Source organism: Copadichromis virginalis, linkage group LG5 (assembly GCF_057382275.1).
Source record: "Copadichromis virginalis isolate Kocher_CV1m ecotype Utaka linkage group LG5, C_Virginalis_male_GT1.1, whole genome shotgun sequence".
NCBI lineage: Eukaryota > Metazoa > Chordata > Actinopteri > Cichliformes > Cichlidae > Copadichromis > Copadichromis virginalis.
The window spans coordinates 27,211,737-27,351,453 of NC_140622.1; the positions used below are offsets into that span (position 1 = coordinate 27,211,737).

The window sequence follows — 139,717 nt, forward strand, 5'->3', positions numbered from 1 at the left end:
CTTGGCGACAGCTGTTTTGCTGTCAAACCAGTAACAGTGAAAAGTCCTGCCAGTGTGTTAGGCGTCCATTTAAATGTATAAACACGGTTCAGGTGGTGCTGTGTGTGATTCTAGTATTATGGTATTCTAGTGATGCGCATCATATTCTATTAACTCTTGTTTTGCAAGTCAAATTTTGGGAACTATACGTTCCTATAAATTATTATTATTATTATTATTATTATTATTATTATTATAAATCATTATTAAAAGTAGAAGTACTCATTGTGAGGGAACATAATGGCAGTCCCTGCCAAAGTGCTGAATGATAAATCAATGTAATAAACCAAGAACTGATGGTGAATATGCCTAATCCTGTCTCATCCTATAAATCATTATTAATCATTAACCTCCCGATACAATAGTTTTCATATTTTGTAGTGAATCAGTCAGTATTTTACTCTGATGTGGATGCTCACTAGAGAACCAGTATGTTAAACCTGTCTAAGCCATTACTGTAGTCTAATAATTGCTACTGTATCCTAGTAAATTACAAAATGAAAATTACTTACTGTAAAGTACAGTTCTTCTTAAAGTCTTCAAAGTTTAATTAAAGTAAAAACCTAAAAAAAAATACTATTGTCTAAGTGTTACTATATGTAATGAGGCACTATAAACACATTATAATTTGGCAGTTGCTTTTTAACCTGGAAATCCACATGAAAAATAAAATAATAAATATTCAAAATTGTAAATTGTAATTTAGTTACTGAAGTCGTTTTGATTCATTATGCATTCCATATTAACAGGATTAGAAAAAAGTGTCACATCTAACACATATCTAAAGTGCTCACTGTGAAGCAAAATGTTACATAACAACTTAAAGTAGCAACCTGCTTCAGGTGAGCATGAAATGCATTGCATTTTATGAAGGATGCTTTGCAAGTCAAATTTTGTCCGGGTCAAGAAAGACCGCAGTTATCAGGGAGAGACAGTTTTCACCTGAAATATACAAGAAGTCAAAATAGTAGTGAAGTACTAAACACACACCAAAAGAGATGAACGTGAGAGACACAACACAGAGTATTTTAATATAATATTTTTAAAATATCATCAGAATGATATATATAAAAACCCAGCAGGAGTTGATTTATGTTGTAATCAAACTTTTCACAGTGGTCATGTTCTTCTCCAAAGGGCATGTGTTTGAGTATATTTTGACCATGACTCCTAAACAGCCTGTAAGGAGGCTGAAAGCTCTCGTCATGTGGAAACCCCAGATGCACACTCTGCATGCTGATGAAATCTTGTGTTCAAACAGCCTTTATCTCATTTCTAGGCTTTTTATATTGCTTTTTATATTATACATGATTAAAGCAAGTGTTTGCTTATTATCACATTCATGGTTAATATGTTTTCTCTTTCACATCTCTAGGATGAACTTATTTTTTACTGACACATTTACTTTGGGGATAAGAGAACCTAAAATCCATGGTAATAAAAGTTTTTTATGGCCTTGTTTTGTGCTTTTGCGGTTGAGGGTGTTGGCATTGACATGCTTTATGGCTGCTTCTTGTGTCTATGTTTATCACATTTATTGTATTAAAAATTATAAAATATGCCTCGAATTAATGTTATGAGTGAATCATTAACGAGAACTTAACCAAAATTTGTTCATGTCAGACAGCGAGAGGAAAACTTTCCTTTATAGAACCGAGATGCTCAAAGAGCCTCGTCTCTCTAGATGATGAATCCCACCATTATAGGTGGTAAGGATACTGTCTGACCACACTGCTGGCAGACAGCAAGCTGCTATTGAGAGGGAACATGATGATCCTGTTAATTATATAGGTGACATAACACAAGTGAACCTGACTCTGCAAACGCAACAGGGATATTGTCAGCTGGGGTGAGTAATCTTCTGAGCATCTGGTTATCGGAAGAAAGTAGCTTTCACACACATGTGTTTTAGAACATGTTATTCACATTTAAAGAAAAAAAACAGCACAGAAACAGAAAGATGTAAAAACACAACCTCACTATGTGTCACTGCCCACATGAAACCCTTAAAATAATAGTACTGATTATCTAAAATAAAACACCATGTCAGGACGGTCAACTCCTGCACGGGCAAAGGTTGGTTTGTTTGTTTTACCAAAATTCGTGAACTGTGGCGTCCTGGTTGCTTTGTCTGTCTTCTTTTCCCCTACACTGCAATGCTTAACTGGAGGTCAAAATGAACTAAACAGGCTTGGGCTGAACTGAGATGCATGAATAGATATGTATAGTGACACATGGCTTGAGATGTTGTTTTCCTTCCTGAAACATCAAGAACATCTTGTTTCTGTTCTGGTGAAAGCACCCAGGCAGGCGAGAAAAAAAAAGAAGAAGAAGACAAATGAAAATTAGATGGTCAAAGGTTACATCAATGGTCTGTGGCTGTTTTATACATGCAGTTGTAACTTATTTTTAGAACTTTGTGGCCTTCTTACTGCTACTTACCTATCACTTTGCATCGGAAAGTCGTTTAATCTTTGCTAAAACAAAACAGTAAACAGCAAATCTGATAGGTGTCTAACAGATCTTGCTAAATACTGTGTAAAGTACAAAAATCTGACTGGCAGTTGCAAGAATCCATCTGTCTGAATGAGTATCTTGGTGTAACCAGAAGCACGCGGGTGAGTTCATTCAGGGATACGGGCTGCACAGTCATCAGGAAGTGAAACAGAACAGAATGTGCTGTACTAATCTGATTGAAAAACACTGTGCTGAGTGGATGCTTGAAAAAAGAGATGATTCATTTAAATAGCTACAAGGAGAACCCTATGGTAGCAGGGGAATACATACACGGAAAAACAAAGGCAGCTTAATGCTTCATTTGGCAAAGCAAAAGGCAAATGGGAGGGTGAGGTTAAAGAAGCACTTGCTCTCACACAAACATGCGCTCTGCAGCTACAGGCTGAGCAACATAATGCTCTTTGTTTGTGTTCTAGGCATCCGTGATACGTACAGGGGAGTAATCTCCCGAGTGATCCCTTTTATCCCTGAACTTTTGCCCCCCCCCCCAAAAGCAAGAGTTCTTTACTGTTGTGTCTGCCAAGGGCCCTGAATAAACGACTGAGAGATGGGGCAGTGAATAACAGCAGTCCTATTTTCATCATGTCATTTTATTGTCAGCATAGTTCAGTTTTGGTGTGTTTTGTGTTATGTCTGACATTTATCACTTTGTATAACTGATGAGGAAAGATTTTAACTCCTTTTTGTTTTTGAGTTAAAAGAAAAACAGGAGCTTAATGGTTTGTTTTGAGTCTCGGAGAGAATGAAACTTTTTTGAAATCATTTCAAATCAGCTGAAGACTTTTTTTAAATCAGGGCTTTCACACAGTATTTGGATGTGTTCTAAGTAAACTGCCACAGGAAATATCTGATTTAAATCCCAAAAACAGAATGCAACTGTAAAGGAGATTTTATTTTATTTTATTTCATTTTTTTATATATTAAAAATCCCAAATAGGTTTCTGCATTTCATTGAGTTTATATCAATGAACAAAGTGGTAGAAACACCTGTCAGTGTAATAAAACCAGCTGCGACATTCAAATGAATCATAACACAGAGTCAAAACTTCCCTTATTTGCTTTATGAAAGGATGTTTCATCGTAGGACTGTGAGGACAGAGTGTACTTTTAAGCTATGTGTACCTAATAAAATGGCTGCTGAGTATATCTGTTTATGCACAGGGCATCCAATAATCCAATGACAATGCTCTGTGGTCTTTTCTGCATTTTCTCACGTTCATTGAACATTTATGATCAGATTGTTGTCACTGACACAATGTCATCATAATTTGGAGTCCCACAAACCCCTCTGCTGTACATGAAGTTATTGTAAACCATTTGCCATCCACTAAATAGTTTCCCTCCTGACCTCCTTAGAGCCCAGTTCAGTAAAAAAAAAGTTTAAAGTAGTGATACCCCCGCTCAACAATCCTGTGGTAATAAGGGTTATTATTCTTAATTATTACATAGGGTGTCGATTACTAAGAAGTTTAGTACACAGCAATTTAACCTGTCACGTCAGGCAATCATTAACCAAAAGCATGAGGTTGAAATGACTAATTGCTCAAAAACTAATTTGAATCCGATTGGCTTTAACCAGACATGTTAGACGGTTAAATCACAACACCGTTATCACAAACTGTGTCAGAATGGGATACAAATCAGGGTGTTTCGCAACAAGTTTAAATGAAACATTAATGTCTCCAATATGTGTCTAATTAAAGATTACACATATGGTTACACATAACGTTGGAGAACAAGCAAAACAGAGTTCCCTATTCATCCATCCATCGTGCAATAAATAAAGACTGAGCTGCTAATTTTTCTCTGACTGTGCCCCTTTGTGACCTGAGGTAAGCCTCATGGTCAGAGATGCATGAAGACTTCTGTTACACAATTCTTCCCCCTTTTCCACACTTCGTCTTGAATGCGCCTCTATACGGGAAGTGTACATACATTGTCTACCCACCCACCTGCGCGCTTCTAAGAGGTCACATGTGTTGAGCAATAGCCCTGTCTGTTGATTTACTTGTGTTCCTATGTAACTACTAAATGGCAGGCAGCTGTTTTTGCACTGCTTTATCTTCTTAAGGTCAAACTGAGCAAACTGTGCGATTCTTGTCACAGAACATAGAAAACATCGTATCTGTACTATGACTACATTTTATGCACCACAGCAAAAACATTTGCAGTGAATTTTTATCTAGACAGTGGGCTTCATGCTTGAGTCTGTGCATTTTCTTATCATAATAGTGATTACTGCAGCCAAACGTTAAGACGTTAATCAAATTTCTCTTTAAAAATCTGAGGATAGTCAAAAGGTCAGGGTCATAGTTAAGGCCAAGGGTTTGTTAGATACTTGAAAAGGGGGGTAAATAAAGGAAGAAACAAGAATTGCTACACATATTTGAATTACTTCAAACAAGTGTTACATCACTAAAGCATCAAGAGTTTGAAGGAAACAGTGTAAAATCCTTTTTTGTTGTAGAGCTACAACACAACTCACAAACACTAAATTAGAGTGGTGTAGAAGTGTAATGCAGCATAAAATGGAAACACTTAAGTAAAATACAAGCATTATAATATTTTTTTTCTTGAGTAAATGCACTAATATGTGTTTAATGTATATGTACTCTATGTATGTATAAAAATGGCCTGTGTTCATTTATAGATATCACTGCAATTCCTCTGATAGCATTTGTGCTTTTATTTAAACATTTTTGACTAATTATTTTCAGTTTCAGTTATTTCCATTGAACACCTCTAACGTTTTTTTTCCTTTTTTCCATGAGGTGATGGGGTTTAAAATGTCACAATAATAAGAACATCTTGACATTTTATTTTTTCAAAGGTTAGCTTGACATGGCGGAAGAAAGGACGATATTTTTTCAGGCAGAAGAGCCTTACGTGTTTACACAGGGGAAATCTAGTATTGCAGTAAATATCTGAAAAAGATTACCGGCTACAGGACACAGGAACAAGAACAGATGTTAAAAAAATCTTCAGCCTTGTAGCACAGATAAGGTCTGAAAAGAAAAGCACCAGTAAGAAGACAGAAGCAAGAGTATGACATCTGGCCAGTCTCCACAGTTATAACACTTTTTTTCTTAGATCATTTAAAAAAAATAAGTGTTATTGCGGTATATAGAGTACATGGTGTACATAGTTTAAATGTAAAGTTAGGCTATAGTTTTACTAGTTCAACTTGTATCCCCTTTTTTTACATGGTTGTACATTTTACTTGACCTCTATGAATAAATGAAACAATGCCCTTTACAAATAAGCTTGCTTTGAGTTTGTTTTTAACAGTGTAGATATAAATTAAAGTGGCTCGGGGCAGGGATAGGTTTACCTATAGCCAAAGTAGACTAAAAGGGATTATGAAGTTTAACTCAATGTAATAGCAGCTTTTAGAACTGAAGAAGGTTCTTGGATGAGAAGTGAAACGTCTTCACAAAACTTAAAGTCCAGTCGCTCCTTAGACTAATAGCAGCTTGGTTCACTTTATTATACCTTGATTATCCTATGAAGTAACACATATAACAGTAATATTTAAATATAATGATGTGATGATGGAAGTAAAGGCGCTTTTTAAAAAATTCAGTCATGTAAAATGTTCTAAACTTTCTCTGGTTACATTTTTCTGTTATAAAAGTTGGGTGAAGATCTCACATGTTTGCTAGTTTAATGTGTTGTGGCAGACATTCCACTTTGGTACAGTAGGTGGCAGTATAGACATTTATCGGTGTTTTAATGGCGTTTTACACACGCAGAAGAAGAGTGGGCTTTTTCTTTTTTCCCCCTCGCTCTTCCGCTTTACTCGAGGCGCTAATAAGCTAACAGGCTAGGCCTGCTGCTCAAACGAGCGGCGTGAAATCTTCTGCAAGCGGTTTTTTGTTGAGTTTTAGCTGTAAAAAGGTGAGTTATATTCCATACAGGAAGGTAGGTTCGGTCTTCCACACGTTTCTCGTGTGAATTCAGCTAGGATGCCGATTCGCATCGCGACGAATTCTTTTGTAAATCGTTTCGCGGTAATAAATGCTAAATTTGCTAGCGTAACGTTAATCCTCGCATGGTTGGTTTTGGAGGGTGGTGGAAAACTTTGCTGCATTATCGTTCGGATGAAAAGTTGGACTCAAAAGTAATTTGTAATATTCTTAAGAAATGTCTTTTTAGAGTAACTAAAATCCAATTTTAATGTTACCCGTCAACAATCAAGCTAAAGCGAACTATTTTTGGTGCTGTTAGCCTGGAAATGTATAGCCAGTGTTAAGGCTCAGGAGTCTGCTAATAGAAGCCACCCCATTTTCTAGCTTATTGTTGTATTATATATTATATACCTCTGACCAATTAACCAACATAGTTTTATTCACCATTCATCCGAAAAGCACCAAAGAAGCACTAAAGAGACCGCCCCACCCCCAAAAAGAAACGCGTTGGCTTTGGATTTTTTTTTTTTTTTTAAGTGTGCGGTTGTTAAATATTTAAAAATCCTGTGTAGGTACTGCAGTTATAAGCAACCCAGTCATGTATAAACCTGAATGAGACTCTTTGTTAGAAAAGGCTTTGCAGTGCTGCAAAGTGAATGCAAATATAACAATTCACTGATACCAGCTTTAAATGGGGCCATAGATTAACTGTTCTCAGAGCTGTTTGACTGTAACTGTTTCTTGTAATTTTGTTTTGTTTTTTTCTTTTCAGGGATAACAGAGTCTTGGACTTAAACAAGAATAAATTTGAAATGGGAGGTATGACAACTCAGACAGTTAGTCGTGTAGCTTTTCTTGCTTTGTTTTGCAGTAGGGAGGTGCCCTGGTGTCCCATGAAACAACACAGAACATGCTAAGTGACTTTAAAAGAATTACAGTATTTGTGAACTTAAGGGGTGTGTCCAAAGACCAAAGTATTTTTTTCCTGAGGCCAGCGTAGTTCCTAAGAGCAATGTTCTTGGAATTGCTTGGAATAGGAGTGGCATGTATTGATGGTATTGTTAAAACGCCAGCAGCAATGGGGCACTGAGCATCTCTCCCAAGCTTTGTGATTGGGTTGTTTTACTGGTTGCCAGGCCTTAAGATCTTGAACTTTTGATAGAAAGCTGTGCTTGTCACTTTTTACCCCATCAAGCAGAACTGGGACAAATGCCATGCAGACAGGCTTTCCCATTGCACACATGCTGACAACCATCTGAGCAACAATGGATGAGAAGTGAATGTTGCTTCTCTGAGTATCCATGTCTACCACAATATTGATGTTAAATATAAAGGTCTAGAGGAACAGTTCGTTCACCAGGTCAGTAGCAGTCAGGTAAAGTAGATGTTATGTATCATAGCAACCAAATTGTCTGTGCTGAAAATGTGCGGTGACTTCTAAGTGCTCTCAAGTATTCTCAGCTGGACATTTTCAGAGGATGGCCTAGCATTATCGTCAGGCAAAAAGTACTTTGCTGGACACAGCCCCTAATTCAAACACTGCAAAGCTAACAGATGGTGACTCCAATGAATGAGTTTGTCAATAAAAAATTATATTCTCTAAATATGTGCACATTACACAAGAAGTTAAAGAAGACAAAACCATTTACTGAATTACCACAACCACTGTTTGTTCTGTGTCATGGTGGACTCATGCTGTCTCGTCAAAATTTTTTTCACACTCTAGTTACATGTGGCTCCATCACTATCATGATAGTAGTACTCAAAGCACTTTAAGCTCTTTCTGTGGACAGTCTAAGATGCAGGGCGGTAGACTGAGCTTTCACCCCAGCTTTTATTATTTATTTATTTATTTTTTTGCTTGATTGTTTTTTCAAGAAAAAGAAGTTGAAAATTGGTGAAATAAAATTAAACAAGGAATGGCATTAGTTGACTTTATTTTACATGGTTGGCTGCAGAAATAAGTCTTTTAAAGTAAGGCTATGTACAGTAGATCAGAAAACTTTGAGGCTGGAAGGGCTTTGGATTAGTCAACATAGAAAAATAAAATATTTTAATGCAGGTTAACATAATTTACATTTAATTTGCACATTTTGATGAATGATACGTAATTTGTTCTACTTCATCGTTTGATGGGTGTTTGTGTTTCTGTCACTTTTAAGACCCTGCTTTTCATCGAGACTGTCCCCTCGACTGCAAGGTTTATGTCGGGAATCTGGGAAACAATGGAAATAAGACGGAGTTAGAAAGAGCGTTTGGTTACTATGGTCCTCTAAGAAGTGTTTGGGTTGCCAGGAATCCCCCAGGTTTTGCTTTTGTAGAGTTTGAAGATCCCAGAGATGCCTCAGATGCTGTGAGAGAATTGGATGGCAGGTAACTCCTTCAACATGCTACACTTATTAGTAGTTGTGTTTGATTTTTGCATTGCTTTCTGCTCATTTGTTGACTTCTGTTCAGAACCATGTGTGGCTGTCGAGTACGCGTTGAGTTATCCACTGGAGAAAAACGCTCCAGGAGCCGTGGCCCTCCTCCATCCTGGAGCCGATACCCTCGAGATGATTTTAGGCGACGCAGTCCTCCTGTTAGACGCAGGTATGCATTTCCTACTTGACAGTTATTTTACTGTTTTATTTATCTGTAGACATTTTTTTCAAACAAAATTCTCACTTGCAGTGTTCAATAAGAGTACAAATGACAAAGCACACGTTCATTAAATACACACTTATTTTTCAGCTTCTGATTTTGGCAAAACAGTTTTAGATCGACTAAATGGCCAAATATATTAGCAAAAATCTAGTTTCTTACCATCTATTTTTAGTTTTGTCATAGTCTAAACTGAAACTAAGCAAGGAATCAAGTTTCTGACAGCTTGAAACAAATTGTTTGCACACTTGCATTCAAGCGTTCTTGCCTTTTTTATTTCTTTAAAAATTAAAAAAAAAATCTGTGGCTGTATTCACAAAGTGTCATACTTTCTTTTTAAAGCAAACTAAAAGTGCCAGACTAAAGCAAAGAGGGGGGAAAAAAACATTTACATAGTAGGCACTCGTTTCATTACAGTTTTCGCTCATAAACTGGAGATCTCAACTATTCTTTGGACATGTGATTGTGCTGTTGTGAGTACAGTCGGGTAATGCCTGGTGAATTCGCATTCAACAAGTCCTGTCCCGCCAGCTTTCTCACCAAAATTAAGTACATTATTTTCAGGCTCTATAAGACAGAGCTCTGGAGTTTCTAACCCGTCTCCCCCAACTCAGCAAGTGATGAGTGTTTTGTTTAGTTTTTTCATTTTTCGTTTTCATGTTTCTACTAATTGGCCACTTGAGAGCTACATTCAAGCTTTTCGATATTTTGTGAATACGGCCCCTGATCCCACGAAGATTGAAGTAATAATTTTGATACAATTTTTTTTTTTTCATTGTTTTATCATTTCAAGGGTATATTAGTGGCAGGTTATGTAAACGGTTAAATCTTTTATTAAAATATAACTGTTGAAACAACAAGCTCTGCCAGAGTGATATTATTTTACAAAGACATCTTCAGAAGCATAGTTAGCCCTTCATCTCCCATCAAATATTTTTACACTTACATTCTGCAGGTGTAAATTTTATTTATATTTTTTTTCTGAGTTCAGTTGCCATCTATTAATAAAACTGAACCCCGTTTCAGAGTCACCACCACGCTTCTCACCATCTGAGTCAATCAACTAGTCTTCTTTCAGCATCATGTGACTGCTGACCAGTGAGCCCAAATCAGCTTGGCTGGTGTTGTCACATGACCCAGGCGCACCGCCAGTCGTCAGGTTCCACCAAGCTTTTGGTTCCTGAGCATGCAGTTCCCAGCATCCTCCTCCTTCCTCCAACCTTTACCCAATCGACAGCGGTCCACTTCACATTATCAGCCAATCAGCGTCTTTACTCTTTCTATTCTCCAAACATCTACTGTATCAGCGGGGACAGCCCTTGGCTTACATCCCTTCCCATCCCCCACCCCCCCCAAAAAAGGCAGGGAAAATCTACAACTACCCCCCTCGAACCAGCCACCAGGCAACTTCATATCTCCAACATTTGCATCTTGTGGCAAATCTTCTCTGCAATTCGACCTCCCTCACCATCAGTCTGGCTTCCTTGCGTCATTTCTATCTTGTCCAATTCCCCCAAAAATAGTAAGTTTCTTTTATCCTGCTCTTTGTAGTTTTAATGCTTAATCTAGCTTTCATAGCTGCTTGACAGTTTTCTTCAGCAGTTATGTAATTTGGAGAAAGTGCAGTGCTGCAAAAACCGGTCAAGGAATTTTGACCACCATTCTTTAATTTCCATTTCAAAAATGAACTACATTTATCTGGTGTTCATTGTAATTGTTCTACTGAGTGCATTTTCAGGGCTCGACATTAAGCTATCTTGAGTGATAACCACAGGAAGTAAACTTTTTTTCTTTGCAGTTTTAATTTGTTTTTTTTTTTGTTTTGTTTCTTTGGGGGTTTTTTTTCTTTGTTTGTTTGGGGGGGGTTTTCGGTTTAAAGACCCTTTTACTTGTAGGTTACCCTATTTTTCGTTGCTTTAGGATGTGTCCCACATCAAAGTTTCTTTTAACAAAAAACAAAAATAATCAGTCTTTCCTGTGTTGCTGCTAAAGGAGGTATTTTACTTTTTGGGGAACATTGTGCACAAGGAGGATCACAGTAGATCGGTGATTGAAGAATGTTTTTATGCTTGGTTTAAAAAAAAAAAGAAAGGAAAAAAGCTGTCACATAATTTGTTTGGTCTTTCTCTCAGACAAGCCTTAATGCCGAGCCTTGATTTTGTTTTACATTCTGATATCTTGCTCCATGATTTGTGTTCATTGGACAAAGTTTCCTTATAAACATTTGACCAGTTCATGGATACAGATGATCATTCTGTTAACAGTCCAGGAAGTACGTGTAACCACGTTTCCACATGTAACCCATGTTTCTGTAGGGATCAAGAAAAACTAATTTCAAAGGTTGTATTAGAGATGGGAAATGTTAAATATGCTCTCTTAATATTTCTAAAAAAATGTTTTCTTCTTAATTTTCTTTTTAACTCCTCCCCCCTCCCCTACATTGTAGATCGCCAAGGAGACGGAGCCTCAGCCGCAGCCGCAGCAGGTAGCCATGTCACCTTTTGTTTTTTGTTTGTTTTTGGTTTTTTTGGGTTTTTTTTTTTTTTTTTTTTTTGCGCCACACATTTGTCTATGGCAAATGATAAAAATCATTAAAAACATTTTTTCAGGTCTGTTTCAAGAGATAGACGCAGATATCGGTCTGCTTCCAGAGAGAAGAACCGTAAGCGCTCAAGATCCTTCTCGCGATCGAGGAGGTAAATCAAAAGAACTTTTATATTTATTGTTCTTGAACTTCAAACTTAATATTAAGCTAACAATTTTTTTCCCCATCAATTTTGCATTTATTCACTGGTTGGTTTGTTTTACAGTCGTTCCCGGTCTAATGAGAGGAAATGAAGATCTTGGAAAGCTCATCTACCGGCTTATGCTATGGTTACAAAAAAGTACATTTTTATAGTCTTTTCTTTTTAGATTTTGTTGGGTAGCTCATGGCAATTTAAGGTTGGCCATGTTTGGGTCTTAATGGTCTGTTGAATGATCAAGAAAGGTGTAAACTGTTTGTTTTTTGTTTTTTTGGGTTTTTTTTGTTAAATTCTGTCTTGCCCTGCATGCTTTGAAAATGAGTACTTGGTTTTACTTTTCTTTTTAAAACTGTTTAAAGTCATCATTTCATTTTCTTTCCTTTTTTTGGTTTGGTTATTTATTTTACTATTCTTGCTCGGTTACTGTGACATGGTATAGAGGGAGTGGTGTGGGGTTTTTTTTTTTTTTTTTGGTTTTTTTTTTTTCTCTCTCATACCAGTAACAGAAAAGAAGACTCTTAACAAATGCTGTAAATATGGTGCTGTTATTGTAGTCTATCCCTAAAACATGATCATCTGTAATTAATTTTTTTTAAATGCCTTCCTTTGCGAAAGAAAGCATTGACTAGATTCTTTTTTTTTTTCCTCTTTTTTTTTTTTTTTTTTTTTTTTTTTTTTTGAATGTCTGAGCTCCAACAACATGTACTGATACAGTTTAACATCTTGTTCAATAAATGTTTTTCCAAGGTGAGTTTTCTGTAACATTTGCTTTGTTTTCATAGTTGCATACACTAGAACTAAAAAGGCAAATGCTGAAAATGAACCCGTTTTAAATTCAGGAAGTACTATAGTTTGCTGCAAATGTAGCCCATACAGGAAGCTTGACACAGTTGCCATTGAAACACACCCCCATGTGTGAAATGTAACTCCTATTGAACAGAGGCATGACTTGACATAACACAGCAGCTCATGCTGTGACACGAGGAGTTGCCAGATTTCGGTGGTAAGTACACGTGGTGTTATAAGTTTTGTTTTTTGTTTTGTTTTTTTGTAGAAGACATTTAGCTAAATTTACGCAACTCATCAATCTTATGTTTAGGTAAATGAAATAGTTGCAGTTTAGTTAACGGCAGCGTTTTCACTTGCTTGCCTAACATTTGGTGTTAACACATTTGGTGCACATGTTAATGTATATTGGTGTCTCGCATTGTTTTGAATATTTTTTAATTTTTTTTATATTCAGTCAACTACTTTTAGTGTTCTGTTCTAAATTTGTATGCTGTAGATTGCAACTGGATTTGCAAATACATTACATGACCGAATGTTTCATGTTTAGGAGAAAGGATTTCAAGTCATGTCTTCGCAAAATGCAAAGAAAAAGCGACTTGGGTCACGACGAGTGGCACAAAGCCAAAATGAAGTACCTAAGGCTGATGAGTACCACTTAACAGAAGCTTCCTCTGTGGCACAAGGCTACGCAGCAGACGAAAGTACTGAATCTTTAAATGTTTTATCCAGCCGAGAGGATTCTAAACCAGAAACTCGACATCCACCTTCAGCAGAGGTCAAGTTTAACCGGAGAAAAATTGGGTCTAATCGGCGCAGTAAAGGAAAGCAGTTGGTAAATGATTTAGAAACTGAACCTTACCGCAACCCTGGAAAGGAACTTGAGGAAAAAAGCAGGGGTAATGAAACCTTTGAAACAATACAAACGCCACGGGCAGTGGAACTTAAGCAGCAGGAAGAATTCGGTCAAGGAAGTGATCATGTGTCTGCACTAGCTAAGGACTGTTCAGAAAGTACACATGATAAAAATTCTGAGGGTGAAATGGAAATGTTAACTCCTGAAATCAATAATCTGCAAGAGTGCAACCCTTGTAGAAATGAAATCAAGCTTGAAGAGATTGACAAATCTGACATGCAAAGTGAAGAAATCAAAGAAAACATGCATCCTGTGGCTCAACAGTCATCCAGTGACGTGCCAGATGAGGAGCCTTCAACTGCGTATTCTGTAGCAGAAATACAAAGTACAGAAAGCGATGACAAGAAGATGCTCAGGCAGGATGGAAGGTTACAGGGTAACAACTTGGTAAATGAGTCACATGTAGAATTTGAAGCTTTAGAGGCAGTCACACCAAACATAACCACAGATAAAAACAGCCCGGAACAAAATATTGAAGTCGTGTGCAGTGCTGAGCAGGAAACATTTTCATCATCAAAAGAGAAGTTGACTGCAAATGAGGATCCTTGTAGCTTATCTGAAGTTAGAGAAGCATGGCAATCAGAAAGTGCTATGAATAAAATACATGAAGTGAACATTAAGCCCATAGAAATACAGGACATGTACCAAAATCAGTACTCCTTTAAAATTCAGGGTATTGATATCACGGAAAATGCTGTTACTTACTCTGAAAAACCAGAAGACCAAACTGAGATGGATACTCACTCATCTGACATGAAAGTAAAAAACAATGTATTTCACACAGAGCAGGAACATCTTAATGAAAAACAATATGCATATCCTACAAATAACAGACATCCGGAGAGCTTACAGGACGAAAATGAGGATATTCAGATGTATGATTCCAAGCAACAAGTGATCACTGACATAGCAGTTAGTCAGTTGGTAGCCACTGAAATCAGCAATGCTATCAAGTCTGTTGATGATTCTGTGTCAAATAATTACAAACAAAGTGAGCATCAAAGAAAAGAAGGACATTTAGAAACTCTAAATGAGGAGAATGAGGACAGTGATGTTGATATGAGAAATGGTTCAGTACAAACTATACCATCTGAAGTAAATACTCTTTTGGAATCCCAACTTGAAAGCAATAATGTGACTTCAAGTGAGCAAACCCATACTGTCTATGACTCCATTGGGAAAAGAAGAAAAATGGGATCCACTCGAAGGAGTAAAGGAAGACAGTTGACAATTGGTGATGAAACCCCTGAAACAACAGAAATGTCAGCAACAGAGGCTACAAGACCTGAAGAATTACTGCAAAGAAACGAGCATGTTTCTGTGTCTGTGCCACATGACAGCTCCATTTTTACAGTGTCTACACCTGCTTATTTTCCTGAGGTCCAGAAACCAACAGCAACAAGCCATCTTGAGATTAGCTTGAACAGTTTAATTCCTCAAGGTGAAAACCTTCACGAAAATCAAGATGAGCAAGATTTTAAAGTGGTTTCAGATAAACCATTGGAATCTGGGATGGAAGAAGTGGATGAATCTGAAACTGCTCTGCGTGAAGAGGTCAAAGATGCCAATCACTCAGATGAAACTGTCAGGAAAATGCATGAAGATGAGGTTGAAAGAACAGAAATTCAAGAAGTGCTGCAGAATGATTTCTCATCTGAAAATGTGATTGATGATGCCACAGAAAACTCTTCCTTTACTTCTGGAGACTTAGGCCAAACTGAAAATAGCAACACTTATCAGTTTCAAGTGATGGTGCAGAGTCCTGATGAATCTGTAACCAAAGTGGAAGTTTCAACTCCTGATGACAAACAACCTGAACAGCACTTTGTGACTCAAGAAAACGAGGAAGGTGACATTTCAGACGGAAAAGGTGGTGGAGTCTCTCCACAATCTCCAACCTCATTAACAACTCCCCCTTTTGAGTCCCAACTTCAGGACAATACTGTAAGCACAGATAAGCAATCGCATGCGGTCACCGAATCCAGGGGAAATAGAAGAAAAATGGGATCCACTCGTAGAAATAAAGGAAGACAGCGTGATAAGGAATTTAAAGATGAAGATGCAATTGGTGATGAAACCCCTGAAACAACAGAAATGTCAGCAACAGAGGCTACAAGACCTGAAGAATTACTGCATTTAATTTCTGAAAGTGAAAACCTTAAGGAAGATAAAAATCAGACAACCTTTAATGTGATTTCAGATAAACCATTGGAATCTGTGATGGAAGAAGTGGTTAAATCTGAAACTGCTCTGCGTGAAGAAGTCAAAGATCCTCATCACCCTGATGGCAACCAAGCTAAACAGCACTTTGTGACTCAGGAAATCAAGGGAGGTGATGTTCCAGATACTAAAGACAGTGGAGTCCCTCTACAAGCTGAACTCTCATTAGCAACTCCACCTTTTGAGTCCCAACTTCAAGAGAATACTGTGAGCACAGATAAGCAATCCCATGCGGTCACCGAATCCAGGGGGAATAGAAGAAAAATGGGATCCACTCGTAGAAATAAAGGAAGACAGCGTGATAAGGAATTTAAAGATGAAGATGCAATTGGTGATGAAACCCCTGAAACAACAGAAATGTCAGAAACAGAGGCTACAAGACCTGAAGAATTACTGCAAAGAAACGAGCATGATGTTTCTCTGTCTGTGCCACATGACAGCTCCATTTTTACAGTGTCTACACCTGCTTATTTTCCTGAGGTCCAGAACCCAACAGCAACAGGCCATCTTAAGATTAGCTTGAACAGTTTAATTCCTCAAAGTGAAAACCTTCACGAAAATCAAGATGAGCAAGATTTTAAAGTGGTTTCAGATAAACCATTGGAATCTGGGATGGAAGAAGTGGATGAATCTGAAACTGCTCTGCGTGAAGAGGTCAAAGATGCCAATCACTCAGATGAAACTGTCAGGAAAATGCATGAAGATGAGGTTGAAAGAACAGAAATTCAAGAAGTGCTGCAGAATGATTTCTCATCTGAAAATGTGATTGATGATGCCACAGAAAACTCTTCCTTTACTTCTGGAGACTTAGGCCAAACTGAAAATAGCAACACTTACCAGTTTCAAGTGATGGTGCAGAGTCCTGATGAATCTGTAACCAAAGTGGAAGTTTCAACTCCTGATGACAAACAACCTGAGCAGCACTTTGTGACTCAAGAAAACGAGGAAGGTGACATTTCAGACAGCAAAAGTGGTGGAGTCTCCCCACAATCTCCAACCTCATTAGCAACTCCACCTTTTGAGTCCCAACTTCAGGATAATACTGTCAGCACAGATAAGCAATCTCATGCGGTCACAGAATCCAGGGGAAACAGAAGAAAAATGGGATCCACTCGTAGAATAAAAGGAAGACAGCGTGATAAGGAATTTAAAGATGAAGATGCAATTGGTGATGAAACCCCTGAAACAACAGAAATGTCAGAAACAGAGGCTACAAGACCTGAAGAATTACTGCATTTAATTCCTCAAAGTGAAAACCTTCACGAAAATCAAGATGAGGAAGATTTTAAAGTGGTTTCAGATAAACCATTGGAATCTGGGATGGAAGAAGTGGATGAATCTGAAACTGCTCTGCGTGAAGAGGTCAAAGATGCCAATCACTCAGATGAAACTGTCAGGAAAATGCATGAAGATGAGGTTGAAAGAACAGAAATTCAAGAAGTGCTGCAGAATGATTTCTCATCTGAAAATGTGATTGATGATGCCACAGAAAACTCTTCCTTTACTTCTGGAGACTTAGGCCAAACTGAAAATAGCAACACTTACCAGTTTCAAGTGATGGTGCAGAGTCCTGATGAATCTGTAACCAAAGTGGAAGTTTCAACTCCTGATGACAAACAACCTGAGCAGCACTTTGTGACTCAAGAAAACGAGGAAGGTGACATTTCAGACAGCAAAAGTGGTGGAGTCTCTCCACAATCTCCAACCTCATTAGCAACTCCACCTTTTGAGTCCCAACTTCAGGACAATACTGTCAGCACAGATAAGCAATCTCATGCGGTCACAGATTCCAGGGGAAACAGAAGAAAAATGGGATCCACTCGTAGAAATAAAGGAAGACAGCGTGATAAGGAATTTAAAGATGAAGATGCAATTGGTGATAAAACCCCTGAAACAACAGAAATGTCAGAAACAGAGGCTACAAGACCTGAAGAATTACTGCATTTAATTCCTCAAAGTGAAAACCTTCACGAAAATCAAGATGAGCAAGATTTTAAAGTGGTTTCAGATAAACCATTGGAATCTGGGATGGAAGAAGTGGATGAATCTGAAACTGCTCTGCGTGAAGAGGTCAAAGATGCCAATCACTCAGATGAAACTGTCAGGAAAATGCATGAAGATGAGGTTGAAAGAACAGAAATTCAAGAAGTGCTGCAGAATGATTTCTCATCTGAAAATGTGATTGATGATGCCACAGAAAACTCTTCCTTTACTTCTGGAGACTTAGGCCAAACTGAAAATAGCAACACTTACCAGTTTCAAGTGATGGTGCAGAGTCCTGATGAATCTGTAACCAAAGTGGAAGTTTCAACTCCTGATGACAAACAACCTGAGCAGCACTTTGTGACTCAAGAAAACGAGGAAGGTGACATTTCAGACAGCAAAAGTGGTGGAGTCTCCCCACAATCTCCAACCTCATTAGCAACTCCACCTTTTGAGTCCCAACTTCAGGATAATACTGTCAGCACAGATAAGCAATCTCATGCGGTCACAGAATCCAGGGGAAACAGAAGAAAAATGGGATCCACTCGTAGAATAAAAGGAAGACAGCGTGATAAGGAATTTAAAGATGAAGATGCAATTGGTGATGAAACCCCTGAAACAACAGAAATGTCAGAAACAGAGGCTACAAGACCTGAAGAATTACTGCATTTAATTCCTCAAAGTGAAAACCTTCACGAAAATCAAGATGAGGAAGATTTTAAAGTGGTTTCAGATAAACCATTGGAATCTGGGATGGAAGAAGTGGATGAATCTGAAACTGCTCTGCGTGAAGAGGTCAAAGATGCCAATCACTCAGATGAAACTGTCAGGAAAATGCATGAAGATGAGGTTGAAAGAACAGAAATTCAAGAAGTGCTGCAGAATGATTTCTCATCTGAAAATGTGATTGATGATGCCACAGAAAACTCTTCCTTTACTTCTGGAGACTTAGGCCAAACTGAAAATAGCAACACTTACCAGTTTCAAGTGATGGTGCAGAGTCCTGATGAATCTGTAACCAAAGTGGAAGTTTCAACTCCTGATGACAAACAACCTGAGCAGCACTTTGTGACTCAAGAAAACGAGGAAGGTGACATTTCAGACAGCAAAAGTGGTGGAGTCTCTCCACAATCTCCAACCTCATTAGCAACTCCACCTTTTGAGTCCCAACTTCAGGACAATACTGTCAGCACAGATAAGCAATCTCATGCGGTCACAGATTCCAGGGGAAACAGAAGAAAAATGGGATCCACTCGTAGAAATAAAGGAAGACAGCGTGATAAGGAATTTAAAGATGAAGATGCAATTGGTGATAAAACCCCTGAAACAACAGAAATGTCAGAAACAGAGGCTACAAGACCTGAAGAATTACTGCATTTAATTCCTCAAAGTGAAAACCTTCACGAAAATCAAGATGAGCAAGATTTTAAAGTGGTTTCAGATAAACCATTGGAATCTGGGATGGAAGAAGTGGATGAATCTGAAACTGCTCTGCGTGAAGAGGTCAAAGATGCCAATCACTCAGATGAAACTGTCAGGAAAATGCATGAAGATGAGGTTGAAAGAACAGAAATTCAAGAAGTGCTGCAGAATGATTTCTCATCTGAAAATGTGATTGATGATGCCACAGAAAACTCTTCCTTTACTTCTGGAGACTTAGGCCAAACTGAAAATAGCAACACTTACCAGTTTCAAGTGATGGTGCAGAGTCCTGATGAATCTGTAACCAAAGTGGAAGTTTCAACTCCTGATGACAAACAACCTGAACAGCACTTTGTGACTCAAGAAAACGAGGAAGGTGACATTTCAGACGGAAAAGGTGGTGGAGTCTCTCCACAATCTCCAACCTCATTAACAACTCCACCTTTTGAGTCCCAACTTCAGGACAATACTGTAAGCACAGATAAGCAATCGCATGAGGTCACCGAATCCAGGGGAAATAGAAGAAAAATGGGATCCACTCGTAGAAATAAAGGAAGACAGCGTGATAAGGAATTTAAAGATGAAGATGCAATTGGTGATGAAACCCCTGAAACAACAGAAATGTCAGCAACAGAGGCTACAAGACCTGAAGAATTACTGCATTTAATTTCTGAAAGTGAAAACCTTAAGGAAGATAAAAATCAGACAACCTTTAATGTGATTTCAGATAAACCATTGGAATCTGTGATGGAAGAAGTGGTTAAATCTGAAACTGCTCTGTGTGAAGAAGTCAAAGATCCTCATCACCCTGATGGCAACCAAGCTAAACAGCACTTTGTGACTCAGGAAATCAAGGGAGGTGATGTTCCAGATACTAAAGACAGTGGAGTCCCTCTAAAAGCTGAACTCTCATTAGCAACTCCACCTTTTGAGTCCCAACTTCAAGAGAATACTGTGAGCACAGATAAGCAATCCCATGCGGTCACCGAATCCAGGGGGAATAGAAGAAAAATGGGATCCACTCGTAGAAATAAAGGAAGACAGCGTGATAAGGAATTTAAAGATGAAGATGCAATTGGTGATGAAACCCCTGAAACAACAGAAATGTCAGAAACAGAGGCTACAAGACCTGAAGAATTACTGCAAAGAAACAAGCGTGACGTTTGTCTGTCGGTGCCACATGACACCTCCATGTTTAAAGTGTCTACACCTGCTTATTCTCCTGACATACAGAGCCCAACTGCAAAGAGTTATTCTGAGATTAGCCTGGACAGTTTAATTTCTGAAAGTGAAAACCTTAAGGAAGATAAAAATCAGACAACCTTTAATGTGATTTCAGATAAACCATTGGAATCTGTGATGGAAGAAGTGGTTAAATCTGAAACTGCTCTGACTGAAGAAGTCAAAGATCCTCATCACCCTGATGGCAACCAAGCTAAACAGCACTTTGTGACTCAGGAAATCAAGGGAGGTGATGTTCCAAATACTAAAGACAGTGGATTCCCTCTACAAACTCGACTCTCATTAACAACTCCACCTTTTGAGTCCCAACTTCAGGACAATACTGTGAGCACAGATAAGCAAACCCATACTGTCACCGAATCCAGGGGAAATAGAAGAAAAATGGGATCCACTCGCAGAATAAAAGGAAGACAGCGTGATAAGGAATTTAAAGAAGAAGATGCAATTGATGATGAATCCCCTGAAACAACAGAAATGTCAGCAACAGAGGCTACAAGACCTGAAGAATTACTGCAAGAAAACAAGCATGATGTTTCTCTGTCTGTGCCACATCATGAAAAGTCCTTTAAAAATCAAAATGACGGAGATACTAAAGTGATTAATGATAAACCAGTGCAGGCTGGGATGGAAGAAGTCAAAAAAGATCAGCACATAAAACTTTTAGGGCAGGATGGAAATTTACCCAGCAATATTTTGTTAAGTGGAACAACAGATTGTACCATTGCAGTTGAGATAACAACTGACCAAACCAGCCCAAGAGAACGCACTGAAGTTGAATGCAGTGTTGCACAAGAAACATTTTTAGCATCTCAAAATGTGTTGACTACAAATAGGGAACAACATGAGCATTGCAACCCAATTGAGGTCACCAAAGCTAAGCAGTCAGAGGGTGCATTAATGCATCAGACTGACTGCAGCGCAAGTACAGAGAGTCACCAAACATCCTTATCTGAAACAAATATCTCTTTGGACTTCCACCATCAGGATAATTCTCAGGACATTACAGAAATTCACACACGCCTCAGCCATACAGGGAATAGAAAGAAAATGGGTTCAAGCCGAAGAAATAAAGGAAGACAGGGTGTCAAGGACCCTGATGCATACCAGGAACCTAAAGATGACATTTTAGAAAAACCCACAAGTAATGACAAACTCAGAACAATTGACATGTCACCAGCAACAGATATAACAAAGGAGGAAGAAGAAAAAGACCTCATATCCATTGACAAAGAAGTGCAGATTAGCTCAACAGCAAAAGAAGGCAAAAATAAAGAAAAGTTGTCGGAGGAAGATGCATTTTTCTCACAGAATAATATGGATAGCAATACAGATGGACTTCTCAAATCTAACAAAGATTTCAATGAGGAAAATAAAGTTGTTCAAGATGCTATGAATTTAGATCAGCTTACAGGATGTGACACAATTACAAAGCACCTGATGCAATCACCACAAGCCTCAGTTTGTGAAATTCCCTCAGACATGCAGCATACCTCATATCATGCTGGCATCGAAGGCTCTAGCTCTCTGAAGGTGCTTGATAAAGAAGAAGCGTTGGAGGCAATGGATGCAAGCAACGGCCAGCAAGAACAAACTCAATCAGGTAACAGAAATACTTTCCAAATAAATCCACAACAGAAGAAGAGAAAGATAGGTTCTTCTCGCAGGAGTCAACTCAACAGAAAAAAAGAGGAAGAAACAGACAACACAGATGAAACCAAGGAAAGTGACTTTCACACCGAAGCTGACGTGAGGAATACTGACAAGTTGGACGTGGTAGAGTTACCGTTAACTACAGATATACCACAAAATGAAACTGCACAACCGTTATTCTCTGCTGTTCATAAACAACAGGAAGCTGCTGAAACCTTTTCTGTACCAAGCAGTACAGAGATCAATGTGATACCAGTAGTAGAAGATTTTAAGGCCCCTCTTCCTGAACAGTTTTCCTCTCTCCGTAAAGAAACTATCAGTCTGGTTACACGCGTTATCACAGGTGGTGTAAGAGAAGTTATTGTGGAGCCGCCACAGCTAGACAATTTTACAAACACTGAGACACAAATAACCACTGTGGTCACGGGTAGAAGCAGACGCTCCATAAATCAGCTGCTGCCCCCAAATACCGAGGCTGCCACAGACACTGGCATAGCAGAAGAGAGCTTAGTGTCTTTTGGTGAGGCCAGGCAAAATACACATAGCGATGAGGAAAGGCCAGAGAGCATAAAAGAAGTACAAGATCAAGATGCTAGTGAGAAAAATCCAAGCAACTTGAATGAAGGAGCTCATAATAAAACTCAAGAGATGAGGAGTGAAAGTCCAAATTTACATTTGAGCAACCGGAGAAGAAAGATGGGCTCCACCCGCAGGAATCTTGGATCCAGAAACAAAGAAGAGCTCCATCAAAAACAGGAGGTGGATAACGAAGCGAAGGAGACTGGAACAGACATCGGGGAAACTGAAAGTGTCTCCAGAATCAAAGAAGAAGCACTTCAGCTTCACACAGATCACAAAAACAATGATGGCGAACAAGGAAAACAGAAAGTATTTGAAACAGTGGAAATCAGCCCTCCGGGTCAGTCTAAATTCAAACCTCTGCCTGAGCAAACAGTTGAAGCGAGGCCTGTTTCCCAAGACCAGCTAGCAGAAACAGAACATCACACTGCAAATGACCTCCTGTCTACATCCTTAAAAGATGATTTTGTGTCAGAATCAGCATCTGGAGGGAGGAGAAGAAAATTGGGATCTAACCGAAAGTCCCGTGGACATCAGCGTATAGAAGACAAAACAGGAGAGGGCACAATAATAGATGATCAAAGTGGGACAGATGCCAGAATTTCAGAGGTAAGCAGCAATGTTTAGGGGTTTTTGTTTAGTTTAGTTTTTTAGTATTTAGTAGAAATCTTAATTGTTTTCAATTTTTCCAAAACCTCATGCACAGACTACATTTAAATTTGACTATTAAATGCAATACCTTATTAAACTTTGTTGTATTTATAATTCTATGCATAGTTGTGAATAGTGAATAGTTATTATTGGACAAGTGTTCTTTCACATAGGCAAGCCTACATTGTTATTTACACCCCATTTGCAGTAGACACTTTGCAAACTGGATTGTTTGTGGCAAGGTCATTGTGACACAGGGAACTAAAAAGAGGAACGTGAGGTTTACATAGCATGTTTCACATACAGCAAACGAGAACATGTGTTCACCTTCTTCAGAAACCTGGCAGATAAGGGCTTTGAATGAGATCAGCAAATAATGGCTTTAAAGATGTCACAATAAATTATTATTATCGACAAAGAATGGGAAACCAGTATGTCAGATATTCCAGCTTCAGATATTATTAGGAGACGACTGATTACTAGATGATAACTAATCCAAGTAGAATAATTTGCACTTTCACATCATGAAATGAGTTTGTCATGCACATTTAGAAGCATAAAAAGCCCTACTTTTCTTTCTGCAGGTTGGAAAATGTGATAAGAAACCATCATCAGGCCTCTCAAAGAGTGAAGAGCACTCAGAGACTGTGAGGTAGGTCTAACACACAGATATTTTTAAAAAGGCTAGGGTTGTCCAGCTACCTAATTAGCTTTCAAGTGTTGGCTTTCCTACTTGACTTACTCACTGTAACTCATAGATAAGTCCAAATTTGTTACAGTGTAGTCTGTTATGTGTTATACTGAATATTCGAATATTCATGTTCATATTGCATATATAGCAACGGACAACTGTAATATCAGTCACCTCAAAGTTCACTTTGTAACATCCAAAAGAAAATGTCCATGAGATTGTTGAAAACATTTTACAATTTGTTAATCTATTTGAGTCACATACAAAAGGAAAGTATACCTGTTTTTTTTTTTATTCTGAGCTTTTACACATAAAACATATTAACACTGTGTCATTATGTAGTTAACAAAAACTAAGCCAAAATTCAGAAGGAGTGTGTGTAAAACTAAGTAGACTTTTACTGCTTCAGTGTGACCACCTTTATAAAGCCAGAAGTGTCCCTTTCCCAACGATCCCTAAACATTCAAGACACCTGCTAATCTTCCCAAAAGTGAACGTCCCAACAAATTCACCCCTAGGTCAGACCATGCAATGCCATGCTGCCAAGAGAAATCCTCTTCTCTCTAAAAAGAACATGGCAGCATGGCTGAAGTTTGCAATATTGCATTTGAAAAAGCCACAAACTTCTCGAACAATGTCCTTTGCACAGATGTGACCAAAGTAGAGATGTTTGGCCATAATGCACATAAAATCCAGGCCTCAACGTAAATTAAATGTGGTAGCAAGAGCTGTGCATTAACAAATGCCTGCAAACCTCAGTAAAAAGGAACAATGTCTGAAAGAAGAGCGGGCCAAAATTCCTTCACAGCAATGTGAGAGACTGATAAAGTCACAGAGAAAACAATTACTTCAACTTAATTCTGTGAAAATGCAGAATCATAGGGTGTGTTTAGTTTTTTGCACACTGCTTCTGCATTTTGACTTGACTGTTCCTCTGACGCTGTAGTTAAAATAATTTAAGAACATGGTAATGACCGGATGATTTCTTGTTATGCCTTGATAAGGTAAAAACTTGTGTACCGCATGGTACTTTCTTTCTTTTTGCAAGCTTTAAAAATACAGTTATGCAATTACTACTGTACACTAGCTTAGTAGTAGTGTATGCACTGTTTTCAGCTGACCTGCTTAGAGATGAGGTGTGAATGTCACCAGAGTGGTGTGGTTTAACAGCACACAGCTTCCTCATCTCTATTGTTTTAAATAAATAATCACAAATCAAGTGAATGACAAAATTCCTTGTCAAATGTTCAGTGCACGGCAACTCAAATATGAGCTTGAGACATTCTGAAAACTGACCATTTCAGCCTTGCAAATCCTTACACTGTATATGTCATGAAGTTTGTTTGATTGTCTTTTCCACAGTGAGAAGACTTCAGCCCAACCTTGTAATTCTGGAATTTTTCCTGTTAAAGAGAATCAAACATTTTCTCTGGGTAAGAAGATGATCAGTGCAGCTTACCAATAATTATAGGGAAATTTTACATTAAAAGATGATGTATGACCAGACATTTTAATTTCAGTTGGTAATCCGGGAGTGGTAGACTCCAAATCAAAGCGCTACAATGTGGTAATGATTGGAGACAGCAGTGTGGGAAAGACCTCCTTCATGAAAAGAGCTCAAAGTGGGAAGTTTTCTTTAGATATACCTTCCTCAATTGGTAAGATCCTGGTGTTAATCTCACAATTAATCCTACTAATGTGTATGCACAGCGATGTACACTCTAAATATACACGTAAATATTGTTTATAGGCCTGGATTCGCTGATGTGGCCTGTTGTAATAGATGGAAAGCCTATGATACTACAGCTATGGGACACAGCAGGTCAAGAAAGGTAAGTCTCAATTTTCCTCTTATATGGTAAATGGTAAATGGTCTGTATTTATATAGCGCTTTACTAGTCCCTAAGGACCCCAAAACGCTTTACATATCCAGTCATCCACCCATTCACACACTGGTGATGGCAAGCTACATTGTAGCCACAGCCACCCTGGGGCGCACTGACAGAGGCGAGGCTGCCGGACACTGGCGCCACCGGGCCCTCTGACCACCACCAGTAGGCAATGGGTGAAGTGTCTTGCCCAAGGACACAACGACCGAGACTGTCCAAGCCAGGGCTCGAACCGGCAACCTTCCGATTGCAAAGCAAACTCCCAACTCTTGAGCCACGATCGCCCCTCTTAGAATGAATCAGTGAGACAAATTTTTGATGTTTCACAGAGCATTTAAATTATATATCACTATGCAAATGTCTTGAGCCACTTTAAGTTTCTTTATATTTTGATAGCAGTAATCTGCTGTAGATTGGTTTGTAAGCCTGCCAGTTATTATTTGGTCCTCCATTTGTCCAGTTTCCTAAATTTGTAAGGACACACAGCACACCATGCCAAGAAGTGACAAAAAAATTGGAAACTGGCAACTCTTTAGGAATCATGTTGTTGGTTAAAATAAAAGCATAACAGTTTTATTGACTGTCAAACTGTGCTATTTTTTGGCATTTTTCATAGATTCAAGTAAAGAAATGGGAACAAATTATGTTTTTCTGACAGGCTGCTAATAACAAAGTGCCCAAAGATACAATTTAAAATGGGTTCTTTGCTAAGTGTTTCCTTGCTGTAGACAAAACAATGTATCTCCCCTTGAGTCAGGTGCCATGTTATGCCATCTACGCTTGAATTATTCAAAGGTCAATTTTATGGTACAAGGACTGGACTAAGAATGAGTGAAAAAGTAGCCAATATCCAAAGGAAAACTTTGAAACACCTTCAGAAAGCTGGAGAACTATTGCTTAAGACCACTTTAAGAATTACAAGAAAGTCCTTCCAGGCAAAATATAAAGAAATGAGGGGTTTATCAAGACTTTTGCACAGTTTTGTCGCTGAAAGAAGCCACATTGGAGAGAATACATTTAACAGGTTTTTTGAGTTTTATTAATGTTTTTTCTAGTCTGTTTTGAACAGTACATATATTATAATGTACGTAGGTCACAGTAGGCTGCCTGTAGGAGAATAACAAATATCACAGTCGTCAGTGTGTTACGTATGACAGTATCAAAGTCCAACTTGTCTGACTTTTCACAGCCCTGGAATTCAGGTTATCTTTTACATTTCACGTTAGTTAAATTCTGTAAATGAGCAACTTGTCTGAGTATAAAAACACTGGGAGCAATACGTCTGCATTTCTGTGACGTCATAAAGACAAAAAGCACAGTTTGTCCATTAAAGTGCGTTAATTATCTAGTTGAAATTCTGAATTCTGCCAAGCCTTGTGATTTTCTCCTTCATAGCATGGGTTTGTCAGGAGTAGAATTGAGCCAGGTGGAAAAAGCAAAGATGACTTCATAATGAGTGCAAAAAGTCTATCCTTCTAATAAAGCAAGAAAAATGGCAAAACCTGTGCATGACAGTTCATTTCTGCTTACTCATTTCTATCATACTGCTCATAAAACTAAAAGTTAACTACAGACTTGTACGCACGAGTCCCAAACTACAATACAGCGACATATCCTGAAGGAAACATACATATCCAGAGAGAGAGGAAAAAAAGAAGCAAATTTCTATATCAAGGTTTTCTAAACAACTACTGCTTTTTGGAGTTTGTTTGAGCCAGACGTGAACAGTTTTATATCTGTTTTGTAAATAAAGCCAATCATCAGAGAAGACGCCATCTCTTTTTTAAAGGTACAGGCTATTATTTTGTGGTTTAGGATGTCCTGAATGTTGTGCCACATGCAGTCTTGCTGTTCTAGGGAGTGGCTGTGTTTTTTCAGTGTATAGATAAACTTCCCCGATGGCCAAGGACACACTGTCCCGCTGTTCCGAAGCCTGACAAGGAAGGCTTCCAAGTAGGCGACACCCAGTGTTCAAAGCAGTGTGTACACCTTGGAATTCAACCGAGATCTGCAGTTACTACTTGTAACAGTGTTTACTTAAGTAACACTTGCTTTTGTAGATAGATACGGTATAGCAGCCAATTTCAACATGTAACAGACAATATGCTCAGATCAGAGTTACACTTGAGCAGTATTTAAAGACTGCTCAAGTGTAACTGGTTTCAGAACTGGTTTGGCACTCCTCAATAATGTTTTGTATTCCAGGATACAATGCAGATTTTGTTCCAGTGACAGAGGTGGATTCAACACGGATGCAATTTAAAGATGCTCACTTTTAACTGCAGATTTTAGGCAGACTCGTGTTGGATAAGTTCAACTAAAAAACATAGCAAGAGTGAGAAAGCGTTTGAGACATGCAGTTCCCCAAGAGTTTACAAAAAGCCTCCTTAATGTCAACAATAAAGTGAAGCTTTATTCCAACTCTTCACCTAATGGGCAGGCTTCTAAGATCTATTTATTTTATTTTTACTACAAAAACATCTGACATTTACTTGTTCAAGGAGGGAAGTCTGAGGCATGGGTGTGTCTTGAAAAATATGTTCAGGGTAGCCTCTGCAAACTGCATTAAATGACAAATTTGTGACATTAACTTTTGAGTGAATGTGAGGAAAGTAATTAGAATGTGCTACAGTATGCAGAGCTAGTGTCTTCCTGGTTTCAAAAAGGAAGTATTAATAGATCACCTTTAATGTCGTGCTTTTCTGTCTTTAAAGGTTTCACAGTATCACCAAACAGGTCTTCCACAAAGCCCAGGCCTTTCTCTTGATGTATGACATCACCTCCACCAATAGCTTTTCCGCAGTCAGTTACTGGGCAAACTGTATTCAGGTATGTCTTCCCTTTCAAACTTCAACACCTATTTTTTAAACAGATGTTGAAATTACTAGTTAAACATGCTATGTTGTCAAAACAGTGATTTACTTTTATATTCATTTAGTGTATTTGGTTCTAATAGGCGGGGCTACACTGGCCACTTCATTAGCACACCTGTTCAACTGCTTCAAAAAAAGGAATGAACTAAGCACATGCAAGTGCATTGTAGACATAGTGAAGACTACCCGCTGATGTTCAAACACAGCATCAGAACAAGGAAGAATGATGATTTAAGTTAACTTTGAACATGGTTGTTGGATCTATTTCAGACACTCATCTACAATAAACTTTTCTCTCACAACCTGCCTTGTTGCGAGAGATCAGAGAATGGTCAGGCTGCTTCAATCTGATAAGCAGGCAACAGTAGTTTTAAAAAAAATTACAAATAACCACCATAAGGTATGCAGAAGAGCATCTCTGAATGCACAATACTTATCAGCTTTGAAGGAGAAGGGCTACAGCAGCAGAATAACCCACCGGGTGCCACTCCTGGCAGTTAACAACAGGAAATTGAGGCTACATTCACACAAGCTCATCACAGTTGGTTAACGGTAGTCTGGAAAAACGTTGCCTGGTCTGATGAGTTTCGATTTCTGCTGCAGCATTCGTATGCTGAGGTCAGAATTTGGTGTAAACGACATGAAAGCATGGATCAGTCCTGCCTTATTCAGGCTGGTGGTGGTGTTTAATGTTTGGGGTTTTTTTGGCACACTTGTCAATATGGACCAAACTCTCTGGGAAATGTTTTCAGTGCCTTGTTGTATCAATGCCAGGAAGAATTAATGTTGTTCTGAAGGCAAAAAGGAGTCCAACAGGGGTACTAACAGGTATACCTAATAAAGTGGCTTATAAGTGTGATACTGAATTGTGTATTTAAAACAGCAGCACATATTTTGATTATTAGTAGAAAAAAGTATTAATAAATTTAAAACATCAACTATTTATAGTGGACGGGACGTGAGTGTCTGAAACAGTTGAACCAGCCTGCAAAGTTAGACTAGTTTGTAATAACATAAGATAAGATAAGATAAGATAACCTTTATTAGTCCCACACGTGGGAAATTTGTTTTGTCACAGCAGGAAGTGGACAGTGCAAAAGTTATGAGGCAAAAATTAGAATACAATAAGATTATCAAAATGATTCCTGTTCTGCAGGAGTCTGCTGCTGAAAATGTGACTGTTTTGCTTCTTGGAAACAAGAGCGACTGCTCAGAACGACGGGTTAAAACTCATCAGGGGGAAATTCTTGCTAAGGTGCGAATATGTTGCATTACACCCACTCATGAAACAATCACATTCAGTTCAGTAGTTTTAATGATCAAAACACCCACAGTGAGTGCAGATATTCATTCAACTCCACAGGAATATGACTTTGAGTTTATGGAGTGCAGTGCTGCCACAGGTGAAAACGTGATCCAGTCTTTGGAAGTTGTAGCCAGGTATGTATATAATGTTAATGTTTTTCTCTAAAACCCACATCTTTTAACATCGATATGCCCTGTAAAGTCGACTGCTGTGTCATCAGCTGATTGCACTGTTGCTGTGTTGTTGCCAGGAAGCTGAGTCAAAGAATTGACTCAAGAGAAGAAGCCACAGTGTTGCACAAAGAGCCAGAACAGAAAAAAAGCTCAAGATGTTGCTGAACAAATGTGTTTGTCTTCAAAAAAAAAGAAAGAAAAAAAAAACAAGTGGTGAAATCCTGAAAACAAGAACACGCTGTACTCATCTGGCTTTCTTGTAACTCAGTGCATTATATTTTATTATTTGTACTACTGCATATTTTCAGTGTTGTTATATTTAGATATAAAATTATTTCTTCAAAGGCCTTATATTAGAATATTAGTTTATAGTTAGTAGTGACCAAAGTTATATAGTTCAGAAAGTGAAGGCTTTTTCAGTGTTTGCTTAATAGCTATCCAATAATTTAATACATATACAAGCTTACTGTATTTAATTATATTTGCACCGTGTGTGTTTTATCTTGCAATATAACAATTTTTGTGCAATATTGTGCAACTTCAAATAATTTCAAATCACACGATTGACATTTTTCCAGATGAAGCTGTAACAACTAAAATCACAAGTTTAAGATTTTATGTGCAATTTCACAAAGTTCATCTCTGTTGTTGTACATCGACTAAATGTTTAGTCTACACCCTCTTCACTTTATGGATTTACTATACTGAAATTTAATGTAAATGTGTATATAGTATGATTAATTTAAACAGGAGAATACTCCATTCAGATATTACCAGAGATCAAGATGTGACCGAGAGCAAATCTAGTACAGTGGTAAATAATTATTATAGTAAATATATATTAAACATAATTATACTTGCTTTTTTGTGATTTTGTTTAGCCTTTCTTCTAAGTTGGCATTCATCTTAATTCAGTCATCACAACTGTCAGATCTGACACATAATTATGAATAAACATTACTCCCCTATAATTATAGTGCCAGGGACATGATCAGCAGTTATATATGCAAATGTATTTTTATGTTCCCGTGCATTTCCTTTGTGACCAAGTACCTTTAAACCAATTGTTTTAATGGCGTGTCGCATGATTAATAAATCTCCAGATAAACAACGTCTGCTTGTGTACTTAATTTGTGCCCTCATGGAAGTTATGGGTTTCCAGACTGACAAAGACAACTGTGTTAGCAGTGGAAAAACAAGTCCGACAATGGTATGAAGAGCATGTCAACAATGGCGCCACTGCAATAATCTCATATAGTCCCAAAGGAGGTGTTGTGGGAAAGAGAACTACTGATCCCATGGGAATCATGTACCCACCTATGAGAAGTTCAGTTGAGTAATGTGGTTATTTCTGTTTCAGGCTTAAACATGTTAAAACAACAATAACATCAAACTACCTGGCAATGGTAGATTTTTCTGCTGTTGCAGATGAGCTTAACATGGTTATACTTTTTTGTCTTTCAGCAAGCAAAAATAGAAGAACAGGGGCAGGTGGTGAGCCAGAAAAACAAGCCAATGACAAAAGTTAAAGAACAACAGCTCAGGCCCTGCAGGGCTCCAGTTTTGCCTATTTGGAGCTGGACCCCTGCTGTGCATGAGCTGTTGAAGATTCAGCTCATTTCCCCATAAATAATTTCACATTACTAAATTCTTTAATCTTAGACATCACCATAATGCTGTGAAAAAAAAACCCAAACATTTTAAATTGAAGCAAAGTGGTTTAATTTCAAGTTACCATTTTTATCCTGTGGCACAGACCCTCTATCATTTCTCTTAAATGGAAAGCTGGCTGCTTTTCTTTGGTTTGCTTATTTCCCACATACACTGAAACTTAACAAGGATCAGACCTGAGTATGACTCCAGTTAGTCTAATCACTACTAGTTTGACATTACTGGTTTAAATTTAATCAATGTCTGGAGCCACCAAAACAAGTGTAATGTTGACCTTTGGCCAGCTGGGGGAGTATTTGTGCCAGTAAAGCATGTATTTGAACTCATCTACAGACCTAAAAAACAACAACAACAAAAAAACCCAAACCCACAGCAATTAAACTGATATCATAATCAAACGCGTGCATTCTTTTTGGTCTTTATTATTGTAAATTCATTCAGAATATAAGAAATAATATTAACATTAAGGAATTAAGCAATACTACAGCATTGCAAAATACAGTTCTTGTTTTCCACCACAGTGAATTTTATATCGATTGATATGTGCAGACTTCTGGGTTTAATTCAATGGGTTTTACAAAAGTATTGCTTTAAATGTTTACAACCATTTGTATACACATCCTGTATACAAATCCTGGTCAAATGTTCACCGGGATTTCTAGTCTGCAAACCTCTTTCCTGACTGAGCTAAACTGTGGGAAGTTATGCAGCATCATAAAATATTTTTTTGATCGGGTCATAGGTCAATGATAGGCCTTAAATGACTAGTTATTTTACACGATCTACCTAGCAACTCCGTCATTAATTTCACTTTGTTGAGTTTCTGTGATATTGTCTTCAGACGTTTGTAATGCAGATGTCTTGTTCGCTGCCTTAGAAGGTTTTTTATTTTTCTTAGTGGAATGATACAACTGGATGGCTTGCATGACATCAGCAGCAGTCCAGTGGTGATGGATCAGAGCGTCCTGTAGGGTAAAAAGTCCATCTCTGGTGCGTCGTACTCCATTACACACTGCTGTGCTACGCAGTTCCAGTCCTATCTCATGCACAATTTTACGCAGATACTTCTGAGTCTCATTTAGGCACTGCACCTCTGTAAAAACAGGAGACATGTTTGAAACTTGACCCGCATTTTTTTTTTTTAAATCATCAAATATGTTTTATGTGTTCAAGTGAAGATTACCTAATGTGAAGTTGGGAGGCTGGAAGCGAATGCAACGTAAGCCGGTCAAGATGGGTGTCGATTTCCCCTCTGGACCCAGTAAACCTTGCACAGCCATCTCATAGGCTTCCTGTGAGCGCATGTCTATGCTGGAATACCTGTACAGCAAAAAAGAAACTAATCAAATATTGTTTAGTACTGTTGCAAATATTTACAGAGGGTCTTATGCAAAAGCAGAGGGTAAAAGATGCCATTATTAGGTTTACAGAAATGTAACGTCTTACGTCAACAATGTTTTTTGGTTGACTCCCTCCAGCATTGACAGCACTCTCTCCAGCTTATCCTGTGTGATGTGATCTAGGAGACAGCTTTTTTTAAGTATATTTAAAGGGACATCAGTTCACATAACAAGTGTTTTGCTTATATTCTTGCACTTCAGGTATATAAATTAGAACTGCTCTTATAAAACCTTTAAAACCACATACACAATTCAGTCACAGGCAGGGCTGAACTTCCATAAGGCAAGAGGTGGAGTACACCCTGTACAGGTCGGTATTCTGTTGCAGGGCTAACAAAGAGATGCAGACAACTCACATTCACATCTACGGCCAATTTAGAGTCACCATAAGAGTCACCATATTTTTGAGTTAAATTGACACGCATGTCTATGGACTGCAGAGAAACCAGCCCAAGGACTGGGAGAACATAGTCCTCACAAAGACTCCAGCAGGTCAGTGGATTCGTAGCCAAGACCCTTTCCCTGCTGTGAGGTGACAATTCTAAACACAACACCTTTGTGCCGCCATGATACTTTATCGAAAAGGACTTTGCTATTTTAAGTGAAAGATTGAGGAAGCTCAAACTAAAAGAGAAATTATTCATACCATAGGTGGATCTTTCCACAACTCGACCTGTGTTAGTGAAATTATCTGTTGCAGTTCCAAATTCAGCCTCCAGGGTATAATCCTGCAAGAAATATTGTAGAATTGGATCTGTCAGCGTTGGATCTGAACTGCATCAGTTTATGTCTGAGAGAAAATTACAAATTACCCTCGTCACTCTTGTGGTGTAGAAATCATTCAGCGCCTTGTTTCCATTCCCAACGGCAAGAACTAGAATAGAATAGAATTCAACTTTATTGTCATTGCACATGCACAGGGCAACGAAATGCAGTTTGTATCCATCCAGAAGTGCTTTAGCCATGATATAGATATATTACAATATATATTAGCAGTAATATAGATATGTAAGTATATTACAGAAATGGGTCTATTATGGTATGTTATAATGTACACGGTATGAAGTATGTTATGAATATTCTATAACTATAAGTATGTACAGGCTGTAGTGAGTACAAGCTATGAACAGGCTATGAACAGGATATAAATATGAAATAAAAAACTATACAGAAATCTGAGATATACAGTTATACAGAAATGCGAACTATGCAAGTTATAAACACTTGTAGGATTAAAAATTATCGTTTGTACAGAATGATTATTTACACAGAACTATACAGTGATGCAGTTAAGATAAGTGAGATATGTGGATAATTTCTACAGAGGCTATATAAAGTGCTAGTGGTTGTGAGTGATGGTTCAGTCCATGTTATTATTGTGTGTTTGACGTTTTACATTTTAGAAATATGTGGATATTCTCAGATCATTCACAAAACGAATGCCAACACTGTAATTAACAAATGATTTTTTTCAAATGAGCAATTCTAAAATTATACCTAGAACACCCGAGGAGAAAGTATCGAGGCGATGTCCGACTCCAACTCGGATATGCTGGAATTCAGGTCCTGTGACTAAAATCAAAATGAAACATTATATTCACTCACTACAGTGTTATTCACCACACCTGAGGTTTAATTTACTCCAGTCACATCTAAATTGAAACCAGATTTCATGGATGACCTGTTACAGGGTAAAACGGTGGAGACACAGAAATCTGTTATTTCTGTGTCTCCACAGAAAAAGTTATAAACACTGTTCAATATCAAAGTGGAAAAAAAGTTGTGAAAAAGAAAGTACAACCTCTTTTAAATCAAAGGGTTTATGTGTCAAATATCATCTGCTACCAAAAATGACGCAAATACAACCTAAGATGAACAACAACATGACACACTGTGTCTCATTTATTTATCTCGGCTTCTGAAATGCTGAGGCAGAGTGTAAAAATGGCCAATGACCATTATGGCCAAAACTTTCCACTTTGGTCTCATCTCTCTACATTATAATAATCATTATAATGATCACTCCAACTGTAGAATGGTGGACTTCAGATTGTTTGGCATGACCTTATAACTGCCTCATCCTGTTGCCTCTTTCTGCTTTTATAAAGGTGGTCACACTGGCTGATGATCACTCAATCAAAGTCTATACACAATTGTGTATTTAATTTTTTTCCACACACTGCCTCTGAAATTTGGCTTAATTTTTGTTAAATAAACAATGACACAAAATTATGTTATCCACTGTTGTTCATCCGAGGTCATATTTACCAAATGTGAAGACTTGCTGGAGATCAGAGGATTTTTTTTTTTAATGCTGCGACATGTAAAACTGTAGAAAAGAAAGAGAGTGTACTTTTTTCACTTGTTCTGTAAAAGTAACAGATTTTAAGTTTTGTCTTTTTTTGTAAAAGAAGGGCTGTGAACTTTGCCACCTGATGATTTACTGCAAACTAAAGCATCTGACTGTGTTGTGAAGGTGTTTATACTTTAAAGGTGGAGTGATAGGGACGAGAGGTTGGTGCAGCTGGTTTCACTTGCACTTGGTTTTTCACAATGATGCTAACAAAACAGCTGCATGGACCATGAGGTCAGATAAATGTATCTTAATGTATCTGTTAATGTATCTTCAGAGCGGAGACAACACTTGTTAACATTTTCAGTAAGGTGGATGTACATACCCAGAGGGTGCTTGGATAGTACAGGAACCGATACTGCTGATACCGTGAGTCCTTTGGACGCTTCACTCTCGTGTCTGGGTTGTGCTAAGAGTCGAACCTCGTGGGGAAGTGGCTGGGAAGGCGCAGCATTCAAACCTGAGGTGTAATACACGCAAGGACATTCAAGTGTTAAGTTAAAGGCATGCTGAGTATTAGCTGCATCGTGCCTCAGTTTAACAGCACGCATGGGTGATTGACAACAGGACCACAAGACACCAGTGAAAAATAAACTACACTCACCTTTAAGAAGATTTGTCTCGATGCTGTCCCGTACCAGTTTCCAGTGAACACCAGCAGGTTTGTAGACACAGAACAGGCCCTCTAACTTCCGAAACGTCCGAATAGCTGGAGTTGCCATTATTCAGCAGCATCAGATTATACTTATGTCTTGGAAAAATAATAAAACTAATTAAAAAAGACTACATGTCATGGAAATTTTGACGAGTGACAGTTGTTTTGTTTCTACTGCCACTTTCTTCCATGTGAGCCTACGCGCATGCGTACATGATGACGCTTTTCATTCCTTATTTTTGGCCATACCGCCATCTACTGGAATGGATGTATGTGTACGCTATTTTAGTCCTTATATAAGTAGAGAAACGCCACCAGAGCTTCCACCAGAATTATTAAACAGCCGCTTATTGTGTGTAGTAACAAGCTGGGAGACGTGGAAGAATAATTGGTATTTTATTGAGTTTTTTTTTGTTTGTTTGTTTTGTGTGTGAATTTTTACGGTTTGTTTCAGAAGATGGCAGTAGCAGCCGCCACTCAGAGAACAGAGTGGAAAAGAGGACGAAGAAGAAAGCAGGCAGCTAACTTTAGTCGCTGTTTATTTTCGTTGACAGCTGAGAAGACTTCAGTATCATTTCGGCATTTTTCTAATTTGAGGTTTTTGCTGTAAGCTGAAGCTTTGGCCTCTGCTGTTAAACTGCTGTGTGCGGGCAGGTACGTTAGTTTGTTTTCACGGGACACTGGTCAGAGAAACGCTACGTAGTTATTGTCAAACTCCACTCTTACATATCCAATTATGGTGACCTCGGGGGCAAGAAACACGTTGCTAAAACCAAATATGAGTTGAACTGAAACCTGGAGCTACACAACGAAACAGGATTTGGACTTATCCAGCAGGGTATACCCCCATGGTAAATGTGCTGCCAAGCTAAACTTTATTATGTTCCAGATTAGAGATCAACATGAGGTCATTGCACACTGACCACTCAGTCCTCCTTGAAAATAATATCGCCATTCCTGGAAGATCAGACACCTCTGTACGTGGATAGTAGAAGGATCTGAAGTATTTTAATAGCATTAGACGACCTGCGCAGCACAGTGGTATGATGGTTAGTACCGTTGTCTCACCGCAAGAAGGTCCTGCGGTGAGACCTGAGTTCCTCCACAACCTTTCTGCGTGAGTTTTGTCTTCCTCCCAGAGTCCAAAGACATGTGGTTCGTTATCGTTAGTTATTTGGTTATTCTAAGTTGGCAATAGGTGTGAACGCGAGTTTGGATGGTTGTCTGTCTCTCTGTCTGTTAGCTGTGCGTCATATTCGTGACATGTCCAGGTTATACCCTGCCTTTCGCCCTATGGTAGCTGGGATAGGCTTGCTTCCTATGAAAAGTAATTTCTTCTTTCCAACAGTCATCAAGTGCTTTCTGGAGGATTACCCAGTTGTTGGGGTTTCTCTCTTGTATTGTAAGATCTAATAATGGGCAAAGTGAGGCTTTGTGATACAGTGAAATATTTGAAGCAGTAATGCCAGGATTATGTTGCAGTTTCAATGTAAAACATGAATCTCACACGAATCTCCACAGTGTCACCCACTGGCCACTTTCACTATCATCACACCTTGGTAGGTACGACAGAGACAAGCAATTGTACAATAGATCATTAATGACTGTGGCTAATAAACGCTATGGTTCAGCAAATACTGTCAGACTATAATTAAAACATATTCAATAATAAAAGTGTAATAAAATACAGGAAATGTTGTTGACCAGTGGTCAAATTGGTCACGCTTAGTATTACAGCAGCAGTTTTGAATGTCTTAAAATCGTCACCCTGAAAAACAGTTCCCGTAACAAGAAAATAAATAATGTTAATAATATTCAAACATGTTTCTCTGTGTGAAACAGCCTGATTAGATAACTCATATTTTGCTCAGCTGTTGTCTTCTCTTTGGTGTCCATCAGGTGTGATGCGAGCTCCTCTGCGCTGGGTGCTATGGGATGTGAAGGACACCCTGCTGAAGGTGCGCTCATCTGTGGGAGAGCAGTACTGCAAGGAGGCAGAGCGTATGGGCTTGAGCCTCAGTCCTGTGGAGGTCGACGCTGCTTTCCGGCAGGTTTATCGACAGTATTCCAGTAGATACCCAAACTACGGCATCAGTCAGGGCCTGAATGGACAGTCATGGTGGAGGGGGGTGGTGCGGGACACTCTCTCTCAGTGTGGTGTACAGGAGCCAGACTTGCTAAACACAGTAGCCAACAATCTTTACCATAACTTCTGCAGCGCAGATAACTGGGAGGTAAATGATCACTGACACGTTCATACACCTAAAACACCTTGTTTAAAGATTTTAAACAGTTCCTCGAATAATGCTTTTTTAAATTTTATGCAACAATATATAAATAAAGGCTACAGGATGTGTATTTTCTTTTAACTATAATCATCATAATAAGCATTTCATACTGAACCAGAAGAACAGAGCACATTAAATATCTGACTTGTAAAGCAACTTTGCCCCCGATGTTTGGAGAATGTCATATTAAACTGTATAATATTCCTTTGTTTCAGGTATTTGCAGACTCAAAGAAGGCTCTGGAGAGTTGTTCTTCTCTTGGACTGAAGCTGGGTGTGGTGTCCAACTTTGACAACCGCCTGGAAGCAATCTTACACGTTTGTGGGCTGTTGTCATACTTTAGCTTTTTAATAACATCAGAAGAGGCTGGTGTAGCAAAGCCCAGTCCGGCCATCTTTAGTCAGGCACTGCAAAAATGTGGTGTGCCAGCTGATAGAGTAGCTCATATTGGGGACCATTATGTTAATGATTACCTCACTTCTCGGTCTATGGGTATTCACGGCTTCCTTTTAGACAGACATAAGGATGGCCAACTCGATGTTCCTAGGGAGCATCGGCTGATTTCACTGGATGAGCTGCCGTCACGGCTCCAGCAGCATATGAACTAACATGAGTCATAAGATAAGATAACCTTTAGTCCCACACGTGGGAAATTTGTTTGGTTACAGTAGAAACAAACGGTGTCAAGTGAAATCTACTCAGAACAAACTGGCTTAATTAGCGAAATAATGTATGGACTGTTGACTTAAGTATATCAAACTACTTCATCCTCATAAGACAAATGAAATGCTGATAGAAAAATGTAAAGAAATCTTAACATATTGTATAGTTATGTTTCATGTCTTTGTATTATAAAATATGTTGGGAAAAATAAGCCTCTAACTATACTGTGTCTCTGAAAATAGAGAATATGAAGTGAGGCAGCAAACGGTCAGACCTTCGACAAGGTTCTGAAAACATTCCTGAGAGATTGTGGTCCATGTTGATATGATGGCATGCAATTGCCATATGCTGTTTGGCACGTGCGCATCCATGATGCAAATCTCCTGTTCCCCACATCCCAAAGGTGCTCTGTTGGATCAAGGTGTGGAGACTAGAGCCCATTTTAGTGCATTGCCATGTCCAAGAGAACTATTTCAGATGATCTGAGCTTTGTGACATTAGAAGATGGGAACACTGTGGTCATAAAAGAGTGGACATGTTGCGCAATAATAATCGGCTCATTTGGTACAGTGTCCCAAAGGATAGATTCATGGTTTTCTGGTGTTTTAAGCCAAATTCTGACCCTACCAACTGACTGTCACAGCAGAAATCGAGACTCATCAAACGAGGCAACTTTCTTTTCCTAATCTACTGTCCAAATGTGTTAATTTTCCTGTTTGACTGAAGTCCCTGTGTGGTCGTCAAGGTTCAAGGTGTTATGCGTTCAGCAATGCTGTTCTGCATACCTTGGATGTAACGTGTTTTGATGCTGTTGCCTTCCTATCAGCTCAAAGGAGTCTGGTTATTCTCTGACCTGTAGTAGCCACAGTGCATTTTCTGCAAGAGAACTGCTGCTCACCAGGTATTTTCTCTTTAATCAACTATTCTCTGTAAACCCTAAAGATGCTTGTTTGGGAAAGATCCCAGTTGATCAGTGGTTTCTGAAATAATAAGACCAGCACAAATAACCAGTGAGGTCGTATTGAGCACATCTATATGGCTGTGTGCATTGACTTGATTTATATTTTATTGATGTCAGTGACTTTAAGGTGGTTGACTGCAAAAAAAATCAGCACTGAAGTCTATAGTTTGTGTCTTTGCTTCTCTGTAATGTCATATCTGCACCATCAGGCTAAAATGTCTGCTGGCACCAAGGTAGTGCCAGTGGAAAGCATAACTGAGGACTACAACTTTTTTTTTTTTTTTTTTTTAAATTAAGAAGTTTATATTAACCACTGGAGGAATTGTTTTAGAAGACAAGCCCAGAAATGTTTTTGCAGCACTCAGGACATGTCAATTCTTTTACCATCTTTTTTAATAATCGGTTATTTGGAACTTGTCCCCACATTTAGGGAAATTATACAAAACAACCGAGTAACCATCTGCTTTGAGCAGAGCTGCTATGAATTGTAGGCAGCAAATGTATTTGCAATTGATTGTGTCAAGTCACATAAAACATCCACAGATCAGCTGAAATATCATGGCAGGAGTCTTGCTGTAAAATAAAGTGTCCTGAAAGTTGCCTGCATTCTCTCAATTTGTGCTCAGCATCAGCTATGCAGGTACATTTCTTTAAAAGGTTATTCATTAGCAGGCCGCTTTACAGGAGCTAAAAAGCTCTGATCATCCCTAATGATATTTCTCAGTGCTTAGCAGTGAGGGGAACAAGGCAGGGTTGCTTAACCCTAATACCTTTGTAAGTACCCACTTTAAACCATCTGGTCAGAGGCAGATACTGGGAATGTTGGACTGAGGATCAAAAGAGCTGCAGAGAGACCAAAGTGGAATTGCTATTTACAGCAAGCTCCAGCCTCTTATAGAATACGGATTAAATCTTTTTTGGAAGAATGTCAATGTTTTTAATTTTTAAAAGAAAGAAAAAAAAAGACGACACCCCTCCCACAGTGTTCAAAAAAAAAAATTTTTTTCCCCCCAAGTCGTATTTTCACCTTGAGTCGTGTCCAGTAAAATTTTTCCCCGTACGAATGCTTGTACGTTGAAGGGTATTGTATATCTTTAGGGAGTCATCCGTAAGAGCTGCTTAATTCAAAGCTGGTTTAGTAGCTCAGCCAGACGGCTCTAAAGGGCTCCACAGAAATCCAATTGCAGGCATAATGGGATTGCAAAAAAACCAAAACCAAGCTTCTCATGCAGAGAGCCAAAGGGAAGAGCAGAGGAGGTGCAGCATGTCATGAGGGAAGATGTCAATCCAGTGACTTACAATCAAAACAAAAGCCCAGCATGTCAGCACGTGAAGCGGACTCATATTGGAGGATGAATGTTTGAATGTGAATGGGTATAGATTCTGTGAAATAAAGAAATTAATAAATAAACAGGCTGAATGGCTATATAGCAGAAGCTGGACAAAACGTTTCCCTCAGCCATAAAAGCACTCAAGACTGCAGCTCTTTGTTCAAATGTGCCTGGGGTTCAGAGTTCCGTGTTGGCATTACTGCATCTTGAAATATTCAATGGCACAGAAAAATAGAGTAGAAGATCAGAAAATTAGGGTATTTTGAGAGAGCGAGCGCTTCACAAGTGAAAAGAAGGTCACGCAAGGAATAGAAAAAGAGACTTGAGAGATGGAACAGCAATTAAGAGACATATGAAAGAGACAGACACACACTTGCATATTTAATTCTTCATTGGAAAACAAATAATGGAGGCTTTCCAGTTGTGCCAGCATAAGTCTGGCACCATAAAGGGATAATTCATGAGAAGCTCAACAGCAGGATGTGTTCACCCAGCAAATCCCCCAAATATATCTGTTTCAATCCTGCAATACACATGCAAATTCTGCAATGCAAAAATCACGTACTGTAAACAAAGACAAGTTTATCATCCACTCAGAGGCTTTTGGCATAGAAACGCCATCACATTCACAGTGAACACACAAAGCATGTGCACATGCTTCACAATAGTGTCAATTTGTCCTTTAATTCCCTTACCAGTAACATAAAATTATTTAGAAATTTCAAAATAACCACTTTAAACTTCAGAGGCTTTTTTTCCCTTTTCCTTTTTTTTTTTTTGAGCATTGCTATAAACACGGCACTCGTATGCTTTGCATTTAAAATAAAAGCTGTGATTTAAGTGCATGCATGCTTAGGGGTATATGTGCAAACCGCGTGCTTAGTCCCATCAGTGCTCGTTCAGGCAGTTAGAAATGGCATCTCTCGTATGTGGATGCGTTTAAGTGTCTACATCGTGCAGTGAGTGCTGTTTTGTTTAGCTTTTTTATAAGCAGTGAAGAAGCTTGCAGATGAGCGCAATTTTCCAAAGGTACTGTAGGATAAAGTGGCCACTCGTGTTGGTAGAGTTCTTGCTTGCAAATTTAAAAAAAAAAAAAAAAAAAAAAAAAAAAAAAAGGGAAAAAGAACAAAGAACCTCTGATGCATGCACATGTACAGGTACAGCTTAGGAATTAAAAAACGGAAACTGACAACCATTTTCGCTTCAGGAGCAATAAAGAAAGTTTCATCAAAAACGCTACAGGAATAACTTAAAGCTGCAGTCTCTGCATATACATTTTGATTTAAGATCAGGAAATCAATGTGCATGAGTCTAACAATTTCTACTTCTGTCGAGTGAAGTGAGTTCCTTCCCTAAAAACAGACACTAAAACATGTTAAAGCACCGGTTTCCCCACACCAGAAATTATTAAAATGTCCTTCGTGCTCATAGTGTTCTGATGAAAATGTGCAAAGATATTAAAAGACAAAAATAGGAATTGGGGATGTATGACTCAAGTGAATTATTCTTGTCCTGCAGCTTGAAATAACGCCTTTTCTATTCAGCATCCACACAGGGTGATTAATGGCCTTATAGATAAATTCCCATGTCCTTTAGGCCAGCCATAAACTCTAATCAGGACACACAGGGCTCTTCTCATGCATGATTTGGCGGCAGCATCAGTCTCAGAGGGTCAAACAGTCTGCTGCAATTCTGAGTATTTTCGTAGAATCAAAGAGCAAAGCAAACACATTCCTAGATTGTTGAAGTCCAAAAGGTCCCAGTCATCAGATAGGAGAAATGGAGCATTTAACCTCCCACATGAAGGAGGCCTACCTCAGTCACACTTAAGATACTGTATTATCACTTCCCTTCTGGCCTGCTGTACCACTTTGGATGCAAGCCGTGGGGTTTGAGGACCAGGCAGATGAGGAAGACTGAACACGGCATGAAACGAAGAGCTCATGTTCAAGTGAGATGTTTTCTCAGACCACTGAAAGACAAAGCCCAAACATTTATGTTTATGTTAAGGAATTGTCTAAATAGTTAATATTCAAAAGATTATCAACAAATTCCACAAAAGACGAACATTAAATTGGTGACGCTGTTGTGGTACATGAGGTATGATGATTATTTTTTTTATTTTTTTTTTCCATAGAAACTCTACTTTTTGCACCCCTTTCCTACTTCCAGAGGGCCTTCTATTTTTAGCTCCCTCGTGGAAATGATCTAAAAATAACAATCACTATCAACTAACCGAACCTTTACAGGGGATCGTCACTGCTGATGAGAGCTGGGTCTCCATCTATAACCTGAAGAGACCACAGTTTGCAATCCCAATGATGGAGAGGTCAGGAGCAGGAGCGGGACTTTTAACTGAATTCAAAGTTCTAGTAATCAACGGTTCAAGACTTTTAAAGTAGTATATTTTGCCAGCATGCACCAGCACACAGTTTACTGGCCAGACCTACACAATCAAGTTGCTTTATATAGCTAGGTCAAGATCCTACAAAACTATAACACATAACCCAACACAAGCATTTGGCAACAGTGGGAAGAACAAACTTCCTTGCAATAGGAAGAGTGCTACAGCAGAACTGCAGTCAGGGAGGGGCCACCAGCTGCCTCAACTGCCTGGGTGGGGTGAAGCGCACATCATAAATTCAGTTCAAGGGGATAACGGAGGGCAAAATATAAGAATTTAAAAACTACTACTAATAAAAGTACTCCAAGCAGTCCAAAGTTGACCTTGAAAGAAAAAACGTTATGTGATATACATTTATCTGCCAAGTTTTTTTAATGTCCGTTTCCCAGCATTTTGAATCTTTGTGATTGCACCTTCTATCTGCATTGTTGTCCAGTTACACCAGTCACAAACATGTTCACAGATTGGTGTTCACTAGTCTAAAAAGGGTCCCTGACAATATCTTACTAGAAATCTCTGTGGCCTGTTTGTGCTTAATGCAGAAGCTCTTCAAACAACTCTGAGCCACACACAGCTGTCAGGAAGTATTGAGAAAAAGAAATGATTTCATTAAAAATAATGTCCATAACAGAAAATTTTAACCGTAATCACAGACAGATAAATGGATGCACTCTCTGTGCAAACACGACAAATGTTGACAGCCCATATTAGTTGCCCACAGTCTTCACTGCTCTCAGCTTCCACCCTCTCATATTCATCTAATGGATACTGCATCCCCTGCAGTGTGTAAGTGGAACTATGAAGTTAAAAATGCACTTTGTAATAAGAAAGTAAAGTCAAGTACCACTCTCAGATGGACAGCAGGACATGCCGTGCTTTTCTGTAACATGGTGATGTGCGTGGCTGCGCCTGCGACAGTCCTGTCTCCACCAGCAGCTGGAAGAAAAATAGACCAAGCAAACTCACTGTGGCATCAATTTCATCTAATTTTCAATTAATCTGTTGCTTACAGCACAAGATATTTATGTAACTTACTGTAAGACTGTACATAACACCATGATGAGAACACACCCAATCACACACAACACCAGCATCGTGGCAATGGTCTGTTGCCTGTGATTGGTTGCAACTACAGCGAGGAGGTCTGCATGCTCACACCTCATCCCGATAAAGCCTGGATGACATCTGCAACACAGAAAATCTGGATGAAAAAGAGCCGCTGATGGACTTTCATGACACCACTGCTGGCTAAAATGGAAAGTTACAACAGTTGTAGTTAAAGATTGTGATTTCATCCAATGAATCATATTGATACCACAGACACCAGAATGCAAAATGTAAATCTGTTTTTAAATCATTTTGCAAAGGGTAGCAGAACAGCACTATCACAGAACAGGGCCATCTTGATGTGAACTAAATGATTTAAAGGCTCGAATTATCTCTGGTCACCAAAAATTATATAGAAAGGCTCAATATAATACCAAAAACAAACCCTACACACCCGGTGGAACATCTCACAAATAATTAGGTTTATGTAACACCTGTAAAGCAGGCGTTTTTGGTTTTTTGTTATTTTTAGGTGTAAAGACGGGGGGGGGGGGGGGGGGGGGGTCAAACTTCAACAATTATGCAAATATGGAGATTTAAATATCTGTATTGGTATATGACATAATAAAAGATTCACAAAATCCAAGAAACTCTCTGTAAGAACTAACTGGCCACAATTTTCAGGCCTGAAAACTGGGGCCACGGGATATTTTTAATGTTTAAAAACATTAAAAATATCCTGTACTGGACATCATTGCGTTAGCTCAGGAATAAAATAATAATAATAAAAACCCACACAACATCAGTGACAAAAGTTTGTATTTTTATCCACAAAAGCAGCTTTAGATTCTGCCATAAAGACTAAACCATATGTATTTGTGTATTTGAGATAATAAAACACTGCAAACTCCATTGACATGAATAAGATTATGATGCACTCACTGATGGTCTAATGGCTCAAGCAGGCCTTAATTGTTTCCACAAGACGATCCCAAACCAAATGAAGAATATATTAAAAAAAAAAAAAAAAAGACTGCTTAGTTAGTCTTCAGTCCTGACTTGTTTAAGTGTTTGGAGCTTTATGAACCAAAAAGCAAAACAAACAAAAAGAAAAAACCCAGGAGATCTCAAAGTTTTGAGCAGCTGATATTCTACAGAAATTAATAATCACAAGCATTTAGATTTCAAAACATCTGCAATGGGTCTCCTCATTCCCAAAGTGCAGACTGTCACCAAAGGCAGAGGTGATGAGGGGATCTTGCTCACATAACACTGCCTTGGTATCATTTTCTGTTCAGTGGGACGTTGACGTGTTTTTCAAATAATTCTTTGGATTTACATTTTGCTCAGTGTTGCAACACTTTTGAACAGCAGGTTGTACATCAGCAGGATTGCAGTGCCTTAAATTTCAGTTTCAAACAGTTTCAGCTTTAAACTGTAAAAGTGTTGTTTTTCATGTGAGACCACAGACAGGATGCAAAGGTGGTGTTTTATAACCATAAATCCGCTAACTTACACACATGCGGGTGTCTCTTCCAGTATAAGGAAGCGGCACGTGCCGTGGAAGCAGAAGTGTCGGTGGGAGTCTGGACAGTCGTCGAAATGAGACCGAACCGCTGCTGCTACAAACTCTGTTGAGATGAGACATAATGTTGGTGTTACTCTTCATGTTGTTGATCTTAATGATGTTACCATGTTTAAAGTTGATAGAGTGTTTTTGCAGTAGTGTAAAAACCAATAACCAAAATGAAAGTCTTTTGGTAGAGTAGCTAGCTAGTAGAAATCCATTTTATAGGTAAAGCTGTTCAATCCAGTAACACAAATATGTAATCAGTCAATCACATGGCAGCACCTCAGTGCATTTAGGCATGTAGACATGGTCAGGTTCGACCTGAAGCATCAGAATGGAGCAGAAAGGTGATTTAAGTGACTTTGAATGTGGTTTGGTTGGTGGTGGCATTTCAGAAACTGCTGACCTGCTCTCATCTTTAGGTCTGACGGCAAATGGACTGAAAAAGCAGCAGCAGCTCTCTGGGTAAAAATGCCTCGTTGATGCCAGAGGTGATGGGAAGAGAATGGCCAGGCTGCTTAAAGCCAAAAGCAAGGCAACAGTAACTCCACCGCTTGTTACAACCAGGGTTTGCAGAAAAGCATCTTTGAATGCAGAACTTGACAAACCTTGAAGCAGATAGGCTACAGCAGCAGAAGACCACACTGGGTGTTACTCCTGAAGAACAAGAAACTGAGGCTAAGATTTGCCTGGCGCCACCAAAATTGCTCAGAAGAAGACTGGAAAAACATGCTTGGATAGATGAGTGCATGCTGCAACATTCAGATGGTAGGTTCAGGATAGTGATGTAAAGGCATGCGGGATATTTACTTGGCACACTTTGGTTCCCTTAGTAACACCTAGGGAAGGGTATCGTTTAGGTTTTATCCCATACCGGTGCCAAACTGGTACTTTTGAAACGGTGCCGGTGCTTAAATGGTGCTCAAACCGGTGCTTAAAGAATGGAGAACACAAAATTGGTCCAAAAACCTCTCATGTTCAGCTGTTTATTTGTAAAAAGATAACAATGTTAGCCTTTTCTGCAGCTATAGGGGATTTATGGCATCACTCTTGGCTGGAAGCAGTGCTTAAACAATGGAAAAAACAAACTTTGTCCAAAAACCTCTCATGTTTAGCTGTTTTCCACTTTTTCTTTGGTCATTTTAGCCTTTTTGGCCAGGGTGAAGGGAGTATCTGCCATCAAACAAGAAGACAGCCGCATGTAACTATGATGATGTTTGCTAGTTCACTTTACATGCATTAATGTAATAACGTGGTTAGCCTACTCAACGTAAATTACACACGAACAACATGAAGCTACTCACGCAGAGAAGAAGGCTGCTGCTGCATCATCATCAGTTATCATTTCTGCTACACTGGCAGGGCTAGGGGCCAGGACTCTACTCTTCGGGGTTTTGGGGGGATGTTGCTTACTCCAGTAACAGGCAACCCACGCGCAGTAGATGTGCACGGTGTGAGGTCTCAGCAAGCTATCAAATACAGCCGCATTTTTCGGCTTTAAAAAAAAAAAAAAAAAAAAGCTATGCGTCGCCAGGTGTTTCATCGGATTTGAGGTGTTACCTCCTTTGACAGTATCACAGTATCAGCTTAAAGCACTTGTTGCAGGCTGCTGAGTTTGCATATTTTGCTGTGAAGTACAGCCAGACTTTTGACCACTTCGCCTTGGGCATTTTTAATCCAGTGTTGCCTACTCCTCAGTAAGGAAAATCGCTATTGGTTGTCCTAAAAGTCGCTAGAAGTCGCTAAATGACGTCATCGCCTAATTTGCATAATTGGAGAGAAATAATAATAATAATAATAATAATAATAATAATAGATTATAACATCGTGGAAGAGACAAAGTGAGTAAAAAACGTCCTAAATGCATTTAGAGTTTATTTAGAACTACAAATTAAATTTCTTTTAGCAATTATTGTTTTTTTTTTTAATGTCACAATTCCAACCCTGCTCCTTTACCCGGGCTTGGACCGGCAAAAGTGACCCGAAATAGGCACTCTGGTGAGTTACTTTGTGTGTGTGTTTAAGTAGTTTTAAACTTTGTGATCCACAAAACAGCATAAGAGTAAAAGAGTAAAAGAAGAACTAACTGCGTTACAGCACCCGCTGCTTGTTGAGAGTAAAAGCAATACGCGCTTTCACGTCTTTTTTTAGCGACTCTTTTTAGAAAAAAAGCCGCTAAGGGGTCTGAAAACTCGCTAAATATAGCGCTAAGTTGGCAACACTGTTTTAATCTGTAGCTCTGCTCTAAAAGAACGTATGTACCTGGACCCGCCTACTATCCTCGGAAACGTAAAATGATTGGCTAGAATCTAAAGTGTATGACATCTCAGGAAATAAAGCACCGAAATGTGCTCTGCTTTTCAGTCTGGTTACTACCGTTTATGTCAGAACGATGGCACCGGATACCGGTACCCATCCCTAGTAACACCTGAGCACTTTTTGGGATGGGGTAGAATGAGAAAGTCACATCATGTGCAGTGGACCAATCTGCAGCACTTGTGGGATGCTGTCGTGTCACTATGGACCAAACTTTCTGAGGAATGTTTCCAGCACCTTGATGAGTGTTTGCCATGAAGAATTAAGACAGGTCTGAAAGCAAAAGGAGGCTCAAACAGATTGCTTAATATGACTGTACCCATGGTAAATGAGCAGCCTACAGGAGCTCAGTATTTTAACTCCGTCTCTTCATATCTGTAAATTTTACCCAAAATTTGTAAATCATATGCAATCCCAGTGCCTGTATTTACAATAGTCAGGATGACAAAGGTGGATGTGATAACTCTAAAAATAGTATAAATCTACCAAGACCTGAAACAACACCACCTACGAAATCCTACAGTTGACACACCCACGCCACAAACGGTAGACTTTAGTTCCCAGCTGCGGACGGCTTTGTGGTGGCTTACGTCTTTCATTGTACCTGAGAGGAACAATTACAGTAAAGAACGTCAATGAAAACCCCCAGTGGGAGGATGCAAACAAAATCTTTTCCCATCAGTCTTACTGGGACTCAGGAGAGTGCCCATCCCTGCAGGTTGCATTGTTCTTAACAAAAAAAATAAAGCCTACAATGCAGCTTTTTTATCAAGCAGCAATCTCAGCTTTCCCTGTGAAACAAAACAACAGGACAAAAATAACCGATTAAACGAACACAAGGACAAAACATGACATTTCTTTTACGTAGGCAGTACAGCCAACCAAATTCCTACACTACTGACTCAAACAAATGTGAATGCAGCACAACCATCCAAAAACAGATGCCACTTTGTGAGAGCGATGAACATCCAGACAGATAGTTGTATTACACGCTGCCTTCGTCACACACTTCATTCCAACGGTAAATGGGCTGTTGGACTGCAGTCTACATGTATTGTCTCCTCCTTTCAGACTCTGTGAAAGCGCTCCGTTGTGCCTGAGGCATCTGCCTGACAACCCCTCTCACTTTCCATGTGATTTTGATGGCAATTTGAAGTAGGACTGAGAATGAATACATCCTTTAGGGCAAGAAAGGGTGTTTTTCAGATAATAATTCAACACTGTAGGTGCAGCTTTTGTAAAACGGCTAATTGTATACTGCTCATATACACTGGCCCTAATCTTTCATTTAACATAATTGTTCCCTGACTCACACTAAGAGGATCAATTATCAGCGCGCGCCACACTGTCTGCGTAATGTTAATGCACTGTTGGGAAACATCGCAGTGATTGTATACGTGTGCTGCCATGAACAGAAATATGACTTGAAAAGCAGGAAACATTCCTATAGATGGTTTGACAGCGACCCTAGACTTCCTCTGCATCTTCACGTACTTGTGATACTCATATACTGAAACTTACTTTTAACAGGGTGGATGTTGATAGTAGTGGTTCCAGTGAGGCTTTTGGTTGCGCTGCTGCTGGTGTTTGTTGAAGAGCTGCTTGCTGAGGTGTTAGCAGCAGAGGAGGTGGCATTAATAGAAATGGTGGCATCAGTAACTGTTGCATTTGTCTGCCTTGGTCCGACTATAAAGAGAGAACCTGTTAACATATGATTACAGATACAGAGAGAGTGGATAAAAGGACAGCGGCATGTGGAAAACATCTCAATCATGACCTTAGATTTTCATGGATCATGACTTGCTTACTTTTAACTGTAGGGATGTTGGTTGTGGCTGGAATTGTTGTGCTTGTGCTGCTAGTTGCCGCAGAGCTGCTACTGGAGGCATCTGGAGGAGCAGTGGAGTTTATACTGATGGAAATATTGGCTTCAATAGTTACTGAACTGCTGTGCCCTGCTCCGAAGGTAAAGAGAGAGCCTGCAGAGAGAAACATAAACAGCTGTTAATGTAGGGCAGGTATAGTGTGAATATCACACACATGGGATTAACACCCCAAACCATGCAGGACAAAAATACCACAAATTTCACTGTTAACTCACTATCGAGTACCATAGATATTGTAGAAGTACCTATAGAAACATTTTTTAATACATATTAATATAATCTGATTGCTGCCCATCGATAGAAGCTTGTTTCTGACCAAAAATATATATATTTTTCTTCCTTTTATAAGCCAAAATTTCCACTTTCCAACTCAAACCTCTGAGAAAATTACTCAAAATTGAGACAGTAACAGAATAACCTGAAATTCTGACTTATGGATGGCAAAAAATATTAACAATAACAATGTTTTTGTTTAGTGGCAGAAAGCAGCTTCCATACCCCTCCAAATGAAAACCAGGTGTCTCATATTCTCCTTATTACGATCAACCTGAAGGTTATATCTAACAGTCTACTCATGGACCATTATGACTTACTCTTCAATTTGATATTAATGCTTCATTGAGTAACAGGCACCCAACAATAGTAACAGGGTCAAGCACCCACTAAAAGGATGAGATGAAAGCACTATAAATACAGCTGGTCCCGTGAAGACACGCAATTACAACCAAAAAACTGAAAATAGATCCTAGAAATAGGCGCGGTGGTTTATTGTTTAAGGTGATGACTGACACCAAACGATTATGAGAAATGTGACTGCACACACTCTTCACCTTCCAGTCACAAATATAGTCGATAGAATAATTAGTCCAAGTAGATCACCCACATAAGTTAAAACACACCCACTAAAGCCATTTAAAATAAATAAATAATAAAGTTATTCAATTTAATGATTATATAACGTTAAATAATAGAGCCCAAAAAAAGCACAGGGGGAGGAATGCTCACATTCAAGCTTATTAACTTTGTTTAATTTCTATTTAATTGTTTTTCAACATTTAACACAGCGTTTGACGTCACTTTCACGAGTGAGATTACAATCGGACGCTTTTCTGCAGGGTTGGCTACTCACCGCTAATGAGTAAAATTGTTCCCCAGAAAATCCGAGTCATCATGATGAGCAGCTCTCCAAACCGCAGGAATATGACGAGCAGTTTCACTGAAACGCGGGTGTGTTAAGAAGCCATATCAGTCATTAGTGTTGCAGACCCCGGGACAAGCAGCAGCCGCAGCGGCGACCATCAGCAGAGACCACATTTAATCCGGCGAGCATACACCTGACCTGTTCTCTAGTGTCAAACATTAACATCTGATCTATCCACAGCTTCTTTTGGGGCGCAGAAAACTAACCGCGGTCGACTTTACCTTCTTTGCCTTCCTGGATGTCCGAGGGTTTAACTTCACAGTGTTCAGTTGAGGAAATTGGTGTGTAATCCCGTCAGAGCTGACCAATTAGAGGCAGGGAGGGAGGAGGAGGAGGAGGGGTACCATCCCATTATGACCTCAGTATGACATCTATGTTTGTTTTTTAATTCTTAGCCCAAATGTAAGAGTTCAGTTTTTATGTATTAATATTTAATCTGATTTAAAGTGTGAGAGAGATGTCCTTCTCCACGTCTTCTCCACTCCTGCTACATCAAGTTTAAAAAGAAATATCCAATAATAAATATTAAATGATTTTAAAGATAAAACATTCTTATTCTTATCCACTCTAACCGATTAAATGCCAATTAGAGTACAGAATTTCCCTTTAAGGCAACTTTTCATTAGAGATTGCCTAAATAAGAATTATTTTTTTCGCCTCAGTGTTGCCTCATTAATATCATTAGGTTTCAAAATTAGTCAGAGTTTTCTTCTTTGGCTTCTTTGGGGTTTCCTGCAGCTTTGCTGCTCCGTCTGTTCATTCATCTGTCCAACAGTTTGGTGCAGACCAGAATATCTTTTCTCTGACTGGCTGCGATCCCATAACATGTGTGGTGGGTATTTAGAAACTCAGAGGACAGTTTGTTATGTGTGTAGTGATTCCCCGACCTTTAGCTAACAGTGCCAGCAAGCTGTTATCAGGTTCGAGAAAGCTGAAAACACAAGTGCTCAGATACACTAAATAAAAGTGACCTGGAAATTCAAAGCATGTTTCCTAATATGTTAAAAGAAAAATCTTGTATTCTTTTATCTGCTTCCTTGTCAGCTGCACAGTTACATTAGAGAGGATATCACCAGGCATTAATCCAGCTAAAACAGGGAACCTGCTGATTTACACCGCTCCTGTAGTGCTATAGCGGAGGCCTAAAAGTGCTAAATTATATCAATAAATACATTAATAATTAAATAAATGTGTCATTATACAAACAACGAATTAATCATGTCGTTAATTAAATAAAATACAAGTAAAATTTGTGTAAAAACACATAATGTGCCGCAATATCTGATTAGTTACCCTGCACAGCAAGTCATAGGCAAAGCTCGCTCCTGTCCACTTAAGCAGGAGCGTTTTTCATTGAAAATACAAACAGTGAATGCTGAGTCTCTATAAATAGCGAAGTAATTTTAACAGAGGATCAAAAGTTCTGATGAAAGATTGATAGAGTACCATAACACCAGTGACTGAGCAACATAGAAATGCCTTACTTTATGAAAGAATCCACTTCTTGACGCAATAAACACTTCAAATGACAGATTTACTAAGACTCAACCGCAAAAATGCGCCGATGAGAGTGGAAGGTTCTGCGTGTGATCGCAAATGAACAAGTAAGGTAACCTACTAACAAAAATAATAAAGTGTAGGAGCAGTTTTTATAATCTGGAGCCAACTCCAGAAAAATCGATACGTTTTATATACTGGGACAAGAGTTATGTCTGGAACTGATGGAGACTCTGTAGAATTTGGAGGGTGAGACAACCGTTTGCTGGATGCGTTTGACGACTGACCCGAATGATGAACAAAATAACACAAAATTACCGACTGCGCCAATTGCGCAATTGCATCCAACGCTCGGTTTGCGCCTGAGAAAAGACACGTTTCCTTGTTTCTTTATGGGCCGACGAATATTATTATGAAGAACTGGAAACATATAGAGATTAGCTTTATGTATTCATAGTGTGTAGTCTGAAGCTCTACAGGACACAACCAAAACAACTGGGAGAGCAACCCACCCGAAATTAACGCTCCTATCAGAGCTAAAAAAAAAAAAAAAAAACAGGCGCAAATAAAACTTGTTTTATATATTAAATGATTTTCAGCGCCAAAGGACGCTTTTTTGCTGGCTGAATTTAGCTCTGACAGCTTTGACCACTCACTTTATCTTTAATGCCTTGAATATTTAACCACACTTGCTAAACGTGAATATATTTCCTCACTTGAAAAAAAAAAAGCATCACCTTGCTCCAGCACAGTTTGGTAGCGTCACACCAATATCAGTATGACTGTAATCATGATGTATTTTCCTTGAAATGTAAATATACACATTAGAGACTAGATATATATAGACACCTATAAAACTGCTAAACTACTCCCCTGCATCCGCTGCGGTTTCCTTTGCAATGCCATGAAAGAACAGCAGCAGCATATCAAACCAGCTCCATCTGCTGGACATAAACAGCAAGTTTATGGAGAAGGACACTTAATAATAATACTTTTATTAAAAATATTTTTAAAATATATAATATAACATATAATATATAAACGATATCAACAATTCAGCGTGTAGAGACAAAATATCGACTTAACCAGGAAAAGCAACATCTTAAGATTCATGTAAGTAATGCGAGCGCCTGCAGGAAGCTATGAAATGTTATCTAATTAATTGATAATAATAATTGATAATGGTTATTTGCTTATCTAAATCGCCAGATTCCATTAAAAGTTTTGCATTGTATTTACGTAACAAACATATTTTTTTGAGTGTACTGAGATCAGTTCTAGATCGCACGTTCTGTTTGTAGATGTTTTATTCAAATTTGAGATATTGATGTGTATCCTTTCGTGCAAATAGGTACTTTTTATATACTGGAATTTATCAGGAGTACCTCCTTGTACTCCTCTATGGTTGGGCAGCTTCACTGATTTCATTTTTGCTGTTCTTAATTACTGACTGACAGCACCAAGTGACATTAATTGTTATCACACTCGCACACTGGCAAGATGGTAAATCATTACAGTGGCATTTGAAAAGATCTGGTAATACATCAGCTCAGTGATCTATTTGGTCGTGTGTGTGCGTCAACCTGCTGATTGCAAAACTGCAGCCAATCAGGCTTGACCTTGTGCGTAGAGGATTATTTGATGGGGGACTGACGCCTGGTTTGTTTTCAGACTTGATCGTGCCACTTCTTTTTAGCATTTTACCACCTCCTTTGACCAACAATGTCGCATGCTGGTGCACAAAAGGTAATTGAGCAAATTTGTCTTTTTTAGTAAATCGTCTGTTTTGGAGTTTAAAATACCTTTACTGTGTTTGTAGAAGCTTTATGCAGATGTGCAGCATGGCTATATTACTTGGTAGCTGTTTAGGTGATACACCTTGCAGGGTAATGTGACAGGCTTTAGTTTTTAAATGTGATTTTACTACATTTCTAACACACATAATTTTTTTCTAAGACAATGTAACAACAAAACAAAACAACTGTGATCTAGCTATCTGTCTGTCTGTATGTCTGTCTGTTTATTTTAACAGGGCAGTCCTCTGACACTGGTGCTGATGATTGCTTCTGCATCCATTGGAGGGACTCTTCAGTATGGATATAACCTGGCAATAATGAATGCTCCCACAACTGTAAGTTTTTGTATTTTAAATGATTTCCTGCCATTACTTTATAGCTATACACATACGTGTGAGTACATATGGTTTCTAAAAGAGTTGACAAGAGTCATGCACTGATAGTACATGTACTTAGCTACTTATGAAAACTCTTGCCTGTTATTTCACATTTGGGTCACGGTGTAATTTGGCAAAAACAAGAATTGGGTTACTTGTGCCTGTGATTAGTCATTCTTATTGTATTGGTTTCAGGGTTTTTTGGGAACTGATTCTGGATGCAGTGTTATGTTTTGCCCAGCAGCTGCACTGATTAAAGAGCACAAACTTTACCCAGAAGCAAACAATTCTGTAACCTTTTGATAATTCACAATAACACTGACACCTGCTTCCTGATGTGGATTCATAAAATATAATATTTAAGGTTTCTTTGCTGAGAAGATCAATAATAAAAACTGGCTAAAGGAGCTACAGTGTGGCTCAGATGTAATGAAAGTGGTAATAAGTGCTGGCCTGACTCTTCTTCTCTCACAGTTTATCCAAAGTTTTATCAACGAAACATTCTTGGAGCGATGGGACGTCCAGCTGGAGGAATACCAGGTGACGTTAGTCTGGACAATCATTGTCTCCATCTTCTCGTTGGGGGGGTTTGCTGGAGCTCTTATTGCAGGACCTATGACCATACGCTTTGGGAGGTAATGCACGTGTAAAGGTGTAAAAGCACATGTGCACTAGGTTACAAATTGAGACTTCAACATGCAAAGAACAAATGATCAACCTGCTGTCCGAATGATAGATCGTTCATTTACTTTCCTCCATCACGTGTAAATACTGCTCTGCAGAAGTCTTGCACCACTACTCATTTCTTTATACTGTGCTAGGAAAATAGAAAGTAGGAGCAGTGTGCAAACATATGTGAAAATACAGCATATACAAAATTGAACAATTCCAACGAGTTTGCAAGTCAGTATTTGGTATGACCCCCTTTACTCTTGAACACACTCTGAACTGTGTTAAGCAGCTTTTTTTTTCTTGTAATTTCTTTAAGTAGTCTTCAGGAATCGTTCTCCAGGCTGCTTTAAGGTATTCAGAACTCTTGTTGGATGTTAGCTGCCTTTTGTTCTTTTCTCTGTCAAGATGAAGAGACTTTCTGTTTTTCTCTTGTCTTCAGTTTCCTCAAATTTTTTAAGGACACACTGCACACCATGCCAAAAATAGCACACTTTTCAGCTATTAGCACCTTGGTGGTGCAAAAATACTATTTTATGCTTTCAAACTGTGCTATCTTTTACATTTTCATAAATTCAGTGAAAGAAATGTAGACAAATTATGTGCTTTACAACAGGTTGCTTATAACAAAAAGCTGAAAGATACTAAAACTGGTTCATTTGTTTCAAAAAGTTACAAGAAGTCTAGATCCTTGGAAACTAAATATAAAGAAAGGAGACTTGTCCCAAGACTTTTGCACAACACTACATATTTATATAATGACTTGAGTTTTTTCTTTTATACTCATGTTGATTATGATTGATTCCTGCACTTTTACTGTAGTGCTTTTAAATGATGAAGCTTTGGGTTTTTTTTCTTGTGTCCACAAAACTAAAAGTCTAACAATGTTCAAGTCTTCCTGTGACACTCAACCAAAGCTCTAGAATAAATTTTTCTGCGTAGTGGTCTTGTAATATGACGTAACATCTCATCCATCAGTCTGTATTAAAAAAATAATAATAATTAAAAATAACTGTCCTCTTTTTTCTCCTGAAGGAAGAAGTGCCTGCTGCTGAACAACATTTTTCTCATGACTGCTGCACTTTTAGCACTGACGAGTAGAACCGCCAGATCTTTTGAGATGATCATGATCTCACGTGTCCTGGTTGGAATAAATGCCGGTATGTTAGTACAACATATAAGTAATATGCATGCAAACCGGTAAACTCAGGTATAACAGAGCAATGCAAGCAAAATATATTTTATAATATAATAAAAATAACTATTCAACAAACACTCCTAAAAGGACATGATCATTCTACAGGTATCAGCATGAATGTGCAGCCCATGTATTTTGGAGAAAGTGCACCAAAGCACTTAAGAGGAGCTATCTCTTTGTCATCAGCTGTGTTTACAGCATTCGGTGTCGTGTTAGGACAGGTGGTCGGACTCAGGTTTGTTCATTGTGCAGCTTATAATTGTCCATATACTCTATAATCTGTTGACAAAGAAATGTGTTAAGTAGATTTCACAAATATCCACAGTAACACTCTGGATTATTTCTTTAAAGAGAGATTTTGGGCAGTGAGCCGTGTTGGCAGTACCTTCTTGCCAGTAATGCCATTCCTGGACTCATTCAGCTCCTGACCCTGCCATGGTTCCCAGAGAGTCCCAGATATCTGCTCATTGATAGAGGAGACAAGGAGGCTTGTATTAATGGTGCGTACTGTATTATGTCAACCAGCAGCGAACAGTACATCACCCCCTACTCTCAGCTCAGGATATTTTTCATATAAAAACATATTTTAGACAGAAATCATTATCAGGTGTTAATTTTATTTTTTGATTTTTATGTTCAGCTCTGAGACGCCTGCGAGGCTGTGAGGTCCAGAGTAGCGAGCTGGATGAGATCCTGCAAGAACAGGCCGAAACCAAAGGAATGAGGGCGAGCCACCCCTGGGAGCTTTTTACAGATCGCTCTGTACGCTGGCAGCTCATCTCTGTCATGATCATTAGCAGTGCCATGCAGCTCTGTGGCAATGACTCGGTAAGAAGAAATTTCATCCGTGCTGTGATCTGAGAGATGTTTTGTGTGTGTTCTGGCTGTGAGGGTGTGTCAGGATCGCTGTAACTTATCCTGAAATGCATCAGATGTTTGTTTGGCCACAGGTTAATTTGAAAGTTGATCAGAAATTTTAGATGATGGATGGGTTTCTTAGTGTTTCTGCATGTCACATTAATTATGTATGCTGGTGATTAAGTATCAGGCCTCACTGTACTGCTGAATGAATAATATGTGATGCCTGTTGTTTTGCTTGAAGAGCCTGATAGGAACCTTCATGCCACACATACAGACTAAATTTGAGAGCTACAAGTTTGTCATGAGGAAAAGCGCTGACTACATGATCATGTGTTTCAAGGCTTTTAACCACATGCTTGAGGTTTTAGAGAGGGCAGTGGGTATTAACACTATTACCTTTGTACAAATACTACCGTAATCAGCTTATTAAAATCTTGTGAAAATCGAATGATGGTTTTAAGTGACCTCACATCTTCTGTTTTTCTTGCAGATTTACTTTTATGCATCATATGTGTTTAAAGAGGCTGGAATATCAGATGACAAAATCCAGTATGCTACAATCGGCACCGGGACATGTGAATTCACAGCCTGTATAATGTGTGTAAGTACCCATAATTAAAGCTCACATTATGTAACCAGCTACATCCAAAGAGAGACTGTTTGCATTGTTTTTAAAGCTGTATTGAAGGCTGCAGAATAAGGACTGAAAATAACCCCTACTAGTGTATATGCAGCCAGTAAGTGGGAACACCTACATGACCTTGCGTAAATGTGATACAGCAATCATTTTAGCAGGTTGCACAACGTTACGCATAGCTACGAAGTCTGTAAAAAATTGATTGAATTGCTAAAGAGTCATTATAACCCTTTTGTTTTTCTGGGTATTTCTGAATCTTTCTGTGGATACAAAGACACCAAGTTAAACTAACAGTTCTGTAACAATGGGGAGTGCCTCTCCGGTGGGGGACAGAGCCATTGCATGCAGGGAAAATAAAGACACAAGCAGTAGCTGATGCTCCCTTTACTTTAATCCTTAATAATTGACAAAAAATAAAAACAAAATAAACTTAATGATATGTTTCCTGCTTCCCTAGGAATTAAGAGAGTAGGTAGCAGTCAGGCACTGCTATTTAAATACACTTGATTAATGGATCATCAGCATGTGTTGTGTCCTATAAAAGCAGAAGTTTGGGAAGTTTTCTGGTTTGGCCCATACATACCCCGTACAGGGGAACATCTACAACAGAATGACTTGAAAAGAGAATAAACAAGGTGTTGTTCATACATCAACCTGACTGAAAAAGTGTGGCAGTACCTTAAGAAAGGTGTGCACAAACAAATGCCTGCACATTTCAATGAACTGAAGCAACACTGTAAAGAACTGTAGGCTAAAATTCCTGCACAACAATGTGAAAGACTGATATACAGAAAAGGAATATTTTGAGTGATTTCTGCTAAAGTGGTCCTACGAGCTACAGAATTATGGGGTTTATCTTGTTTGTTTGTCTGTTTAAATGTAAAAAGTTTTTCATACAAGTTTATTGACCTTCACAGCAGTAACGAGATTTTAATAGGTTAATGAAAAGAGCAAAGAAGCAAACACAAGTTTGAAGGTCTGTAAACCTTCAAACTTGTGTTTTCATGTAGTGTTATTGTGACACCATTATTGTAGTTTGTGTAATGAACTTCAGGGGTCAGAGTAGACAGATTCTGATTCCTTTAGAAAAATCTGGATAGTTGTTTGTATCTAACGTTAACTGACTGACTTCTATTAAACTATTTATCTAATTCATTGCAAAGACGCAGATAAAGTTATTTACTTGCAGCATTAGCCTTCCCAACTTAAAAAGAGGCTGCCCATTTTGACTACAAATACATTAACTGTTTATAAATGACACAAGAGAGAGATGGGCTTACCTCTAAACAAAGTATTTAACAGCCATATTCTGAGTATGTTTACTCCACTTTGCTTTCTTCAAAAACTAATACTAATAAAATAAAAATACTTTGCTTTCGCTCAGTCATTCTTTCTGCTATATGTTGGTTACCTAACTCTCGTGTTCTCATTTGACACAATAAGAACAGAGTCTGATGCACATTACGATTCTCTTAGAACCTGCTGGTAGAGCACAAAGGTCGGAGGTTCATGCTGGCAGGAGGCTTCACCCTCATGACCTTCTGGGCTGTCGTCTTCACGATCGCTCTGTCATTTGAGGTAATCAGCTTACTTTAAATGTGAACATCAGCTCATTTATGTGATATATATATGCACACACAATATTGAATTTAGGTGTTATCGTATGTAGCTGTTGCTGTTCTGAGAGTCTATTGTGCAAGTGGTGTGATATGCCCATGTAGAAAGGACGGCACTGCAACGCTGGACTTGCCCTTACTCTGGGCTCCCTCTTTATTCTGGCGACTGGTACAAAGAAAACAGCACACAGTCTTCATTAACAATCTGCAAAGCAACTGCAACATTCAGTTCACCAGCTTGGGAGTTTTTTTCCTTTTTCCTTTTCCAAACATAACACTTAACAAATGACTAAGATATATTTATACAACACAACATCAACAAAATCTTTATTTTAAAAGTTCTAGCTGAAACCAAACTTGTGATCGTATAGTAGCAATATTATTTATTTATTTTTCTCCTTTTTCCTAACCAACAACAACAATAACATATAAAAACAGCTTTTCTATTATAAAACAATCATCATTGTTCATCATTTTTTTTCCTATACAACAGCATCAATTAAAACTTATACTTAACAGCGCCTACCTGGTACAAAGAAAACAGCACACAGTCTTCATTAACAATCTGCAAAGCAACTGCAACATTCAGTTCTGTTAAAAAGAATTAGAACAATCACAATCTCATAGAGAAGCATTAGAGCTGAGTGCAAGTCAAAAAGCACCCGACTAGCTAACGAGTATTAGCTTAGCATGCTAACTAAAAATGCTACTCGTGAATAAAGTTACTACCCATGCATCAAAATGCCTGTAACTTTCGGGATACATGCTAGTACTGCTTACAATCAAAATACATGTTGACAATTACCACTATGAGGGTGTTTTCATTAATACAATTACAAAATTGACAACAGTATCGCTCACTAGCACCTACCACCAGCTTGGGAGTTTTTTTCCTTTGCTGAGGCATGCGCTGTGCAGCAATTTGGAACCTTAACAGTTGCAGTTGCTGTGTTTGTCCACCAGGTGGCTCCAACTATTCACAAAGCACATCAATTTTGAGGAAATTCATTAAGCTATTTTCTAACTCTGTTACATCCACCCCCGCAGAATTTCACTCAAAATTAAAGATGCACAACCCACAGCATCCACCAAAATCAACAAAACAAAAGAGAAACCCAAAAGAAAACAGACCCGACATGGTTATATAGACACACCAACTCAAGAAGTATCCCCAAAAGGATGAAGCAGAGTGAGCGGCGCCAACTCACTACCAGCTCCTGGATGCAGGATGCCGTTTACACCCCACACAAACCATGCCCCACAGAAAAAGAAATGTCCCCGCATCGGGACCGAAGTTCAAACATGGTGGTGCAATGGAAAACCAGAATGGAACAAAGAATACACCAAACTGGAAACCACAATGTAGAAAATAAAAAAAACTTACTGAAAAGCCTGACGTAATGACTTAGAGACTTTGCCAATCATCTGACTTGCATCATTAACAACCTCTTGAGTGGACATTACATGGAGCAACCGATTGACTGGTTTGACAATGCGTCCAAAACGAGATCTGACTGGTTGTACATCGCCAGGACCAGAGTGGGTGGAAGGCGTGAGTTGTCTGTTCCCTCCCTGAGTGATAGTCGAGGGGGCCGATAAGCAGTCTCGTTCAGAGGTCACTGAACCGGCTTGATGGTGCAAATCACTCACACTCTCAGGCTCATCAGCCATGCTCAAAACATGACCAGAGGGCTCAGCGCCCTCACAGCTGTCCGAACGTGCAGCCGACAATTTGTCAACCCATTGCCGAGTTCTGTTCACAGAATCCCCACTCTCTGAGAAAGACAGCAATCCCGTCGCATCCATGGCATCGCCAGATCCAGCTTCAGAAGAAGACTGAAAGGTGCGATCTGCGTGACTGTCCACGTCCACAGGCAAGAAGTTAACAAGCATCAACAGGTTACGGTGCACAACCCTCTCCTGTCCAGTGATAGGATTCTTGATCACATATGTGTGAGTAGCAGGTTTCACACCAACGACAGTGTATATGGCGGACTCCCACCTGTCTGCTGTTTTTCGCTTCCCTCTCTCACGTCTGTTGGAAACCAGGACTCTATCACCCGTAGCGATCAAGTTCCCCTTCACACGGCGGTTATAGAGCTCAGCCTGACGTCTCTGTTCTTTGTCAACATGTCCTTGAGCAATAGCCATTGCCTCTTGAAGATCCTTTGTCAGGGACACCACGTAGCTATCATAACAACCGATTTCAGGATCTTTCAGTATGTTTTTGAACAGCACATCAACTGGAAGACGGGGGACCCTACCAAACATGAGATAGAAAGGAGCGTAACCTGTTGTCTCATGCACAGTACAGTTATACATGAATGTCAGGGTCTGGAGGCGCCGGGGCCAGTCGTGTTTCGCATCAGGAGGGAGGGCACGAATCATGTTGCCCAGTGTCCTGTTAAAACGTTCCACACTACCGTTGCCCATTGGATGGTACGGCGTCGTCCGAGACTTCTTCACACCAGCAACCCTGAGCAATTCGGCAACCAGCTGACTTTCGAATGATGCGCCCTGGTCAGAATGGACCCTCTCTGGGAATCCATAAATGCAGAAATACTTGTCCCAGAGTTGCTTCGCAACCTGTTTAGCAGACTGATCTCGGCAAGGGAAGGCCTGGGCCATCCTAGTAAAATGGTCTGTCACTACCAGCACATCAACAGGTTTCTTGTTAGAATCCTCCGCAGTCCAAAAATCAATGCACACAATTTCCAAAGGTGCAGATGTCTTGATACTCTCCAGGGGTGCCCTCCCCTCAGGATCAGCTGCCTTACCAATGACACACCGCTGGCATTGTCGCACATAATCCTTCACATCTCTGTCAATGTGCGGCCAAAAGAACCTCTGGCGGGCCAGACACAAGCTCCTAAACTGCCCCTGGTGGCCAGCATTGTCATGTGTGCCCTGGAGGACCTCGGGTTTAAGGGCATCAGGAACAACAAATTGGTATCTCTTCTTCTTGGAGACCTGATCCCTAGATACTCTGTAAAGGACACCATTACACATCGTCAGTTTGTCCCAGTGTTTAAGGTACCTAATGACCATGGCACACTCACTGGATCTTTCCCTCCGGGAAGGTCGACGGCCACGTTCCACAAAGTACAGCACTCTGGAGAGGACAGGATCCCTCAACTGCCCCTCACGAAGCTCACCCTCAGAGAACACAGGTTGAGCATCCGTTGCAGGGAGAAGTAGCTGTGGAAGCTGTTGGAGGATGTCAACAGCACGCGTTCTGGCACCCGACTCCCAAAGGGTATGTGTCTCAAAGATGGCAGAGACCTCTTCTTTAGTCAAGGACTGGTTCTTAGCATGCACCGACACATTAGGCTCCTCCTCGACCTGGCCATCGAAGAGATGTCGACTGGAGTTCGACTGTCGAAATGCCTCCTGTACTGAGCCAACAGAGATGGGAAGAGCTTCTCCAACTAGGTTGCTATAGGGACAGCAGAGCAACCTCTCTCCGACAGCCAACTTCACAAACGGTCGACGGCTTAGTGCATCTGCGACAATGTTCTTAGAACCAGGGACATATTTGATATCAAACTCGTAAGATGCCAGCTTCGCCACCCACCGCTGCTCACAGGCGTCCAGATGAGGTTTAGTCATAATGTGTGTAAGTGGATTATTATCAGTCCACACCGTGAAGGCATGTCCCTTGAGCCAGTGGCTGAACTTGTCACACACAGACCATTTCAACGCAAGGAATTCAAGGCGATGAGCAGGGTACTTACGCTGGGCACGGGAAAGGGATTTACTGGCAAATGCAACTGGTCTAGCCACAAAATCACCTTCCTGAACTTGTGAAAGAACTGCTCCCAGCCCATCCAAGGAGGCATCGGTGGACAAGACAAAAGGGCGAGCAAAGTCAGGATGGGCCAAAACTACTGAGGACACCAAAGCAGCCTTCAGATCCTCAAATGACTGTTGATGATCATGTGTCCAGTCAGTAGGTGTCAGCTTCCGAGATTGCGTAGCACGGCTCACACGTGCCCGCCCCTTGCGCTTCTGCTTCTGGCCAGACAGAAGGTCAAAGAGGGGCCTTGCCAAGGCAGAGCAATTGGGCACAAAATGCTGGTAATAGTTCACCATCCCCAGAAATGATCTGACACGGGACTGTGACGGGGTGATCCCATCAGGCTCCATTAGGTCCGCAATGGTCATATTGCTGACAGCCTCGACCTTAGCAGGATCTGTGGACACACCAGACTCATTAATGATGTGCCCGAGGAATTTCACCGTCCTCCTGAGAAGCCAGCACTTCTTTGGGGCCAATTTCAGGTTGTGTTGGCGAAGTCGGCTGAAAACCATTTCCAATCTCTCCAAAGCCAACTGCTCAGATGGTGCAAAGACCAACAGGTCATCAAGGTAGCACAGCAGGCTGAGGAAATTTTGATCGCCAAAAATGCAGGTCATCATTCTCATGAAGCTGGCTGGGCTGTTGCACAAACCCTGAGGGAGGCGGTTATACTCGTACAAACCCATGGGTGTTGTGAATGCAGAGTATTTGCGATCCTCCTCATGTAGCGGCATGTTATAGAAGCCAGAAGTCAAGTCCATCGTGCTAAAAAACGCATTGCCACCAAGGGCTGCCAAGCAATCAGCTTGATGTGGCAGGGGATGAGCGTCCTTTAGCGTCCGCCTGTTGAGCCATCGAAAATCGGTGCACACTCGCAAGTCGCCATTTCTCTTCCACACAAGGACAAGAGGTGAGGCAAACTCGCTAGTAGACTTCCTGATTATGTCTCTCTCCTCCATCTCGTTAAGAACCTGGCGGAGCTTGTGGTATTCGGCAGGAGGCACACGCCTGTAGGGGAGACGAAATGGCCTGTCATCTGTCAGTCGAATCCTGTGTACAAAGCCCTTAGCCTCACCACAGTCCAGATGATGGCGGGAAAAGACATCTTGATAATTGACCACAAGGTCAGCCAACTTTTCTTGCCAGTCCGATGACACATCACAGGATTTCAGGTCCAGGTCACCCAGGCCAACACGGTCCAGCCTCCCCTGTACAGTACCAACATCCACTGTGGGTACAGATGTCCCAGTGGGCTCTGTACGAGTAGACTGTTGACTGAGCTCTGGAACCTCCATATCCTCCAATGCAAGGCAGGTGTAGACATCAGCAAGCTTGGCATTCCTCCGCAGAATAACAGGGTTGTCTGTGACATTAAGGAGCTTGAGTGGGACCCACCTGTCTCCCCAGAGAGGAGTCACCACTCTAGCGACCATGATGCCCCTGGGTGCAGAGCGAGAGGTGGTTGGCTCAGTAACTACAGTAGAGCCGGGAGATATCTTAACATCTTTCGGAAGTTTCCCCCATACAAGAAACTCACTGTTACCTGGCAGGGTGACAGCCCTGTTGCACCTGACTGTGCCCACTTTGTCTGGTATCTCAGTACCAGACCAGCGTTCCAGGCCAGCAAGCAGAGAGAGGAACTGTTCAAGTTCCTGATGCCCTGAACGCGACATCGAAACTGCCTCCCAGTAGCTTGCATCTTTCTTGAACTGACGGATTAAATGTCTGATGACATTCGAGCCAACTATTAAGTCATCTTGTTGATTCTCAACAACAAAGGTTGGAACCAAGATACGACACCCATACACTTCCATGTCAAGCTCCACCACTGATTTAGGCTTCACTCGTACACCACCACAGCCAACAAAAACAACAGTGGGTGCCCCCTGATTTCTCAAATCAATAGCACCAGCAGCAGCAAGCCTCTGCAGCGCTACTTCACTCAAAGAACAGGCCATTGAACCACTATCCAACATAGCACCAAGGGATGACTTGCCTCCGATTGTAACAGGAGTGTAGAACAGGCTGTCACTGCTGCTGATTCTCTGTGTGTCCTGAAAAATAACTCTCTCAGACTTGTCTAAGTCCTTTACATTGTCATACAGTTCTGCTGCATCATGTGTGTGGGAGTGTTCTTCATGACCTGTACAGCCTCCCTCAAAGCACAGGTCGTCTAGTTTCCCTGGGCATTGTCACCCGTAGAGGCCCCATTGGCACACGAGCGACGTGTGTGACCGGGCTGAAAGCATGTGAAACAGAGTCGGGCAAAGCGGCAATGGGACTGTGTAGTGTGGTCCTCCTTATTACAGACCTGACAGCTCCTGCCATTGAACAAAGGGGCCCGATTCTGTACTCGTCTGCCACCCTGCCGTGAGGGGGAATGTCCATCCCCAGCCTTCGCTTTATTCAACAGCTCCCTGAGCATCGACATCATCTCACCAAGCACAGCATTGTCGCTGGGCTGCTGACTGTGGGGGAACTGCTGCTCAGGAGCAGGGAGGGCAGACTGCTTCTGGTAATGCAGGGGAATAGTCTGGCATCTATTCTGAGTTGAGGTCGTCGGATTCCGTTCCCCATCCTGTGACAATAGAGGAGGAACAGTGGGACAGCTTGGAGCAAGAAACATCTGCTGCGTCTGGGACAAGAGAGGAGAGGGTGAGACGGAGGGTCCTACCCCAGGTGACGGGGGTGACGTAGGAAGCGCGTCAACACCAGAAGACTTCCTGTCATCGTTATTCAAGAGCTCAACACGCGTGTCATCACGAATTAGCGCTGCTGCATGGGCCTCAACCACGCGCACTCTCACAGAAGACACCCTCTCGCGCCGATACTCATCTATCCTCTCCTGAATCTCCTTGCACGTCCACTCATGTATCTGTTTGTACTTAAACACAGATGCGAGCTCAGGATCTGGGCAGTGTTTCACAAACATTTTAGCGATCTCACCACCAATGTCCTCCATTCGCCTGCCTTGACGCTTCAAACCTTCCTCAGCCATATCAGCAGCCTTGTTGAGGCGTATCCAGTAATCAACAGGATTCTCCCTGTGAGAAGGCAGAGTTGAGTAGAAGTCCTGCAGGGGTAGGCAAGAGGAAGTGCTGCTGAAGTACCTTATCAGCATGTTGAATATGACATCAGGGGCGCAGGAAGTAATAAGCGCAGGATCACTTCTCAAGCCTATCTTAACTACATCCCTGGCCTTCCCCATTAGCCTCCCCATCACCTCCTCTGTCTGCAACGACACATCAAGACTCTGCTTCCTGATGTATGATTTCATCAACTCAACCCATTCAGTCACTGTGTACTTGTCTGTACCATCACCCCTGAAAATGACAGGTTCCCTGTCGGATTTTACAATAACACTGAATTGAGTGTTTTCACTAGGTGTATTCGTATCGCCACCCGAATGTGAAGTCTGGTTATGTGAGTGAGCATTATTTCGGTCGACATCACCAACAGCTCCACTAGACATAAGTCTGGCCGCAATAGATTCACCTATCTGTGAACCAAGTTGAAAGATCATGTCACTAAACTGGTTTAATGTGTCATTCCCATCACCGGGAGTGGAGTGACGTGCTTCGCCCCGCAAAAATTGCCCCACGGGAGACTCATCCGGATCTAAATCCGACCCAAAGGCTCCAACCCTCCCAGGCAACACAGGTGAAGCTCCCTCATCCCTCCCAACTGACCCATGTGACAGTAAATGAGCACGTGCTGCACCTCTACCCCGCCCAACAGAGGAGAGAACATTTTCACATATATCACTCAGCTGGAATTTGCTTGCCATATTAGCATATAAACAGAAAAAAAAAGGAAAAGCAAGAAAAACAAACCAAAACAAAACGTAGACAATAACAAATATTCAGAGTTGCAGGTGTCAGCACAAGCAGTCCGGAGAGAGTCCCATCAAATCAAAGAACAAACAGTCCAGTACCTCAACGTAATTCACAGTCCAAGACGAGCAAAGGATGAATCTTTAAGCACAATACACTGCAACCTGGGTTGGAGATCTGCATCAAGTTGATCTCAAATCACAGAGTCACGGCACCAATGTAGCTGTTGCTGTTCTGAGAGTCTATTGTGCAAGTGGTGTGATATGCCCATGTAGAAAGGACGGCACTGCAACGCTGGACTTGCCCTTACTCTGGGCTCCCTCTTTATTCTGGCGACTGGTACAAAGAAAACAGCACACAGTCTTCATTAACAATCTGCAAAGCAACTGCAACATTCAGTTCACCAGCTTGGGAGTTTTTTTCCTTTTTCCTTTTCCAAACATAACACTTAACAAATGACTAAGATATATTTATACAACACAACATCAACAAAATCTTTATTTTAAAAGTTCTAGCTGAAACCAAACTTGTGATCGTATAGTAGCAATATTATTTATTTATTTTTCTCCTTTTTCCTAACCAACAACAACAATAACATATAAAAACAGCTTTTCTATTATAAAACAATCATCATTGTTCATCATTTTTTTTCCTATACAACAGCATCAATTAAAACTTATACTTAACAGCGCCTACCTGGTACAAAGAAAACAGCACACAGTCTTCATTAACAATCTGCAAAGCAACTGCAACATTCAGTTCTGTTAAAAAGAATTAGAACAATCACAATCTCATAGAGAAGCATTAGAGCTGAGTGCAAGTCAAAAAGCACCCGACTAGCTAACGAGTATTAGCTTAGCATGCTAACTAAAAATGCTACTCGTGAATAAAGTTACTACCCATGCATCAAAATGCCTGTAACTTTCGGGATACATGCTAGTACTGCTTACAATCAAAATACATGTTGACAATTACCACTATGAGGGTGTTTTCATTAATACAATTACAAAATTGACAACAGTATCGCTCACTAGCACCTACCACCAGCTTGGGAGTTTTTTTCCTTTGCTGAGGCATGCGCTGTGCAGCAATTTGGAACCTTAACAGTTGCAGTTGCTGTGTTTGTCCACCAGGTGGCTCCAACTATTCACAAAGCACATCAATTTTGAGGAAATTCATTAAGCTATTTTCTAACTCTGTTACATAGTCATCTGCACTGTCATTAAACCAGGTTTCCCCAGATTGACTAAAGTGACTAAAGCCATCTAGTTCTTGATAGTTACTGTACTTTATTAAGGATTATGATTATTTTGTATGAGCTTTAACCAGTGGTAAGGAACTAAGACACATCAGTGTCAAAATCGAACCACTGGGAGGCATTGTGAGCTAGCATTCAGGCACATGTTGATATTTATCTAGAGAGAAGAGAAATGCATAATGGACAAACAATAGAGGTTCAAGGTTCAAGGTTCTTTATTTGTCACATGCATAGTTATACAAGTATAACACACAGTGAAATGTAGCCTGACACGCTCCTCGACATGTGCAAAAATTGTGTGTGTGTGTGTGTGGGGGGGGGGTAGAGGAAGAACATTATATATATATATATTAGGGGTGCAACGATACACAAAATTCACGGTTCGGTTTGATACGATACTTTGGTGTCACGGTTCCATATTTTTTCGATACAAAAGAATTGTTCATGCCTTTTTTAATTTGTCATTTATTAAAATTATAAATATATATTTTAACTCAAAAGTACAGTTTTTAAATTTAATGTTGCTGAAACAAAAGTAATTAAAAAAATAAATATATCTCAGGGCTCTCAAAATTTCAAAATCCCTGGTAGCCCTTCGGGCAGGGACTCTTCAGTTTTTGGTAGCCCAAAATAAATGTAAGTAGCCCGAATAAAAAAGGGAGCAATTTTTTGATTAATGTTTTGTTTCCTTTACAATATTATACATTAAAGTATAATATTGTAAAGGAAACAAAACATTAATCAAAAAATTGTTGAAAAACAAATTACAACATTGTATAAAAATTACAATCATCAACTCAAATACTTGGTTCTAATTGAACAGAAATTTCTATGAACTTGTAAGAACTGTGTATGACATGAATCAGTCTGTGTCAGATCCTGAATTTGAAATTTCCGCTGAAGTCACAGGTAAGAGGCAAGTGGAACCAAGATCTAGGCCATTTGCTTTTTGAAGTTTGCAAAGACTGCTAAATTTTGCCAGTGGTAGTTCACTCTTTGCAACATAATACGCTGTTCTAAACAGATTTTTCAGGTTTATTTTTCGTATGTTATTTGCAATTGGTGTTTGTTCTGGGAAAGATATTGCAGACTGAGCAATAATGCATTTCTTGCATTTCTCATGGGTTCTAATGGGGGCCTTTCTTAAAATGACTGGTCCCAGTAACAAAGGCGCTTGTCGACTCAGAAATCGAGAGAAAACCAACAACACACCCGGCAGAACATTATGTTATTTACACGGGTGCACATAAGTGGTCCGCACGTGCGCATTCGCTGTCAAAATAAAAGACGCGCACCAGATAAGAAGTTGCAACGCGCGTTTGCGTCCATATAAAAAGCACTGTTTTTGTCCGCTAAAGTGGGATTTTCACGGCACATTCCTCACCACATCTCTGTGCGTTCATCATTTGTTTGAAGCCAGCTCACCTCCTGCAACCACTTTTCCGAGAATACGTGCTTCTTGTGTGGTTCGGACTCCTTCTGACATTTCTTTGGAGGTAGAGGAACACCAAAGTAATTGCTTAAAGGAGCTTCTTCGACATCTTTAAGAGTTTTAAACAAATGTCTGTCCTCCTCCAGAAAATCTTATGTATGCAAACACGCGTTGCAACTTCATATCTTGTGCGCGTTTTTTTTTTTGACAGCGAATGCGCACCTTCTTTCCTACAATAGCCCGACGGGCAGGGCAGAGAGAGTTTGGTAGCCCGACTGGGGTTGCAAAATCGCTAGCCCGACGTAACGGGCTAGCGATTGTGCAAGCCCTGTATCTGATTGAGGAATCACTCATCTTTGGAAAAGAGAGTTTATTACAGAGAAATGGCTCTTTCCAAAATAAAAGCTATACTATACGCTTCTTCTGGGCTATATTCTCAGCAGCATATTGTAGCGAGTCAGGGCTGTTCGGGGTTCTGTTTGTACAGTTATGTTTTGTTTATGTTGCCATAGTGACGGGTGACGCCCTCTCGCTGCGACGGTGTGTCCTTCCGGGGTCAGAGGGCGCCCTGTGTGTTGTTGTTGTTGTTGTTGCTGTGGTGTTGCCGCGCTGAGCAGTTAGCTAGCGGCAGTGTTCTTCTGCAGATGTCAATAAACGGCTGTGCTCCCTGGCTAGCTTACGGGAAGCAAGACCAAACGTCTGAGCTCGCCACATTGGTGTCAGAAGTGGGATGATGGTGGCACCCCATGTTCTGACCCGAGTGACAAAAGAAGGCACCTGGACATTTGCAGGGCTTTGTGTGGGGAAATGGGGTCGTCGGGGACGACTGACCCCTTAGGTGGGGGCTATGTAGCGGGTCAGGGCTGTTGGGGGTTCTGTTTGTACAGTTATGTTTTGTTTATGTTGCCATAGTGACGGGTGACGCCTTCTCGCTGCGACGGTGTGTCCTTCCGGGGTCAGAGGGCGCTCTGTGTGTTGTTGTTGCTGCTGTGCGGTTGCCGCGCTGAGCAGTTAGCTAGCGGCAGTGTTCTTCTGCAGATGTCAATAAACGGCTGTGCTCCCTGGCTAGCTCACGGGAAGCAAGACCAAACGACACCTCCGTCTCCTCCTTGTCTGAGCTCGCCACAATATTAAACATATCAGGTCCCCATAAGGAGAATCATGTGCTAACGGCTGTCTAAATGACTCGGGTAAAGTTTGTAGCATGCATGCTTGTTGTTTTTGTCTGCTTCCACTTGTCTTTGCACTAGGATGATGTCGGTGTAAATGTGCAGTCATATTCGTTGTGTTCCCACTAGTGCTGTCAGCGTTAATCTCGTTGAAATGACGTCAACGCCACAACATGGCAAATCTCCGTCAACTAGCTACCCCTGCGTGGGGCTAGACGGCCAACACGTTAACGAGCTAACCGCGCTAACACACTAGTTCCCACCCATGTAATTGAGCATTGCGTGGCACATCCAACATACTGTTTTACTTTAGTCCATGACGCGCTTACCTTCAGGGTCATATGTCACATGAAAACCAAAATAATTCCAAACGCCAGATCTGAATGAGGGTGGGGGAGGTTCAATTTGCCATGTTGCAAGGAGACCTTAACTTCTGTCTTGCTAGCTTGCCCTGCGCTCTTCCTTCTGATGATGCTGTCTGTGTTGAAGGCTCAGTGGATCTGCGCTGGACAGTGCAGCCTAGGCGGAGTAACGCAGATTCACTGAGCGCTCAACACAGACAGCATCGTCAGAAGGAAAGTTGATAAAAATAAATTACAAATTTTGTATTGTTCGATACATATGCCTACCGAACCGAAAGCACTGTATCGAACGGTTCAATATCGATACCGTTGCACCCCTAAATAAATAAATATATATAAATAAATATATATATATATATATATATATATATATATATATATATATATATATATATATACATACATTGGGTAAAGTAGGAAGTGATGTGACATATTTGGGATTTGGGGTTTTTACAGACTTCTCTTGTCACAACTCTATGGTCTCTGTCAGATATAATAATGTTCTTGACTAGGAGTTGCTCACTGCTTTCCTCCCCACATGCACACAGCACCATACAACCTGGATGTCGTACCTGACCATGACCTGTGTCTACACCTATATTCTCAGCTTTGGCATGGGACCAGGTAAGTCTTTTACCGGGATTTTACATGCGACAGGTTCAAAATGTTTCAGTACTCAAACATACATTTGAAACAACATGTCATCGTGTTTTACTATCTACACATTTTACTTATTTAGATCAACATATTTACTACATTTTATCAGTTTTCAGCATCTTACTTGGTTGGCTACTCCTTTGTTCATCTCCACAACTAAAGTAAAATGACTACACACTGTATCACTTTAAACTCTGATACACTACAGAGTACTGCAGGAGTGTGTAAAAGTGTGATACAGTGGTTATATTGATATGTTATATTGATATATCTAACCAGTACGGTTTTGTTTGGTTTTTTTTGTTTTTTCTCAGCTGGAGTGACTGGCATTCTTCCCACAGAGATCTTCAATCAGGCGGCTCGGCCGGCAGCCTACATGATTGCTGGCTCCATGATGTGGCTCAACCTGTTCGTCGTTGGAATGATCTTCCCATTTTTAGTAGTCAGTCTGTTGCTACATCCACACTTTAGTCAGCGTCTGTCCATCTGTCCATGCATCCATCCAATTAGCAAACCTGCAGCGAGGAGAAATAAGCACAAGAATGGTGTTCATATGCCAATAATATTATTACTAAGACAAGACTGGGGCACTGTATAAAGCGCTTTTCATGTTACCATGTTATTTATTAGTGGAGATGGCTAGATGGTACAAAGATAGGTTAGTTTTCAGTGTGGTGTTTGACATTTACTTGTCTCTCTGAATAGGGTCCCAGCTCTACCACTACAGAAAACAGAAAAGAAAAGAAAAGCCAGTGGGTCACATGGGTTTAGTCCATGTCGGAAAACCAAGATGCCAAATGAGACAGTAGCACTCCTCCAACATTACAATTATATACCATTTGTGTTAAAATGCTGACTATTAGATAGCTTACCATCTTAATATTGGAGCTGGTAAGAACACAAATTTAGGAGCAGCATTTTTGGAGTTCAACCCACAATAGGGACTAACAGTCATGATGCATCAGTATATCAATATACAGGCCCTATAAGTGATGTACAAAAGAATCCTCTTTTAATATTTCTTTTAGTATATGGCTTAAAAAAAAATGTATAACTGCAAAATATCAAAATACAGCTTTCTAAGTGGATGGGTGTGAATCCTACTCCCACTACTCACTACTCCAGGGGTCTCAAAGTCCAGGCCTCGAGGGCCGGTGTCCTGCAGTTTGTAGATCTCACCCTGGGTCAACACACCTGAATCAAGTGATTAGTTCATTACCAGGGCTCTGGAGAACTTCAAGACATGTTGAGGAGGTAATTTATTCATTTACATCAGCTGTGTTGGATCAAGGACACATCTAAAACCTGGGGTGGCTGTAGCTCAGGTGGCAGAGCAGGTCAGCCAGAAGGTCGGTGGTTCGATCCCAGGCTGCCTCCTGGCTGCCTCCTGGCTGCATGACAAATATCCTTGGGCAAGATACTAACCCCGTGTTTGCCTACTGGTCGTGGTCAGAGGGCCTGGTGGCACCAGTGCCCGGCAGCCTCGCCTCTGTCAGTGCACCCCAGGGCAGCTGTGGCTACAATGTAGCTTTCCGTCACCAGTTTGTGAAGGACTGAATGTAGTGTAAAGCGCTTTGGGGTCCTTAAGGACTGAGTAAAGCGCTATACAAATGCAGGCCATTTACCATTTTACCATTTAAAACCTGCAGGACTCCGGCCCTTGAGGCCTGGAGTTAAACACTCCTGACATAAGTGATTTGATGCCCTTCCTGATGTTGCCCCCTCTATTTTTTTTAAATGGTGAATGTACTTAGCTAAATACAGCTTGTTTCTCCCAATGATAACTTGAATACACAGAATTTTTAATGTAGTGTTTGATAAACGTATGACTGATAACATTTTGTTTTCCCTTCACAGAGCGGGCTGCGTGAGTACTGCTTTGTGCCTTTTGCAGCGATCTGCCTGTTGTCTGCACTGTATGTTGGCCTTTTTCTGCCTGAGACCAAGGGGAAGTCTCTGTCAGTCATCATGCGTGAATTTCACAGGCTCAATTACAAAGGCCAGGAAAACCATTTTGAAGCTCAAACCAAACCTCAGTATCAGCTGGGCGAAGTGTGTCTTTCCACAGCCTTGTAGACAGACTTTTTCTCCAGAAACATGCAGTCACACCCAGCGCATGCCTTACTTTGACCTGATCTGCATCAGCGGGAAGAAGTTTTGTGGTTTGGGAGCCGCTTTTCATATCTTTGAAAAACATTATCTGAAATGTTTTTCCTGTGAGGAAAATGGCAATTAAAAGAATTTATCTTTGACTTTTTCACATTATGCTTTATGTCACTGATTGATGTGAGACAACAAGTCATTGAAACTACTTTATATTAAGTGTACTGTAATAAGGTATAAATCATCTTTTCCACAGAAAGTCATATTTTTGTTATTAGACAGAGCTGGATACCTGACCTGATTCAGCAAATTAAAAAAATGCATTTTTATGATGTTTTGTTCTTTTATTATTATTAATAAATAACAACTGTCTATACGTCTTTGTTAAAGACTGCACAACACTTTATATTAAAGTGGCTCTCTTCAGAGACTAAAACGTGAGGCTGAAGATTAATGTCCAGTCTTAAATCAGAGCACAAAAGCAAAAAAACAGAAGAAATAAAGGCTATTCCAACTGACTTCCTGCTGATTTGAGTGTAATCTTACACACATTTTCACCAAAATGTTGCCAGAAATAGCTCTTAGATGGGATCTTTGCCATGCTGGTCAACATTGTGATCTATAACCATATTGAAAGATAGAGACATGAGCAAGGCAAGGACAGCAAAGTTTACCTGTCTAATGCTTTTCAACAACACAGTAGTTTAGAGCCTAACATGGTCCCTCTATGCTCTCCTATCAGTCTGCTCTTTCTCTACACACTTCCCAAGATCTTGGTTCTGAAATCATTACTACAGAATGATGGCAGCTTGTTTACAGCCGTGGTTGCCAAACCCATTCTTTCATCCACAATAAACTGATGCCAGTCCAGCATGACAATGTTTAACAATCATCACTATCATTTAAAAAAGGATCCAAGACAAACCTTGCTGAAATAAGGATCAGCATTAGCACAAACAAACTCTCATAGATCACGTTGACCCTGTAGTTTCACTACATATTTTATCCTTAGTCTAATGTTTTTATTTTCCAACACTGTTTTCTGCATATACTCTATTGCATTTGTAGGCTGGATTGTCTTAATTAGCTACTGTAAACTTAACACTGGGGAAAAATAAATATTAAAGTAAACACATATGAAACCACTGATCACAACACATTTACAGCTCCGAGCTCAGACTGAAGTGGACTAAAGTTTGTGTTCGGGATAGACAATGTTTTGTTCTACTGTACACAGTCCAGTGTTATTATACTCAATAAAGAAACAAATAATTTGAATAACAACAACAACAATAATCATCATCATCACCACCATCATCATCATCATCATAATACATTTATTACAGCAGCTGGTTATTGCGCACAGAAGACATGAGCAGCAAATATACTTTTATTTATTTTTTGATTTGTATGCGATGATTTATTTAACAAGATATGTGGTGACTGTTAATTGAAGCACAGTTTAAAGATCTACTAATTTATTGCTGAGATTTCATGACGTTCAGAGAACTGTGAAGCACATATTTTAAAAATGAGCAAAATATTTTAAAGTTCAGTTCAGCAGTGACTTAACACTTTCATGCATGAATTATGACAACCTTGATCAGGATTTTTCTTAAGTATTTTTATTCATCTTTAGGCATTAAAAAAAGATTTTTGAACTTCATTTTTTGAAACATGTACTTTTAGTTTTTTACATGTCCACTTAGGTGGACAACATACCTTTTGACTGGGTGGCAGGGTATGGAGTGACACATCAGTGTCCAATGTAGTGGTTTATGTGCAAGTACACCATCAGCACTGACACAAAAATAAGATTTTGCAAGAAAACAGCCATTGAAGAGCTGTCCAGTGTAGTGACCATTATAATAATAATAATGGTTTGGATTGATATAGCGCTTTTCAAGGCACCCAAAGCGCTTTACAATACCACTATTCATTCACTCTCACATTCACACACTGGTGGAGGCAGCTACAGTTGTAGCCACAAGCTGTTCAAGCTCTCAAGATCATGCATGCCCATAAGGCCACTCAGCTAAACACTGACATCTTTCAAACCTTTCAGGTTTGCTTCCGTTTCATTGGTGTATCAGTAAATTTTATCTTCATCGGGCTGTCAATGAAAACAACATTTTGGAGACAGAAACATCAACACAAAAAAACAAGAAAAAGTTACAAGAATAACAAAAACACATCAGTTAAATCTTTTAAACGTGTAACGAGGGACTCCGTTTGCAGTGACATAACACGCCCATGCTGCACACACAGTCAATAATGGTGTTCTTTTTATCTGTGTATCAGAGCCGCATGATCTTAGCTCATTGTACTTTCTCATGTTTTTCTGTGTGCGTCACAGTTTAAAAACTAATTTCTAACCAGAAAACAGACTATACTGGCACAGCTGCAGTGATAGCAACTATGGGAATGTCATGTGCTGTGAAATTAACGTGTTTTATGAAACATGATTGATACAATCTCAAGGTCACAGAGTGTATAAATGTGAGTAAACTGGTCTTTGTTGCTTTATCTATCTATTCTAGCTCACTGTAAACCTATACAAATGCATTTAAGGACAAGATTTTACTATTAAAGTAAAAAACTATATGAAACATCCACTGCAGACCTGCAGTATCCTGCCAACAGATCAGAAGCGTTAATTTCTGTGAAAGAGCTTTGTATAAAGAAATCAGCAAAACAGCATTGTCACATATTATTGGATTTTACTTTGATTTTAATAATTTGAGCACAATAAAGATTAAAAATTAGGTAAATAAAGACTGCATTACAGGCTGCATCTATTCAAAATTCACCAAAAAAAAAATACATTACATTTTGCAAATTGATTAAGAAAACAGAACATAGCAGAACATGCTGCAAAATCAAAGCATCTGTAATTGTAATTGCAAAAACGTACACACAGTACAAATTGTTTTTGAAAGCTATTCTTAAATACAGTGTTTGAGTAAAAGTACAACATTTGTAAAAACATGCTGCAGAACTTCAAAAACTATTATGACATTTTAGTTTCATGTCTGTAGCTACTAAATAAGGCACAGCTGTAACAGCAGCAGGGAGTGACTGTTTGGCAACATGTACGTGTTTTTATTAATCACTGCAAAGCTTAAAGCATGCTTAGAATATGGGAGTCATTCATAATGATTAAATACAATTTATGGACATCTTCACTGCATGCCTGATGTCCACTTTGCATGTCAGCTGCAGTACTGGAGACTTTACCTGCTGTCACTGGTGCTGGGAATCGAGGGATGTTTTCAATATGGCATCCAACTGTCTCTCGTCGCTTCTCCGGCAGTGGTAAGATGCCTGTTAGTTACGCAGTGTACACATAAAATATGTTCACACTCAGTATTATTGTATATCTCACTGTAATGAAGTTTGCTATGGTTAAAGATTATGTCCTCACAGTAGTGCTCTATTAAAGTCTTCACCAGCCAGTAAGCTCTTCAAACTTTTTGTCACGACATTTGATGGCACATAAAAGTTATTTGCCTCCAATGTGATATTCAGTAGAAAAGAGCCTGTGATTTGCTGATTTCTAGTCCCTGTTGACTGTAATTTACAATAACAGTAGTGATATTACTTACTCGCCATGCAGTTTGCTTTTAGCATCGGATTCTCATGAAACACGAAAGCCAGAAAGGAGAAAGAAGAAACATTTAAAAAGTGCTGATGGTTAAGAAAATGTCACATAAGACTTTTTTTTAAACTTATCTTATTTGTATACTAAATCATTTTTTAACTGAAATTTTTCAGAAAAACATGAGATTAAAAAAAATGAAAAACAACACAAAGAAGCTTTTATTCAACAATCCATCCATCACCCATTTTTCTATTTACTTCACCACTTAATTGTTTGTGCATATGCAAGGAGCTGTTGGAAATTGGAAAACCTAAATGTGGTAAACATAAATATTCAAAGAAAGGGGGAAAAAATCAAAGTATAAAGCTGGTACCTACATTTCCATTAGTTCTTTTTTTTTTTTTGTGCGCACCAATAATTTATTGCACACGGGATAAATGTTTCCTAAACCCATGATGATGTGCATATAATTGATATTGCATAGACTTTGTTTCTAAATAACAACTGAACTGACCCCATTATAAAAGATATAAGACTAAAAATATCACCCAATGGGTTGATAACATATGTCAATATTAAAATGTGAAAATAAGAACAACCAAATTACAGATTGTCCAAATTGTTTTCTTTAAATTGCCTATTTTGTCAAGCTTGGCTGCTAAAGTTTGTCTATTTAACCTCGCTAACCTTTCTGCAGCACATTCAGAGTTTTGTGAACTACACATGGATGGTGAGGTACAAAACTCCAATCGACGAATCTACCAACCAGCTCATCTGGTCCTTCTTCGTGGCTGTTTTAAGTGTGCGATGGTGGGCTGGGGCTGTTCACAGTGGAAGCCTTCCTGTCACCTATGGCCAGTAATTGCATAAGCATTTGTTGTTTATTAACAGCAGGCACTGCCTTTCAGACACTCTGATCTCTCAGATATTAACAGGAGGATATATTAGGCCAGGGATGGTAAACTCGTTTAACACTGAGGGCCTCATACAGCCCACTTTGATTTTATGTGTGTTGGACCAGTGAAACTGGTACTTCAATAACATGTTTCAGCAATTTCAACTGAAACATGTTATTGAAGTACACACTATCTGCATGGCTTAAATTGTCAGAAGTACATGTGTAAATTTACAGGAGTCTATAATTTGGTGATAGAGGATGTCTTTATCAGCAGGGAAAGCTGTAAAACTTATAAAAATACAGTGAAAAGTCCAAGATTTATGTCCTCCTTCACATTTTCCAAAGCCATCCAATGCACCACATTGGAATCTTGGCTATTTTTATTCTCCTCCATTATGTAAAATGCAAAAATGAACTGATACTGCCACTGTAAAGAAACAATTGTTTTCATTCGTCAGAACTTTTAATGTTGTAACTGACCACACTAGTAAACCTCAGTAAAGATCTAACATAAGTCGCCTTGAGGCGACTTATGTTGTGATTTGGCGCTATATAAATAAAATTGAATTGAATTGAATTGAATTGGCAGACTGATGGAACAGACTTTGGATGTAATCCTTGTGGTATTTCTGTGTCCAACAGCTTTACAGTGGCTGTGGCAGGAGGACAACTTAAAGATGGAGTTGGACGACATGCAGTTGGAGCGGGAGAGGTCTCAGGGAGAAAAGGCAAAGACTGTAAAGGATCTGCTCACCTCTCGCTGTGTGCGATGGCAACTGCTGACTCTAGCCATCCCTTGTGCTGGCCTTCAGTTTTGCGGCATCAATGCTGTATGCTTATGTTTCTCTGCCGATATGACAGTTATCAACTTAAATCTGTTCAAAATTGCAGTTTCTAGTTCCCTTTCATCTGTCATCCTCTTGTTCAGCTGTGCTTCTACGCCTTTGACATCTTCCGTGAGTCTGGAGTGCCAGAGGACAAGATGCATTACTTGGCCATTGGTATTGGAGCAACAGAGCTCATCGCTATAACGTTGTGTGTAAGTAAAGTTGCATAAATTAGACTTTACATCTAAAAAGCTCTTGGTTATTGGGTGATTCTAAAAATGTCTTTTAGTTTTACTTCTTGGGCACGATTCTGCACATTTTATCATTTACATAAATAATAAAGAAGTAAAGACTGGGAAAGAGGAAAGAACATGCTCGATACGAAGATTTCATAAAAAATAATCAAACATGAAGAACATTGTTATCAGTTTTTGCTTATTTGCTGTGCATCAGTCCTTCTTGATCGATCGTGCTGGCAGAAAGAAACTTATGGGCTATGGCTATCTACTGATGGGTATCACCATGTGTGTTCTTACCGTCATGTTGTCAATCAAGGTAAATACATTCAGCGCATTTCCTCTTCTTCTGTTGTATGTTAGAGGATTCATTCCATCAATCCAACTTTTACAGGATCTGAATTCATGGATCCCGTATGTGAACATCACTCTGATCTTTTGTGTCATTTGCAGTTATGAGCTTGGGCCTTGTGAGTTACTCCTTTTTTTTTTTTTTTTACCCAACTCCTATATAAAAGATTTCTGCGCCCATACTTGACTGAGCTTCATATCTAAATAGCTTTTTAATGTTTGAATCTTCTTGCAGCTGGAGTGTCTATGGTTCTCCTTGCTGACCTCTTCCTACAAGTCTGGCGTCCTTCTGCTTATGTGGTTTGTGGGACCATCAACTGGCTCTGCATGTTTGTTATAGGGTTGTTGTTTGGCTATATTGTGGTAAGATAGCCACTGTAGATATACCATAATGTATCTCCATCGTTATATGTGTATTTACTCTATGCCACCCTGCTGTTTATCTAACAGTCTTTTTTGTGTGTATCCATACAGGATGGACTTGGACAATTCTGCTTCCTGCTTTTTGTGGCTTACTCACTTGGTAGTGGAGCATTTATTATATATTTTGTCCCAGAGACCAAAGGAAAGACAATGGTAGAGATTATGGAGGACTTCAACAAACTGAATTACAAGAACAGGACAGGTGATATTGAAAACACTGATGTTGTTCTTGAAACTAAATTTTAACTTTTTTTTCCCTCATGTAAGTCACCTGTAAGTTTCCTTTATGCAACCAAGTGCAGTTATTGCTTTTAGCAAAATTCTGATAGATTACATATGCAAAGGGCTGATGTTACATTTGTAAATATGTACAATTAAAAATAAAACACATCTTTGATCCTGGTCTCTGCTTTTATAGTTATTCACATAAAACACCAGCAAATTATATACAGTATTAAGATTTATATAGTTTTTCATTCATTTAGTAGTTAGTTTTTTCAGTTTATCCCTTCAATTTGAATACTTGTAACACAGCAATGTTTTGTGTGTTTTAATAAATTTGTAAATAAGTGAAATTATCCTTCTTTTGATGGTAAGAAAAACCACTGAACTTACCAAAATTCTTGAATTATTAGATGAAGAAAATCACCTGGCCCCTTGTCAGGTTCAGATTACTTAATGGTACCTGCAGAAAGATTCTGTCTGCAGTATAGGTGCGTTTCCCATCCTCACATGCAGTTTGACGACAAACTCCCACAACAAATGAACAGAATACAACATAACAAAGACATAAAGCTAATATTAGCATGTCAGCTGTTCTCTTATTAGCAAAGGGTCAACACATCAGGTAGATTGGCACGCTTAAGCTACAGCTATCAACTTTACAAATAAATAAATAAACAAAGGTGACAGTCATGCCAAATTATTATTGAATTTATAGGGGCAGTTCATCAGTCTACTTTGAAACAAGCTTCAAGCCCACTGTCTTCTAATTTACTTTGCCTCAACAGCAGCAGGTCTAAAGAACAACTAGGCAGGACCTCCCAGCTTAAGCTGCAGTGACATACATATCAAAGAGTTTAAAAAATGTCTTAAACCAAGTGTTTACAATAGTCTAAATCCCTAAACTTGTGGTTTTACCGTTGTTCATTCTGCATGGCTTATTTGTGCATCTGCATTGTGTTTTAGTTTTAGTGTATTAATTTGTGCTCGTGATTCAGCCCTCTTACGCTTAAAATCTAAAAAGAGTAATGACACAAAGAGGAAGAACATATTCATACTCCATTTTCTTCTTTGAGGTCAAACATCCTTAATTAAAAAAAAAAAAAAAAAAAAAACATGACATAAACCAACACTCCATAAATTCAGTAATTTGATTTAAAAGTTACCTAGCTGTAGCTTAAGGAAAACAATATAGATCATTTAATTTCACCTTTCAGTTCAGACCCATTTTAATTAAAGTTGTTTGTCTACTTTGTTAGATTAAAACACAGGACACTACATTATTACAGTTATTATCACGATCAAACAGAAGCTATGATGGTTCTCATTTTGTCAAAAAGAGTGGCACTGCGACAAAGTGGGTAATTGTTGGCACTAAAGTGATCATGTGGGTGAAATACTTCACAACAAACCAGGCGATTTAAGTGACCGTGAACACGCCACTGAGTATTTCAGAGAGATTTTCCTCACAACCACCTCTAGGGTTTTTTTAGAGAATGGTGAAAAAAAAAAAAAAAAAAAAATCCAGTGAGCAGCAGTTCTCTGGGTGAAAATGCCTCGTTGATGCCAGAGGTTAGAGAAGAGCCAGACTGCTCCAAACTGATAGGAAGGCAACAGTAACTCAAACAACTGCTCATTACAAACAATGATCTCCACAAAAGCATCTCTAAATGCACACGAAAAACTGTAAGGAACTGGACTACAGCTGCAAAAGACCAAGTACGAGTAATAACAAGACAACAGTTGGGGGGGCTTAAGTTGCAATTTATTTGATGCTCACCTCTGTACCAAGACAAGAGATGAGACTCAATAACAGAGTACAAAAACAAATATCTATAGAAAAGTAAGCTTATATTGAAATATGTCCAAAGACGTTATAACAAAACATGTAGCTCACATGTTTTAAGAGCAATCGTGTACGATGATAAAATACCAAGTGAACATATTTTACATTTGTGTTTTTATACAAAAGTGTCAATGCGAGTCACTCTGTACAATAATTAACCTATAGAAAAGAGGACCTTTTTTTTTTTAATCCACTGCTGTGCACAATCAGTATTTGGAAGGCACTTCGCAACAGACAAAAAGCACAAAGCAAAAACACCCAGGCCGAAATAATACGTCATGTTTTACACTGGAGTACCAACATAAATGAAACAAATTATACATCCCTGTGGGGGAGGAAAAAAATCAAACCAACTACAAAAAAAGAAAGGTTGAATTACATCCTTACAGCATTTTACACTTGTCTTGAAATAATAATTATGACAACACAACCCTTATTACCTTTCAAAGAGTAAATACTAGTGCAGAGTGGATCAAAAAAGAAAAATCAAAAAAGGTCAGCTGGCAGCCTGAGCGCTACCGGAGCAGAGTTATAGTACAGTGAGCAGTGAAACGACTACTGCCACCAACCAGTGATCGACAATCAGTCCCCACCTCGGCTCGCATGCCAGAACATGCAGTTTACCCTTCAAATGGCCATAACTTAACATCCCTCCACAAAACAGACAAGAAAAAAAACAAACAAAACCAACGGAGAAAAAAAAAAAAAAAAAAAATCTTTTTATGTACAGGACCACCACTTACAAACACTGATCATATTGGTTGGTTCTTTTATATATCTATATATATATATATATTTATATATATTTATAGAGGTGTATATGGAAGGTATATACACTTGTTACAATCACAATATAACTATAAATAATAAGGGAATGTACTGAATTTAACAGACTCAATTACCCACAAATAATAATTAAGCAGAAAGCAGGAAACAGATCAAACAGAAAGTCACACACAATTATACACTCTGTTTTTGTTAACAGAGAAACACACACACAGTTTGCTGCTGGACCCAGCCTGATTTGCATCATGATACACTTTTAAAGCACAAAAACAAAACACCAACCAATGAAAAATGAGGTCCACATGACACTAAATCATTAAATTTAGAGCATTAAAAAGAGCAGATCCCTTTCCACAAATGTTTCAGTGCCACCTGTCGGTGTTTTCTGATTCACCACCACTACAACAAAGAGGGATGAAAGAACATTGTGAAAAACTGGGATTTGTGTTTGTCGGTAATTTAATCAATAAAGTGAATTACATCTGCAGATACATGGGTTACTTTTTATATAAATTCAAAGCATCGGCTGGTTTCAGCTTCAAAACACCAATTCTTCGGGTCTTTAACCGTCAGCCACACCGAAGATGTTGCGTTGTGCTTCAAGACACTGTAAAAGGATTTTTTCCCCTACCCTTATAAGCACACATGAAAAGAAACAGCAGTGTTCAGAGGAATGTCTGTGAATAAACACAGTGAGACACCCAGACAGGTACTCTGTGACCATTGCGGCAAGCGCAGCACGCGGCGGCAACAACACAGCAATAGCAATCTAAGAGGAGGGAGAAGAGTAACAGGACACGAAACAATGACACATTAAAGAAAGCCAAATATGTTCTGCTGACTCACAGGTTGGTGGATCACATTGCAAATCTTTCCTCGAACCCTCTCGATGTCTGTTGCACAACACACACAAACAACAAACACGCATCTATATTTAATATAATTTAGAGTGAAAATAATCAAACTGAGCAAATCACAAGATTTTTGTTTTCACACAATGAAAGGGGGAAAAAAGAACTACACAAAATCAAGGGCATTAATAAGTTAATAAAATATAATCTACATTTCTCAAAATATATACCGAAAATATACCTGACCTTGGTCCCTGTTTCATTTACACAACTGATTTAACACCTAAAAAAAACAAGACTGGGAAACGCTGTCCATGTAGCAGGAAAACAAACCTCAACGCTAACAAGCTTATGACGATTCAAGACAGATTTTGCATCCAAATATGTTAAAAAGAAAAAGAAAAAAAAATCTCATAGGAAAAGCATTCAGGTACACTGTGAAGATCACAACAATAAATGGCTTCCCTCTCCTTAAAGGAACATTTCACAAATAATTCAACTCAACACATAACAAAGGGCTTTTTAAGTGCTTCCTAACACCTACCAGTCCTACTCACTGGCATAAGAACTGACACTTGACACACTGGAAGCAAAAAAAAAAAAAGGAAAAGAAACAGCATGAAATACACATCAAGCCTGTTAATAATATTTCTTCTTTAGCATTTAACAGATTAAAAAAAGCCCTGCTAGCAAACTTTAAGCCAAATTAAATCTCTTTACTTAAGAAAAAAAAAAGTCCTCTCTTAAAGGTAGTAAGTAAGGTAATGAATACAGAATTTAGCCCTCTTGTTGCTCTGAGGTAAAGACATCTGTTTAAAGACTTAAGGGGAGCGTAAGGATATAAAGCATTAAAAATTCACTGTGATGGCCATGGGTCTATTAACCAAGTACACCAGAGTAGGTGAAGTGAGCAAAAGGACAAAGATTACTTTACGTTTTAACGATGCAGTACAGAATTCATCTCAAACATGGGGATTTAACTGTGATTGGTAAATCACACATAAAAGCTGAAAGCCCTTTTCAGACGTGCGCTCCTTTGACTGAATGTCTTGGTCACTTTTCTTTAACAATTACCAAACTCGTTAGGTCAGACCTACAAGCGTTTATCCATCATGAATTCCACAAGAGAGACCTTGCTTCTAATAAGGAGTGTGGTTAATTACTCAATAACAGCAATACTTAATGCCACAAGCACAAAAATCTACTTACGGGAAACAGTGGGCTGAGTCTTTACACCAAATGGCTCTCTGTCATAGGAACATTAATGTTAAAGTGACCCATGTCTGAATTGTCTGATTGCCATCACTTTAACAAACTGATAAATATAATCAGGGTCTGAAAAGGGCTTTAAAGAAAACAGAACTTCGACACATCCCTAGCGGTTAAAGGAAATAAAGCCTTCACGTAATTTCTTTATAAAGCAAAATGCCAGACACATACATAATCTGGAAAAGTAGAAAAGGTAGGAATTATATGGCAGTCTTTCACAAAAATATTGGATACACATTAACCAACATGACAAAAAAAGAAAAAAAAAAAAAAAGTAGTCTTGAGGCAAAGATATTCCCAAATACAGAGTATCTTCTGTGGGCAACCCAGCTTTGTCCTAAGAAAAAGTGGCTTTCCTGCAACTTGTAAAGCCTCAAGCAAAAAAGGTCACTTTCCTCCAAAATCAATTCCACTTTGACCCACCTCAGCGTCCACCAGTGAAGAGGCAAAAGCTGATTGAACTATCTGAAAGCCAAAGGACTCGAGCAGAGACATGTTTTGTTGAGGGGAGAAGGGAGACGTCAGGGAAGGGGCTATATCACTCAAGCTGGACCCCGAAACGCCCTGGACCTTCTGGGCTTTGTGAACTCTGTGCTGGTGCTTGTTGAGGTAGGACTTTGTGCGGAAAGCCTGACCACAGATCCCGCAGATAAATTTCTTCTCAGGGTCTGTCTTGGCTTTAGATGCCTCTGGAGAGACCAAAGCCCCCGCAGAGGCGCCATTGCAGGGCAAAGAGGGCATCTCGAGTTCTGGTCCGTCGGTTTTGTGTGGAGATTTAAGCTCTTCGCTGTTGGACAAATCCCCGAATGAAGGATCTGATTCTTCCGATTCCAGGTGAGGACATTTACCAGCGTTTTCCTGCCCGTCTGAGGTAGATACAGCATGGACATGAAGAGGGAGGTGAGGCAAAAGAAAGGGGGGGGGGGGGACAAATGGGAGAAAAAGAGAGGCATGAATTAGGCTTTAGGCTTTCTCAAAAAACATCTTTAATCCATTTGTTGGCTGGCACCTGAAAAGAAATAAAATGTAAACTTCGGGGGTCACATGAGAAAGCACCAAGCACGGGCAGAACCAGTTACGATGACTGAAAGACATGAATAATTAAATACAGTTCTTTCCAAAATGTGGCTACAGCATTTAACTACACAGTCATCTAGCTCAGTCCATTTGCCCGGTGTCCACTGAGAATTCTGCTGTGCTCATCCAACCAATAGGCCATGCTAGCACCATGCCCCCACCCACCCTCCTGCTGGACTGTACTGACCTGTGACAGGCCCATGGACGGGGAAGCCAGGCACCCCGCCAGAGCGACACTCCCAGAAATATGGAGCCCCACCTGGCTTCCCCATGAGCAGCTCAGGCTGCAAGCAGAGGGTTGAATGGCCAGGCTGGGGAAGAACTGGGTGTCCAGAGAGCCCATGAAAGCGCCCCTCTGCCTCAGACGAGGTGAGAAGCAGCTGGCGACTGGCGCACAGGTCTACACAGCACCCAGCCAGGGAGAAAGGAAGGGGGAGGGACAGATATAACAGGCCGGTGGAAACCATATGGACAAAAATACCTTTACTTCATCACTAGTGTTAATGCTGTTTGTACACAGTATACTAGACATGTACAGTACTGAAAATGAGCCCATGCTGAGTGAGTCCCTTCACTAAAGCTGGCGTTGATGAATGAATTAACCTTTTCCTCAGCTCACAGTCAACAAACAATAAATCCCTGGCTGCCTGACTGCTTTAATCAAACTGTGCCATTTCATTATAATCCTTGCTGAAACTTGATTTGTTAAACACAGGTGCAATTAAAAAAACTACACGGGATCCTTTGATTGCACATGCTGGCTCATTAAAGCAGCTAAAGAATGGAGCCAGCAATTAATGTCACCAGATGCATCTGTGAATCCAGCTGTATCTTGTCACAATGCCCCCCCAGGGAGAGAAGTGTAACGTTCATACGTCTCACTGGTCCTGTGACACGAAGTGAAGGTTACAGGTAAAAGAACAAAAAAGAAGTAGAGGGGAAAAAAAAAAAAAAGGGGGGGGGGGGGGTCGTGTGCTTGTCAGTGGTGTCGGTAAATGTCTGTATAACCAGGGGCGCACATAAGTGGTCCGCAGGTGCGCATTCGCTGTTAAAATAAAAGATGCACACCAGATAAGAAGTAGCAACGCGCGTTTGCGCACATAAAATTTTCTGGAGGACAGACATTTGTTTAGAACTCTTAAAGATGTCGAAGAAGCTCCTTTAAGCAATTACTTTGGTGTTCCTCCACCTCCAAAGAAATGTCAGAAGGAGTCCGAACCGCAAAAGAAGCGCGTATTCTCGGAAAAGTGGTTGCAGGAGGTGAGCTGGCTTCAAACAAATGATGAACGCACAGAGCTCTAGCAGACAAAAACAGTGCCTTTTATAAGTACGCGAACGCGCGTTGCAACTTCTTATCTGGTGCGCAGCGCGTCTTTTATTTTGACAGCGAATGCGCACCTGCGGACCACTTATGTGCACCCCTGTGTGTGTAACTGTATTTCCCTGTATTTAAGTTTTACAGCCTTTTCTGCTGATGAAAACCTCCCGCATTCATTCTATACTGAAGTTGTGAAGAACTAGAGAAATTGAAAAGTTCATGTCTTCCTATTATGTATTATTGAAATTTCTAGGTTTTTTGTTTTGTTTAAAACAACAACAACAACAACAACAACAACAAAACCCAAAAAACCTTGTTTATAAATAAAGGACAGTCTGACCAAATACCTAACAGAACTTGTTCTTTAATTTTACACATTTAGCAAGTAGAAAAACTGAGACCTACAGTCGAAACTGCACTTCTCCATATTATATGTTAATATCTAATTGCTTAAATGTCTTTACACCGACAGAAAGGAGAGTTTTGCTGGTCCAGTACACTTAAAGATCAAATTGGCTGTATGTGGCCTATGAGGTAAAACAAGTTTAACTTATCTGGTATAAACATGCTTTTTTTGTGTCATTTCAACAGAAGCTCACTTTCCTTTATAAGGTTTAGAAGTTTAAAAAAAGAAAGAAGACCAGCTATCCCCCAAACTAGATCCTGACCAATATTATCAGTTAATATTGTCCAATCACAGATATATAATCAATAACGGTGGGCAACTTTTCAGATATATATATGGAAGGCTTCTTTTAATGAAATATAGTAAATATAGTGCTGCAAGTTTGTGACATATATTGCTGGAAAAAAAATTAAATTTTTTAAGTAAGAACATCATTTTCCCTTTTTAGTATCAGAGCTTAATATATAGTGTAGTAATAGTGCTTTCTAATAGCTCTTTGACTAAAAGGTATGCATTTTCTGAAAAGACAGTTTGAAGTTGCTATTATAATTGTGACTGCTGCACTTAATTTTACAAATGCCACATATAATTTCAAAGCATCCTGCAGTGGTTCTTGGGATTCTCATGCTTAATTTGCACCTGTGACAGGTAAGAGGTGTGAATTTTAGAACCCTGTTGATGTTTCCACTGACATATTATGTGTAGTTGTTAATGTAATCCATTATTTTAAAAGCCCAAGTCATTAAATTGTAAATCAACAGAAGACAGCATTTTCTTTGATATTACATTTAACCACTTGTGGGTTCGGTTCACAGTTTCTCCAACAGAAATGGCACAACTACGAAAATTTCAATGAATCCAGGGCAAATGGAGCACACGTTAGGACGATCATGCAACACTGTGCATAGCCCAACAACAGTTGATGAACCAGCCAAGCAGATACAGACACTGTTAACCATACGGCCATGGCCATGCTGGACAGACACACGCGTACAAATAAAAGAAATGTGAATTAGTATGCGACCTGCTAACATGGTTGAGAGTAAAAAAAAAAAAAAAAAAAAAAAAAAAAAATGGTCAGCTTAAGAATTACAAAAAAAAAAGGATAGATCTTCAGTTATTCCAAGTGGCAACAGGAATATGTAGGCAGTTTTCAAAACAAAACAGGGTTTAAAAGAATAGTTGTACGTACACATCACATTAGAAATAAAGCCTAAAGTTTGAGATGAGTCCAGGATGTTAAAAGATAAATTAGTTCTCCAACTACCAAACAGATTTAATGCTCTAGGGTGTGACAATAGTTTCCCGCAGCCCTACCACCCCGACCTTTGGCATGAGTCACGAAGCTGGCCTGAGCTCACTGGCATTTCCAGCTTTTTATGTAACACTGACCGCATGCCTAATTAACCTGGATATCATTAATAAAAAAATAAAAAAAATTGGTGCCACAGTTAGAGAATAATTACAGCAACTGTCGTCACAGAGACGTGCAATACTTGACAAATGAAGGTGCAATAGTAAATGTTTCAGCAAAAAGCTTGGAAGCAGGAGCTGATGTATGCGTGTGTTAACATATACAGAGATGCAGCAGCATGTTTCTCCCCCCCCAAAGAAAATAAATAAATAAACGGCCGCAGAACAAATGAAAGCCAGAAACATGAAAGTTTGGGATGGGGCGGGCGGCTGCTTGCCTTCCACTGAGCACTGGCGTCCCATGTGGTAAGGGTTGCCGTTGTGCATCTGCAGTTCCCCCCTTGGCTCAGGGAAGGTGTGCATTGTGGCAGAGGGGGGCAGTGGAGAACCGTGGTGTGTCTTTATATGCACCTTAAGGTAGGATGCGGTGGAGAAACCTGGGACCAAAGGAACAAAGAAGAAGGAAGTTGCTTGACACACTGACATCCCCGCCTGTGAGAGAGGTGTCCTGAAACAAAGGCGTACTGTTCGAGTTTGCTCCCACTCCATGATTCATTTCTGGATGTGTGGTGAACTGAGAATTGTACTGCTCCACAATGTCAAACAACAGAGCTTCAAACAGTTTTTTTTGTATTGTCTGGACTTGTAAAAATAAAGACAACATAATAATACTACAGTTTTACTAAGCCCCTGGGAGGAGAAAGGGCTTTTCCCATGGATCACAGTTCTTACAGATGGAATGACTCCTTTAAAAACACACTGAAATCAGTCTAAATATAATTAGATTTCTCCAATAAATTTTCAACAGTACTGAAGACACACGTCAGAACAGTAAATAATCAGGTCAGCCAGAGGAGTCCAACCTGCATGATCACTACTGGCCTGTTAGAGACTCTACTGAGTCTCACTCTCTGTAAAGGCCTAAAGATGCAAAAACCAGACACGTGAAGAAACCTTCAACACGTATGACTGAGACTGTAAGCACCATATGAAATTCAATGTTCAGACATGCAATTGCAAAAAACTAAAATCTGAACCCTCAGCAATTTCCAGGATACCTGAAATGACCGTCGTGACTTTAGTAGATCATTATAGCAACTTTTGCTGAACACCTGATGAGGACAAGGTTATGTTCAGAGTTTTGATTTAAAATCGACTGCAAGAGTAATTTTTTTGTCATTTCTTTTATTTAAGTGTGACACACGCACACCATCTGCTGAAGAACTGCATTTCATACATGCAACATGTTGAGCTGCACATGACTAATAACACTAAAAGAAGCCGTGAAGTTACAGCAACCCAAACTGTATGCGTCACCATTGTTGCAGGACTTTGCATGCATTCAGTTGGAGATGTCGAAAATGTGAAAACCTGCCCTTTATGTTCGGTCCCCAACCAGCTGCCAAGTCAGTTTTACAATACTGGAACCGCAGCTAATAAAACAGACTGACCAGTTCACTAATTTAGTCACAGGCTCTTAATCACCAGGAATAATCGAGTGATAAAATCCACTTTGTTTTGATCTGGCCACATCTCGCATCAGGCTGTGAAAAAGTATGAGGCGTGAATGCACAGAGTAGTCTTTAATATTTAAGTGCGTCGAGCTTAGTTTCACACCAGTTCTGTGCTGCTGTCGCATTAGAAATGAACTGCGTCGCTGAGAGCACACGGAGCGCTTAAATAAGATCAAACAGATCACACATTTTTGGCAGCATTGCCAAATTCCCTCATTTGCAGCAGAGTGGACTTCCAAACTTTTTTATATTCTTTATCACCCATTTATCTGACAGTGTCTTCGACTGATATGAAATGACGCATCAAACACCCTCTTATACGAGTGCACGGCCTGGAGCAGAAAGTTGGTCAGCACTGTTCTGAACCCCCCCAAGTCTGAGATCAAGTTTTAGGTTTTTCAATCTAGCCAATGATAAGAAAAACTCGCTTACTTAACTGGAATTACAGTACGCACTTCTGGGCTGTGAGTGATTAATGAAGCCTCCCCAATATAGGATTTTTAGGACAGAGAGATATTTGGCGATTTAAAAATCTGATATTCCAATATGCTATTCCTTCTTTTTTTAGACAAACGGATTTTGCCCAACAGTTATAGTTGCTGCTGTTGTTATCAGGGAACATTCAGAGTAATGGAGGAACAACTGATGGACGTTTTTCCCCACTTGTCTTCTTATTTCCATTTATTCACCATTATAAATGCTGATACTGGCTGATAATATTGGACCACCAATAAATCGGTCAGGCTTGTTTGTAAATCAGACTGATCTGTCTATGACTGTGATTCAGATGAAGATCACAGCAGATTTTATGGATAATCAACAGAGAAAAATTTGAGATGTAATTTTACATCCATGTAGTGAAGTTAATCTTCACAAACAGATTCACTGCCAGATTATGTTATTCAACTTCAACCCACAAGCTACAAGAGCAACCAACTAAAAACTCTTATATAATCAAAATCTTACTTTTAAATATCACAAGATCACAAGGCAGTACATCAACCATAACTCTAGACTCGTGTCTTATTTTTCCTAAAAGCACATTTACCAATATATCAAATAATATCAGTCTGTATATTGTGAACATCCAGGACGTCAGCACCCTCTGGATATTGATCAAGATAGGGGGTAGAAAGGTTTCAGATTTCGAACCCGAGTACAATGCTGTTTTGTTTTTTGAAGGAATTACCTTTGTTGCAAATGCCACAGTAGTTATGAGTTCCTTCACTGTGTTTCTTGAGATGGTCTGTCATGTAGGCAGCTCGCAGGAACTTGCCGCAAACTTTGCAGGGGATTTTGTCCTCGTGGCATGCAAGGTGAGAGCGGAGACGATCTCTTGTGGCAAAAGAGGCATTACAAATCTGAAAGACAGAAATCACTGAGCTAATGCCTCTCACAGTAGAAAAAAAAAAGAAACTCATTAGATGCGGCTATTCACTAAGTAAGACAGACATATTGATCCTACCTGGCACTTGTGAGGTCTCTCTGTTGTGTGTACTTGTTTGATATGTCCATTCAGGTGGTCTGGTCTGAAAGAAAACAGTGCAAATTAAAGTCTGTGCATCATGAACTGATATGCCTGAAATCAGAACTCCCTGTTAACCTGTATGGAACTCTGTATATTAGTACTATATTAATTTCTCAATTGCATGAAAATCAATCACGAGAAGGAAGCTACTCAAATTAATTACATTCATTCATGTCTCAGAGAGCTGTCCTCCCACAGTGTGCAAGCTGGCAACGAGGTACAGGTGAGCTGTATGACATTAATATAACAAAGGAGTCCTTAAGAGGCTCCTTTGTTTTAAAAACAAAATAATCAAATCAAGGCTGAAGGTAAAGCAGCCTTTTCCTCAAAAGAGGGTTTACTAATAACATTAACAGTGTCACTGTTCTATTGAGGGGCTCTAGGAAGCCAGACTGGTGACCCTGTATGCTCACCAACCTGAAGCCAAAGTAGCTTAAGAGAAAACATAAAAGTATGTCTTCACAAAGGCGGCCAGTAAGAACTCTTCAGTCATACCTGTGCTGACACACACAAGATTTCTGGAAAATTTGTGGAGAAAAAAAAACAAAAAAAACTGCTGCTTTCTTCATCATGTCAGAAACATTAACCTCCAAAGCAGTAGGTGGAGGCAGTGAGCTAAAACCCAACCTTCAACTGGTTTGAGTATCTGAAAACAAAACATAGTGGTGATACTTTAACGATTACTTACACTGGTTATCCTGAATTTGACAGCTGTGGCAGGACGCATAGTGGGAGGTAAAGTAGTGATAATGTTATATGAAAGGTGCATGCATGGCTGCACGGCAGTAGTTAGAAACCATGGACAAGATCCTTAGCTGTTGGAAAGATGGTGGCGTCTGTGCATCTCTAAAAGCTGCTTTGACTGTTAAATATAGAAGCACTCACTTGATACCGTCACATAATGGACTAAATTACATGTGCTGATTTACACATGTACCTTTAATTATATTAAGGAACAACAAAGCACATTTCTGTCTGGGATGATCTGGAAATTTAGGGCATTAAGACCCAGTAACAGCACTGTGTGTGGTTTTTGTTTTGTTTTTTACAACTCCCAACAGATTCTGACCAATTATCATCATCATCATCATCATTATTTATACATCTCATTCAACTCACCTTGAAAACCCTTTACCGCAGCTTTGGCACACATAGGGTTTGCCAACTGAGCCGTCGTGGGAGCGCACATGGTACGACATCCTGTCCTTGCGTTTGAACCGGAGCCCGCACACATGGCAGGCGTATGGCTTCTCCCCGGAGTGGGAGAGCTTGTGTCGGTTCAGGTGGTACACGTCGCGGAAAACTTTCCCGCAAATGTCACAGCCGACGTGCCGCCTGGTCCTCTCTCTCTTGCGGCCGTTGTCCAAGGCGAGGCCTCCGTGTAACTGCACGCCGTTTTCCAGCAGCCCGGGCTGAGATAGAAGAGAAATTCCGGCCGGGGCTGACAGGCTGTCGCTGAGGTTGTTTACAGCCCCGCTGGAGGCTCCGTGCTGCGCTTCGTGGTTCTTCAAGCGGGAAGCCTCGGTGAAAGCTTTGCCACAGGTCCCACAGGGAAACAGTCCGTTGTCTTTCTGGGGGCTGTTGTTAAAGTGAACAGCCTCCACGGCTCCGCCAGCTTTCTTTGGTCTCCCCCTGCACCGTTTCGACCCCGGGGAGCCAGCGTCGTGAGGAAACGCGTTCCCCGTTATTTCCGCGGATGGGGAGACTGGCAGTCCCTCAACGGGCTCCAACATTGGCACCGACGACTCGCCGCCGTCCTCCAGAATCGCGGCCGCGTCTTCACCTCCGTCCACATGCATCTGCATGCTGTTAGCAAAGCTCTGACCGTTCACCAGCATTCCCGTTCCGTTTACCAGACCCTGGTGAGCCACCGGGAAACCGAGCTCCGTGGCCCCCGTGGCCTGGAATAGACTGGCATCTCCTCCCCGAGAGGTCGGGACGAGGATTTGTACGTTAGACTGTTTGATAACCTCCTGACATATCTCAATAACCGAGCGCATCAAAAGAAATTTGGCAGCTGTCATCAACTCCGGGAAACACTCCAGTCGGACCACGATCCTAGACGTGTACGCGAAGTCCAGGATGTCTTTAAAAACTTTCGGGCTGATCGTATGCATCTCCAGCTCCTTGGCGTCGCCGTCGCCCTCAGTCTGACGGCTGAAGACCGACTCGAAGTACTCGCTGCAGGCGGCTAATACTGCTTTATGGGCAGGGAAGCTTTCCTCGCCGACGCGCAGGATCACATCGCAGAACCTGCCTCCATCTTTCCTCTGAATGTTGAGGTTGTGTAGCATCTCCGCACTGTGCTTGCTCACCTGGTAGGTGTACGAAGAAGTCCAAGACGGCTCTGCTACTTTCTCCATGCCGAATTCATCCAATAACAATGGTTGTTGGCGACAAAGGTCGGAGAAATGGCAGATTATGCGTGAGGATTTCGATCAACCGAAAGCAGCTAGCTACAAAATCCAAAACCAGCCGCCCCTCCCGTCGTTTTAGCATCTAACGTTAAAGGCTAGCAGTAGCAGCAGCAGGGAAAAATGGCAGCCCCCCAGCTTCCTGTGAACTTTGACCCTGCTTTCTTCAGGGTGGGGGTCGCTCGCTTTGTAATAATAAAAAATATATATCGATATCAGTGCTTTGACAATGAATGTGTATTTTTTATTTTTCTCTGGTGGGATCGGCGCTGCAGCAGTACTCCGGCGCTGCAGAGGTCTTTCATTTCTTCATGCCTTATGTTTGTACGCAGGTCTCTTCCTGCCTGCTGTCTGTGAAAACCCCTCCCCCAACCAGCCAACCACAACCCCCTCCTCCCGTCACTCTTTATGAGCGCTGTCTGTGAGCCTATTCAAAACACATGCAGAGCACAATGCACCAGTCACTTCAGGTAAGGGTCGAGCTGCACAAGGCAATACAACTGTACTTATTAAATATACATCTCCACTGATGAACTGTAGCAATAATTTGGCTGTTTACCAGTTTTAGAAATTGGGGGGGGGGGGTTAGTTAATATTCCTCAAGTGGAAAAAAAAAAAAATCACTAAATTACCGAGGTTGTCCACTCATCTGCTGACACAGAACACTGCAGGCTATTTACCACAACTCACTGGGCGACTTCAATAGTTACACTTTGCTAGAACCAGATTGGACCCCTTTTACTTGTAGAATAGCCATAATTATTCATAACAGACTTCAACAAGGTGCAGGAAACAGATGTTGGGTCATCATGCACCACGTAGTTGCTGCAGATGGACATCCATGATGTTGGAGCTGGTGACTGGAGTCCACTAGAGTAACATGGCAGTGATTCTGGTGTCAAGTTTGAGAATGAGCTTTGTGTATAATATCCTGCTGGAAGCGGCCATCAGAGCACTGGCACACAGTGGTCTATAAAGGGATGGACATCAGGAAGAATACTTGTGTAAGAAGACCCAAGTAGATCAGCAGTTTCTGAAATGTTCAGTGCAGCCCATTTAGCATGACATGTTCAAAGTTCAACCCCAATCTGATGCTCCATTTAAACTTCAGGTGATCTTCTTGATTACATCTACATGTCCAAATTAGGATGTTGCCATGTGACTGAAACCAGTATCTAATCAGACAGCAGCTGAATAAATGTACCTAATAAAATGTTTAAGTGTATATACCCACAAAGACTGAGTGCAACGATCAATCCACACACCACCACCTTAAATATTTCACAAGTACTCAGGATAAAATAAATTTAAAAAGCAACCTCAGTTTCTCATAATTAAAGATCAGATTTACACTGAACATTTAAGGAGATCTTGTAAATACAATCTTTTGCAATCTAAAGTTTACCTTTAAAAAGTTTAAACTTTGACCATTTTAGTAATTTCTAAACTAACAGTTTGTACTGAAATTGTGTTTGAATTACGAGTTCGTGACCCTTAGCCATGTTAAGGTGAACAAAAACAAACATCTCAGACCAGTGTGAAGTACTGCTTCTGAATTAGACTCATAATAAAACAATTATTTTCTGTTTCACAAAAGTACAAGTTACTGCAACCATGTGTCTTGTTAGTGTGGAAAGTTTTACAACTGAACTCTTAGTGGCAGGTGTAAGCATTCAACCACGTAAACATTTAATTGCATTAAAGAGGAAATACAAAAATGTTTAATCAAGATTTTATTTATTAATTCTATTTGTGCTTTTTATAACTTAATAGCACACAAACTGAATCCCAACCACCCTCAAAAAGAAAAATGACTGCGAGCAGTGCTGCCCCCATTAGTGACCAGTAGGATTGGAGAGGATACAGTTCAAAAAAGAAAAAACCCACAAAGGCACAAACAGCTTGCTGCATCCCTCAGAGGCATCTTTAATGCTCCACTTCTAGGGGAAAGGGCCACTATCTATGCCATGAAAGGGAAGATGTATGCGCTAAAATTATGCCAACATTTTTCACCGTGTGACCCTCTCAGTACAATTCGGGTGATGCAAGATTATGTGGCTGCGACGCGACAAAGGAATGCTACTAGCTTTTGCTGACTTTGTCGCAGTTTTCAGTCAAACTGCAAGATTAGTACAGCTCCCCTTTACTAAGAAAAGGGGGGGGTAACAAAACAAAACAAAAAAAACAAAACAAAAACAAAAAACAAACACCTTATCTATATACACTGAGAATAAGATTTTTTCCCATGTCTGTACAATTGGGCCTATACATTATTTACGGTGCAGTCTCGTACAAAAAAATATATTCACTCAGCTGGCAAAACGGATCTCCATCACTTGCCTCTTCAAAAGCAGTAACTTCAATACTGAAGTTAAAGCATGGTTTAGTTACATCATCCTGTTCTGTGCACTGTCTTTCAAATTAAAGTTCACATTTTCACAGTAAACAAGTGGAGATGGACAAAGAGGGGGGGGGAAGAAAGAAAAAAATTCCAGCACAGTGTTTATTTTCTTATGGCCGGAACTCTAATTCATCTACACTTATGACCTTGGCTGGCATAGAGGGGAGTGGCTGCTCTAGTACATCTGATCCAAACCACTTGGCGAGGCCTAGAGGGGGGCTGCCGCCGTGTCGCTGGGAGCCATTCGTCCGGTGGGGGCCTTGGCTCTGTGACTGAGTGCCAGGGACACTGGGATGTACTGCAAGACAAAAGTATTCAATCGACAAGTCTTCAAACAAGATAATTAAATACACCACATTTTAATAACATTTGTGAGGATAATTCTGCCATAGCCACATAGTCCCACTGAATTTGAATATTTGAAATTTTCCTCCACTCACTTGGTCGTTGCTGTTGTTGAAGTTGCTGTTGCATTGCTGCTAACTGCATTTGAGTACTGGCTCTGGAAGGTAGAAGTGGATGCCCAGTTGTACTTAGTGGGTACAGTGGTTGTCCAAGCAGGGCAGGAGGCAAGCCTTGAAGTTGTGCAAGGTCATGTGGCGGAAACATACCTTGAGAGTACAATTAAAGATCAGAAACAATTAGGTTTAATGTTCAGAACACTTTAATACAGTTTTTAGTGTTTTTATAAAGCAAAAGGATTTGAAAGAAAAAAAAAAAAAAAGCCAGCAACCTGCTTGCACAAGAGCAGGTCCTAACTGCTGGGGCTGGATACCCTGTGCCAGCATACGTTGCACCACAGGGTGGAGCTGGGGAGGAGGGCGCACCATAGGTACGTGGGATAGCAGCGGTACTGGGTAGACAGGACGAGGGAAAGATGAGGATGGTCCTTGAGGTACCATGGCAGGTGGATGGTGTCCAGTAGAGCCAGGCCTGAGGCGCTCTTGTTCTTTGCTAGACAACGTCTGTGAGCTGGTCTTTACTCCCCCTGACTGAGCTACATTACCATCCACTGCTTCCAGGTATAGATTTGGGGAGCTGCTGCCTGTAATCATACAACCGAGATCTCAGTGTTACAGGGTATGTGTTCACTCACAGGTATGAAAGTGAAAGTTAAATATCAAACTAGTTCTGGGTACCGTATTTTTCGGCCCATAAGGCGCACCGGATTACTAAGTGAAACAAAACAGTCAGATAACTCAAATTTTACTCGACTCATTCTTCTTGCTTCCTCCACTTCTTTACCATTGATTCATCAATATTGAATTCTCTCGCAGCTGCTCCATTCCCATGTTGTTGCAGTATATTAATGACTAACCTCATAATGTGGATGGATTATCTCAGTTGTTCTGACAGAAATTTACAGCATCCTGCCATGCAATTGCATTTGTCCCCAACCATCAAGAACCCTCATGTTAACTTTTATTGAGTGGAAAAAAAGTTAGCATTCATCCTCCAGCTTCACAGTGTTTATGTTATGCTAACATAGCTATGTCGCTAGCGATCATGTAGCACATCATATACCAGCTAGCCCAACTTCAGTAACCCTACAAATGCTACTGATGTTTAGTTTTCTGTCTTCATTTCAGTCAGAACATGGTACATCATGTTTAGGTGGAAACTAGCGAGCTAACTTCCTGCTAACTTCTAACTTTTAAATTTAATAAAAAAAATTCTGTTTTCATGGATGCCTGGATGTTAAACTTAATTGTTACACCTGGTGAAGCAGCAACACTGATCATTTTACAAAAGGTGAAAGAACAGTTTTTAACTCTCAGTGATGCCGCAGAGTTTTGGACCTAAAGAGGACTTTGTTTTGGGCCCAGATTACTCCGTGAGGCTCCTGACTGGTAGCTGTAACGCTCCGACAATCCATCAAGCAGTCCGGCTTCGTAGCTTACCAAAGTCGTACTAAAACATTTGACAAATTTTTGTGCGCCGTATACCACATAAAATTGGTTCGAGGTAAGTAAGCACAACCAGCATTCATACATAAAGTGCACTGGATTATATGTCGATTTTGAGAAAATTGAAGGATTTTAAGTGCGCCTTCTAGTCCGGAAAATACGGTAAATTAATACTGCACCATCGTGAGAATGTGCTGCTGAGTCGTCCTTTGTCTCTGAGCGATTTGAAGGTTCATCTTTGCTCTTCTCTTTTGTTGCGTACATTTTGCGGATCACAGATGTGGGTGTAAATGAAGGGGACAACTGACATAGGCAGGGGAGGAAGAAAAGAAAGAAGTTAATATTAGCAATAACAACAGGTGCATGAATTAGAAATAAGTCAAAACAACTTTAAAAACAACACTGGGAAGAAGTTTGCAGAGTTACGTTTATGCTTACCATACTGGTGACAGTACTTCCTGGAGAGTTTCTTCCAGCAGGCTGAGAGCCTGGTCCAGGGGAACGATTAAGACGCTGCGGTCTGGACAAAAACCAAACACACTCAGCCATACAAATTCCAACCAACATTATTTATTATCCTTGGAGGCATACATTATATTACCACATATTAAGCCAGTATATTCTTCAGCTTTGTTTATAAAGAAAGTATTTGTTTTGTAAAAAGCAGTCAATAGACTTCAATAAGACACATTAAAGTGCATGTCACTCAATTTGCTGAAATTGACTGATATCATAACCATTTAAAGTCTCTATACTATGTGGTATTTAAACACGATTAAAGCCAAAACAAACCTATTTCGGAAAGACTTGTCTTGTGGTTGTTTGTAGCCAGATTGGAATTGGTGGTGGGCATGGAGAGCAAGATCCTGCTGGAATGCCAGTGCTTCCAAGTCTGCTTGGTTAATAGGAATAGAGAGCGCCCTCATCTGGAAAGACAAGGTAGACCCAACCCAACTCATCAAAAGTCAAAGTTTTAGCTCAAAGGCCTATAAATGTAATTTTTACTCCATGATGCTACTACTATCAATATGACTGTTACAAGCAACATGTATCACAACATATACATTATAATATTTAAACAGTAGTTTACTGAAAGCATATTTAACTATTTACATATGAACCAAACAAACCGCATGAAATCTCATCTCAGTAACCTGTTGCTGTGCAGCAGATCCAGGACTGATTGACCTGTGTATATCAGCAAACTGTTCTGGTAGCATGGGCTGAGGACCAACAGGAAATCCTTTAGGTAGGAGAGGATGAAGAACTGTTTATTGACCAATTTATGTGCTAATCCAATTTAAAGAACTGCATGCCATCATTCTTCCTAGTTCCATGGCACTCCTCAGTAAGCTTACCTGCAGGAGGTTGCAACCGACTATTGAAGTATTCAGGTGAGGGTGCCCTCTGTGGAAAGAGAGGGAGTGAAGGGCCCTTGTGTAGTAGGCCACGTAGAGGTGCAGAAGTCACTGGGGCCTCGGCGCTGCTCAGCAGATTGCCAAACTGCGTCGGGGAGCCACTACGAACTCCCAAGAGCTCCTTTAGAGAGAAAACATTTTCCAATAACTTCTCATTTACTTTATGATTTTGTAGATTTATTGTGAATAGTCAACAGCTAGCCCTGACTGATTGTAGGAACACTTCATTATCCTCAGGACAGCAACCATACCCACCTGGAATATATTTTTTTGTGGCTGTGCAGGTACTTGGGCATCAGGCAGTGTCACTACAGCTTGATCTGCAGTTTGCTGCTTTGTACAGGAGGGAGGAAAATTGGGGTAAATCAAAGTAGAACAAAGTAATCAGTCTGCTACTCTACATTCTGAACTGCAAACAAATTAGCCTTAGTCAAGTCACCGGCAGGGAGGAAAAAGTCAACTGAACGAGATAGACGTGTGCATGCAATTCCACGTCAAAGCGTCCATTCTGCAAGTGAGTAACGCTGTTAGATTCATGTTCCGTTATATTATTCTGACAATTCTTTTGCCCAATTCAAGAAGCTAGTACTTTTGTTTTCTTCACTGACTTGCACAAAGGACAGTTTACAAGATGACATTGCACTGCAAAAAAGGGTATACAAGCTACAACCTCAACAGTTAAGCAAATTTATGCCCATCATTTTCTATCCTAATTTAAAATAAATAAAGAGGGGGGGGGGGTTCTTAAGCTTGCAGGATGCATTGAACAGGGCCCGAGTTCACCTGTTTTACTGCAACATGCAGTAAAAGATAATTATAAATATGTAGAAATACTTACAGTGTTTGTGTTGGTTTTGGGGTGAGGTGGCAGAGTTCCACTTGCCTTCATGCTGCTGACCAGTTTATTAAAGGCTGACATGTCTGTGTCACGTGAGCGCGGACGGGCACTCAACCCGCCAGTTAAAGCCTCTTCTAAATGTTCAGCCATGAAGGGCGTTCCATTTCCTCTCTGGGCAGGTGGCACCTTTCGTCTCTGTGGTTCCGAGTCTAGCCTCATTCCCTTCATTTCTCCCTCCACCTCCTCCAATGAGAGTACAACTCCAGAATTAGCTGGGAACAGATTATACAACAAAATTCAACCTTCTTGTATCAGAGCTCAGTGTTAAAAAGCAAATTACCATTTCATTTAATGGATTTATTAAATTATAAATTGTGTTAAATTAAATTCCACAGTATCCTGCAACAGCTTTCAGTGTGTTACTGCAGACAGAGGTGCAGCTGAATGTTAAAACTCAAAAGCCTGAAATTCAGCTTCTCTCTACATATACCCATTTTTGAAAAACATGATAGCTAACTGCTGAAATCTCCCGAGTTCATCTAGCTATTGTCAAGGATCATCGACGTGTGCACCATGGCATTCAGCACTTGCTTGTTTTTGGCATTCTTTTGCCATACCTACTCAAAGGCAAACGCATGAGCCTGCTGAACTGTGACTGTCACTCGATGAATAGGGAAAAAAAAAAAAAGTTGGTAATAGGATGTGTGTGGTTTGGAACAGAAAAGGTAGACTTAATCCACATGACACTGAGTAGAGCTCAGCTGTGGAAATGGTTTAGTAAACAGACACTCACTGCTGTCCCGAAGCCGAGCCTTATTGGCAGAGAGCGTAGAAAGCAGAGGTTTCAGGTCTACTTTGGCCTTATGCAGCAGCTCCAGGATGTCCACCTTCTCCTTGCATTCAGAAGACTGAATAGGTGCAAAATATGAGGCATTGCCTCGGCTGGGGGACGTGCAACGTGGCTCGAGCCCTTCAGAGAATCAGAAGGGGAATAAGATTTAGGATATTTAACAGCAATCCAGATCATTTCGGGAGCGTAATCTTTGTTTGTACTCAAATAGCATCACATATGATGCAATAGCAGCAGGTCAGGATTTTGATAATATATCCCAAAAGTGGTGTGCAAATGTCAAGGGTACATTTCTAAGATTTCTTTAAATCGTGCAAGCTATCCTGATGATTAAATAACAACTGCTTGGGGCAGACAATACAGCCTCAAAATGATATTTCAAGGAAATCTTTCATATCTGATACTGGGAGAAGGAATACTCAATGTTTAATCAATGCCTGCAGCTTGCAGACAGCAAGCAGCATTTATTAGTACAAACAAAATGAAGGGCAATTTCTATCCTTATCCAAGTGCTATCGTAGGTCCTTCATTTTGACAGACTGTGCAATATGCACAATAAACACATGCTTTAAAAAAACAAAAATAATAAAAAAATAAAAACATTTTATCATTCCTGCTGCACTTTGAATATATACAGTGGGGCAAAAAAGTATTTAGTCAGCCACCGATTGTGCAAGTTCCCCCACTTAAAATGATGACAGAGGTCAGTAATTTGCACCAGAGGTACACTTCAACTGTGAGAGACAGAATGTGGAAGGAGAAAAAAAAAAAAAAAAAAAAAAAAAAAAAAAAAAAAAAAAAAAAAAATCCATGAATTCACATGGTAGGATTTGTAAAGAATTTATTCGTAAATCAGGGTGGAAAATAAGTATTTGGTCACCTCAAACAAGGAAAATCTCTGGCTCTCACAGACCTGTAATGTCTTCTGTAAGAAGCTTTTCTGTCCCCCACTCGTTACCTGTATGAATGGCACCTGTTTGAACTCATCATCTGTATAAAAGACACCTGTCCACAGCCTCAAACAGTCAGACTCCAAACTCCGCCATGGCCAAGACCAAAGAGCTTTCGAAGGACACAAGGAAAAGTATTGTAGACCTGCACCAGACTGGGAAGAGTGAATCTACAATAGGCAAGCAGCTTGGTGTGAAAAAATCAACTGTGGGAGCAATCATCAGAAAATGGAAGACATACAAGACCACTGATAATCTCCCTCGATCTGGGGCTCCACGCAAGAGCTCATCCCGTGGGGTCAAAATGATCATGAGAACGGTGAGCAAAGATCCCAGAACCACACGGGGGGACCTGGTGAATGACCTGCAGAGAGCTGGGACCAAAGTAACAAAGGTCACCATCAGTAACACACTACAACGGCAGGGAATCAAATCCCGCAGTGCCAGACGTGTTCCGCTGCTGAAGCCAGTGCATGTCCAGGCCCGTCTGAAGTTTGCCAGAGAGCACATGGATGATACAGCAGAGGATTGGGAGAATGTCATGTGGTCAGATGAAACCAAAGTAGAACTTTTTGGTATAAACTCAACTCGTCGTGTTTGGAGGAAGAAGAATACTGAGTTGCATCCCAAGAACACCATACCTACTGTGAAGCATGGGGGTGGAAACATCATGCTATGGGGCTGTTTTTCTGCCAAGGGGACAGGACGACTGATCCGTGTTAAGGACAGAATGAATGGGGCCATGTATCGTGAGATTTTGAGCCAAAACCTCCTTCCATCAGTGAGAACTTTGAAGATGAAACGAGGCTGGGTCTTCCAACATGACAATGATCCAAAACACACCGCCCGGGCAACAAAGGAGTGGCTCCGTAAGAAGCATTTGAAAGTCCTGGAGTGGCCTAGCCAGTCTCCAGACCTCAACCCCATAGAAAATCTGTGGCGGGAGTTGAAAGTCCGTGTTGCTCGGCGACAGCCCCAAAACATCACTGCTCTCGAGAAGATCTGCATGGAGGAATGGGCCAAAATACCAGCTACTGTGTGTGCAAACCTGGTAAAGACCTATAGTAAACGTTTGACCTCTGTTATTGCCAACAAAGGTTATGTTACAAAGTATTGAGTTGTATTTTTGTTATTGACCAAATACTTATTTTCCACCCTGATTTACGAATAAATTCTTTACAAATCCTACCATGTGGATTCATGGATTTTTTTTTTTCCCCACATTCTGTCTCTCACAGTTGAAGTTTACCTCTGGTGCAAATTACTGACCTCTGTCATCATTTTAGGTGGGGGAACTTGCACAGTCGGTGGCTGACTAAATACTTTTTTGCCCCACTGTAAAAACTGGTGTGTATAATACCATTTGTACATACAAATTACTCTTATAGTTATTCAACCTCTGCTTTTTATCTTTTGTTATTCTTCATTTTTCTTTTTAATAATTTTCTAATATAAACAATTCAGCTTTTCTTTCACCCTTGTGCTACTGTAACTAGTCAATTTCCCCAGTTTAGGATTAATAAGAGTAGATATATCTAGTGACAAAGCAAAATATACAAAAGACACAGCATAAGTGAAATGTAAGCACAGAAACAGCTTAGGTCATGTTTTTTTCCTAGAAATTTTAATCATGACTTAACATTAACTTAACAGCCTTTCAGCACTTCAGGAAACTGTAAATAGTTTCACACAAAATTTTTTTTTTTTTTTTTTTTTAAATAAACCCATGCTGTTGTAACATTGGTAATAGGTTTTTAAATCAGCTGCTTTAAGCTCAGCTTTTTCCATCACGTAGCCACATTAGTAGTTTCCAACCACCGTTCGTGCTTCCTGTCATACAGAGTCATACAGAGTGCAACTAGTGAACGCTCCAGCGAGTCATTTGTTTAACAAGGGGTTTCACATCCCCACCTGTTAGCACCTTCTCCTTGCATACCTTCATACCCTTGTTTTACTGTGTTAACGTCAGATGTCATGTAAAGACTTGTCTTATCACAGAGGTGACAAGCATGTGCCCTACAACTGCTTTTACAGAAAATAGATTTGATTCAGTGGTCAAGAAATCAAATCACTTACCAGCAAGTTTCTCCAGCTCTTCATGAGGAGTTGACCTCAAGCTGCTGGACCGGCTGCATGGACTCTGGTTACTAGAGAACCACTGGCTGAAACGGCTAGCTGACGCAGGGCCCTCTCCCAAAACATCCTCTATCATCTGTAAGACAGAAATGGGGGGCCTGTGAGACAGACTAGGATACAAAAATCTGCATATTGAAGGGTGCAAGAACAAATGTGCCACTTACGTTTGCAGCGCTTTCCATCGATTTAGCACTAAAAAGGTGCTAGAAGACTGAGGGCAGTGTCACTGAATGCACTGCTTTTTGACCTTGTTCTCATTTACCAGCAAGTATTGAATCTAAAAATGCTAAAAGTAGTTTGCAGTTGGGCTTTTCTAGTTCAAACTAGAAACTGCATCCAAGCTACAATGATGGGCATAAATTTGGATTGTTGATGCCTTTTAAACATCTCATTAACCCCATGCAAAAGCCCAGAGAAGAGAACATTGATAGTGCACCATTCAGTGACATGACTCACCAACTAAAGACCAAATTCAGTGAGGTCAAGCTAGTGCAGCAGAGGTAATCTTGCACTGATACAAAGTATCAATACTTAGTTTTATATGACTAAATGCACAATTTGTGAAATTCAGATTTATTTATTTATTTTAAAAGCCACAAATATCAGGCTTGTAAGAGCCTTGATTGTATCATTTGTTTTTAAGTTGACAGTTATGTCTGGTTCAGGGGTGAGCAAACATGAAAACCTCTACTGTTAAGCTTATCTGGAAAAATTAAGATCACACTGATATTTTAGAAGTTACTAATGACACCCCATCTGTGAGCTTCACACCAATAAGCAAAACAAAACCATAGTGCACCCCAGTACTTACAGAGGCCAGTCCTGGCATGGTCTTCTCTAAATTGAAGAATTCATTGAAGTCGAAGTCACCAGCTGAAGGCTCTGGAAGAACATCAGTGTGGGGAACTTCCTGATCAGCTGTCGGCTGCAAACCCACATCTTGCTCCTCAGGCTGTCCGCCATTACATTCCACTACTGCATACAAGATGTGTGACAATAAAATTAAATACAAGTCACAATTTTAACATGAAAAGTCTTACTGAACTGACTTTCAAAATACTACTAGAAATGCAATAGTCCCTAAAAATGTTAGCAGTATTTCCAACAATGTCTTGACATGCCTTCTTTCAAAGATTCTGTCCGCTTCCTTGAACGCTTAGATTTGCGTTTATCATCTTCCAGGATTTTGTCATCAAATCCAATAAGCTCAATTGTCTCCGACTGGCTGGTGGGACCCCCCGAGAACCACTCTGGCTCCTCTTCTGCATACGAATCATTCCTCCTCCTTTCACTAAACACACGCTTGTCACCAAAATCTCTCTGCAAATGATTACACGGGACAAACAATATCAATTTAGAAATATGGGATGGGACAGTTAAAGAGTAACTGCACAGAAACACTTTTATAAATTTAGTTCAAGTCTTAAGAGAATTGTGTTTTTAGACAGTTTAAAAAAAAAAAACTAAAAAAAAAACGTATCGTGTAAAATAAAGTTCCAAAAAATTTAAGTGCATTCAATATCACATTAGAACTAAATGCAAGGTCATTTGCATCGACTGAAAGCAACAAACACCAACCCTGAATCTTTTATCTTTCAAGTCTCTCTCACGCTCCTTTTCCTTCTCTGCACGAGCTTCTCTCTCAAAGGCACGGGCAGCAATTATGCGTCCACTGCCAATTCTGCGTGTCCCTCCCATACGTAGAGTATCATTTTCTTTGTTTTCCAAGGGGCTGATTGGGCGACGGATATGAGGGGCAGCATTGCCCTGACATCCACCTCCGAAGCTACGTCGCTGTGGGCTCAGTACTACATCCAGGTCATCTTCCTTTAACCGCTCACGGGGATCTAAAAAACAGATTTGGGGGGGGGGGGGGGGGGAATAAAGTTTTTTGGAGTACATAGACTACATGAACAATTCCACTGCAGCAGTTTAGAAATCTTGTGCAAGGCTGGAACTTAAAATCCTAAACATTCATTGATCAGAGCACAGTTAAGTTTCTAGACAACATTGTTATTACAAAACGCAAAGATGAAAGGATAACCATCTACCATCAGTAATAGAGATCGAAAATGTGACATCATTTCGGGGGTAAAATCGCAAAGGATTGTAGGTACAAGTGGCAATTGGTACTAGCGTGCACGGGCTATTACAAGACAACAGTCACAAAGAGATAAACAGAGACACAAAGAATGGCAAGCTGCTGCTGTATTATTTACTGCCATAGCCGGTCGCATGACAGCCACGGGAAGCAGACAGGTAAAGAGATCGTTTTTTTTTTTTATCAGATTCCTTCGTGGAAGAAAAATTGTTCAAGTCATGTTTCCGACTGGGTTAACCTGGGTTATACAGAGTTTAAAGCTGCTACCACAGCAAGATTTGCTCGGTTGACAGAGGGAGCGACATCAAAACAGCCACGAAAAGTCCCGCATATATGTGCCCAAGTGTTGTATTGAAGCAATCAAGTGATGAATAACTGTTTTCCAGTATGTTGTTTTGCAATGATTTTTTTTTTGCTGTGTTGATTTTTTTTTTTTTTTTCCAGCGAAGCAGCTAATAAAGTACAATGGAATACAATTTTGCCTCTTTCTTGTAAGATTCTATAATAAAATGAAACAATAGTGCCAGTTATAAATAAAGACAATAAATTGAATAAATTATGAAACACTTATTTTATTTCTATTGGATCTAAAAATGTTGTGTAATACTACAACCTGAAAAGACAAATAGATTGTGTTGGCCTGTAAACGAGATACAGAAATTTTTTTTAATGACAGCTGTAAAATGAAATAGTCCAAATCAGAAAATAGATACACCAAAGTAAATTGGACCTGGGCTTGTTGCAGGAATCTGAAGTTACTAAACACTTCGTGAGTGTATGCACTCACACTTAAGACATAATTATAAATATGTGCGTGATGAAAGTTGGGCAGCACGCTAACGTCTTTAGTCCACTCTGTATGCGCATATGGTCTCTTTTTTGTCTTTTTGTCAAGTCTATCTTTGTACGGACCTGCCTTGTTCTGCTTCGTTTTGTACATAACTAGGGATTAAAACCACAGAATTAATGATTACTGGAAATGCTAGCGCTTGATGCAGTGTTTTGATTTTGCTGCCACTCGTACCTACAACGCAATGCACGATAGTCACATGGTTTGTCGATCTCCATTTACCTGGGATTCTTCGTTTTAATGGAACTCTGTCATCCATGTAGTCCTTCTTAAAACCTTCCACAGGTGAGCTTCGCTCTGAAGTGGGATATAATGAGGCATGCCATTTCTCAGGGTCCCAGACACCATCACTATTTAAAAACAAACAAACAATAGCCACACAAGACTTAAGTCCATACTTTAAGTCAAATTTCAAATTAAGACAGACAACTACAGCCTCAACTGGGATCCTGTTTAGGAAAAAATAAATAAAGAGTAACAATGAAAAATACAATACACAGGTGAGGCCATCCATTTCAACCTTTATGCTGTGAGCACAGAATACAACCCAAAAGGAGGGTGCAAGAAAATCAGATCTTCAAAATAATAAACTAATTGATACTGTTGCACTAGCAGTGTTTAACTCTGATGACAGACTACTATAAACATTTTTTCCAACAGTTGAGACAAATCACATTTAATCTGAAGTCATTCGTGAACTCTCCCATAAAGACATTACACTTAATGACGAGTTCTGACACTTCAGTATCCATCAATAAAGATGTGATTAGATGACAACTAAAACTGTTTGAAGGGTTTAGCAAGAGTAGCTGCCTAGGCAGAGACCACCCTCACACCTCACCACACTAACGGTTGCAAACATAAGCAGATCTAAAAAATAATGACAAACTGCTCAGTTCAGAAAAGATCTTCGAGGGCAACTCCTAGTAGGCTTTGAAGGGGTGAAGAGGTCTCTCTTTTTTAATGATTAAAAATAAAACCCCAAAAAACAGCTTGACCCACCCTTTAATGAGCCCACTTTTCATATAGTCATAACTAGGGATGGGTATCGTTTAGGTTTTATCCGATACCGGTGCCAAACTGGTACTTTTGAAACGGTGCCGGTGCTCAAACCGGTGCTTAAAGAATGGAGAACACAAAATTGGTCCAAAAACCTCTCATGTTCAGCTGGTTTTTGTAAAAAGATAACAATGTTAGCCTTTTCTGCAGCTATGGGGCATATATGGTATCACTCTTGGCTGGAAGCAGTGCTTAAACAATGGAAAAAACAAACTTTGTCCTAAACCTCTCATGTTTAACTGTTTTCCACTTTTTCTTTGGTCTTTTTAGCCTTTTTGGCCAGGGTGAAGGGAGTATCTGCCATCAAACCTCTCATGTTTAACTGTTTTCCACTTTTTCTTTGGTCTTTTTAGCCTTTTTGGCCAGGGTGAAGGGAGTATCTGCCATCAAACAAGAGGACAGCCGCATGTAGCTATGATGATGTTTGCTAGTTCACCTTACATGCATTAATGTAATAACGTGGTTAGCCTACTCAACGTAAATTACACACGAACAACATGAAGCTACTCACGCAGAGAAGAAGGCTGCTGCTGCATCATCATCAGTTATCATTTCTGCTACACTGGCAGGGCTAGGGGCCAGGACTCTACTCTTCGGGGTTTTGGGGGATGTTGCATAACAGGCAACCCACCCGCAGTAGATGTGCTCGGTGTGAGGTCTCGCAGCAAGCTATCAAATACGGCACATTTCTCGGCTTTTAAAAAAAACGCTATGCGTCGCCAGGTGTTTCATCGGATTTGAGGTGTTACCTCCTTTGACAGTATCACAGTATCAGCTTAAAGCACTTGTTGCAGGCTGCTGAGTTTGCATATTTTGCTGTGAAGTACAGCCAGACTTTTGACCGCTTCGCCTTGGACATTTTTAATCTGTAGCTCTGCTCTAAAAGAACGTACGTTCCTGGGCCCGCCTACTATCCTCGGAAACGTAAAATGATTGGCTAGAAGTGTATCACAGCTCAAGAAAAAAAAAAGCACCGAAATGTGCGCTGCTTTTCGGTCTGGTTACTACCATTTATGTCAGAACCGGTGCCATCATGGCACCGGACACCGGTACCCATCCCTAGTCATAACCACTGTTCCTGGCTCTAACAGCTATGGGACAAAGATACAAGTCTTCTAGCGCAAGCGTTTGTTTAGCTTCTCAAGCAGACATCTGAACAAATCTTTGACTGTTGTTTAAGAATTACCCCAAGGAATTTAAATGAGCTCCGAGCAAGAGACAAGCTGAAAGTACACGTGACTTCCAAAAAGCAGGAGCAAGTCTTCTTGACAGTTAAACCATGTCAATGATTATTACAAACTTTATGCAAATTTTAGTTAAGACCGTGAACATATTTGTGTAGAAACTCCTCTGCTGTACCTTGTTTAATCAAAGTAACTTTTGATTACATACACTTCAGTTCCAGCAAAACATACATTTGAATAACTGTTGGTCTGTGTCAAAAATCAGTATTTCACAGCATAGAGAAATACTAGTACTTTGACTGTTGTTTAAGAATTACCCCAAGGAATTTAAATGAGCTCCGAGCAAGAGACAAGCTGAAAGTACACGTGACTTCCAAAAAGCAGGAGCAAGTCTTCTTGACAGTTAAACCATGTCAATGATTATTACAAACTTTATGCAAATTTTAGTTTCAAGACCGTGAACATATTTGTGTAGAAACTCCTCTGCTGTACCTTGTTTAATCAAAGTAACTTTTGATTACATACACTTCAGTTCCAGCAAATCATACATTTGAATAACTGTTGGTCTGTGTCAAAAATCAGTATTTCACAGCATAGAGAAATACTAGTACTTTTCCTAACTAGAATTCACCCATGCTTTCTCATTTGAGAAGCATAATCTCCTCTCCAGTATTACCCAGTGTGACTTTTACAAATTCATACCTGTCATATTTCTCAGAGAGACATTCAGGCCTTTCATTGGAGATTGGCAGCTCTTTGATTTCCAAAAGCTCCTCCTGCAAATAAATTGATAGTCTAGTTTAATTCACAGCAACATCTAAACTTGATAAACAATGACACAGCTGGCATTTTGTCACCTTAGTGTATCTGTAAGGAGCTGTGGCTGCCAGCTTAGGCTGGTCGACAGCAGCTTCACCATTCTTAGGCTCTACACAGGCATCTTTCTCCATGATGGATTTCAGTCAGTGCAGACAGTGTCTCAGCCACCAATGACTCTACACCTGTGGATGACAAGTTAACATTTACAAGTCAATTATACTCGACTAAGGCCACTAAATACAGTCTTAAAGGCCAATTACTTCAAATGAAAGGACGCATGTTCCGAAGATTTTAAAAAAAAAACAAAAAAAAACAAAAGCACGGCTTCCTTCTGTTGCTGCAAAATATATCAGATGTATTGGCATCTTAAACTAGGCAGCACGAGAAAACAAAATTATAGAACAGTTGTCGTGAAGAAAAACTCATGGAACTTACCTGCACCGGGCAGTTAAAGAACAACCCTAGAGTCTCAGGTTGTTGCTGGCTAATTAGCAATTTAATTGACAGCAGCTGAGAACTGACATGTCATTATATTACAAAGCATTTACGTCAATTTACTAATTGGCTATCGCATTTGAGTTGTAAACGAAGCCGTTTTGCAATGAAAGGATCCAGCGAGTTAAATACATGTAAACATTTTAATACAAAACATTCCCCATCATTTCAGCTTTAGGAAATAAACGCTACTAGTTAGCCAAGAGATTGATACAGGGTTAGCCAAACGATGGTAGCGTCCCACACAGTTAACCATAAGGCGAATTCATGGCACAAAAGTTGTGTAGACAACCGACTTGCAAGTCAAATTTTGGCAAAAGACGGACTTACTCAGTTTGAATGCTGTGGGGAATGCCGGTCGCTAACGGCCGAGCTGATCACGTTAGTTAGCTGGCTAGCCTAGCCTAGCACTTTCAGCTAGCTAACTAGCTGGGGGACTGGGGATAAATGCCCACCCAGCGAGCACAAAATCGTGAGCCGGTAGAGTTGTCGCTGTGATTTCAGGGAGCACACACTATAGAGGGGTAACCTAACACAATAAGACTGGTCCAAAACAACAAATTAAATCACACGGAACCGGTGAAATCTCAAATAATAGTCTTCTCTTTCTCTGTTTTCTAAGTCGTAGCAGAAATTTTCCTCTGATCACCGCTTTAAGAAGGTCCTGGCAAAGATTACGCCGTGACCAGCGCGCCTTTGTAAAAATTAAAATTGGCAGGTGTTCGTTGGCGATAGTTATTTTGAAATCTAAATCAATATATGACAATTAATTTCCCAATAAATTGGTTTATACGTATGTATATAACATATTGAAAATGTAAATAGCGTTGTAGTGATTTTTTTATACTACGGTAAAAGGCACTTGACAGGCATTATTAGAGACGGCCATATTTTGTCTCAGGATTCGCTCGATTTGTGATTCTCCACCGCTTGTCTCCTGGTGGTCCGTATGAAAATAAAGACCCCGTCCTCGCGGGCAGTCAACGACTGACATTTCGTGTCATCGTCGTTAAACTGAGGGGACCTTAAGTACGTTCTTCCCGTGTGAAGTAAACATTTCAGAATGTAAACTGTTGTAGAGGGAGGTGTATGAAAAACACCACCCCATATTGAGAAGTTTATTAAGCAGACCTTGACTCTTACAACTACCACAACCAGTTTAGTGTGGAGCGGCAGCGGAGGTTGTTGCTGTTGACAACTGTGTATCGAAGACACCAAGTGGTCACGTGATAAGGAAAAACAAACGCGCGGCACTTTGTAAAGAGTTTTAACGTGAGGATAAATGAAGGTAATTTTGTCATGTAAGCTACAACAGCCTTCAAAGTGTAAAATGAGGATGATTGTATATGAGAAGTGATACGATTCGGTGCTCTGTATAATAGCCGCTTGAAAAATGCAAAGTAGCGGCGGAAACTCAGATCCAGTAAGACCCCGTTTAAACTATGTCAGATCTCGTGGCGAAGCAAAACAAGTGCGCAAAATTCACATCAGAAAGGTCGCTTACAGAGTTGGATACAGCTGGAACAAAGGTGGAAGACTCAAGGAGCTGAGAATAAGGTGCTGAGACTATTCCTTGACCCATTGTTATCATGTTACTGTCTTCCTGAAAATTAAGTCTCCATTCTTTTAACTTCTGCAGGCACCTTGCAAGAAAGTTTCTGAAGATATGGATACAGAACACCTTTGGCCGAGTTCTTCCTCATGAAGCAAAGTAACCTGTTTCATTTATTTTGGAAATTGAAAGCATTTTCAAGTTTGCCATCTGGTTGCCCTCGTTTTCCTACCTGCTCACTAATTCCAGTGTTTTCCAGGTCGCATTATAACAGAGTGGTACTGAGAAGAACCTTTGAAGGATGGAGAGATGAGTGGTGGTCATCCAGGAGGGAGTGGAGTCTGAACATGCGAGCAGACTGTCACTACAGGTCATTACAGTACATTATAGGACATTATGAAGGACTTTTATAGTTGAATAACCAAAGTCTGTTCATGTATTCATGCTGCTTTTATTTCAGGTATTACCTGTGCAACTGGACTCTCCACAGCTGGCGAATGTTTGTGTGTTTGCAGAGGGAAAAGAAGATGCAACAGCAAAAGGCTCAGTCATTTGGTGTGACTTTTACCATTCAAGCGTAATGTTGGTTTGGGGATTTTTTTTTTTTGTCAGATTTCATAATTCACTGACGTGTCATCACCCACTTTGTTTCTATTATCAGCTGACAAGCAGCGGATGCGTCTGGTGTTGGACAGATGGGAGGTTTTCACAGAGATGAGAAGACTGAAGAGCAGAATGCTGGAATCAGCTCTTGAGCAGTACAGGCTCTCAGCTATGCAGTGAGATTTGTGTTAGCAAATGAAAACTTCTAGCATTATGATTTTTACCATAATATTGGTTTTACCTTTGTTTTTGTTTTGCAGCTCAGTGTGGAGCTTGTGGCAGACTAGATTACAGCACCGTCGAGACCTTCACATTTTGGAGGATCAAGCACAGAAACAGAGGGCGCTAACCTTAAAGACAAGGGTAAGGGCGTGATCGAACACCCCTGTGAATCACATGTTAATATTATTATCAATAGTAATAATAAAAATAACAACAATAACTTTTTTTCAATACTGCACCTTTCAAAACAAAGTGACAAACTACAAAATGTTTAAGAAGAATTAAAAGTGAAACAACATAAAGTGTAGGAACACTGACATTAGAAGAAGTTCAAAGGCAGTAGATAAAGACAAATCTTATTTTTATAATAATGGATTGGATTTATATAGCGCTTTTCAAGGCACCCAAAGCGCTTTACAATGCCATTATTCATTCACTCTCACATTCACACACTGGTGGAGGCAAGCTGCGGTTGTAGCCACAGCTGTCCTGGGGCAGACTGACAGAAGCGAGGCTGCCATATCGCGCCATCGGCCCCTCTGGCCAACAACAGTAGGCGGTAGAGTAAAGTGTCTTGCCCAAGGACACAACAACCAGGACAGAGAGCCCGGGGATCGAACCGGCGACCTTCCGGTTACAGATACGCTTCCCAAGCCCCTGAGCCACGGTCGCCCCTTATAAAGATAAAGACAATTAAAATTATAAACATGTAAATTAAAAGCAATTATGAAAAATTAAAATAAATAAAAAATTATCACCAAGAATAAACGAAGGACAACATTCATTTCAAAGCAGAGGCACAGTAAAAACTTGCTCATCAAAGTATGTCTTTAAGAGAGATTTATGGTGATGATAGATGATAGTAAGCTCGGCAGTCTGATCTACTCAGTTAGGCTGTTCCAATCTGTCAAACTAATTAGATAAAGATGACCCAAGGAAATACAAAAAATAATAATAACAATAATATATTGATAATTTCATCTGTTGTTATTATTGAATTTTAAATTAACTGTGATTAATCACATTCTTTAGAAAGTTGAGTTCAATTTTAATAGCCACACCTCAGCCTGATTCAAGGCAGACCTGTTGAATCAAGAAATAATGGAAATGGAACCTGTCAGACGAAGTCAAGTAGATTCACATCATACCACCATCTCCCTTTGGAAGGTTTGAGTCCCGTTACATCTGGCATAAAACTCACACAGTATTTCATAAAAGAAACATTACACCAGCAGTCAAACATGGTGGTGACTCTGTGATGGACCATGAATTCTGCTCTTTACCAGAAAATCCTGAATGAGAATGTCCAGCCATCAGTTCATGCTCTGAAATTCAGACGCACTTGGGCTATGCAGCAGAACAATGATCCAAAACACACCAGTGCGACTGAATTGAAATAATTCTGCAAAGAAGAGTTAGCCAAGATTCCTCCACAGGGATGTGAAAGACTCATTATCAGTTATTGCAAACACCTGATTTTAGTTCTCGTTGTCAGGGGTGGCACAAATAGTCATTAGGTTTAGGGAGAAATTGCTTTATCGCACAGGGCCTTGTAGGTTTGGATTATTTTTATCCTTGATAAATGAAATCATTACTTAAAACTGCATTTCATATGAACCTCAGTTATTTTTTATCTAATATTAACATTTGATCTGAAACATTTAAGTGAGATAAATGTGCAAAAATAAATCAGGAATGGGAAAATAGCTCAGTTATACGACAATCCTGTGAAAACTAACTCTTACTGAGTCTAAGTCCTAAACAGCATAAAATACGACTGAATTGAAATGCTTATCTAAGCTGAGGTGGTTGTCAACTTATATTATGCCCATGGACGACATGCTCCCAGGGTAAAATGTATAAAGAAAACCAAAGAGTAGTGAACCTTGAGGTATATTACTCCTGTGTGTTCTCTCTGGTGATGAGTCACCTGATATATTTTGTATTGAAGGCTTGGCTTCAGTGGAAAGAGATGCAGACGGCTGCTTCTTGCCAGAAAGAAAAAGAATCCAGAGCTGCGTTTCATTATATCTCCGGATTGAAAAGAAGAGCTTTGCATCAGTGGATAAGATATGTGTCGTATCGCCACACCAAGAAAGAAACACAAGGTCATTATAAAATACCCACACAGCTTTCTTGAAGCATCATTATTTTGCTATCTCTTAACACATTTTTATTTTTTGTTCTTTTGTGTTTCGCCTTCAGTTTTGGCTCAGCGTGCCTGCTCTCGCCTCCTGGTGAGGAAGTGTTGGAGTAAATGGAGAAATGCTCTCGATTGCAAACACAGTGAAGAGACCCGTTTGCAAGCAGCAGCCAGTTTGGCCACGCAGAGCATCCAGTGCAGAGCACTAGTGCGTTGGAGAGCTTGTATCCTGATCCACCTGTAGAATGGATAAAACTTGGATAAACTAGTTTTTCTACCTGCTACTAAATCAGTTTTAAGTTATTAGCACTGTTGTTTGATTCTTGAGCTCTTCAGTAGATGTGGCATTGTGCAGAGAAGAAACTGAAAGAAAGAATGCAGCAAATCAACACTACCAACATCATTTAATGGTAATAAATAAATAAAATAATGGACCCACTCATAAGCAAAGATCAGCACGATCAATTCATGTATTCATCTCAGCACATTCTCATTGCAGCGTGCTGGATTGCGAGGGTTGTCTCTTAATGTCGTGTTGAACAAAACATATCGACTGAACAACCGTATGGCTATCCAACATTGTCAGCAAACGGTAACTGATCTTCACACTGCAGACAGTCAGTGTTAATCTCATTGAAGGTTTCAAAGCATCTGAAATGCTTTTTTTTTTTTTTTTTTTTTTGCGCAGATGACTCGTAAGTACTGGAAACTATGGCAGGATCGTGTGGAGGAAGCTGAAAACTGCAGTTTTAAACCCCTCATAGAGATGGCCCTGAGTAACTACAGGTGCTCTTACATACATTTCCCAATCCACAGGGCTATATTCACAGTTCTTTGTTGTAATACCGGTGCTACAAATGGAATTTGGTTCTCGTTGCAGCACTTCACTGCTTAGAAGACATTTTCACCACTGGAGAGAGAAACTTGCTGAGCAGAGATACATGCAGGTATTTTCAAATACAACTCAAGACAGCAGAGATACAGATGCTTTTACATTACAACACAATCAACTTGTTATGTTTTGTTTTTTTGTTTATTTTTTTTACAGGAACTGGAGCGTCGTGCAGACATTTGGTTTGTAGACCGTATGCTACCTCGGTGTTTCCAGTCTTGGGTTGAGTTTACCCTCCACAGCAGAATGCTTCAACAGAGAAGACTCAAAGCTCAAGCTTATAATCGGTGAGTCATCACCTTTCTCCTCTTCAGTTATGCAACTCTTCCCAAGAAATTAAAATAACAATATACCTTTTTAAATTTGGCTGCTTTCCCCTTTAAGGTTCTTATTTTTTTGGCTTCTCTGGGCCACTTTCAGTGTGGATGCTGTTTTTAGACCCTCTATTTTTAGATCACTGGTCCCATTCTGAGTGGTGGGATGCACGCATACAGATTCACCACAGTCTTTAAACAGAAAGCAGACATCATCTTCTGTGCCAAATTGACCCCAATTTTATTGAGGATCATTTTTGCTCGTGGGAGCTGGTCTCTGGCTGTAACTCAAAGACAAAAAAGGTAGTTTTCTATGGAACTGTCTGTGGTATCCAAGCCCTGAGGCACCACAATCAGGAATCATTTCCCAGGCAGTCAGAGTATCAGATTGACTTTATTTAGGCATCTCAGGGAGAACATTCAGTTTGCACTATCTAGACTTTGGTTTGTACTGGTTTGTGTGTAGACTTTGTAGTTTTCAACCTCAGTGGGTGGATGAATATGTCCAAATGATCTGTCTGTCCACTGTGTTGTCAGGCGGCGCCAGTGCGCCTGGGTGTTTTACACCTGGTGGGGGAAGTCGGAGAAGCTCAAGGAAGAGATGCTTTCTGAGCGGCTGGTACGTCAACTGCAGATGAAAACTTTGTTGTGGTGCACTGCACTGGTGATAAATAACATTTAAGTTTTTCCAGGCAGTTCTTCATGACGAGAGATGCCAGAAGCAGAGAGTCTGGACGCGATGGAGGCAGCGCACACAAGAGCGGATCAAAGAGGTGGAGAAACAGGAGGCTTCACGTAGTCTGTATCGTCGCACACTTCTACACAGGACGATGATGCAGTGGAAGGAAAACAGCACTGAGCTACGAGACAGGTGAAGCTCAAGAAGACGTTTTGGTGAAGTTGTTGAATAATTTGGGCTTGAGCTAAATGTGCTGTCGGCTAATAGAATCGTTTATTTGTTTTACTTCAGGAGAAACAGAGAGCAGCAGGCCTGCCATCAGGGTGATTTGCGCTGCTTAAGAAAGGCTGTAGAAAAATGGGAAAAGGTGATTATTTTACATTTTTGTTGAGTCTAGTCTGCACTCCATCTGTTACTTTAGTCATTGTGCAGTAAGGAATCAGTGCTTAAGATTTGAAAAAGACTGAAAGAATTTGCTTTTTGATGTGGAAATGTGTATCTTATAAATTCTGCTCAGCATCTCTGACAGCATGAGACTGCCTAAATGAGACCAAAGCTTTGGAGTGCCATTATGAAAGCTGATAGATTTTTCTTCCCCGCTTTGATTTTTATTATATTCATGTGTGATGTATCCGTTTTCTTTTTTCTCTGTGTGTGTCAGTTTGTTCAGGTCCAGAGAGCAAAGAAAAGCAGGCTGGAAGAGGTTCAGAGTTGGCATGAAGTTAAACTTCTAAAACACTCCTTTGTGGCCTGGAAGGTGCACATCTTATATCAGTTAAAACCACATGATTTTATTTGTTTAGGGTCATGAAAACAATGTTGAAGTCTATGCATTGTGGCCTGCTGTATTCACAGAAACACCACCTGCAGATGTCTCAGATCTATGACAATGCAGAGGAGCTTCACAAGCAGCACACTCAGTGTTTTCTCAGGTAATAAAGACAAATACTGTGTTTCATTCTAAAATCAGAATTTCATTTCTTCTGTTTAGAAATCCTAGGTGTTTGTTAGGATCTTAAGTTTCAGTCATGTCTCTCCAGAGTGGCGCTTACTGAGTGGAGGGAAAATGCAGAGCAGCGAGCAGAGATCCGGCTCGAAGAGCAACAAGCACAGAATCACTTCGATCACTCCCTTCAGCTTAAGGTTACAAAGCGATCTGATGCATACATGTTCAACATCATCAGGCGTCTTCATATTTTCAACACCGATTGCTTTCTTTTCACTAAATCTTTCAAGGTGTTTCATACGTGGAGAGAAGCAACAACACTTGCGGTGTCAAAGCGCTTCCAGCAGAGGGAAGCACTAAGCAGGGCTCAGCAGTCTATAAATGAAAGTAATGTCATATGGTGCCATTTTAACTCCTTTTAGTTATTTATTTTTCTTTAAACAAACTTAACTTTGCTCTTGTGATTGCCACCTACCTGTAACCATTAAGAGCAGTGGTAAGTAATTTTGATATTCCAGCATGTCTTTCTTAGTCTTAGAGTTGTTTGGCTGTCATGGAAAGATACCGCCTAGACAAATGCAGCAGTTACCTCAGCAGTTGTCAAAGATTTTGTACCTGTTAAGTAACTGTTGCATCAGAACTGTGTTGTCTGGTTACCAGGTGTATCCAAATTGTTGTAAACTTTTTAATGATTTCTGTGTTTAGTGCGGTTGCTGCAATTTTTCAGACGATGGAGGAATCGGACCAGGGAGGCTCGGAGGGAGAGGATAATCATGGAAAAAGCCAGGAGACACCATAACTCCAAACTCCTTTCTAATGTGCTGAAAGCTTGGAAAGAGCATCACTACCAGCACCAGAAGAATAAGGTTCTAACTTCTTTTATCCCTCAATGCATATACATCTATACTGTCATCAAGCTGTAATCTAACTTGTTTAAAACTGTGATTTTGTAGGTGATGAAACGACAGGGACTGTTATTGCTGAGATTAAAAATGTACCAGATGTACTTTGAGCAGTGGAAAACAAAGGTTTGTTGATTTTCCTTTTTTTGTGGTCTGAACAGACTGATTGTTCAAAAGAAGTGAATATCTACCATTTGCTTCTATTTTGCTTTTACTGCTAATCATTTCTGTTAGGAAAAAGAGTTATGGGAAAACAGCAAAGTCAGACTTTAAATCAATAGATTTGATTCATCAAATCAGTATTTGGTGTGGACAGTCTTTACTTTTAAAATGGCATCAGTTCCCCTTACTTCATTTGCTCCCAGGTTTTTATGGCACTTTGAAGGTTGGTTTATTTTTGGCCATCTGAAGACCTTGCCACATTTCTTCTATGGATTTAGGCTGTCTCTGTGTATTCTGACTGTGCGATTTTTGAGATCTGTCTGTGTGTTTATTGTCGTCATGCTGCAAATGTGGCATTTCTAATGAATGAGTATTGATTGGTTTTGATTGAGAGCAGTTAAACAGGCTTTGGTTTTTCTTTCTGCTAACAGCTGCAGCACAGACAGCGAGAGGCGAAGCAAACGGAGAGAGCACTCTGGCACTGGTCCCTCACACTTCAGGCCAAGGTAAATAACCTGCCTCCACATTCTTTTCTCTCTACACCACCAAATGCATTGCAGAAATGGTGCTCACAGGGTCTAACAAGCCCTCTTATACTTTCTGGACCTGACGCAGGTGTTGTATGGGTGGAGGATTTGGGTCACAGAGCAGCGGAGAAAGCAAGAACATGCTGCCAGAGCTGCACTGGTCTACAGAGACCAGCTGCTGAGGGAGGGGGTGATATGCATCCTCACATATGCCGCTCATATGAATGATCTCACAACAAACCTAACACAACACAGTCAACTGCAAGTAGGTTATTGTGCATTTCTTGTGATTTCTAGACCTAAGATTTCAGTGCCTCACTTCTCTGCTTGTGTCCTGCAGAGATCACAACACCTCCAGAGAGTTGTTAAACGTTGTGCTGCACGGTGGAAGCAGCGGGCACTGTGCAAACCCCGAAGAGAGCAAGAGACGAGAGGGCAGCCAGCAAAAAAGAGTGTGAGCTTCTGTCTGAGCAGTGTTTCATCTTCTGACTCAACAAAGCAGGAAGCTGCAGCTGGATTGCACAGCAAGCTGTGAGTGTGTACTTCACTCTGACAAGCCGTGAAACTGTTCCACACATGCAGTTTGACTTTTTTTTTTTTTTAGGCTGCATACCCAAACATTGCAGCCTTTAGTCCCATAAAGGGAAGAGAAGTTATCAGTAAAAGAAACATTGCTTCATGTTTTTTGATGGTAAAATCCTTTTTCCAATGCTGTATGTGGTAATACATGAAAATAAAAACAGAAGACAAGCATCTGAATATCGTTTGAACTATAATAAACTTACTTAAATTGAAGCATTGTGTTAAAAGTCAGTGTAGGAATCACTGATTAAAGCTTTTTCTTTTCTGTTTACTCAAGTACCCAGCCACAATCTGCCGTCACCAACATTAAAGCAGCTCCAAACTCATCTGAGTCCAGTCGTCCCACACAGAGAAACCATCCAGCGTCAAACTGCCCCCATGCTGATGAAGTTTTTGTTGCCTCTCCACATCAGTGCAGTGTCATGTCAACTGTGCCACCTTCTGAATCTCTAATGTCCAACATGGACTTTTTTCAGCACACCCAAAACCAAGAACCTCTTTTACCTCCTTCTGCTTTCATGACTACTGGGACACAGAATAAAGTAAGATAAGATACACCTGTTTGACATATCAGCAACTATTTGTTGCTGTATTAAGTAACTCAATTTGGGTTAAACCTTTTTTTCTTTTTAAGTTCAAATCAAGTCTTGGAGACTCTCCAGTTGAGCGTTTTCCTCAGTCTGTCACTTCTTTAGATCCCCACTCATCTGTATATCCAGGTATAGACCCTGCTCTTTTTTCTAGAGTATGTTTTCAATATTTATAAAAAAAAAAAAACAACAACTTATTAAATCACCAAACTCAAAAGAACTGTTTTGTTGCTTTTTCAAGAAACACGTCTGAGTGCATCTGGTGGAGAAACTGAGGTTCCTGATGCTAAAAATGCAACAAGTGATTCAACGTCAGCTCTGATGAGCGAGCTTCTCAGGATTCAACAGGACATGAAGAGTTTCCAGCTGGACAGAAAGCAGCTCCGGTAGAAATCTGTTTTTCCACTCTTCTTTTCTTTGCAATATGTGATGTGAAAATAGCACCGGTGTTTTATTCACTCAGGGCATGGCGAAAGCTGAAAGGGGTGTTACAGAGTTGGCTGCAGACCAGTGGAAAGGATGAAGTGATGGAAAAAAATGCTATCTGTCAAGAGTTGAAGGATGTAAGGACACAAGATACTTTTGTCACTGTTTATGTTGAACATAAACTTACATTGTTTGCTGTTATACTAGCTTGATTTAATCATCACAGCCCAAAATTTGGTGCCTTTCACATTTAGGTTCACATAAGTATTAAGCTTAGTACCCCAGTCACACAAGTGTAAAGACTAATTTTACACTTGCGTTCCCTAGCGAACGGTGGTTGCTAGGGAACCACCAAAAGTGCATATTCCTCAACTAGTTGAGCCAGGAACCACTCACCAACCTCTTTTGGAGTTGCCAAGCCGTCTCTACGCCTGTGTGAGTGAAGCTTTAGAGATTATTAATGAAGTGAACTGCCTTTTGTTGAAAAAAGTATTTCTGTTAGGTAATTCCTCGACCAGTTCTAGAGTAAGATATTTTAAATTCCTGACATTTCAAATATTATGCAATTATTGAATCTACAAAGTGTATAAGCACTTATAACAACAGATATCTTACGCAACAAGTAAGTGTGATAAGGTAGGAAAACAGATTCAGTTATGACATACATTACCCTTTTCATTTTTTAACTATCTGTTATAAATGTAAGGGTTCACATTTATTTCCTTATGGAAAGGAAAAAGGGACTTTGCAATGTGTGCATGTGCAGTCTTAATCATGATGCTAGTTACCTGAAGTAACTTCTGAAGTTTCTCTTCCTGATGGCTCAGATTTTCCATGCATTCTTCTAAAGCGTCATTTGACCTGTAAATCTCTGTCTGTGGAGGAAAAGAAACTGAGCTGAGAGGGTGGTGCATTCAATTAAATTATTGTTCATGATACTGACTGTGTCACTCCTGGTGATTTTTCATTTGACAGTTGGAGGAGCTCATCGACAGGCTGTCCACTAAGCTGGAAAAACAGAAACCGGTGATGTTGCTGCACGCAAAGAGAATCCAGCATTTGCAGACTGTCCTCCGGAGTTTAGGACTTCATGCTCCTCATCAAAAAACAGAAGAGTCAGAATCTCAAAACTCTGCATTTCCAACATGACAGGATTAATGGAGAGCGTGACGGGCTCACCTGCTGATTGTTTGAACTGTTGTTCACTTGCCAGCATCACATTTTAAAAAAATAGTCTGATCTTAGAACTGAATCAGCACATGCATATTTAACTACTCTGTGCTTATGTCTTTGCTGCCCTCAGCTGGTGGGGACCAATTTGAATGGTTCTTATTAATTATTGTGTAAAATGTCTTCGGCATTCCCAAAACATAAACGTCAAGTGCCTTAAAGGAACACTCAGCTCTATAGCTGTAAATCCAGCAAAACATTGGATAGGGGTCGTCCTTGTTGCAGATGGTGCAAAATATTTTCCATATGTGTGCAAAGAGTGACTTTACTGTTTTCGGAGGAGGTGCCCTTACGCAATAGGTCTGCTATTACCCTGTTTGTAGCAGTGCTTCTAGTACTTCAGAAAATCACTGAACTAAAATCACAGATTTTAGTTTAACAGAGAGGACTGCGGTCTGTTTGCAGAGTTATTATATCTTTGATCAAGAGCAAGTCAAAATGCAAGGATTTTATCCCATTTTACTCTTTTCCATCTTTGTGTGCTCTGTAAGTGGTAAGTGTTGTTACTGAACTAGGTGATTATTATTGTTTCTTGAAATATTTTATGTTCTTCAGCCTCGTATTGTTGAGGTGTTTTTGGTTCCTGTTACCATCTGTTTGGAGCATTTGCTTTTCAGGACATTAATAAAACTGAGTTTAATAATATGAATATTGTAGAGTCTTTTGAATTTACTGAAAGTTGGAAGGACTGTATGCATTCTTATGGCTGTTATTTTCTTTCTTTAACCATTTGAACTGCTCCCTTCATGGCAGCTAAGAAGATGCGATGGTGCGCAGTGTCAGATCCTGAACAGAGGAAGTGTGCAGAACTAGCTAAAGCTCTGGCAGCAGTGGTGTCACCAGCCACTCTGGCAGCTTTTGCCAGACTTTCATGCATACGAGCATCTAGCACAACTGACTGCATCAATAGGATCAAGGTGAGCAAGTCTACAATGCAATACACAATAAAAAGGCGTTTTAATCCAGCTTGGAGCAAATTATTTAAAGTTGCTTGCATATCAGTAACAAGGGTGATGAGCAGAGATGTAGTAAAGCTGATTCACCTTACCATGAAAATATGAAAAAGAGATGTTAAAGCTAGGATAAGAACCGAGGTGATGATTAGTGAGCAGCAGTTTGGCTTCATGTTGAGAAAAAGCACAACAGATGTCATGTGTGCTTTAAGAGTGTTGATGGAAAAGTATGGAAAGATGGAAGGAGTTGCACTTGTCTTTATGGAGATAACATGATAAGGCGCCAAGAGAAGAACTGCGATACTGCACGAGGGAGTGCCAGAGAACTATGTGTGGATGGTGGACGACATGTATGAGGACAGTGGTGAGATATGTGATTGGAGTGACTCCTGTGTTCATGGTGGGGCTGGGTTTGACTTTTAGCCCCCTGTTTGCACTGGTGATAAGGCAGGCAGGTGAAAATGAGGTAAATAAAAATTTACCAAATGCAAATGAAAGTCACGAGAAGCAAGACAGAATATGTGTGCAGGACTATAAGAGAGAGAGAAGTGTAATAGTGAAGTTGCAAGGAGAACTACACTAATGAAATTAAGCTGTAAAATAAATGGATTACAAAACTCAATGATTACATCCAGACTGTAGTGGAGTAAAATTAGAAAGCACCATAACATGGAGGACACAATAAAGTGCAAGTACATTACCCAAAAGTTGATTCTGTTCATCTGGACGTAGCGTTTTCAGTGGGAGAAACGTTTCCTCACTCATCCAAGTCAAGTGACTTTTTTAGTCTCAGCTGACTGCAGGTTTCCCCAACCTTATAAACAGTACATTGCACATCCCTTCTTTTTGGGATAACTGTGTATTAGCATTGTATTAATTGAATTTGCTGAGATGTAAAATTAACTATTTAAAACTCTTTTTGTCAATTGTTTGTTTCAGGCTAATCGTGCTGACATTGTAACTTTAGATGCAGGAGAAATTTACTCAGCTGTCAAGCAGTTTGACCTTGTAGCCATTGCTAAGGAGATCTACAGTGATGGTAGGTTTAAGCTCACTTTTCTGAGATGTATCTTCAGCACTGATCTAAAAAGCGGGTTATTGAAAAATACGTTTCTCGAACTTAACCCCATTCAGAATGAGCTTGGAGCTTAGAATGAGCATAACCATGCAAAATAGTACTATCAAACCTATGAAAATGTTCTGACTTTAACACCCTCAGAGTACAGGAGTGGTTTGAAATTTGGCGCTTTTTAATAACCTTTTTTTCATATTTTTGAGCAATGTAAGAGCTAGCTTCATGGACAAAATGAAGGTAGAAAATAATTAATAATAATTCACAAGAGAAAACTTGAAAAAGTAAATTTTGTGTCAATCTTTCAGGGCTGTGCAGGAAGAGTGACTAGTTACAACATGCTGTAGCATCTGAAAGGTCCCCTTTTTACCTACATTTTGATTAGTCTTCTAGCCGTAATTCCTCATGCATATAATCATTTTCTAGCATAGTTTATATATTTAACACTTTCCAAATTGCCAGTTAAATATGAAATTATGTTTACTGAAGGAGTTAAGATCTTGGTAATGCTAAAGGAGCTGCATCTTGAGATTTCAGTTTTAGATTGGGACACCTGGAGTGGACATTCTGAACTTCAAAAAAACAAAAAATAGAACCTGTGAAAAAGCACCCAGTCTTGACTCTTAAAAAAGGAATCTTTTTGTATAGCTTCAATAACTCAGGTGGGGTTATTGAAGATTTGGTTGATACTGATATGAAAAGACCCACATGTCTGTTTATATATTTATCTACAGGAGGCTGTACTCTGTCTGTGGCTGTGGTGAGAAACAGCAGCTTGGACATACGATCCCTGCAGGGCCACAGGAGCTGTCACAGCGGAGTTCGATGGACAGCTGGATGGAGTCTCCCGCTCGGCTTCCTGCTGTCCCGAAACTACCTGAGCTGGGCAAAGGAGCATCCGCTTAGTCAGGGTAATCGGACTGTAATCAACTGTCAGCTGCATTTTTTCCATAAATGTGTTTTCATTTCTGATCTGGGTTTTCAGTCCCCCACCCTGACTTGTTTTTTCTCCTCCTCTGACAGATGTCAGCACTTTTTTCAGTGCCAGCTGTATTCCTGGTGCTGGTGCGATGGCACCTCCTCTGTGCACTTTGTGCCAGGGCCAGAAGTCTTACATACGCCAGAAGAATTACCACTGCGAAACATCCCACAGTGAGCTCTTCTACAACAACCAGGGAGCTCTCAGGTCAGGCTTTACAAAAGGTCAACCAGTTAAAACATCAGGAAACTGTTTTTATTTCCTGTTTTGCTCTGTTACAGATGTCTCAGGAGGGGGATAGGGGATGTTGCATTTGTGGACCATTTAGCACTTGAAACTATTGAAGGTACGCATTTTTTTAATATTGTATTGAAATAAAAATATATATGGGGATATCCCAAAACCAGCAAAATGTTTTGAAAATGACATTTGCATAAAGGGGTCTATTAATATCATATTTATAAAAAAATGTTAAGTTCCTAAAGTCATGGCAAACTGACTGTTGGTTGTTATTAAACAATAAAACTAAAGATGACATTACAGTTTGACTGAACAGAGTCTTTCTGATGACAGTGGGTGATATAGTTGTTCAGTGCTAACCACAATAGCACCCCACAGCCTGTGTGTGTTTCCTATGGTACCCCAGCTGGTCCATATTCATGCTAGGGCAACTGCTGAGCCTAATCAGCTAATGCATGTGAGATAGATAACGTGCTTAAAAGAAAAGTGCTAAGCTGCGCACAACCTTGGGACTGAGCCAGTTATCAAATTTTTGTTTTGTTTTTCATGATCAAACTTCTGTATTACTTTGTATTGCTGCTATGTTTTAGCCATAAATAAACTTTCCTGATCTTTGTGCTACAAACTGCTTTCACCATAAACTGAGAGGGGTTTGTTCCTTTATTTTACACATAGTCATCAGGACTAACAGGTTTTAAAAGATAATGTACAGAAAAAGCTTGCACAGAAAACCAAAATATAGAATATAATATGTTGTTCATCAAAATGTCCTTCAACTTATTTTCTTAACTGCTTATTATTCGGGGTCGCTGAAAGGCTGGGGCCTAATCCAGCTGTCAATGAGCAAGTTTTGGGGATGCTCTGATCTAGCCAACAAAATCTGGTCCTCTTCAAGCTCACTCAAATCCTTATGCTTGCCCAGTTTTCCTGCTTCTAATCCATCAACTTTCAGGACAAAATGTTCTCTTGGCACCTAAATATATCCCACATATTAATAGGTGCCAAGATAAAGAAACAGTCAGCGTTATTCACTTCACCTGCAGGGGGTATAATGTTATGCCTGATCGCTGTAAATATCCTGTTTAAATCAGTTCAACCACCAAACTGCAGAAAGTTGCACTGACCCACCCTTAAGACTTGTTTACCTTTCAGTTTTTTATTTGTCTCTTTTGTCAGAGAGTGAGCGTGATGAGTTCAGGTTACTGTGTACTGATGGCACACAAGCTCCCCTCAGCCAGTACAGAAGCTGTAATCTGGGTCGTGGTCCAGGAGGGGGCATGGTCACCAGAGTTAATTTTCGCAAGGTTGTTCGCAAATTTCTAGCAACTGTGCAGGTAAATAGTTTGTTCAATTTCCATCTCTGTGCCTAAGGGTCATAGCTGTTACTGTACCCACTAACTGATTGTTCAAGCATTTTTTATTAATTTGTTAGACGCTGTTTGGTCGGCAAGGAAGAGAAAGGCAGCGCTTCCAACTCTTCAGCTCCTCATCTTTTGGAGAAAACGATCTTCTCTTCAGAGATGTGACTGAGAAACTCGTTGTCCTGCAAGACGACATAGATGTCAGTCAGGTGCTGGGGCTGGATTATGTGGCGCTGCTCAAAGGACTTGGGCATGAAGGTGCTTGTTCTAGTATATGTACGGTTGTACATTTTTAAACTCAGAACGCACAGGCTTGGGTTTTACGGTGTCTTTGTGTTTGCAGGAAGCTCACTGGAGGACAGTGTCATTAGATGGTGCTGCATCAGCTACGCAGAGCAGAAGAAGTGTGAGCAGTGGGCGCTCAGCATAAAGTCTGACCCACTGGTGTGCGTCAGAGCTGTCTCAATGCGTGACTGTATCGAGAAAATTAAGGTAAGCCATCTAGACTGCAGATTATTGAGATGTTTATCAAACTCTCTAGGACACTATACAAGCTAAAATGACATGTGCCTTTACCACAGAGGGATGAGGTGGACGCTGTCTCGCTGGATGCCACGCATTCGTTCATCGCAGGGAAGTGTGGTCTTGTCCCCGTTGTGACGGAATATTATGGTAGGACTGTTGCAGAATATAATAATGTAATGTAATTATGAAGCAAACACACGAGGACCTCTGAATGGCTCAAAATAACAGAAATGAAGGTTTAGATTGGCCTAACCAAAGTCTGGGTACTTTGGCATAGCCTCAAACATGACGTTTATGCTCAAACATCTTCTAGTGTAGCTGAATTAAAACAATTCTGCAGAGAAGTATGGGCCAAAAGTCCCCCACAGTGAGGTGAAAGACTCATTGCCAGTTATCGCAGATGTCTGATTGCAGTTCTTGCTGCCAAGGGTGACGCAAACAGTTAATAGGTTTAGGCAATTACTTTTTCACACAGGGCCAGTAGGATTGCATAGCATTTTCCCTTGTAAAAAAACAAAACAAAAAGTCTCATCAGATTAATCAATAAAGCGCGTGCTTTTCTGTGTCACTCTTGTGTTGTTGGGTTTTCACAGGAAAAAACTGCATGCCTGCTGAAGGATCCACTCACTTGGAGACAGATGGTGAGATGAAGACAAAAAACAGCTGCATAATCAGTCTACAATGATCTTATTTCTACATAGAAACCACGTCTGCTGCTCTGTTCAGTCTTTCCCTCAGTTGTGGGTTTAGCAGTCGCAAAGCGCTCCAGCAGGAACATATTCATCGGGAATCTCGGAGGCCGTCGCTCCTGCCACAGCAACACCTACAGCCCTGCAGGCTGGCTCCTGCCATACAGACACAGCTTAAGCCTGGCGAACAACAGCAGCTCCCCCTGTGATCCTGACAAAGGTAGTGTTTTCAGAAAAATTCATGGGAAATCCTGATTTACTAAACTTATTCACCACTAATCAGTGTTCATTCAAGTCCACTTCTTAGAAATATCTTGTTCATGTTTTCTGGACCTTTGCACCCCACACTGCTGGATCCTTATCCTTTTAAATTAATCCAACGCTGCTTCGACCCTCACGTGACTGCAGTCTGCCACTTTGTGTTTTCCTAGTGTACAATGAGGTGTTTTGGAAAAGTTGTCTTCCTGGATCTGAGGGTAATCTTTGCAAGGTATGCATCGGAGGCACAGGGGAGACTGCAACCAAACGCTGCACTGAAAATCACAATGAGCGTTACTATGGAAATATGGGAGCTTTAAGGTATGTGTAGTAAAGTGTATGTCCTGCGTCAAATATTATTAAATCTAGTCTTTCTAAGTTCTATTGTCCTCTTTTTTCGAAGTATCTTCCGTCATCATAATGCGCATAAATCTGAATAAACTAATTTCGTTCGTCTCTATGGGTCATCTGTAGACACATACTAAAGTTGACAGAGATTTTTTTTTTTTTTAAACAAAGCATTTTTGGAAATCAAGTGGTTCAAATGGGTTTTACTATCATTCTTCCATCCAAAAATATTATAACAGAATTTCCACATGACCATGGCGCAACACTAGAAAACATAACATCAGTGTGAGACAAGTGAAGAATATAAAGCCCCTCTACTTTTTTCTCTTTCTACTCATCCCCAAACCGCCTCAGCAGATGGTTGCCTCTCCCTGAGCCTCATTCTCCCAGAGGTTTCTTACTGTTAAGAGTTTTTTTCTTCCCACTGTCACCAAGCGATTGTTTGAAGTCTGATTCTTGGGGTTTCCTCTAATATAAATTAGTGGTGGAAACAGAGTTAAACCATTTTACTAAACTGACCCTTCAACCCGTTACTCATTGCTCAGGTGCTTAGTTGGAGATCGCAGCGGGAAAAGCTATGGTGACGTGGCCTTTCTCGAGCAACACAGCCTTCACACAAACATCCTCGGTGAGATATTCAAAATCAAACCGGTGATGCGATCACTCACACTAACAGACTCTAACTTCACATGACAAATGTCTACATCTCCTACATCCTGCAGGTCTGAACACCACTGGCTGGGCAGAGGGGTGGTCATCGTCAGACTTTGAGTTGCTGTGTGCTGACGGTCGCCGGGCCCCATTGTCAGACTGGGAGACTTGTAATCTGGGAGTCATCCCACCAAACACCGTCATGACACGGCCCGTGCTCACAGCACGAGTGTACGACTTCCTTATGAAGTCACAGGTCTGTTTAGATTTTATTTAAACAATCTGTTTTTAAAATCTCCCCAGCAGCAAACTACTGCCAGTACATTACTTTACTACTCAGTGTTTTTTTTATAATCATTTGCTTTGACTTACCTCAGCTCTATTTCTTTATTATAAAAGTTTTGCAGAATGCTTTTTATCTTCCTGCTTTTATATTTGCTCAGTGAAGCTCTATGTTTTAATGGCATAGCATCATTTTTGCACCAATATGCAGCCCAAAGTTGAGTCGAGGACACAGGTGGATAATTATACCTCTAAATGTATTTATTACTTGTTTTTTGACCATATAGGAAGCTCTGGCCGTCAACTCAAACACAGAGTTCAGGCTCTTTGAGTCTCATCAATATGGAGAAAGTGATTTGCTGTTTAAAGATGCAACGCAATGCTTTGCCCACACGAGTCACATGGACTACCGCTCCATCCTCGGAGAGGAGTTCTACACCCACGCAGACACGGTCTTCAACTGCACACACTCTGGTACGACAGCAGCCCGACAGAGTGGCCGATTGTTGCACAATTAAACTGTCACTAATGGGTCTGTTTGCTTTCCTTTCCAACAGATATATTGGAGTTTTGCAATCAAGATGTGTGCAGCATATTTTAATGGACCCACCAACAAGAACAACGCAACCTCTGTGCTTCAGTTTTTCCACTCTTCATCCACATACTTGTTGTGTCTGCAAACCATCACTTTTTATCATCATGTTCACAAAAAACTCAATAAAATGTTAAAATGTTGGGATTTTTTTTTACTTTTTACTACATTTAGATGCCATCTGAACTAAAAATGATGAGTGATGTGTAATCTTTGTGTTTTTCAAAGACACAAAAACTACATTTAAGCATGACAGTAAATGCAAGAATTCATTGTCATACTGATTTTATCTTATGACATTCTCTCAGCAAAATGTCACACATAGAACCTGTTATAATGCCCAGCACTGCTCTTATCTCTGTACTACATATATTGTGCTATAATTACCTCTTTTGTCAGATTTGTTGTGTGCCTTTAACTTAACTTTGTTATGTTAAGAATTAATAAGTTTCTGCTTTTCTTCTGTCATTATGGTAAGCAAAGAAAGCCTAAAGAGCCACTCCATGAGGCTGCACCGATGACAGAATGACATTGTAGTTTGTTTAAGTGTGTATCATTTGTATGCTTTCACCTTTAAAGCTGGTAAAATGATTTGTTTAGTATAAATTGTAATTTTGCAGACAGGTGAGAAATTAAAGGATCACCTTGAACCCTTGTTCAAGGTGATCCTTTCCAGTGGTTGGCACATGTTCACTTCAAAGATAATACAAAGATAATACATTTTAATGTACACTACCAAACCTCATTTAATGTTTTTTTCTTTATTTTCATGACTATTTACATTGTAGATTCTCACTGAATGCATAAAAACTATGAATGAACACATATGTAGTAAACAAAAAAGTGTGAAATAACTCAAAACATGCTTTATATTTTGTTTTTCAAAATAGCCACCCTTTGCTTTGATTACTTCTTTGCACTTGTTGGTCCTTTTGCCTTCACTCTGGAATCCATCTCATCCCAAACCATCTCAATTGGGTTTAAGTCAGGTGACTATGGAGGCCATTGTGGGGTCACTGTCCTATTGAAAAGTAAATGTTGGTTCAACTAAATGCAAACTAGATGGGATGGCATGTCGCTGCAGGGTGCTGTGGTAGCCATGCTGGTACAGTGTGCCTTCAATTTTGAATAAATCCCCAACAATGTCACCAGAAGAGCACGCCCACACCTTCACAACTCCTCCATGCTTCACGATGTGAACCATGCATGTAGAGACCATCCGTTCACCTTTTTTGCGTCGCACAAAGACAAACCAAAGGGTGGAACCAAAGATCTCAAATTGGGACTCATCAGACCAAAGCACAGTTTTCCACTGGTCCAGTCCTTGTGTTTCTTGTCCCAGGCAAATCTCTTCTGCTTGTTGCTTTTCCTTAGTTGTGGTTTCTTAGCAGCTATTTGACCATAAAGGCCTGATTTGTCTCATCTGAACAGTTGATGTAGAGATGTGTCTGCTACTGGAACTCTGTCTGCCATTTATCTGGACTCTAATCTGAGGTGCTGTTCACTTGTGATTTCTGACGCTGGTGACTCGGCTGAATTTATCCTCAGCAGCAGAGGAGAGGTGAGTGGAGGAGTAGAGGGGAGTCTGTTACAATGTAACCACATCATTCGGTTTCACAAAGTGGCAAACATTATTCATTACATATTTAGTGGCGATTGGAATAAAATCTTGTGGATATAGCTTTTGGTGATAACGGTCTATAAAATCGATCCACCAGATGTCAGTAGATTGCAGTCAATTGAATTCTGTTTTCTTCCTCCTAATTCAGGTGTATAATCCTAACTATGGTGTCTACTGTAGAGCAAACATATTTTAGTCTTAAAACTAAAACTAGTTTTAGTTTTGAAATATTCATTTTATTTTATTATTTTTTGTTTTTATCCTAATTCTTTCCTCTTCGTTGTCTTCGTAAACCACATTGAATTGCTTTTGTATGAAAGGTGTTATATAAATAACTAAATGACATTCCCTGACTTTGAATTTAGTCAACTACGAGAGATCAAAAACATTAGTAAACAGATTACTAGGCCATGTATCAAACGAAGGTATAATCATTATTATTATTCCACCTTTGCTGTTGATGATGTGACCAGTCAAAATGTCTGTGGTACAAAGTACTCGGTGCAGCTGTTGATCTGAACATGCAAACCACACAACAAACTATTAACAGGAAGTGTTGCCGTGCTGCCAAACATGCACACCTACTCTGTAACGTGTGCGCTGTGGTCTGAGAGTTATTTGCTACAGTCAGAGGCACCTGCAGCAGCTTAAGAAGCACATAGCTAATGAGCCAGTGAGGAAGCTGGTGTACCTGGAGAGAACCCATGCAAACTTCACACAAGGCCCCGGCCAGATGGTGGAATTGAACCCAGGGCCTTTTGCCGTGAGGCAACAATGCTAATGACTGTTTGAAAAAGCAAAGATTTCATCTTCATGTTCTTGAAAACTCAAAACAGCTTTTTCACCACAAAAGCTGTGCAAGAAAAAGCAGAGAAAACACAGCAAACACAGTATGCTACCAGATTAATTTTGATGGTGTTATACATTGAAGACCAAAAATAAGGTGCGTACTGTAGAGCAAATTACAAAACAAATATAAAATGGAACTTTTAATCAGAAATGTAGAATAGAAAAACATTTCAGATAAAAGTTAAAAGAAGAGAATATCAGCTGCCAGTCAAAAACAATATATTTTACTGCTGCGAGGTATTAGGAGTTTATTAAAACAAAAAATCAAAAATACAACTCAAGCAAAAACACCACAATCTATGCACAGCTGAACAAAATTTGAATTGGTACAACAATCCCATGTGTATAGAGATACATGAGTTATATGTTTATCTGTTGCTCTCGTTGACATTAAACTGCACAGCGTTTATAAGTAAATTACCTAGAGGCAAATTAATATCCAGTGATATCCATTAATATCCATATACCAGTGCACATGAAAAAGAAAATACACCCTCTTTAAGTTATTCGTTTTTACAGATCAGGAAATAATGAAAAAAAATCACCTTAATCTTACTAGATTTCTTGTAGAACTTCAGATAAGCAAACACACATCACACAATATTACATAGCTACCTTATATTGTTACCAAAAACTTGAAAAACAAACGTTGACTTCAGAAAATGTGTGTGAAAAACAAAGTAGACCCTTGCTGTTTTCATGGCATTTAAGAGGGTAAGTAGCACCCAGGAGCTGCTAATCAGATCCACTTAATTAATTGATCATCAAAGTATAAAACAGTAACTACGAAAACTAAGTAATACAATATCTTGCAAAGTTTTTTAGTTTTTGTTTTTTTAAAGCTCTTTGAAACAGCCGCAGTTGACACACAGTGTTGTACATCATACATGAATGAAATAGTGAGAAAATAAAGCTAAAAAAAGTAAAAAGCAACACAAGGAATACTGTAATGATCTACTGTGGAATAAGGAAAATATTTTACTGCTACTCATATTCATCATTATTATCATTGCATTAAGTAACTTTGCATTAAGTCATTGCCATTGCATTAATTAAAGTAATTATCATTTCATTAATACATTTATTGAAGTTGTTGGTATTACATTAACCTTCTAATTACAGGTACAGCTAAGACTATTTTATACACATTGCATTTTGTGCTTGTTGGAGCTCGGTCAATTAATTGGAGGTTGTAAGCTTTGTTCGGCGCGATGTCCGGACAATCTATTGTGTAAGTGACTTGGAGCTATAGAAGGTTACAAAACACATATAATACATACAATCTAGAAACAGGCCTGAGCAAAGGCCTGAATGTATTCAGCTTCTTGTTGCAACCTGTTGCATTTGAGTTTGCTTAGTAATAGGTGACAGAAGATGGGTCAAAAGGAGGACAAGTCCACGGGGGCCTCCAGGGCCTGAAATCATCGGCATATTTTGAAAAAGATGTTAGAAAGAGGAACTTCTGTGTCTGCCTTTAGCTCTGAAAATTGCTCATTGTCTGTACAAGATGCAAATGATGTTCTTAAAATACAAATTATGTTCTTAGAACGCGAGAAGGGGCGTTTAACCCTGACGTTATAAAAGCAACTCTCTGTGTATTTTTGGGAGAAGAAGTCTGCTGATGTGATGCTGTGTGCTTCTTCCCACGCGTGTGTTTTTAATAAACTCTCTATCTGATTTCACTCTACTGGGCCTCTATTGGTTTGTCTTGTGCCACATTTTCGAATTCGGGACACTACTTTCTGGTCTCCCTAAAAACAAACTAGCCCCCTACTACACTCCAGAACTTAGGTACACAGGTTGTGACCAAGGCCAGAAGAGAGTATGAACAACACCAGCTTTTAAGTATCTCCATTGTCAGCCTCAGAACAGATTCTTTATCTAGTTTTTAGGTTTTTGAAGTTGTCCCTAAAGTCAGACGTAAAAAACCCACAGTGCGGAAGCTTTCTGTTACTATGCTGCACATCTGTGGAACAGCCTTCCTGAAGACCTGAGGACAGCCAATCATGTCAATGCTTTCACAGCCACAACCCACTGATAGCGCTTTCTTAGTCCAGTTTCTAATGTTTTATCTGTTGGGCTCAGTAGTGACTTATTGACTAATTATTGTTGAAGGTGGGTCTGCAAACTACTGAATCATTTTGATTACACTTTTGCAAAATGCATAATAAAACAGTGAGATCAATGATTGTTTTCTACAGTCATTGGGTGTAATATGTCATGTTGTTTTATACTTAGACTTAAATCATGTGAGAGCCTGGTAAAGACCAGGTGATGTTCTGATATTTCACGCTGTGTAAAGCTACATCATGAATGCACCAAAGAAATGTTCAGAAACATCATAATACAAAATGTTTAAATTCGTCCTTATCCTCACAAAAATTCCATCACCTTTATGCAAATGAAAAAGTCCACCCAGAAAGCTGTTGTTTAAGTCGCTTGAGTTCACCCGTAACTCTTTCTGTGACTGCATGAGGGTATAATGATTTCCATGTAGGTGAGGAGATATCATAACAAAGTGGTGAAAAAAATCACTAAAGCAAACCTTGGAATACACATAGTAAAATCCCTCCTCCTGAACTTCAAGCCTACCATCTTTGTAGGCCATGCCACTGAGAACAGTCAGATAATTTATATGCCAAAGCATCACCTCGTTTTCTTGAACCGACCCGCCTGCAGGGATAAAAGACAAGATGGATGTAGCAATTTAAAGTTGTGTATTTTCAGTCAGACACGGCAAACAATTAAACCAATTTATGTAAAGTTCAGCTCCTGTTTTGGGCCAGTTATGATCTGTTTTGTGAAACTGCTAGTTTCAATGAATTGTTCAAAAGGAAATAGGGACTGCAGAGTTGATCTGACAGAAGGGACAGAAGACACCCGCACATTTGCTTCTAAACTATACCCAGCATTTTATTAATCAGATTTTTTTGTACGCTGTCATAAAAATTTGAATTTCCTGTAGTCACCTCGCCTTGTTCTTCATCCGTCTTGTGCCACCCCATTTAAAAAAGATCTAAATGCCCCTGATAGCACACAGTTGATAATGCAGGACTTTAGTTTTGTGATAATATTCACCAAATCATTATTATTAGTGTTATTATTATTTATTTGGTAAATATTTAAATTAATGTGGCTTCTTCACATAATGTGCCAACAAATGAATAAAATTAAAAATATTCTTCTTAGCTTCTTTTTTCTCTGAAATCAAATCTTGGTGTGTTTATTGCAGTTTCAAAACAAACTCACCGTTTATACTCAGCATATAACTCTGCTGCCTTACATCTGATATATAAATACAGCACGCAAGACAAAGTATTTATCACTGACAATGGGAAATGAAGGCTTTTCTATACAGTTTGACCGTTAATTAGAGAAACAAATGCAAAAATCGTGCAAATCAGAAAATCATGACGACGGTTATTTTATTTATGGATGGTATACACTTGTGTTATTTACAAAAAAAAAAAAAAGTTATCCAACCTGTCAGATGTGCAAAACCACGGATTCTACCATCTTGTTCTGCAATGGAAACAAAAATCTAAATGCTGTTTTTGTTTGTTTGTTTATTTGTTTATTTTAAGTTATCCTGTCAGATGTGCAAAACCACGGATGGGTTCATCTTGTTCTGCAATGAAATCAAAAATCTAAAATGCGGGGAGGGGTATGTTTTGTTTTTTAGATATGCTCACAAAAGATATTCTTAGTCTCGAGATTTTAGTTCATGGTTGAATTAAGGTTAAATGTAATAAGAGACTTGTGTACCTGATCTGTTGTTCAGTCTTGAGACAGCCTGCAATGGAAGTTACAAATTAGTTTGAAAGAAATTGTCAATGCGTCATATTTGATGATAGAGTACAACGTTTACTTGTACAGAGAAGAATTTTTAAAAAATAAAATAAATTTTTTTAAAAGTACAGGAAAATTGAGTAAAATATAAACAAATGACTGTTAAAACGAGACAAGCTGACAACAAATGTGCCCAAAGTAATAGAAGCTTTTGCAATTAGATATGTGCTACAGTAGTATCTATCTTATCAGCTGATATATCACAACAATTGCATAATTGTTACAGTTAATCAATTCATTTTTATACCTCTAAAGTCACAATAAGAGAGGATAAAAAGCAGGCAATAAATATTTAGATTTAAAGACTAGAGTACACTGAGCTGATACTCACCAATTCACGGTGGTAAAGCAGGTTAATAAAAAGAGCCTGTGCAGCAATGCCATACAGCACTACAGTCAGGAGGACAAACAGCAGCGTTTGTGCCAATTTGTCATCTTTTTGTTGCTC

General features: G+C 39.9%; 11 protein-coding genes and 2 long non-coding RNA genes across 30 annotated transcripts in view; 7 read left to right on the top strand and 6 right to left on the bottom strand.

Annotated features, from left to right (window-relative positions):
• Positions 1 to 3,152: 3,152 nt before the first annotated feature.
• Positions 3,153 to 12,602, top strand: srsf3a (serine and arginine rich splicing factor 3a). 3 transcript variants are annotated; one of them, XM_085457131.1, is made up of 7 exons: positions 3,153 to 6,453; positions 7,237 to 7,283; positions 8,627 to 8,837; positions 8,922 to 9,056; positions 11,554 to 11,592; positions 11,717 to 11,803; positions 11,918 to 12,602. In XM_085457131.1, exons 2-7 carry the CDS (start codon positions 7,277 to 7,279, stop codon positions 11,943 to 11,945), a joined length of 507 nt encoding a protein of 168 aa, XP_085313257.1. In that variant the 5' UTR covers positions 3,153 to 6,453; positions 7,237 to 7,276; the 3' UTR covers positions 11,946 to 12,602. The 3 variants fall into 3 exon arrangements, 2 of the variants coding, with proteins under 2 accessions (XP_085313257.1, XP_085313256.1); XR_014920501.1 differs by lacking the exons at positions 3,153 to 6,453; positions 11,918 to 12,602 and adding exons at positions 6,462 to 6,676; positions 10,134 to 10,629 and having other exon boundaries at positions 11,717 to 11,742; XM_085457130.1 differs by lacking the exon at positions 3,153 to 6,453 and adding an exon at positions 6,465 to 6,676.
• A 492-nt stretch (positions 12,603 to 13,094) lies between these two features.
• rab44 (RAB44, member RAS oncogene family) lies at positions 13,095 to 31,345 on the top strand. The gene is made up of 9 exons (XM_085457126.1): positions 13,095 to 23,258; positions 23,885 to 23,952; positions 25,354 to 25,424; positions 25,512 to 25,649; positions 25,742 to 25,823; positions 28,595 to 28,709; positions 29,910 to 30,008; positions 30,117 to 30,193; positions 30,310 to 31,345. The coding sequence occupies exons 1-9, from the start codon at positions 13,206 to 13,208 to the stop codon at positions 30,395 to 30,397; spliced, it is 10,791 nt and encodes a 3,596-aa protein (XP_085313252.1). The 5' UTR covers positions 13,095 to 13,205; the 3' UTR covers positions 30,398 to 31,345.
• A 960-nt stretch (positions 31,346 to 32,305) lies between these two features.
• trub2 (TruB pseudouridine (psi) synthase family member 2) lies at positions 32,306 to 36,543 on the bottom strand. Its single transcript, XM_085457132.1, has 8 exons — positions 36,261 to 36,543; positions 35,982 to 36,116; positions 34,801 to 34,875; positions 34,116 to 34,177; positions 33,950 to 34,031; positions 33,350 to 33,422; positions 33,087 to 33,223; positions 32,306 to 32,996 (listed from the first exon to the last, which is right to left on the bottom strand). Exons 1-8 carry the CDS (start codon positions 36,376 to 36,378, stop codon positions 32,686 to 32,688), a joined length of 993 nt encoding a protein of 330 aa, XP_085313258.1. The 5' UTR covers positions 36,379 to 36,543; the 3' UTR covers positions 32,306 to 32,685.
• Positions 36,544 to 36,587: 44 nt separating this feature from the next.
• hdhd3 (haloacid dehalogenase-like hydrolase domain containing 3) lies at positions 36,588 to 40,822 on the top strand. 4 transcript variants are annotated; one of them, XM_085457136.1, is made up of 4 exons: positions 36,588 to 36,965; positions 37,833 to 37,870; positions 38,211 to 38,545; positions 38,815 to 40,822. In XM_085457136.1, the coding sequence occupies exons 3-4, from the start codon at positions 38,216 to 38,218 to the stop codon at positions 39,205 to 39,207; spliced, it is 723 nt and encodes a 240-aa protein (XP_085313262.1). In that variant the 5' UTR covers positions 36,588 to 36,965; positions 37,833 to 37,870; positions 38,211 to 38,215; the 3' UTR covers positions 39,208 to 40,822. The 4 variants fall into 4 exon arrangements, with proteins under 4 accessions (XP_085313262.1, XP_085313261.1, XP_085313263.1 ...); XM_085457135.1 differs by lacking the exon at positions 37,833 to 37,870 and having other exon boundaries at positions 36,589 to 36,965; XM_085457137.1 differs by lacking the exons at positions 36,588 to 36,965; positions 37,833 to 37,870 and adding an exon at positions 36,976 to 37,162.
• A 1,111-nt stretch (positions 40,823 to 41,933) lies between these two features.
• On the bottom strand, positions 41,934 to 52,240 carry tgfa (transforming growth factor, alpha). Of its 2 annotated transcripts, none has more exons than XM_085458069.1 (7): positions 51,907 to 52,240; positions 50,700 to 50,870; positions 50,413 to 50,577; positions 46,522 to 46,636; positions 44,994 to 45,143; positions 44,803 to 44,894; positions 41,934 to 43,526 (listed from the first exon to the last, which is right to left on the bottom strand). In XM_085458069.1, the coding sequence occupies exons 1-7, from the start codon at positions 51,947 to 51,949 to the stop codon at positions 43,519 to 43,521; spliced, it is 744 nt and encodes a 247-aa protein (XP_085314195.1). In that variant the 5' UTR covers positions 51,950 to 52,240; the 3' UTR covers positions 41,934 to 43,518. The 2 variants fall into 2 exon arrangements, with proteins under 2 accessions (XP_085314195.1, XP_085314194.1); XM_085458068.1 differs by having other exon boundaries at positions 50,413 to 50,592.
• Positions 52,241 to 55,197: 2,957 nt separating this feature from the next.
• slc2a11a (solute carrier family 2 member 11a) lies at positions 55,198 to 75,679 on the top strand. Its single transcript, XM_085457966.1, has 12 exons — positions 55,198 to 55,221; positions 55,508 to 55,606; positions 56,123 to 56,283; positions 57,353 to 57,477; positions 57,621 to 57,750; positions 57,867 to 58,015; positions 58,156 to 58,343; positions 58,867 to 58,977; positions 60,490 to 60,591; positions 73,031 to 73,106; positions 73,454 to 73,581; positions 74,997 to 75,679. Exons 1-12 carry the CDS (start codon positions 55,198 to 55,200, stop codon positions 75,213 to 75,215), a joined length of 1,512 nt encoding a protein of 503 aa, XP_085314092.1. The 3' UTR covers positions 75,216 to 75,679.
• On the bottom strand, positions 60,998 to 61,858 carry LOC146709921 (uncharacterized). Its single transcript, XR_014920502.1, has 2 exons — positions 61,501 to 61,858; positions 60,998 to 61,220 (listed from the first exon to the last, which is right to left on the bottom strand). It is a non-coding gene; the product is annotated as an uncharacterized LOC146709921 (long non-coding RNA).
• A 7,955-nt stretch (positions 75,680 to 83,634) lies between the features above and the next one.
• patz1 (POZ/BTB and AT hook containing zinc finger 1) lies at positions 83,635 to 96,474 on the bottom strand. 4 transcript variants are annotated; one of them, XM_085457153.1, is made up of 5 exons: positions 94,928 to 96,474; positions 93,746 to 93,809; positions 93,470 to 93,641; positions 87,817 to 88,029; positions 83,635 to 87,418 (listed from the first exon to the last, which is right to left on the bottom strand). In XM_085457153.1, exons 1-5 carry the CDS (start codon positions 96,169 to 96,171, stop codon positions 86,940 to 86,942), a joined length of 2,172 nt encoding a protein of 723 aa, XP_085313279.1. In that variant the 5' UTR covers positions 96,172 to 96,474; the 3' UTR covers positions 83,635 to 86,939. The 4 variants fall into 4 exon arrangements, with proteins under 4 accessions (XP_085313279.1, XP_085313280.1, XP_085313276.1 ...); XM_085457154.1 differs by lacking the exon at positions 87,817 to 88,029 and adding an exon at positions 91,045 to 91,203; XM_085457150.1 differs by lacking the exon at positions 87,817 to 88,029.
• Positions 96,475 to 97,938: 1,464 nt separating this feature from the next.
• Positions 97,939 to 114,012, bottom strand: eif4enif1 (eukaryotic translation initiation factor 4E nuclear import factor 1). Of its 7 annotated transcripts, none has more exons than XM_085457147.1 (19): positions 113,561 to 114,012; positions 112,774 to 112,917; positions 112,619 to 112,692; positions 109,896 to 110,023; positions 108,301 to 108,569; positions 107,844 to 108,042; positions 107,534 to 107,697; positions 106,663 to 106,798; positions 103,580 to 103,756; positions 102,832 to 103,058; positions 102,204 to 102,278; positions 101,889 to 102,069; positions 101,661 to 101,773; positions 101,323 to 101,456; positions 100,969 to 101,050; positions 100,710 to 100,833; positions 99,357 to 99,668; positions 99,064 to 99,234; positions 97,939 to 98,921 (listed from the first exon to the last, which is right to left on the bottom strand). In XM_085457147.1, exons 2-19 carry the CDS (start codon positions 112,864 to 112,866, stop codon positions 98,734 to 98,736), a joined length of 2,847 nt encoding a protein of 948 aa, XP_085313273.1. In that variant the 5' UTR covers positions 112,867 to 112,917; positions 113,561 to 114,012; the 3' UTR covers positions 97,939 to 98,733. The 7 variants fall into 7 exon arrangements, with proteins under 7 accessions (XP_085313273.1, XP_085313272.1, XP_085313270.1 ...); XM_085457146.1 differs by having other exon boundaries at positions 101,685 to 101,773; positions 102,787 to 103,058; XM_085457144.1 differs by having other exon boundaries at positions 102,787 to 103,058.
• A 61-nt stretch (positions 114,013 to 114,073) lies between these two features.
• sfi1 (SFI1 centrin binding protein) lies at positions 114,074 to 125,649 on the top strand. Of its 3 annotated transcripts, none has more exons than XM_085457138.1 (31): positions 114,074 to 114,787; positions 114,870 to 114,941; positions 115,042 to 115,152; positions 115,243 to 115,337; positions 115,444 to 115,561; positions 115,646 to 115,748; positions 117,559 to 117,715; positions 117,813 to 117,974; positions 118,090 to 118,160; positions 118,250 to 118,342; positions 118,439 to 118,536; positions 118,631 to 118,697; positions 118,799 to 118,929; positions 119,494 to 119,575; positions 119,649 to 119,827; positions 119,927 to 120,002; positions 120,297 to 120,392; positions 120,491 to 120,567; positions 120,676 to 120,778; positions 120,872 to 120,968; positions 121,287 to 121,447; positions 121,535 to 121,609; positions 122,077 to 122,151; positions 122,261 to 122,437; positions 122,513 to 122,703; positions 123,032 to 123,296; positions 123,389 to 123,473; positions 123,586 to 123,730; positions 123,808 to 123,907; positions 124,098 to 124,205; positions 124,746 to 125,649. In XM_085457138.1, exons 1-31 carry the CDS (start codon positions 114,624 to 114,626, stop codon positions 124,917 to 124,919), a joined length of 3,708 nt encoding a protein of 1,235 aa, XP_085313264.1. In that variant the 5' UTR covers positions 114,074 to 114,623; the 3' UTR covers positions 124,920 to 125,649. The 3 variants fall into 3 exon arrangements, with proteins under 3 accessions (XP_085313264.1, XP_085313265.1, XP_085313266.1); XM_085457139.1 differs by having other exon boundaries at positions 115,444 to 115,540; XM_085457140.1 differs by lacking the exon at positions 124,098 to 124,205.
• sxph (saxiphilin) lies at positions 125,439 to 133,093 on the top strand. Its single transcript, XM_085457149.1, has 17 exons — positions 125,439 to 125,493; positions 125,754 to 125,917; positions 126,893 to 126,992; positions 127,760 to 127,936; positions 128,049 to 128,211; positions 128,286 to 128,350; positions 129,421 to 129,578; positions 129,677 to 129,863; positions 129,949 to 130,097; positions 130,187 to 130,277; positions 130,724 to 130,771; positions 130,857 to 131,039; positions 131,251 to 131,398; positions 131,971 to 132,053; positions 132,148 to 132,332; positions 132,646 to 132,832; positions 132,916 to 133,093. Exons 1-17 carry the CDS (start codon positions 125,439 to 125,441, stop codon positions 132,957 to 132,959), a joined length of 2,187 nt encoding a protein of 728 aa, XP_085313275.1. The 3' UTR covers positions 132,960 to 133,093.
• A 287-nt stretch (positions 133,094 to 133,380) lies between these two features.
• Positions 133,381 to 133,690, top strand: LOC146709926 (uncharacterized). Its single transcript, XR_014920503.1, has 2 exons — positions 133,381 to 133,574; positions 133,613 to 133,690. It is a non-coding gene; the product is annotated as an uncharacterized LOC146709926 (long non-coding RNA).
• Positions 133,691 to 135,628: 1,938 nt separating this feature from the next.
• The window catches only part of LOC146709927 (tumor necrosis factor ligand superfamily member 6-like), a 4,212-nt gene continuing 123 nt past the window's right edge, over positions 135,629 to 139,717 (bottom strand). The window contains exons 1-4 of the mRNA XM_085458070.1: positions 139,601 to 139,717; positions 139,186 to 139,213; positions 138,904 to 138,942; positions 135,629 to 138,093 (exon numbers count right to left, since the gene is read on the bottom strand). The exon at positions 139,601 to 139,717 is cut by the window's right edge and continues 123 nt beyond it. Of these exons, the coding sequence (XP_085314196.1) occupies positions 137,723 to 138,093; positions 138,904 to 138,942; positions 139,186 to 139,213; positions 139,601 to 139,717 (555 nt within the window). The 3' untranslated portion in view covers positions 135,629 to 137,722. The remainder of the gene's footprint in view (positions 138,094 to 138,903; positions 138,943 to 139,185; positions 139,214 to 139,600) is intronic.

Bases quoted from the DNA above. Each gene is read 5' to 3' on its own strand.
- srsf3a (XM_085457130.1), top strand. From the start codon at position 6,522: ATGCCGATTCGCATCGCGACGAATTCTTTTGTAAATCGTTTCGCGGTA. The intron at 6,677-7,236 runs GTAATTTGTAAT...TTTTCTTTTCAG, and splicing joins ATGAAAAGTTGGACTCAAAA to GGATAACAGAGTCTTGGACT. The intron at 11,804-11,917 runs GTAAATCAAAAG...TTTGTTTTACAG, and splicing joins TCCTTCTCGCGATCGAGGAG to TCGTTCCCGGTCTAATGAGA.
- rab44 (XM_085457126.1), top strand. From the start codon at position 13,206: ATGTCTTCGCAAAATGCAAAGAAAAAGCGACTTGGGTCACGACGAGTG. The intron at 25,425-25,511 runs GTAAGAAGATGA...TTTTAATTTCAG, and splicing joins GAATCAAACATTTTCTCTGG to TTGGTAATCCGGGAGTGGTA. The intron at 25,650-25,741 runs GTAAGATCCTGG...TATTGTTTATAG, and splicing joins AGATATACCTTCCTCAATTG to GCCTGGATTCGCTGATGTGG.
- trub2 (XM_085457132.1), bottom strand. From the start codon at position 36,378: ATGGCAACTCCAGCTATTCGGACGTTTCGGAAGTTAGAGGGCCTGTTC. The intron at 36,117-36,260 runs GTGAGTGTAGTT...ATTACACCTCAG, and splicing joins CGAGACAAATCTTCTTAAAG to GTTTGAATGCTGCGCCTTCC. The intron at 33,423-33,949 runs GTATGAATAATT...GCTGTCTCCTAG, and splicing joins TGTGGAAAGATCCACCTATG to ATCACATCACACAGGATAAG.
- hdhd3 (XM_085457134.1), top strand. From the start codon at position 37,774: ATGCCAGGATTATGTTGCAGTTTCAATGTAAAACATGAATCTCACACG. The intron at 37,871-38,210 runs GTAGGTACGACA...GGTGTCCATCAG, and splicing joins TTCACTATCATCACACCTTG to GTGTGATGCGAGCTCCTCTG. The intron at 38,546-38,814 runs GTAAATGATCAC...CCTTTGTTTCAG, and splicing joins GCAGCGCAGATAACTGGGAG to GTATTTGCAGACTCAAAGAA.
- tgfa (XM_085458068.1), bottom strand. From the start codon at position 51,949: ATGATGACTCGGATTTTCTGGGGAACAATTTTACTCATTAGCG. The intron at 50,593-50,699 runs GTAAGCAAGTCA...ATATGTTAACAG, and splicing joins CAACATCCCTACAGTTAAAA to GTTCTCTCTTTATAGTCGGA. The intron at 45,144-46,521 runs GTAAGTTAGCGG...TCTGTGTTGCAG, and splicing joins GAAGAGACACCCGCATGTGT to ATGTCATCCAGGCTTTATCG.
- slc2a11a (XM_085457966.1), top strand. From the start codon at position 55,198: ATGTCGCATGCTGGTGCACAAAAG. The intron at 56,284-57,352 runs GTAATGCACGTG...TTTCTCCTGAAG, and splicing joins ATGACCATACGCTTTGGGAG to GAAGAAGTGCCTGCTGCTGA. The intron at 58,016-58,155 runs GTGCGTACTGTA...TTTTATGTTCAG, and splicing joins CAAGGAGGCTTGTATTAATG to CTCTGAGACGCCTGCGAGGC.
- patz1 (XM_085457153.1), bottom strand. From the start codon at position 96,171: ATGGAGAAAGTAGCAGAGCCGTCTTGGACTTCTTCGTACACCTACCAG. The intron at 93,810-94,927 runs GTGAGTTGAATG...GTTTTCTTTCAG, and splicing joins TGCGGTAAAGGGTTTTCAAG to ACCAGACCACCTGAATGGAC. The intron at 93,642-93,745 runs GTAGGATCAATA...TCTGTCTTTCAG, and splicing joins AGAGACCTCACAAGTGCCAG to ATTTGTAATGCCTCTTTTGC.
- eif4enif1 (XM_085457142.1), bottom strand. From the start codon at position 112,866: ATGGAGAAAGATGCCTGTGTAGAGCCTAAGAATGGTGAAGCTGCTGTC. The intron at 103,757-106,662 runs GTAAGTGATTTG...GATTCTCTGAAG, and splicing joins AGAGCTGGAGAAACTTGCTG to GGCTCGAGCCACGTTGCACG. The intron at 101,457-101,660 runs GTTTGTTTGGTT...TTGTCTTTCCAG, and splicing joins CTGAGATGAGATTTCATGCG to ATGAGGGCGCTCTCTATTCC.
- sfi1 (XM_085457138.1), top strand. From the start codon at position 114,624: ATGCAAAGTAGCGGCGGAAACTCAGATCCAGTAAGACCCCGTTTAAAC. The intron at 118,343-118,438 runs GTAACTGATCTT...TTTTTTGCGCAG, and splicing joins TCCAACATTGTCAGCAAACG to ATGACTCGTAAGTACTGGAA. The intron at 121,610-122,076 runs GTTTGTTGATTT...TTCTGCTAACAG, and splicing joins TTGAGCAGTGGAAAACAAAG to CTGCAGCACAGACAGCGAGA.
- sxph (XM_085457149.1), top strand. From the start codon at position 125,439: ATGCAAGGATTTTATCCCATTTTACTCTTTTCCATCTTTGTGTGCTCT. The intron at 129,864-129,948 runs GTGCTTGTTCTA...TTGTGTTTGCAG, and splicing joins CAAAGGACTTGGGCATGAAG to GAAGCTCACTGGAGGACAGT. The intron at 131,040-131,250 runs GTAGTGTTTTCA...GTGTTTTCCTAG, and splicing joins CCCCTGTGATCCTGACAAAG to TGTACAATGAGGTGTTTTGG.